This window comes from Eucyclogobius newberryi, unplaced genomic scaffold (assembly GCF_026437365.1).
Source record: "Eucyclogobius newberryi isolate DKJ021-1_F unplaced genomic scaffold, fEucNew1.0.hap1 SCAF_10, whole genome shotgun sequence".
Taxonomy (NCBI): domain Eukaryota; kingdom Metazoa; phylum Chordata; class Actinopteri; order Gobiiformes; family Gobiidae; genus Eucyclogobius; species Eucyclogobius newberryi.
In genome coordinates this window covers 38,009,304-38,127,474 of record NW_027315724.1, presented here as the reverse complement: position 1 = coordinate 38,127,474, position 118,171 = coordinate 38,009,304, and the positions used below count along the sequence as shown (strand labels likewise).

Here is a 118,171-nt window from a genome sequence, read left to right as displayed (position 1 = left end):
CTCCTCTTAAAGACGTCCGGGTTGTGGTTAACGCCCTTTCTTATCGCATCATCACAAATAAAAACTAATAGCAGCCTGCGTCTTTTTAAACGTCTGTCCCACCTTTAATAACCAGCTCCTCTTAAAGACGTCCGGGTTGTGGTTAACTCCCTTTCTTATCGCCTCATCACAAATAACTGCAAGAACACCCTGCATCTTTTTAAACGACTGTCCCGCCTTTAATAACCACTAATAATCCAGAAATGGAACAAGGCCAGTTTTTTAACCTGCGGATCTTAATGTTGTCTTGTAATCCTAGTTGCTCAATTGTCTCTCTTACCTGAACTTAGTCAAAGAAGGTCAGCAATATGATATGTTAGCAGTGCACCACCCAAGTCTTCTTTTCTTTTTTTCTGATTTTGTTGCCCCTAGGCTTTATTAGACAGGAGAGGGGACTGTGAAATGAGAGATGAGAGAGAAGGGAGGACATGCAGACCTCTAGATTTACCACCAATTCCATCTTCCAATTTTGCATTAAGTTTCAAATGATTTGCCATCGCGCCAAAACAGTCAAAATAATCCAATCTTTATCAAATTCGAAGGCCAAAGACTACTGGGGACTGGACGGCACACTCATTAAAAAACATAGGGGGATGTTAAAACCAACTATAACACAGATTGCTAATAAATCAATACATTAAAGTATGTTCCCCCAGTGCAAAAAATAAATAATAAACTACAGGCCTATTAGTATTGTAACATATGATTTTATTTAACATAAATTTATTTTCCCGTGCTTTGTCAACTCAACTTCCTGTGCGTCAAACAAATGGGTTATACAGAAACAATATGCAGCCTGAATAAATGTACCCAAAATAAAATAAATGCAGCACTATACAACCAAACCCTCGGATCAATATCAAAATATAAATCCCGAAATAAATGTAAATTTAATGGAAATGAATGTTGAATAAAATTACATGTTACAGTATATTACCTGTAATATCAAAAATCTTCGGAATCTGAATATTTTGACAACTATCTTCAGCCGATGCAATTTGGCTTTCGCAGTTATCGTTCCACTGAAGACGCTTGCTGCTCCCAGACAGAGAATGTACCAGGACTGAGGGTGCAGTGGGTGCTGTGTTTCTGGACCTTCGAAAGGCCTTTGTGTCCTCCTGTCCACACTATCTCACTACAATCACTCTACTCAAGTACTGCAGTGGCTAAAATCATATCTCTCAGATCTGACGCAGTGTGTGAGAACCAACAATGCAACGTCCTCGCTGAAGCCCTGCACAACAGGTGTCCCACAGGGGTCAAGTTTGGGACCCTTCGTGTTCAGTATTTACATCAATGACTTCCCGGATGTGTGCAGAGATGCAGAGATCCTCATGTACGCGCATGATGCACATGGAGGGGACATGCAGCAAGTGGCCATCAAACTGACCATCAAACTGAATCAAACTGACCATCAAACTGACTCAAACTGACCATCAAACTGACTCAAACTGACCATCAAACTGACCATGAAACTGACTCAAACTGACCATCAAACTGACTCAAACTGACCATCAAACTGACCATCAAACTGACTCAAACTGACCATCAAACTGACTCAAACTGATCATCAAACTGACTCAAACTGACCATCAAACTGACTCAAACTGACCATCAAACTGACTCAAACTGACTCAAACTGACCATCAAACTGACCATCAAACTGACCATCAAACTGACCGCTGCTATGGATCAAATCAGTAATTGGCTTCAGTCATCATGTCTAACACTCAATATTTAAAAGACAGTCGGTATGTTTTTTACCAAATCAAACAAAATGATAGATACAACTAACATCTATGTTAATGGAACAGATAAACATTGTCACTGAGACAAAATATCTTGGAGTTTATTCAGATCAAACTTTGTCTTTTAAATCTAGTGCAGATCATTTTTCCTCTTGAAGATGAATGATTTTGTACATGGTCCCTGACAAATAAAGACTAAACTTAACTAAACTAAACTAAGCAGGATTCAAACTCACTGCACCGTCTGGCACACGTGTGATGTGCCTTTACCATATAATGTATATACTATATACACACTGTGTACAGTATATTATATTAGGCTCATTGTGCCATCCTTCTCTCCAAATCTAAAGCTGTTGGCCGACATTTATCAACAAAAATTACACAAAACTGGATAGAATTTTACCAAATATGATCTACAAGAATTCCAACTGTTGCAGCAATAAAATAAATGTTTATTCTGCAAAACCAGCTTTTCCATAATATAACTCCTTTACTTGTTGTCATATATGTTTCCCTTAAAGCAGGGGTGTCAAACATCCGGATCCGGCCCGCCAAACATTTAAAAAAAATGTTAAAAATCGTTCATAGAACCGTAGTTACATCCGTAACCGTTTTTATCGCTAAAACTCACGTCCCACAATGCCGCTGGTGGCTGCCCCTCCCCGCGCGACCCTTCACTGCCGTGTGTGCTGCCGAGGGAGAAGTGCAGACGGAAGTAAGACGCGCGTTTGCGCACTTAACAGCACTTACGCACCTCAGAGCAGAGGTCTGAGCGAGGACATACGTGTGTGGTTTAGGAAACAAGTGGAAGAAAGAGAGGAGAAGGTTTTGTGGATGTTAGAGCTGTGCTAAAAGTGGAGCTAATGTGGAGCTAATGTGGAGCTACAAACCTGGACAGATCAGGAGCCACAGGTAAAAACACAGGTCAGAGTGTAATAAAGTATGAACATGACTGTGACACACTAATGTGACTGAACACAAACACAATGACCTCATTTGAGTCACTACATGAATCATTTGTCACCAAGATCAGCTTAAACTATGAAAATAGTTATACTCATGTTCGAGCAGAAACACGTCGGTGATATGAACATTTCACATCATAAATCACATCAAAAGTCCATGTTCCTGTTCCTGCTGCTGCATGAATATGGACTCAGTCTTTCACCTGCTGCACATTTGTGCAACAGTCTCACAACTATTACTATTACTAAGCTGTAAGAAAGCTATTTATTTCTTATATTTTTATTGTTTTATTTTGTACATAATATTTGGCCCATGATTTGACAAAAGAGTTTGGTTTGATGGAACACTGCACTTATTCTATATTTTCAAGGCCAGAGGCGAAACTTAATCTCCTTATTTAAACGCTCCCAAGTTTGTTTGTATTTAGTGGTGAGTCAGTTCAGGTGAAGAGAGAACTACAGAGAACTACACAGACGTGGAAATGTTACATTTAAAAGGTTTTTTAGATCTTGAGAAGTTTATTTTGTTATAAAGTCAAATATAATATTTTTCAGTTCCAAATACCTATTTAACAATATTTAATAATAGATTAAATGCTTATTTCTGTAGATCAACTCTGAAGTTGTGATGCACATAAACTGAAGCACAGTGTTGGTAAAATTACACTTGTTTTTCTAAATACATTTCAGTTTATGAGAACAAACGTGTTTTTAATTTCTTTTAATCGATCCAGTAATATATGAAGCTATTTATCTCTCATATTTTTTATTGTTTTATGTTTTACGTTATGTTCGGCCCGCGACCCAGCTTGAGCGTCCAAATTCGGCCCGCGGCCCAAAATGAGTTTGACATCCCTGCCTCAAAGTATTTATCTCTGGGTGAAATGTGTCCATCCATTTAGGGTTCGGGTTTGACAAGTCTTGAAATTGAAATTTTTGCTTGAATGAACAATGGGTTACAAGGTGAAGATACATTTTTAATTGATATATACTTTTTTATAATATAAAGATTGGTTTAGTTCTAGATTTGTATTCATTTACCAAGTTTCGTTACTACATGTCAAGTATGGAGTGATGAGAGAACAATAAAGTTCTGCATTTTTGTTCAAAACATATTACAATTTTATAATTTAGTTTAGAATTGCAATCATTTTTTACACTTTCCTCTGTAAATTGTATATGTGCTTTCCATGTCATTGTGCAATCTCTGATCTGAAGAAATGTAATATCATTGACTCTTTCTATTTCATGATTATTTATTTATTTTAATCTTGATATTGTTCTCTATATGTTCATTACTGAATAATATCAATTTAGTTTTGTTCAAGTTCAATTATTGAGTAAACTGTGAATTTGTATATATCAATTATGGGCCCAAAACACACCCTTGTGGAAACCAACAATTAATTCTCTCTGAGCCTGTACTTCCTTCAGATGAGCATTTTATTTTATTTGCTAACTGCAGTTGATTGTGGTTGTTTTGTTGCTCTGAGTCACCACATCCGATCGACCACACCCAATCGACCACACCCGATGTGCGCTCGACAACACCGCACCGTGTCCCAGCCCGTGTAACCCATCCGACCCAAGTACTTGTCATAAACGTGTCATTTTCTATAAACATAGACTTTGTGGAGCTCATTCATTTTTTCCATAGACATTCTGAAAAAAACTATTAATAAAGGAATAATGGAGGATTTTTCGCCGATTTGAGAACTCAAGTGGAAGTGCGCATGCCACTCGCCGCCTGTGGACGCAGAGAAAAGCCTTGTTGCTACATGTGAGTTTGTTTATCAGCGCGACGGATCGAATCATCTCTCGTCTCCCGTAGAGCTTGAACTGTCTTTCTCTGTCTTCATTTTGTCCCGTCACTGAGGGAACTATATTATGATAGATCCATGCGCTTAGACACAGGGAAACATGCTGCTCTCCTGGGGACGAGCCGACGAGGCTGCAGATGAACGAGGCTCTGCGGGTGAACGAGGCTCTGCTGGTGAACGAGGCTCTGCTGGTGAACGAGGCTCTGCAGGTGAACCAGGCTCTGCGGGTGAACGAGGCTCTGCTGGTGAACGAGGCTCTGCGGGTGAACGAGGCTCTGCGGGTGAACGAGGCTCTGCTGGTGAACGAGGCCCTGCGGGTGAACGAGGCTCTGCTGGTGAACGAGGCTCTGCGGGTGAACGAGGCTCTGCGGGTGAACGAGGCTCTGCAGGTGAACGAGGCTCTGCAGGTGAACGAGGCTCTGCTGGTGAACGAGGCCCTGCGGGTGAACGAGGCTCTGCAGGTGAACGAGGCTCTGCTGGTGAACGAGGCTCTGCTGGTGAACGAGGCTCTGCTGGTGAACGAGGCTCTGCTGGTGAACGAGGCTCTGCTGGTGAACGAGGCTCTGCAGGTGAACGAGGCCCTGCAGGTGAACGAGGCCCTGCAGGTGAACGAGGCCCTGCAGGTGTGCAGTAGGTGCGTCCTATGATTGACATGTGAATGAACTACTCGGCTGTCCACACCACGAGGAAATGAGACTCAGATTTGGCGCCAAAAAAAACCTCCATTATTCCTTCAAAGTGTTGCCTGGTTTAGAATTAAGACGAATTTTGTGTTGTCTAAAAAATCGTTGCAGTTTTTCCGACAGTCCAGAGACATGTTCTGTCACTTTGGGATTTTGTGGTTTGCCAGATGATACAGCTGAATCTCTGTCTACAATGGAAAAGGGGATTACTACGACCTCCTTTGTCTTTGTTCATCTGTTGGCCCAGTTTCTTGTAGCTCTATAGTTCTCTGGGAGCCCCGCCCTCACAACTGTTTATCGCATCAGTCTCGGGTCGCAACAACATCTCAGTTTCAGGTGACTGACACGAGACGTTTCTTCAGGAAAGATGTGGAGTGTTTTACTGAATGTTTAATTGGTATTTTGTCTGGATATCCTGTGTGTTTGTTTGTTTGTTTGTTAGTTTAATCTGTATTTTGTTTTTAACAGGGCTCTCACGAAAAAGGGCTTCTCTCATTGTAGAAAGAAATTAAAAGGTTTGCATCCCAGTTTGGATGTGGTTTGTGTTTAAATGTAAGTCATGTGACATTTTCCTGTGTCTGTGGCAAATAATTGTGCTAAATAAACACAATAAAACTGTATAATTCTTCACTGAACCGATCTTTCCATTGCATTGCAGAATTAATAATAATAACAATAACAACAGGTAAAACAACTTTGTTCAAACATTTTATTGCGAAAATTGGGAAACATTTGATTTGGTTGATTGTCCCAAACCAACGGGAAATACAACTTTAAGTTAAAAATGGTTTAAATAAATCAAAAAGAAAAAGTATAAGAAGTTACAAAGAGAAGTGTAACATGTGACGGCGTTTGGTCCTAGTCCGAGTCCACCAGGCATTTACAGGGGCAGCCGAAGCGCACTTTGTAGTCTCTGCAGCGGGCTCCGCCCTGGTCCTTGTTTCTACAGACGAAGCCTTCAGTCGGACTGTAGCTGCAGACAGACACAAAAGAGACGTTTAGACGGTTTTACAGACCAAAGGAGGCAGTCTGGTGGAACGGGGCCACGCTTTTTAATTTATAATCAGCTCTTTTTGCAGACTTTTTTCAAATAAGATGTTTTATAGACCAGCGGCTCTGAAACGTTTTTCATCAAGTTCCACCAGCAGGAGGCCGGTCCCTGAGGTCCTCAGAGTCCGAGATGGTTCATATGGCACAAACATGTCCAAGATGTACTTTGGTGCTAGGCCATGGAGAGACTTGTACACAAGCAGAGCTTGGACCTACCACAGAATAGTATCAATATCTGAGTTCCTGGCCTAAATTCGCTTATTGACAATGACTCTTGGATTCGAAACGTCTATTTTTTTTTAAACTGAGTCCAGATGAAACTGAAGCTTTTTCTACAAGCAGAGCTGCTTTAAAGTCTCTTTTCTGAGCCACGGGGGGCAGTGCAGAGACCTGAGAAGAGGACTAATGTGATCATACTTCCTGGTTCTGGTCAGGACCCGAGCAGCAGCGTTCTGGATGTACTGCAGCTGTTTTACAGCTCGTTTGGAGAGACCTGTGCTAGTGCTAATGTTAGCGTTACACACGCTACAGACCAAGTACATGTTATACACTGGATATTCAAGATTTTGTATCTCCAAACCATTGCAATATTTAAGGTGGGGTATTTACAATCCTCCCACTTCTATTTAACGGAAGAAAAAAGGAATATGTTTGAAACCATCTAAAAATCCTGACCTATAAACTACATAAATACTCATGAGGTGGAGTGAAGGCGTGTCTCACATGTGCGGCTTCTGTTCGGTGGCAGTGAGCGGCTCGTCGGTGTCCACTGTCCTCACGTCGATGTACAGGGGAGCGCTACAGATCTCCTTAGACTTCTTCAGGTCGGACAGAAGCTCTGAGTCTCCAGTGGCCGAAGGGTCATCTCTGTCGAACCAGCGAGTCCAGCACACTGTGGACACAAGCACACACAAATTGCACTTTCTTTACATAGTTTTGGCCGGGGTGCGACTTATACTCTGGATAGACTTATTTGTGATATTATTTGTTATTTTCACACTGGCAACCGCATTTCACATGCCGACCACAAGAGGGCTCTAAAGCGACACAGCGACGCTCTAAGAAACGCAGAAGAAGAACATGCACTTCCTCTACCTCTGGAGTTTGGGGAGATGTTTAGAAGTGACACTGAGGTTGTGATTAATTGTGCAGAGCAACATGCGCAGTAATGTATGTACAAGTAGAATCAGAACTAGTCAAAACTACTCAAAACAACGTTGAGACTGCGTTCACACTTACGCAAACACCGCGGGCGCTGCTGTTTAGAAGTGACACAGAGGAAGAAGAATTCAATGGATTTAGTGATTTGGGGTAAAACTGATGCTTTGCTAATCTTGTTAGCATGTTAGCATGTTCTTTATGCTATAGTTATCTGAATAACTGTTCATATGTTACGTTAACATACCAGACGCTTACCACAGTTCTGTCTGTGCCTCATGTAGCTGAAGGTGTTAGCGTTAGCATACGTGCACCGCGTCATGTAGCTGAAGGTGTTAGCGTTAGCATACGTACACCGCGTCATGTAGCTGAAGGTGTTAGCGTTAGCATACGTACACCGCGTCATGTAGCTGAAGGTGTTAGCGTTAGCATACGTACACCGCGTCATGTAGCTGAAGGTGTTAGCGTTAGCATACGTACACCGCGTCATGTAGCTGAAGGTGTTAGCGTTAGCATACATACACCACATCATGTAGCTGAAGGTGTTAGCGTTAGCATACGTACACCGCGTCATGTAGCTGAAGGTGTTAGCGTTAGCATACGTACACCACGTCATGTAGCTGAAGGTGTTAGCATTAGCATACGTACACCGCGTCATGTAGCTGAAGGTGTTAGCGTTAGCATACGTACACCGCGTCATGTAGCTGAAGGTGTTAGCGTTAGCATACGTACACCGCGTCATGTAGCTGAAGGTTTTAGCGTTAGCACACGTACACCGCGTCATGTAGCTGAAGGTGTTAGCGTTAGCATACGTACACCACATCATGTAGCTGAAGGTGTTAGTGTTAGCATACGTACACCGCGTCATGCAGCTGAAGGTGTTAGCGTTAGCATACGTACACCGCGTCATGTAGCTGAAGGTGTTAGCGTTAGCATACGTACACCACATCATGTAGCTGAAGGTGTTAGTGTTAGCATACGTACACCGCGTCATGTAGCTGAAGGTGTTAGTGTTAGCATACGTACGCCGCGTCATGTAGCTGAAGGTGTTAGCATTAGCATACGTACACCGCGTCATGTAGCTGAAGGTGTTAGCATTAGCATACGTACACCACGTCATGTAGCTGAAGGTGTTAGCGTTAGCATACGTACACCACGTCATGTAGCTGAAGGTGTTAGCATTAGCATACGTACACCGCGTCATGTAGCTGAAGGTGTTAGCGTTAGCATACGTACACCGCGTCATGTAGCTGAAGGTGTTAGCGTTAGCATACGTACACCGCGTCATGTAGCTGAAGGTTTTAGCGTTAGCACACGTACACCGCGTCATGTAGCTGAAGGTGTTAGCGTTAGCATACGTACACCACATCATGTAGCTGAAGGTGTTAGTGTTAGCATACGTACACCGCGTCATGCAGCTGAAGGTGTTAGCGTTAGCATACGTACACCGCGTCATGTAGCTGAAGGTGTTAGCGTTAGCATACGTACACCACATCATGTAGCTGAAGGTGTTAGTGTTAGCATACGTACACCGCGTCATGTAGCTGAAGGTGTTAGTGTTAGCATACGTACGCCGCGTCATGTAGCTGAAGGTGTTAGCATTAGCATACGTACACCGCGTCATGTAGCTGAAGGTGTTAGCATTAGCATACGTACACCGCGTCATGTAGCTGAAGGTGTTAGTGTTAGCATACGTACGCCGCGTCATGTAGCTGAAGGTGTTAGTGTTAGCATACGTACACCGCGTCATGTAGCTGAAGGTGTTAGTGTTAGCATACGTACGCCGCGTCATGTAGCTGAAGGTGTTAGTGTTAGCATACGTACGCCGCGTCATGTAGCTGAAGGTGTTAGTGTTAGCATACGTACACCACATCATGTAGCTGAAGGTGTTAGTGTTAGCATACGTACGCCGCGTCATGTAGCTGAAGGTGTTAGTGTTAGCATACGTACACCGCGTCATGTAGCTGAAGGTGTTAGTGTTAGCATACCGTACACTGCGTCATGTAGCTGAAGGTGTTAGCGTTAGCATACGTACACCGCGTCATGTAGCTGAAGGTGTTAGCGTTAGCATACGTACGCCGCGTCATGTAGCTGAAGGTGTTAGCATACGTACGCCGCGTCATGTAGCCCCTCGAGGAAACAGCTGTTGTGATTTTGGCCGTTCTTGTAAAAGTATTTGAGAACATTTACAACCCACCTCTGTAATATTTTAGAATAGAATTGTACTAATAGTGGTTTGTTTTTTCTACACCATTTTTGCCAATAAGTTGATCAATAATTGTATCAATGATTCAAATGTGATTGAAATGAAGTCGACAGTTAGAATCACGTCTAAAGCTGGAAAAGTTAGTTGCGTCTTGATTATATTTGTGAAATAAGCTTAAATATAAGCGACATGTGTCTCTCTCCTTTGTGGCGCCCCCTAGAGGCCGGCCCTGTTGTATCGCTCACCTTTTTGTTGACAGAACTCAAATGGACACAAGAAGCGCACTCTGAAGTCGTGACAGCGGCCCTGGCCCTGGCGCTGAGCCGAGTTTTTACAGATGAAGCCCGTCGTCACGTCCGCTCTGAAACGACAAACGCCAGAGTTTACAAAGAATGACCAATCAGAGACGAGCAAACGTGATCCTCAACTGAGCGCTCCAAATCTGGACAAGTGCGTGCTGTTCAAGTACATTTAAAAGGTTTATGTGGATGATATATTCACAAGGTTATTCAGAATATTTGTTTAATTTGTTTTGACCTTTCACACGAAGCTGCTGAACGTCATAAAGATGACTCTAACATTACTAATCATTGTCATTATTATTAATACGTTAAGGGCATAGAATTTTAAATCTTATTTTGTTGTCTTATGATGTAGTCCAGGCATGTCCAAACTATGGCCCAGGGGCCAAATGCGGCCCTTAGACCAATTTTGGTTGGCCCTCAGGCTTCCTGCTAAATTTGTCCAAACAACAAAAAATGACACTAATATTAATGTTCCAAGTCTTATGAAAGGTGTGGCTCATGTGAACTATGATTCACTTCATGAGACAAATTCAACATTGTTGCTTGTGGCCCCTCTGCTCCGTAGAAGTTTCATAATGTGGCCCTCAGTGAAAGTTGTTTGGACGTAGTCAATTCAAAAAGTGTCACTGAACTTACACGTCAATGATGTTCCCTGTTGAGGCCACACTCTTTCCATCCACAGTCTCCACCTGGATCTCCAGAGGGTGGTCACAGATAAGTCCCGGGTGCTCTGCGCGGAGGGCCCAAAGGGTCTCCCGGTCCCCAGAGCCAGAGGGGTCGTCCCGGTCAAACCACTTTGTGTAGCACCCTGCAGGGGTCAAACACACAAGAGGGAAACCTCATAAGAGATCTGCTCTTTCTTTAAAGCCCTTTTCCTGAAGAGGCTTTACTGTTGTGTCTGTCACTCGCTTCTAATAAAGTCATGTGACGCGAGCTCAGACTGCACATGGGACAGTTCTGGTGCATTTTTATATTTCAAAGAACAAAAAGCAACAAGAGGAGCTCAGACTGCACAGAAAAAAGTTTTCTGAACCATGAACTCAGAGCACTTTCTGCTTTTTACCTTTGGTTCGGCAGAAGTCGGGGGAACACAGGAATCGGACCTGGAAATCGTTACATCTCACGCCTTTTTTCTGTTCCCGGTTTTTACAGATCAAGCCGACAGTTGTGTTGTACCTGTTCGGAAAAGAAGAGAATATAATGATGTACAGGTTCAAAGTCAACTCTGTGTGGTGCTAACTTCAAACTGAGCTTTCATAATCACAGCAAAGGAAATAATATAATCTGAAAACTGCAGTTGTGTGAAGTGAGAGAGTCAAATGAAGCGTACGCTGCGAGGACGTTGCCGGCCGCTGAGGCGGGCAGCCCTGCGGTGGTCTGAGCCTCAATCTGCAGAGGCCAATCACAGATCTCCCCTGGATGTTCACTTCGCAGAGCGGCTAAAGTCTCCCAGTCCCCGGGGCCACGGGAGTCGTCTCTGTTGAACCAGCGCGTCCAGCAGTCTGCAAAGAGGACGGTCAGACGTGAGGCGTTATATTCAAAACATGACATAATGGCCTTTTTGAGCGCATGCTTTGCGTTCTGAACACAGAAACATTCACATTTACAGCTCAAATGTAGAAAATAACAAGTCAAGCTGATTTTTGAGCACGCAAAATGCCACAGTTACCAGCAGAGGGCGCCAGCTGTGACTCACTGCTGGTGCACTGAGGACACTTTCTTTTGCCACACAGACAAGTGAGTGAATATGAAGACATTTAATCCGATTATTAGTGATAATAATACCATCTGGCATATATACTGCGACAGCATCAAAAGTGAGCATTTTAATCAAGGACATTCAAGTAAAAATGATCAGGATGAGTTCAAAGAAGATGTATGAATGTTAAAAAATATATATATATTTTGGAGTGGAGACATCTATTTCAAGCTTCTAACATCAGAAAATGTGATCAGAAAGCTGAGAATATTTCTAAACAAAAAAGAGAGCGTTACTTACTGAACTGCACACAAAAGTCGATGGGACACCTGAAGCGGACTTTATAATCCTGACAATCGCACTTTTTCTGATCCCGGTTTAAACAGATGAACCCGGACACAGTGTCGGCTCTGAACGAGAGAGGAGACATATGTTTAATATGACCGCCAGAGCCAGGGCGGGACAAGTGACTCTGACAGTCTAATACATTATGTGTTACTAGTGCCAAAAACGTTATATATTTGTATATTACTGTGGTATCGAATGCCCTTGTAACTCGTGTTACTCAAATTGTAACAGGTAAAACACTTCCCAATTTGAACACAGAAAAATGAAATATATCACTGTAACTCGTTCATTTTGCAGCGCGTTGACTGTAACAAATGTGGTAAATGACGTTTGCTACAATAAATAATACATGAATCGGAGGATTAAGAATTTCACTGTTGTTTGTCTCAAAACCGTGATGTTTCTTAAAATCATTATGACATTAAAATGTGATGTATTTATTGTTTAAATCTTGGACAAATTCATGGTTTAATTATCTTTAGTGTAAAACAGCACATCTTGTTCCCATAGTAACAACAGTAGACAGAATATGAGCCCTAACAGCACTGACCTGTAGATGATGTCCCCAGTGGAGCTCAGTGGGGCCCCGGAGATGGTCTGGACCTGGATTTGGAGCGGTTTGGGGCAGATCCGTCCTGGGTTCTCGGCCCTCAGATCACGAAGCGTCTCCCAGTCTCCGCTTCTACTGGGGTCGTCTCTGTCAAACCACTCGGTCCAACACGCTGCAGGAGACACCAGAAACACATCGAGCTTGTACTTTTGCTTCTAATGTAGAGTTAGAGTTTAAGGAAAGATTGAAAGTAAAATTGTAGAAAAAGATTCAGTTGTATTCATCTGGACTCATTTTGTGTCACGTGTCTCTCACATGCAGAAGACTTTGTGTCACGTGTCTCTCACATGTAGAAGACTTTGTGTCACGTGTCTCTCACATGTAGAAGACTTTGTGTCACGTGTCTCTCACATGTAGAAGACTTTGTGTCACGTGTCTCTCACATGCAGAAGACTTTGTGTCACGTGTCTCTCACATGTAGAAGACTTTGTGTCACGTGTCTCTCACATGCAGAAGACTTTGTGTCACGTGTCTCTCACATGTAGAAGACTTTGTGTCACGTGTCTCTCACATGTAGAAGACTTTGTGTCACGTGTCTCTCACATGTAGAAGACTTTGTGTCACGTGTCTCTCACATGTAGAAGACTTTGTGTCACGTGTCTCTCACATGCAGAAGACTTTGTGTCACGTGTCTCACATGCAGAAGACTTTGTGTCACGTGTCTCTCACATGTAGAAGACTTTGTGTCACGTGTCTCTCACATGTAGAAGACTTTGTGTCACGTGTCTCTCACAAGCAGAAGACTTTGTGTCACGTGTCTCTCACAAGCAGAAGACTTTGTGTCACGTGTCTCTCACATGCAGAAGACTTTGTGTCACGTGTCTCTCACATGTAGAAGACTTTGTGTCACGTGTCTCTCACATGTAGAAGACTTTGTGTCACGTGTCTCTCACAAGCAGAAGACTTTGTGTCACGTGTCTCTCACAAGCAGAAGACTTTGTGTCACGTGTCTCTCACATGTAGAAGACTTTGTGTCACGTGTCTCTCACATGTAGAAGACTTTGTGTCACGTGTCTCTCACATGTAGAAGACTTTGTGTCACGTGTCTCTCACATGTAGAAGACTTTGTGTCACGTGTCTCTCACATGTAGAAGACTTTGTGTCACGTGTCTCTCACATGTAGAAGACTTTGTGTCACGTGTCTCTCACATGCTGAAGACTTTGTGTCACGTGTCTCTCACATGCTGAAGACTTTGTGTCACGTGTCTCTCACATGCAGAAGACTTTGTGTCACGTGTCTCTCACATGCAGAAGACTTTGTGTCACGTGTCTCTCACATGTAGAAGACTTTGTGTCACATGTCTCTCACATGTAGAAGACTTTGTGTCACGTGTCTCTCACATGTAGAAGACTTTGTGTCACGTGTCTCTCACATGTAGAAGACTTTGTGTCACGTGTCTCTCACATGCAGAAGACTTTGTGTCACGTGTCTCTCACATGCTGAAGACTTTGTGTCACGTGTCTCTCACATGCAGAAGACTTTGTGTCACGTGTCTCTCACATGCAGAAGACTTTGTGTCACGTGTCTCTCACATGGAGAAGACTTTGTGTCACGTGTCTCTCACATGTAGAAGACTTTGTGTCACGTGTCTCTCACATGTAGAAGACTTTGTGTCACGTGTCTCTCACATGTAGAAGACTTTGTGTCACGTGTCTCTCACATGTAGAAGACTTTGTGTCACGTGTCTCTCACATGCTGAAGACTTTGTGTCACGTGTCTCTCACATGCAGAAGACTTTGTGTCACGTGTCTCTCACATGCAGAAGACTTTGTGTCACGTGTCTCTCACATGTAGAAGACTTTGTGTCACGTGTCTCTCACATGTAGAAGACTTTGTGTCACGTGTCTCTCACATGTAGAAGACTTTGTGTCACGTGTCTCTCACATGTAGAAGACTTTGTGTCACGTGTCTCTCACATGTAGAAGACTTTGTGTCACGTGTCTCTCACATGTAGAAGACTTTGTGTCACGTGTCTCTCACATGTAGAAGACTTTGTGTCACGTGTCTCTCACATGTAGAAGACTTTGTGTCACGTGTCTCTCACATGTAGAAGACTTTGTGTCACGTGTCTCTCACATGTAGAAGACTTTGTGTCACGTGTCTCTCACATGTAGAAGACTTTGTGTCACGTGTCTCTCACATGTAGAAGACTTTGTGTCACGTGTCTCTCACATGCAGAAGACTTTGTGTCACGTGTCTCTCACATGCTGAAGACTTTGTGTCACGTGTCTCTCACATGCTGAAGACTTTGTGTCACGTGTCTCTCACATGCAGAAGACTTTGTGTCACGTGTCTCTCACATGTAGAAGACTTTGTGTCACGTGTCTCTCACAAGCAGAAGACTTTGTGTCACGTGTCTCTCACAAGCAGAAGACTTTGTGTCACGTGTCTCTCACATGCTGAAGACTTTGTGTCACGTGTCTCTCACATGTAGAAGACTTTGTGTCACGTGTCTCTCACATGTAGAAGACTTTGTGTCACGTGTCTCTCACATGTAGAAGACTTTGTGTCACGTGTCTCTCACATGTAGAAGACTTTGTGTCACGTGTCTCTCACATGCAGAAGACTTTGTGTCACGTGTCTCTCACATGCAGAAGACTTTGTGTCACGTGTCTCTCACATGTAGAAGACTTTGTGTCACGTGTCTCTCACATGTAGAAGACTTTATGTCACGTGTCTCTCACATGTAGAAGACTTTGTGTCACGTGTCTCTCACATGTAGAAGACTTTGTGTCACGTGTCTCTCACATGTAGAAGACTTTGTGTCACGTGTCTCTCACATGCTGAAGACTTTGTGTCACGTGTATCTCACATGTAGAAGACTTTGTGTCACGTGTCTCTCACATGTAGAAGACTTTGTGTCACGTGTCTCTCACATGTAGAAGACTTTGTGTCACGTGTCTCTCACATGTAGAAGACTTTGTGTCACGTGTCTCTCACATGTAGAAGACTTTGTGTCACGTGTCTCTCACATGCTGAAGACTTTGTGTCACGTGTCTCTCACATGTAGAAGACTTTGTGTCACGTGTCTCTCACATGCTGAAGACTTTGTGTCACGTGTCTCTCACATGTAGAAGACTTTGTGTCACGTGTCTCTCACATGTAGAAGACTTTGTGTCACGTGTCTCTCACATGCTGAAGACTTTGTGTCACGTGTCTCTCACATGTAGAAGACTTTGTGTCACGTGTCTCTCACATGTAGAAGACTTTGTGTCACGTGTCTCTCACATGCAGAAGACTTTGTGTCACGTGTCTCTCACAAGCAGAAGACATCTCTCATATATTTTTGGGACCCTAACCCTGTTGACTCAGCAGAAGTCGGCAACGTTTCTCAGTCTGTTTAGACACAAACAGAAAATGCCTTTGTCTGATTGGTTAACTCTCCTGTCAATCACTCCCTTTGGAAATTGGGAGCGACTGGGTTGGATCCCGTACCAAAATGTCTTTGTAAATGATTTTAAACTCGTGTGGTCTTGGCTGGTCAGGAAAAAGAATTGTATATTTGGCAATTGTTTTGTTGAAGTAGAAGAAACTTTTGTGGCGGAATATTTCCACAAATAATCTCCATGGAGACAAACCAGTGGTGAAGTGGTGGACCTTCCATCAGTTAAATATTGATCTCTTAAGAATACAAATTGTCCTATAAAAGAGAAAAGAAGGGAGTTTCTCACAGTTGTCCGAGGGCGTGGTGGGTGATGTCTTGGTGGAATAGGTCATGACTGAGACGAAGGAAAGAAAATAAATAAATTTGTTTCTACTCTCAATCTAAATATTACAATAAAAGTGTTTAATTATCAACTCGTTTTGCCTCTGAGGGTCAGAAAGAGCAAAGAAATAAAATAACGATAAAAGTCAGATCCAGTCCCTTTAAAGGTACACTGTATAACGTTTGTGGTTATATATTCCATCTTAAAGGTCTCCATGGAGAGAAGCAAGACGCATTGCCACTAGCAAATGAGTACCTTTAATGTGAAAAACTGTCCAAAAAACACTTCAGAAATACACAGAGCTCAAGGTGTGCCCACCAACTCAGAGGGCAAGAAGAAAGAGGAAAAACATGTCCGAAATGCCCTCTCAGCCTGTGGTTACCCCGCTTGGGCTCTCAACAGAGTGAAGAGAACCAAGAAGCAGGACAAAATTGAAACTGAACAGAGAAGGAAGGGTGTTTCTATCCCTTATGTGTCTGGCCTGTCGGAAAAACTGCAGAGAATTTTTAGACAACACGAAGTCCCTGTTTATTTTAAACCAGGAAACACTTTAAGACAAAAACTGGTTCACCCTAAGGACAAGTTGCCGACTCCAAAACAAAGCAATGTAGTTTATTCGATCCAATGCAGTGAAGAAAGCTGTAAAGAACGGTACATAGGTGAGACGAAACAGCCTCTACACAAGAGGCTTTATCAGCACAGAAGAAATACTAGTTCAGGACCTCAGAGTGCCGTGCATCTCCATCTTGAAGCCTCTAATCACTCGTTTGAAGACGTGAGGTGAAGGTTTTAAGCAGGAGAAAAGATGGTTTGAAAGAGGAGTCAAGGAAGCTGTTTTTGTTAAAAAAGAAAGACCTTTAAACAGAAATGGAGGGCTAAGATTCTACCTTCCTGTAATCTACAATGGAATATTGAACCCCTGGAGAGGTAGAGGACCAGGACCAGGACAATTAGATGCTAATCAGGTCCTCAGGGTGGTTGAGCCAGGGTCTCACAAAGACAAAGGGGAGACTAATAGCCCATTAAAGGGCTGAATAGGCTCGGTAGATACAAAGAGGGTAAGTTTCTGTTGAAACAAAACACTCCTTCCACTTCAGGAAGGCTCCGCCCAATGGGCGGGTCTTACCACAGAACAGTATTAATATCGGAGTTCTCAACCTAAATTCTCTTATTGACAATGACTCTTGGATGAGAGTCGAAACGTCTATTTTTTCTAACTGAGTCCAGATGAAACAACTGAAACTTTTTCTACTGGACCAACGCCTGGACCAATGAGGGATTACACCCACACTTCAGAAATACATCATTATTCACAAATATATGAGTAGTTTCTCACCGGTATCTGGGTCGGTTGCACAAACAGTGGTGGTTTCAACTGTGGTTGTTGGAGTCTCGGCTAAAAAAAACACAAAAAAACAAAATCAAATGATCTTACTTGCAGGTTAATGCTCTGAACTCAGAAATGTGTTCAAATTTGCCTGTAAATGGTTAGTAATAATAGTACGGCAGCAACCCAGGGGCGCCGTGTTAGAATGTGGTACTGCATCTATTTTTAATTTAATTTTTTTCAAAACAGTGAGGAGGGGGTGTGTTTTGACGGTCATTTGGAGATCATTAGGAAGTAGTGGTGCGTCCTGCACCACTACTATAGTGGTGGGAAAGTGATACTGCACTCTTTTTATCCAGAGCCTAAACACAGGGTCATAAGAAGGTCATTAGAAAACTGCTGAGTGTCTATTTTACTCTAATTGTAAATCCTCTCGACACAAAACCCTCGAGGGCGCAGACAAGGGGTTAGTATCTTTGTGAATAGCGGAGTCTGTTCTAGCTCTTAGGCCTCAACACACACACACACATATACACACACACACACTAACAAGTCCAGCACCACTTCTTCCTAAGGACCTCTAAATGACCCCTTGTGTTTATGTCTGCCAGATCCAGTCAAAACACACACCCATCCCACTGTTTAAATGTTTAAAATAAATAAATAGATGCAGTACCACATTCCAACATAGCGCCCCCGGGTAGCCGCCGTACTATTACTACAATGGTTGAAGTTATAGTATGGCACAAAATGGAAATGGATTGTAAAAATAATCACTAAAGTGCTTTCGGTGACAGCCTTTCCAGATTATTGAAAGAGGTAGAACTAAAACCAGAGTGTTACACAGGTTGGGAATGTTCCAGAGAATGGCATTAAACATACATATACAGTATCCCCATGGAGACAAGTGGAATTAACGCAAATTGTCACGTATTGAACCGTCCAGGGAAAGTGTTTGAAACTGTGATGAAAACACAGAGTGTTTAGAGATACTTCTCCATAAAGTACAGTAAAAGTATGTATGTTTTTCCTGTCAAAATAGTTCTAGTATGCTATTTTTTTTTATTTGAGTCATTGAAGGAGTTTCACAGATTCTTGTAGTACTTACTTGTAGGAGGAGGATCGCAGAACTCTGGAGGACACCTAAAGCGAACTTTATAGTCTGAACACCGGCCGTTTTTCTGATCCTTGTTCCTACAGACGAATCCTGTCACAACGTCACACCTGGAAATACACAGGAAATTAGTTCTAAATATTCACGACTTATTTTCCATTGTGTTGTGTGTTGTTATGTCTAATGTCCTTGTACATTTTTACATTAATGAGTATTTAGAAATTCACATCATTGCCATTCTTTTTTATCAAGCGTTACGGTCTTGATTTGCACAAAACATTTAAAAAGATCTATTAATACTCACTTGTAGATGACGTCCCCGGTGGACGAGACTGGCAGGCCCGTGATGGTCAGGACTTCGATTTCGAGCGGATTGGCGCAGATCTTTCCAGGGTTTTCTTTTCGTAAATTAAAAAGAGTCTCCCAGTCTCCAGTAGCAGAGGGGTCGTCTCTGTCAAACCACTGAGTCCAGCATTCTGCAGAATAAAACAAGACAAACATATTGTAAGGGACCTACAGATGAATGAACGATCTGTACCATGGTGACAGAAGTACCAGAAATTAGGCTTTTCGTTGCTAGAGAGCTCATAATCCCCTTTTTTGGAGGTCCACATACCTTCAGGGGTTTATGATGTCTCTACCACAAGCAGAGTCTTTGTGCTTTGAACGTTGGAACAAACCTTTTCTAAAATGACTGCTTTTCTTTTGAATTTGGATTACAATGAACGCTCAAGAGCTTTTTCTCTTTCAAGATGAAAGCTAAAACTAAGCTGAAAGACTATGCTGATTTTACTAAATAATTGTTTGATTGAATACTCTGTCCACATGATAAATGTGATGTATATCATGTGAATGCTGTTCCAAAGTACATCATTATTCACAAATATATGAGTAGTTTCTCACCGGTATCTGGGTCGGTTGCACAAACAGTGGTGGTTTCAACTGTGGTTGTTGGAGTCTCGGCTAAAAAAAACACAATAAAACAAAATAAAATGATCTTACTTGCAGGTTAATAGCTAGGATGCACTGGGTCTCAGCGTTGCCGGGACTTATTGTCACATTAAAAATCAAACCAACCCGGGGCCCTATGTAAAAAGAGCCCCCCCTAGTGCTATTTCTGTAGTCACATCATCACACAGATGGAAAAACAAAATGCGAGTCAGGCCCAATCTGAGAAATGTGATTCATATTCCCTGTGAAAAGATAAAGCCCAGTCTCACTGAAACTAGTCTGAAACTTGCTGTGCTAAATGTCAGATCCTTATGTAACAAATCTCTCTTAATTAATAATTGTATTTCTTCTTATAATCTTGATTTTATGTTTTTAACTGAAACATGGCTTGACAAAAACACAGGAAATGTAGTTCTGATAGAATCTGCTCCACCCAACTTTAAGTTTGAATCTGAAACACGAGAAAACAAAAAAGGGGGTGGAGTCTGTGCTGTCTTTAGAGATGAAATAATTACCCGCAGGTTGTCTTTTGGGGTGTTTTCATCATTTGAGTATGTATCCTTTAAAATGGAGCTAAAACGGTCTCCATCCATTCTCTTCATTGTTTTATACAAGCCTCCCCAGCACTGCCAAAGTTTTATTGATGATTTTACTGAGATGCTCTCAGTCATATGCACAGACTTTGATGGTTTGGTCATTACAGGTGATTTCAATGTGCATGTTGATAATAATTGTGACAGAAACGCTAAAGAGCTTGATGCTGTCCTTGAAACCTTCAGTCTTACTCAGCATGTGAGAGGCCCCACCCACAGCAAAGGACACACTCTAGATCTCATAATTACAAAGGGGGTAAATATTTCAAATGTTAATGTGATCGATGTTGCTCTGTCTGATCATTTCTGTGTCTTCTTTGACCTGTCTGTTTCTCCCAAACCTCCGGTTGGTCCTGCAGTTGTTCAGAGGAGACACATAAGTGATGGCACAGGTGCACTGTTTATGGAAATGATAAACTTTGAAAATGTCTCATGTTCTAATGTAAATGATTTGTTGAACTCTGTTACATCTAGTGTTTTGAATGTTCTGGACACCATCGCCCCTATAAAGGCTAAAATGGTTAAAAATAAGCAGAAGGCGCCGTGGAGAAATGATGATTCGGTCAGGGCACAGAAAAGGGAGTGCCGCAGGGCCGAACGGAAATGGCGCAAGTCAAAGCTCCAGGTTCAAAAAGAGATTTACAAAGAAAAGCTGAACATGTACAACCTAATCTTATGTAGAACTAGGGAAAGATATTTTTCTGAAATAATTGGAAGCTGCAGTAACAACTCGCGTGTCCTGTTTGCCACAGTAAACAGATTAACAAACCCTCCAGCTCAGCTGCCGTTAGAACTCATTTCCACATCCAAGTGTAATGAGTTTGCATTATTCTTTAATGACAAAGTTCAGGGCATTACAAATGCTATAAATCCCACAATGCAAAAAATTACCCTAAAACCACCAAGACACTTAGAGCTAACTCACTTTGCACCAGTAACTGACAAAACTGTCCATGAGATCATCACCAGTCTGAGTTCATCTACATGCTGCCTTGATGTGTTACCCACCAAATTTCTAAAGTCTGTGCTGAACAGTTTGTTAGCACCACTCACTCACATAGTTAACATGTCGCTTCAATCTGGAACATTCCCAATGTCTTTGAAAACTGCGGTCATAAAGCCTCTCCTAAAGAAGAGCAGTCTTGATGCCGCAGTACTGAGTCATTACCGGCCCATCTCTAATCTGCCATTTTGGGGCAAAGTCCTTGAAAAGGTTGTTTACCAACAGCTCACAGATTTCCTCTTAATAAACAACTCATTTGATGTTTTTCAGTCAGGTTTTAGACCTCATCACAGCACTGAGACTGCTCTTGTCAAGGTGACAAATGACATCCGCCTGAACACTGACACGGGCAAAGCCTCAGTCTTAATTCTGTTAGATCTGAGTGCTGCTTTTGACACTGTTGATCATGGGATCCTCTTACAGAGACTAGAGGACTGGGTGGGCATCACTGGCACTGCCCTAAACTGGTTAAGGTCCTATCTGGAAGACAGGAAGTACTTTGTTGAAATTGGTAGCTGTGTCTCAGACCACATGACCCTGACCTGTGGAGTGCCCCAAGGGTCAGTCCTGGGTCCCCTTCTGTTCAACCTCTACATGCTGCCGTTGGGTCAGTTGATACGCAGTGAAAATGTGTCCTATCACAATTATGCAGACGACACTCAGATCTATGTTTCACTATCGGCAGGTGACTATGGACCAGTAGATTCACTCTGTCACTGCATCCAACAGATCAGTTTGTGGATGCAAAACAACTTCCTTCAGCTGAACTCAGACAAGACTGAAATAATCGTTTTTGGCCCACAGAAACAAAGAGAAAGTGTTAGCGGTCACCTCCAGAGTCTCGCTCTAAAACCTACAAACCAAATTAGAAATCTGGGGGTAATAATGGACTCAGACTTGAACTTTAATAGCCACGTCAAATCAATAACATCAGCAGCTTTTTACCATCTAAAAAACATTGCCAAAATCAAAAATATAGTGTCAAAACCAGATTTAGAGAGACTTATCCATGCGTTTGTCTCCAGTAGATTAGACTACTGTAACGGCCTGCTCACTGGTCTCTCCAAACGAGCTGTAAAACAGCTGCAGTACATCCAGAACGCTGCTGCTCGGGTCCTGACTAGAACCAGGAAGTATGATCACATTAGTCCTGTTCTCAGGTCTCTGCACTGGCTCCCTGTGGCTCAGAGAATAGACTTTAAAGCAGCTCTGCTTGTGTACAAGTCTCTCCATGGCCTAGCACCAAAGTACATCTTGGATATGTTAGTGCCATATGAACCATCTCGGACTCTGAGGACCTCAGGGACCGGCCTCCTGCTGGTGCCCAGAGTCAGGACAAAACATGGGGAATCTGCGTTTCAGTTTTATGCAGCTAAAATCTGGAACAGTCTTCCTGAAGATGTGAGACAGGCTTCTACTCTGACAATGTTCAAATCTAAGCTAAAAACAGTTTTGTTTAGCTGCGCATATGACTGAAAGGATTTTTTCTTTGCACTCTTCTCTTTTGTTTGTGATTTTATTAGTTTAGAAAATCAGTTGGATTGATAATTTTTAATTTAGTTAATTTTATTGTAGTTAATTTTTACCGTTGCACTCTTCTCTTTTGTTTGTGATTTTATTAGTTTAGAAAATCAGTTGGATTGATAATTTTTAATTTAGTTAATTTTATTGTATTTCTGTAATTTCTTTGTGATTTGAATGCATTTTTCCTGCTGTGTGAAGCACTTTGAATTGCCTTGTGTATGAAATGTGCTCTACAAATAAACTTGCCTTGCCTAATGCTCTGAACTCAGAAATGTGTTCAAATTTGCCCGTAAATGGTTAGTAGTAATAGTGAGGTGCGCCACTATTGCCTAATGACCTCCAAAATGACCCCTCGTGTTTATGTCTTCGAGATCCAGTCAAAAGAAACCCCCTCCCCAATGTTTAAATAAATAAATAAATAGATGCAGTACCACATTCCAACATAGCGCCCCCGGGTAGCCGCCGTACTATTACTACAATGGTTGAAGTTATAGTATGGCACAAAATGGAAATGGATTGTAAAAATAATCACTCAAGTGCTTTCGGTGACAGCCTTTCCAGATTATTGAAAGAGGTAGAACTAAAACCAGAGTGTTACACAGGTTGGGAATGTTCCAGAGAATGGCATTAAACATACATATACAGTATCCCCATGGAGACAAGTGGAATTAACGCAAATTGTCACGTATTGAACCGTCCAGGGAAAGTGTTTGAAACTGTGATGAAAACACAGTGTTTAGAGATACTTCTCCATAAAGTACAGTAAAAGTATGTATGTTTTTCCTGTCAAAATAGTTCTAGTATGCTATTTTTTTTTATTTGAGTCATTGAAGGAGTTTCACAGATTCTTGTAGTACTTACTTGTAGGAGGAGGATCGCAGAACTCTGGAGGACACCTAAAGCGAACTTTATAGTCTGAACACCGGCCGTTTTTCTGATCCTTGTTCCTACAGACGAATCCTGTCACAACGTCACACCTGGAAATACACAGGAAATTAGTTCTAAATATTCACGACTTATTTTCCATTGTGTTGTGTGTTGTTATGTCTAATGTCCTTGTACATTTTTACATTAATGAGTATTTAGAAATTCACATCATTGCCATTCTTTTTTATCAAGCGTTACGGTCTTGATTTGCACAAAACATTTAAAAAGATCTATAAATACTCACTTGTAGATGACGTCCCCGGTGGACGAGACTGGCAGGCCCGCTGTGGTCAGGACTTCGATTTCGAGCGGATTGGCGCAGATCTTTCCAGGGTTTTCTTTTCGTAAATTAAAAAGAGTCTCCCAGTCTCCAGTAGCAGAGGGGTCGTCTCTGTCAAACCACTGAGTCCAGCATTCTGCAGAATAAAACAAGACAAACATATTGTAAGGGACCTACAGATGAATGAACGATCTGTACCATGGTGACAGAAGTACCAGAAATTAGGCTTTTCGTTGCTAGAGAGCTCATAGTCCCCTTTTTTGGAGGTCCACATACCTTCAGGGGTTTATGATGTCTCTGCCACAAGCAGAGTCTTTGTGCTTTGAACGTTGGAACAAACCTTTTCTAAAATGACTGCTTTTCTTTTGAATTTGGATTACAATGAACGCTCAAGAGCTTTTTCTCTTTCAAGATGAAAGCTAAAACTAAGCTGAAAGACTATGCTGATTTACTAAATAATTGTTTGATTGAATACTTTGTCCACATGATAAATGTGATGTATATCATGTGAATGCTGTTCCAAAGTACATCATTATTCACAAATATATGAGTAGTTTCTCACCGGTATCTGGGTCGGTTGCACAAACAGTGGTGGTTTCAACTGTGGTTGTTGGAGTCTCGGCTAAAAAAAAAAAAAAAGAAAAAAAAATCAAATGATCTTACTTGCAGGTTAATGCTCTGAACTCAGAAATGTGTTCAAATTTGCCCGTAAATGGTTAGTAGTAATAGTGAGGTGCACCACTATTGCCTAATGACCTCCAAATGACCCCTCTTGTTTATGTCTTCGAGATCCAGTCAAAAGAAACCCCCTCCCCAATGTTTAAATAAATAAATAAATAGATGCAGTACCACATTCCAACATAGCGCCCCCGGGTAGCCGCCGTACTATTACTACAATGGTTGAAGTTATAGTATGGCACAAAATGGAAATGGATTGTAAAAATAATCACTCAAGTGCTTTCGGTGACAGCCTTTCCAGATTATTGAAAGAGGTAGAACTAAAACCAGAGTGTTACACAGGTTGGGAATGTTCCAGAGAATGGCATTAAACATACATATACAGTATCCCCATGGAGACAAGTGGAATTAACGCAAATTGTCACGTATTGAACCGTCCAGGGAAAGTGTTTGAAACTGTGATGAAAACACAGAGTGTTTAGAGATACTTCTCCATAAAGTACAGTAGAAGTGTGTATGTTTTTCCTGTCAAAATAGTTCTAGTATGCTATTTTTTTTTATTTGAGTCATTGAAGGAGTTTCACAGATTCTTGTAGTACTTACTTGTAGGAGGAGGATCGCAGAACTCTGGAGGACACCTAAAGCGAACTTTATAGTCTGAACACCGGCCGTTTTTCTGATCCTTGTTCCTACAGACGAATCCTGTCACAACGTCACACCTGGAAATACACAGGAAATTAGTTCTAAATATTCACGACTTATTTTCCATTGTGTTGTGTGTTGTTATGTCTAATGTCCTTGTACATTTTTACATTAATGAGTATTTAGAAATTCACATCATTGCCATTCTTTTTTATCAAGCGTTACGGTCTTGATTTGCACAAAACATTTAAAAAGATCTATAAATACTCACTTGTAGATGACGTCCCCGGTGGACGAGACTGGCAGGCCCGTGATGGTCAGGACTTCGATTTCGAGCGGATTGGCGCAGATCTTTCCAGGGTTTTCTTTTCGTAAATTAAAAAGAGTCTCCCAGTCTCCAGTAGCAGAGGGGTCGTCTCTGTCAAACCACTGAGTCCAGCATTCTGCAGAATAAAACAAGACAAACATATTGTAAGGGACCTACAGATGAATGAACGAGCTGTACCATGGTGACAGAAGTACCAGAAATAAGGCTTTTCGTTGCTAGAGAGCTCATAATCCCCTTTTTTGGAGGTCCACATACCTTCGGGGGGGTTTATGATGTCTCTGCCACAAGCAGAGTCTTTGTGCTTTGAACGTTGGAACAAACCTTTTCTAAAATGACTGCTTTTCTTTTGAATTTGGATTACAATGAACGCTCAAGAGCTTTTTCTCTTTCAAGATGAAAGCTAAAACTAAGCTGAAAGACTATGCTGATTTACTAAATAATTGTTTGATTGAATACTTTGTCCACATGATAAATGTGATGTATATCATGTGAATGCTGTTCCAAAGTACATCATTATTCACAAATATATGAGTAGTTTCTCACCGGTATCTGGGTCGGTTGCACAAACAGTGGTGGTTTCAACTGTGGTTGTTGGAGTCTCGGCTAAAAAAAAAAAAAAGAAAAAAAAATCAAATGATCTTACTTGCAGGTTAATGCTCTGAACTCAGAAATGTGTTCAAATTTGCCCGTAAATGGTTAGTAGTAATAGTGAGGTGCACCACTATTGCCTAATGACCTCCAAATGACCCCTCTTGTTTATGTCTTCGAGATCCAGTCAAAAGAAACCCCCTCCCCTCTGTTTAAAGAAATAAATAAATAGATGCAGTACCACATTCCAACATAGCGCCCCCGGGTAGCCGCCGTACTATTACTACAATGGTTGAAGTTATAGTATGGCACAAAATGGAAATGGATTGTAAAAATAATCACTCAAGTGCTTTCGGTGACAGCCTTTCCAGATTATTGAAAGAGGTAGAACTAAAACCAGAGTGTTACACAGGTTGGGAATGTTCCAGAGAATGGCATTAAACATACATATACAGTATCCCCATGGAGACAAGTGGAATTAACGCAAATTGTCACGTATTGAACCGTCCAGGGAAAGTGTTTGAAACTGTGATGAAAACACAGTGTTTAGAGATACTTCTCCATAAAGTACAGTAAAAGTATGTATGTTTTTCCTGTCAAAATAGTTCTAGTTTGCTATTTTTTTCATTTGAGTCATTGAAGGAGTTTCACAGATTCTTGTAGTACTTACTTGTAGGAGGAGGATCGCAAAACTCTGGAGGACACCTAAAGCGAACTTTATAGTCTGAACACCGGCCGTTTTTCTGATCCTTGTTCCTACAGACGAATCCTGTCACAACGTCACACCTGGAAATACACAGGAAATTAGTTCTAAATATTCACGACTTATTTTCCATTGTGTTGTGTGTTGTTATGTCTAATGTCCTTGTACATTTTTACATTAATGAGTATTTAGAAATTCACATCATTGCCATTCTTTTTTATCAAGCGTTACGGTCTTGATTTGCACAAAACATTTAAAAAGATCTATTAATACTCACTTGTAGATGACGTCCCCGGTGGACGAGACTGGCAGGCCCGTGATGGTCAGGACTTCGATTTCGAGCGGATTGGCGCAGATCTTTCCAGGGTTTTCTTTTCGTAAATTAAAAAGAGTCTCCCAGTCTCCAGTAGCAGAGGGGTCGTCTCTGTCAAACCACTGAGTCCAGCATTCTGCAGAATAAAACAAGACAAACATATTGTAAGGGACCTACAGATGAATGAACGAGCTGTACCATGGTGACAGAAGTACCAGAAATAAGGCTTTTTGTTGCTAGAGAGCTCATAATCCCCCTTTTTGGAGGTCCACATACCTTCGGGGGGGGGTTTATGATGTCTCTGCCACAAGCAGAGTCTTTGTGCTTTGAACGTTGGAACAAACCTTTTCTAAAATGACTGCTTTTCTTTTGAATTTGGATTACAATGAACGCTCAAGAGCTTTTTCTCTTTCAAGATGAAAGCTAAAACTAAGCTGAAAGACTATGCTGATTTACTAAATAATTGTTTGATTGAATACTTTGTCCACATGATAAATGTGATGTATATCATGTGAATGCTGTTCCAAAGTACATCATTATTCACAAATATATGAGTAGTTTCTCACCGGTATCTGGGTCGGTTGCACAAACAGTGGTGGTTTCAACTGTGGTTGTTGGAGTCTCGGCTAAAAAAAAAAAAAAGAAAAAAAAATCAAATGATCTTACTTGCAGGTTAATGCTCTGAACTCAGAAATGTGTTCAAATTTGCCCGTAAATGGTTAGTAGTAATAGTGAGGTGCACCACTATTGCCTAATGACCTCCAAATGACCCCTCTTGTTTATGTCTTCGAGATCCAGTCAAAAGAAACCCCCTCCCCTCTGTTTAAAGAAATAAATAAATAGATGCAGTACCACATTCCAACATAGCGCCCCCGGGTAGCCGCCGTACTATTACTACAATGGTTGAAGTTATAGTATGGCACAAAATGGAAATGGATTGTAAAAATAATCACTCAAGTGCTTTCGGTGACAGCCTTTCCAGATTATTGAAAGAGGTAGAACTAAAACCAGAGTGTTACACAGGTTGGGAATGTTCCAGAGAATGGCATTAAACATACATATACAGTATCCCCATGGAGACAAGTGGAATTAACGCAAATTGTCACGTATTGAACCGTCCAGGGAAAGTGTTTGAAACTGTGATGAAAACACAGAGTGTTTAGAGATACTTCTCCATAAAGTACAGTAAAAGTGTGTATGTTTTTCCTGTCAAAATAGTTCTAGTATGCTATTTTTTTTCATTTGAGTCATTGAAGGAGTTTCACAGATTCTTGTAGTACTTACTTGTAGGAGGAGGATCGCAGAACTCTGGAGGACACCTAAAGCGAACTTTATAGTCTGAACACCGGCCGTTTTTCTGATCCTTGTTCCTACAGACGAATCCTGTCACAACGTCACACCTGGAAATACACAGGAAATTAGTTCTAAATATTCACGACTTATTTTCCATTGTGTTGTGTGTTGTTATGTCTAATGTCCTTGTACATTTTTACATTAATGAGTATTTAGAAATTCACATCATTGCCATTCTTTTTTATCAAGCGTTACGGTCTTGATTTGCACAAAACATTTAAAAAGATCTATTAATACTCACTTGTAGATGACGTCCCCGGTGGACGAGACTGGCAGGCCCGTGATGGTCAGGACTTCGATTTCGAGCGGATTGGCGCAGATCTTTCCAGGGTTTTCTTTTCGTAAATTAAAAAGAGTCTCCCAGTCTCCAGTAGCAGAGGGGTCGTCTCTGTCAAACCACTGAGTCCAGCATTCTGCAGAATAAAACAAGACAAACATATTGTAAGGGACCTACAGATGAATGAACGATCTGTACCATGGTGACAGAAGTACCAGAAATAAGGCTTTTTGTTGCTAGAGAGCTCATAATCCCCTTTTTTGGAGGTCCACATACCTTCGGGGGGGGGTTTATGATGTCTCTGCCACAAGCAGAGTCTTTGTGCTTTGAACGTTGGAACAAACCTTTTCTAAAATGACTGCTTTTCTTTTGAATTTGGATTACAATGAACGCTCAAGAGCTTTTTCTCTTTCAAGATGAAAGCTAAAACTAAGCTGAAAGACTATGCTGATTTACTAAATAATTGTTTGATTGAATACTTTGTCCACATGATAAATGTGATGTATATCATGTGAATGCTGTTCCAAAGTACATCATTATTCACAAATATATGAGTAGTTTCTCACCGGTATCTGGGTCGGTTGCACAAACAGTGGTGGTTTCAACTGTGGTTGTTGGAGTCTCGGCTAAAAAAACACAAAAAAACAAAATCAAATGATCTTACTTGCAGGTTAATGCTCTGAACTCAGAAATGTGTTCAAATTTGCCCGTAAATGGTTAGTAGTAATAGTAAGGCGCACCACTATTGCCTAATGACCTTCAAATGACCCCTTGTGTTTATGTTTCGAGATCCAGTCAAAACAAACCCCCTGCCCAATGTTTAAAGAAATAAATAAATAGATGCAGTACCACATTCCAACATAGCGCCCCCGGGTAGCCGCCGTACTATTACTACAATGGTTGAAGTTATAGTATGGCACAAAATGGAAATGGATTGTAAAAATAATCACTCAAGTGCTTTCGGTGACAGCCTTTCCAGATTATTGAAAGAGGTAGAACTAAAACCAGAGTGTTACACAGGTTGGGAATGTTCCAGAGAATGGCATTAAACATACATATACAGTATCCCCATGGAGACAAGTGGAATTAACGCAAATTGTCACGTATTGAACCGTCCAGGGAAAGTGTTTGAAACTGTGATGAAAACACAGTGTTTAGAGATACTTCTCCATAAAGTACAGTAAAAGTATGTATGTTTTTCCTGTCAAAATAGTTCTAGTATGCTATTTTTTTTTTATTTGAGTCATTGAAGGAGTTTCACAGATTCTTGTAGTACTTACTTGTAGGAGGAGGATCGCAGAACTCTGGAGGACACCTAAAGCGAACTTTATAGTCTGAACACCGGCCGTTTTTCTGATCCTTGTTCCTACAGACGAATCCTGTCACAACGTCACACCTGGAAATACACAGGAAATTAGTTCTAAATATTCACGACTTATTTTCCATTGTGTTGTGTGTTGTTATGTCTAATGTCCTTGTACATTTTTACATTAATGAGTATTTAGAAATTCACATCATTGCCATTCTTTTTTATCAAGCGTTACGGTCTTGATTTGCACAAAACATTTAAAAAGATCTATAAATACTCACTTGTAGATGACGTCCCCGGTGGACGAGACTGGCAGGCCCGTGATGGTCAGGACTTCGATTTCGAGCGGATTGGCGCAGATCTTTCCAGGGTTTTCTTTTCGTAAATTAAAAAGAGTCTCCCAGTCTCCAGTAGCAGAGGGGTCGTCTCTGTCAAACCACTGAGTCCAGCATTCTGCAGAATAAATCAAGACAAACATATTGTAAGGGACCTACAGATGAATGAACGAGCTGTACCATGGTGACAGAAGTACCAGAAATAAGGCTTTTCGTTGCTAGAGAGCTCATAATCCCCTTTTTTGGAGGTCCACATACCTTCGGGGGGGTTTATGATGTCTCTGCCACAAGCAGAGTCTTTGTGCTTTGAACGTTGGAACAAACCTTTTCTAAAATGACTGCTTTTCTTTTGAATTTGGATTACAATGAACGCTCAAGAGCTTTTTCTCTTTCAAGATGAAAGCTAAAACTAAGCTGAAAGACTATGCTGATTTACTAAATAATTGTTTGATTGAATACTTTGTCCACATGATAAATGTGATGTATATCATGTGAATGCTGTTCCAAAGTACATCATTATTCACAAATATATGAGTAGTTTCTCACCGGTATCTGGGTCGGTTGCACAAACAGTGGTGGTTTCAACTGTGGTTGTTGGAGTCTCGGCTAAAAAAAAACACAAAAAAAGATATCAAATGATCTTACTTGCAGGTTAATGCTCTGAACTCAGAAATGTGTTCAAATTTGCCCGTAAATGGTTAGTAGTAATAGTAAGGCGCACCACTATTGCCTAATGACCTCCAAATGACCCCTTGTGTTTATGTTTTCGAGATCCAGTCAAAAGAAACCCCCTCCCCAATGTTTAAAGAAATAAATAAATAGATGCAGTACCACATTCCAACATAGCGCCCCCGGGTAGCCGCCGTACTATTACTACAATGGTTGAAGTTATAGTATGGCACAAAATGGAAATGGATTGTAAAAATAATCACTCAAGTGCTTTCGGTGACAGCCTTTCCAGATTATTGAAAGAGGTAGAACTAAAACCAGAGTGTTACACAGGTTGGGAATGTTCCAGAGAATGGCATTAAACATACATATACAGTATCCCCATGGAGACAAGTGGAATTAACGCAAATTGTCACGTATTGAACCGTCCAGGGAAAGTGTTTGAAACTGTGATGAAAACACAGTGTTTAGAGATACTTCTCCATAAAGTACAGTAAAAGTATGTATGTTTTTCCTGTCAAAATAGTTCTAGTATGCTATTTTTTTTTATTTGAGTCATCGAAGGAGTTTCACAGATTCTTGTAGTACTTACTTGTAGGAGGAGGATCGCAGAACTCTGGAGGACACCTAAAGCGAACTTTATAGTCTGAACACCGGCCGTTTTTCTGATCCTTGTTCCTACAGACGAATCCTGTCACAACGTCACACCTGGAAATACACAGGAAATTAGTTCTAAATATTCACGACTTATTTTCCATTGTGTTGTGTGTTGTTATGTCTAATGTCCTTGTACATTTTTACATTAATGAGTATTTAGAAATTCACATCATTGCCATTCTTTTTTATCAAGCGTTACGGTCTTGATTTGCACAAAACATTTAAAAAGATCTATAAATACTCACTTGTAGATGACGTCCCCGGTGGACGAGACTGGCAGGCCCGTGATGGTCAGGACTTCGATTTCGAGCGGATTGGCGCAGATCTTTCCAGGGTTTTCTTTTCGTAAATTAAAAAGAGTCTCCCAGTCTCCAGTAGCAGAGGGGTCGTCTCTGTCAAACCACTGAGTCCAGCATTCTGCAGAATAAAACAAGACAAACATATTGTAAGGGACCTACAGATGAATGAACGAGCTGTACCATGGTGACAGAAGTACCAGAAATTAGGCTTTTCGTTGCTAGAGAGCTCATGATCCCCTTTTTTGGAGGTCCACATACCTTCAGGGGTTTATGATGTCTCTACCACAAGCAGAATCTTTGTGCTTTGAACGTTGGAACAAACCTTTTCTAAAATGACTGCTTTTCTTTTGAATTTGGATTACAATGAACGCTCAAGAGCTTTTTCTCTTTCAAGATGAAAGCTAAAACTAAGCTGAAAGACTATGCTGATTTTACTAAATAATTGTTTGATTGAATACTTTGTCCACATGATAAATGTGATGTATATCATGTGAATGCTGTTCCAAAGTACATCATTATTCACAAATATATGAGTAGTTTCTCACCGGTATCTGGGTCGGTTGCACAAACAGTGGTGGTTTCAACTGTGGTTGTTGGAGTCTCGGCTAAAAAAAACACAAAAAAACAAAATAAAATGATCTTACTTGCAGGTTAATAGCTAGGATGCACTGGGTCTCAGCGTTGCCGGGACTTATTGTCACATTAAAAATCAAACCAACCCGGGGCCCTATGTAAAAAGAGCCCCCCCTAGTGCTATTTCTGTAGTCACATCATCACACAGATGGAAAAACAAAATGCGAGTCAGGCCCAATCTGAGAAATGTGATTCATATTCCCTGTGAAAAGATAAAGCCCAGTCTCACTGAAACTAGTCTGAAACTTGCTGTGCTAAATGTCAGATCCTTATGTAACAAATCTCTCTTAATTAATAATTGTATTTCTTCTTATAATCTTGATTTTATGTTTTTAACTGAAACATGGCTTGACAAAAACACAGGAAATGTAGTTCTGATAGAATCTGCTCCACCCAACTTTAAGTTTGAATCTGAAACACGAGAAAACAAAAAAGGGGGTGGAGTCTGTGCTGTCTTTAGAGATGAAATAATTACCCGCAGGTTGTCTTTTGGGGTGTTTTCATCATTTGAGTATGTATCCTTTAAAATGGAGCTAAAACGGTCTCCATCCATTCTCTTCATTGTTTTATACAAGCCTCCCCAGCACTGCCAAAGTTTTATTGATGATTTTACTGAGATGCTCTCAGTCATATGCACAGACTTTGATGGTTTGGTCATTACAGGTGATTTCAATGTGCATGTTGATAATAATTGTGACAGAAACGCTAAAGAGCTTGATGCTGTCCTTGAAACCTTCAGTCTTACTCAGCATGTGAGAGGCCCCACCCACAGCAAAGGACACACTCTAGATCTCATAATTACAAAGGGGGTAAATATTTCAAATGTTAATGTGATCGATGTTGCTCTGTCTGATCATTTCTGTGTCTTCTTTGACCTGTCTGTTTCTCCCAAACCTCCGGTTGGTCCTGCAGTTGTTCAGAGGAGACACATAAGTGATGGCACAGGTGCACTGTTTATGGAAATGATAAACTTTGAAAATGTCTCATGTTCTAATGTAAATGATTTGTTGAACTCTGTTACATCTAGTGTTTTGAATGTTCTGGACACCATCGCCCCTATAAAGGCTAAAATGGTTAAAAATAAGCAGAAGGCGCCGTGGAGAAATGATGATTCGGTCAGGGCACAGAAAAGGGAGTGCCGCAGGGCCGAACGGAAATGGCGCAAGTCAAAGCTCCAGGTTCAAAAAGAGATTTACAAAGAAAAGCTGAACATGTACAACCTAATCTTATGTAGAACTAGGGAAAGATATTTTTCTGAAATAATTGGAAGCTGCAGTAACAACTCGCGTGTCCTGTTTGCCACAGTAAACAGATTAACAAACCCTCCAGCTCAGCTGCCGTTAGAACTCATTTCCACATCCAAGTGTAATGAGTTTGCATTATTCTTTAATGACAAAGTTCAGGGCATTAAAAATGCTATAAATCCCACAATGCAAAAAATTACCCTAAAACCACCAAGACACTTAGAGCTAACTCACTTTGCACCAGTAACTGACAAAACTGTCCATGAGATCATCACCAGTCTGAGTTCATCTACATGCTGCCTTGATGTGTTACCCACCAGATTTCTAAAGTCTGTGCTGAACAGTTTGTTAGCACCACTCACTCACATAGTTAACATGTCGCTTCAATCTGGAACATTCCCAATGTCTTTGAAAACTGCGGTCATAAAGCCTCTCCTAAAGAAGAGCAGTCTTGATGCCGCAGTACTGAGTCATTACCGGCCCATCTCTAATCTGCCATTTTGGGGCAAAGTCCTTGAAAAGGTTGTTTACCAACAGCTCACAGATTTCCTCTTAATAAACAACTCATTTGATGTTTTTCAGTCAGGTTTTAGACCTCATCACAGCACTGAGACTGCTCTTGTCAAGGTGACAAATGACATCCGCCTGAACACTGACACGGGCAAAGCCTCAGTCTTAATTCTGTTAGATCTGAGTGCTGCTTTTGACACTGTCGATCATGGGATCCTCTTACAGAGACTAGAGGACTGGGTGGGCATCACTGGCACTGCCCTAAACTGGTTAAGGTCCTATCTGGAAGACAGGAAGTACTTTGTTGAAATTGGTAGCTGTGTCTCAGACCACATGACCCTGACCTGTGGAGTGCCCCAAGGGTCAGTCCTGGGTCCCCTTCTGTTCAACCTCTACATGCTGCCGTTGGGTCAGTTGATACGCAGTGAAAATGTGTCCTATCACAATTATGCAGACGACACTCAGATCTATGTTTCACTATCGGCAGGTGACTATGGACCAGTAGATTCACTCTGTCACTGCATCCAACAGATCAGTTTGTGGATGCAAAACAACTTTCTCCAGCTGAACTCAGACAAGACTGAAATAATCGTTTTTGGCCCACAGAAACAAAGAGAAAGTGTTAGCGGTCACCTCCAGAGTCTCGCTCTAAAACCTACAAACCAAATTAGAAATCTGGGGGTAATAATGGACTCAGACTTGAACTTTAATAGCCACGTCAAATCAATAACATCAGCAGCTTTTTACCATCTAAAAAACATTGCCAAAATCAAAAATATAGTGTCAAAACCAGATTTAGAGAGACTTATCCATGCGTTTGTCTCCAGTAGATTAGACTACTGTAACGGCCTGCTCACTGGTCTCTCCAAACGAGCTGTAAAACAGCTGCAGTACATCCAGAACGCTGCTGCTCGGGTCCTGACTAGAACCAGGAAGTATGATCACATTAGTCCTGTTCTCAGGTCTCTGCACTGGCTCCCTGTGGCTCAGAGAATAGACTTTAAAGCAGCTCTGCTTGTGTACAAGTCTCTCCATGGCCTAGCACCAAAGTACATCTTGGATATGTTAGTGCCATATGAACCATCTCGGACTCTGAGGACCTCAGGGACCGGCCTCCTGCTGGTGCCCAGAGTCAGGACAAAACATGGGGAATCTGCGTTTCAGTTTTATGCAGCTAAAATCTGGAACAGTCTTCCTGAAGATGTGAGACAGGCTTCTACTCTGACAATGTTCAAATCTAAGCTAAAAACAGTTTTGTTTAGCTGCGCATATGACTGAAAGGATTTTTTCTTTGCACTCTTCTCTTTTGTTTGTGATTTTATTAGTTTAGAAAATCAGTTGGATTGATAATTTTTAATTTAGTTAATTTTATTGTAGTTAATTTTTACCGTTGCACTCTTCTCTTTTGTTTGTGATTTTATTAGTTTAGAAAATCAGTTGGATTGATAATTTTTAATTTAGTTAATTTTATTGTATTTCTGTAATTTCTTTGTGATTTGAATGCATTTTTCCTGCTGTGTGAAGCACTTTGAATTGCCTTGTGTATGAAATGTGCTCTACAAATAAACTTGCCTTGCCTAATGCTCTGAACTCAGAAATGTGTTCAAATTTGCCCGTAAATGGTTAGTAGTAATAGTGAGGTGCACCACTATTGCCTAATGACCTCCAAATGACCCCTCTTGTTTATGTCTTCGAGATCCAGTCAAAAGAAACCCCCTCCCCTCTGTTTAAAGAAATAAATAAATAGATGCAGTACCACATTCCAACATAGCGCCCCCGGGTAGCCGCCGTACTATTACTACAATGGTTGAAGTTATAGTATGGCACAAAATGGAAATGGATTGTAAAAATAATCACTCAAGTGCTTTCGGTGACAGCCTTTCCAGATTATTGAAAGAGGTAGAACTAAAACCAGAGTGTTACACAGGTTGGGAATGTTCCAGAGAATGGCATTAAACATACATATACAGTATCCCCATGGAGACAAGTGGAATTAACGCAAATTGTCACGTATTGAACCGTCCAGGGAAAGTGTTTGAAACTGTGATGAAAACACAGAGTGTTTAGAGATACTTCTCCATAAAGTACAGTAGAAGTGTGTATGTTTTTCCTGTCAAAATAGTTCTAGTATGCTATTTTTTTTTATTTGAGTCATTGAAGGAGTTTCACAGATTCTTGTAGTACTTACTTGTAGGAGGAGGATCGCAGAACTCTGGAGGACACCTAAAGCGAACTTTATAGTCTGAACACCGGCCGTTTTTCTGATCCTTGTTCCTACAGACGAATCCTGTCACAACGTCACACCTGGAAATACACAGGAAATTAGTTCTAAATATTCACGACTTATTTTCCATTGTGTTGTGTGTTGTTATGTCTAATGTCCTTGTACATTTTTACATTAATGAGTATTTAGAAATTCACATCATTGCCATTCTTTTTTATCAAGCGTTACGGTCTTGATTTGCACAAAACATTTAAAAAGATCTATAAATACTCACTTGTAGATGACGTCCCCGGTGGACGAGACTGGCAGGCCCGTGATGGTCAGGACTTCGATTTCGAGCGGATTGGCGCAGATCTTTCCAGGGTTTTCTTTTCGTAAATTAAAAAGAGTCTCCCAGTCTCCAGTAGCAGAGGGGTCGTCTCTGTCAAACCACTGAGTCCAGCATTCTGCAGAATAAATCAAGACAAACATATTGTAAGGGACCTACAGATGAATGAACGAGCTGTACCATGGTGACAGAAGTACCAGAAATAAGGCTTTTCGTTGCTAGAGAGCTCATAATCCCCTTTTTTGGAGGTCCACATACCTTCGGGGGGGTTTATGATGTCTCTGCCACAAGCAGAGTCTTTGTGCTTTGAACGTTGGAACAAACCTTTTCTAAAATGACTGCTTTTCTTTTGAATTTGGATTACAATGAACGCTCAAGAGCTTTTTCTCTTTCAAGATGAAAGCTAAAACTAAGCTGAAAGACTATGCTGATTTACTAAATAATTGTTTGATTGAATACTTTGTCCACATGATAAATGTGATGTATATCATGTGAATGCTGTTCCAAAGTACATCATTATTCACAAATATATGAGTAGTTTCTCACCGGTATCTGGGTCGGTTGCACAAACAGTGGTGGTTTCAACTGTGGTTGTTGGAGTCTCGGCTAAAAAAAAAAAAAAGAAAAAAAAATCAAATGATCTTACTTGCAGGTTAATGCTCTGAACTCAGAAATGTGTTCAAATTTGCCCGTAAATGGTTAGTAGTAATAGTGAGGTGCACCACTATTGCCTAATGACCTCCAAATGACCCCTCTTGTTTATGTCTTCGAGATCCAGTCAAAAGAAACCCCCTCCCCTCTGTTTAAAGAAATAAATAAATAGATGCAGTACCACATTCCAACATAGCGCCCCCGGGTAGCCGCCGTACTATTACTACAATGGTTGAAGTTATAGTATGGCACAAAATGGAAATGGATTGTAAAAATAATCACTCAAGTGCTTTCGGTGACAGCCTTTCCAGATTATTGAAAGAGGTAGAACTAAAACCAGAGTGTTACACAGGTTGGGAATGTTCCAGAGAATGGCATTAAACATACATATACAGTATCCCCATGTAGACAAGTGGAATTAACGCAAATTGTCACGTATTGAACCGTCCAGGGAAAGTGTTTGAAACTGTGATGAAAACACAGTGTTTAGAGATACTTCTCCATAAAGTACAGTAAAAGTATGTATGTTTTTCCTGTCAAAATAGTTCTAGTTTGCTATTTTTTTCATTTGAGTCATTGAAGGAGTTTCACAGATTCTTGTAGTACTTACTTGTAGGAGGAGGATCGCAAAACTCTGGAGGACACCTAAAGCGAACTTTATAGTCTGAACACCGGCCGTTTTTCTGATCCTTGTTCCTACAGACGAATCCTGTCACAACGTCACACCTGGAAATACACAGGAAATTAGTTCTAAATATTCACGACTTATTTTCCATTGTGTTGTGTGTTGTTATGTCTAATGTCCTTGTACATTTTTACATTAATGAGTATTTAGAAATTCACATCATTGCCATTCTTTTTTATCAAGCGTTACGGTCTTGATTTGCACAAAACATTTAAAAAGATCTATTAATACTCACTTGTAGATGACGTCCCCGGTGGACGAGACTGGCAGGCCCGTGATGGTCAGGACTTCGATTTCGAGCGGATTGGCGCAGATCTTTCCAGGGTTTTCTTTTCGTAAATTAAAAAGAGTCTCCCAGTCTCCAGTAGCAGAGGGGTCGTCTCTGTCAAACCACTGAGTCCAGCATTCTGCAGAATAAAACAAGACAAACATATTGTAAGGGACCTACAGATGAATGAACGAGCTGTACCATGGTGACAGAAGTACCAGAAATAAGGCTTTTTGTTGCTAGAGAGCTCATAATCCCCTTTTTTGGAGGTCCACATACCTTCGGGGGGGGGTTTATGATGTCTCTGCCACAAGCAGAGTCTTTGTGCTTTGAACGTTGGAACAAACCTTTTCTAAAATGACTGCTTTTCTTTTGAATTTGGATTACAATGAACGCTCAAGAGCTTTTTCTCTTTCAAGATGAAAGCTAAAACTAAGCTGAAAGACTATGCTGATTTACTAAATAATTGTTTGATTGAATACTTTGTCCACATGATAAATGTGATGTATATCATGTGAATGCTGTTCCAAAGTACATCATTATTCACAAATATATGAGTAGTTTCTCACCGGTATCTGGGTCGGTTGCACAAACAGTGGTGGTTTCAACTGTGGTTGTTGGAGTCTCGGCTAAAAAAAAAAAAAAGAAAAAAAAATCAAATGATCTTACTTGCAGGTTAATGCTCTGAACTCAGAAATGTGTTCAAATTTGCCCGTAAATGGTTAGTAGTAATAGTGAGGTGCACCACTATTGCCTAATGACCTCCAAATGACCCCTCTTGTTTATGTCTTCGAGATCCAGTCAAAAGAAACCCCCTGCCCAATGTTTAAAGAAATAAATAAATAGATGCAGTACCACATTCCAACATAGCGCCCCCGGGTAGCCGCCGTACTATTACTACAATGGTTGAAGTTATAGTATGGCACAAAATGGAAATGGATTGTAAAAATAATCACTCAAGTGCTTTCGGTGACAGCCTTTCCAGATTATTGAAAGAGGTAGAACTAAAACCAGAGTGTTACACAGGTTGGGAATGTTCCAGAGAATGGCATTAAACATACATATACAGTATCCCCATGGAGACAAGTGGAATTAACGCAAATTGTCACGTATTGAACCGTCCAGGGAAAGTGTTTGAAACTGTGATGAAAACACAGAGTGTTTAGAGATACTTCTCCATAAAGTACAGTAAAAGTGTGTATGTTTTTCCTGTCAAAATAGTTCTAGTATGCTATTTTTTTTTATTTGAGTCATTGAAGGAGTTTCACAGATTATTGTAGTACTTACTTGTAGGAGGAGGATCGCAGAACTCTGGAGGACACCTAAAGCGAACTTTATAGTCTGAACACCGGCCGTTTTTCTGATCCTTGTTCCTACAGACGAATCCTGTCACAACGTCACACCTGGAAATACACAGGAAATTAGTTCTAAATATTCACGACTTATTTTCCATTGTGTTGTGTGTTGTTATGTCTAATGTCCTTGTACATTTTTACATTAATGAGTATTTAGAAATTCACATCATTGCCATTCTTTTTTATCAAGCGTTACGGTCTTGATTTGCACAAAACATTTAAAAAGATCTATTAATACTCACTTGTAGATGACGTCCCCGGTGGACGAGACTGGCAGGCCCGTGATGGTCAGGACTTCGATTTCGAGCGGATTGGCGCAGATCTTTCCAGGGTTTTCTTTTCGTAAATTAAAAAGAGTCTCCCAGTCTCCAGTAGCAGAGGGGTCGTCTCTGTCAAACCACTGAGTCCAGCATTCTGCAGAATAAAACAAGACAAACATATTGTAAGGGACCTACAGATGAATGAACGAGCTGTACCATGGTGACAGAAGTACCAGAAATAAGGCTTTTTGTTGCTAGAGAGCTCATAATCCCCTTTTTTGGAGGTCCACATACCTTCGGGGGGGGGTTTATGATGTCTCTGCCACAAGCAGAGTCTTTGTGCTTTGAACGTTGGAACAAACCTTTTCTAAAATGACTGCTTTTCTTTTGAATTTGGATTACAATGAACGCTCAAGAGCTTTTTCTCTTTCAAGATGAAAGCTAAAACTAAGCTGAAAGACTATGCTGATTTACTAAATAATTGTTTGATTGAATACTTTGTCCACATGATAAATGTGATGTATATCATGTGAATGCTGTTCCAAAGTACATCATTATTCACAAATATATGAGTAGTTTCTCACCGGTATCTGGGTCGGTTGCACAAACAGTGGTGGTTTCAACTGTGGTTGTTGGAGTCTCGGCTAAAAAAACACAAAAAAACAAAATCAAATGATCTTACTTGCAGGTTAATGCTCTGAACTCAGAAATGTGTTCAAATTTGCCCGTAAATGGTTAGTAGTAATAGTAAGGCGCACCACTATTGCCTAATGACCTTCAAATGACCCCTTGTGTTTATGTTTCGAGATCCAGTCAAAACAAACCCCCTGCCCAATGTTTAAAGAAATAAATAAATAGATGCAGTACCACATTCCAACATAGCGCCCCCGGGTAGCCGCCGTACTATTACTACAATGGTTGAAGTTATAGTATGGCACAAAATGGAAATGGATTGTAAAAATAATCACTCAAGTGCTTTCGGTGACAGCCTTTCCAGATTATTGAAAGAGGTAGAACTAAAACCAGAGTGTTACACAGGTTGGGAATGTTCCAGAGAATGGCATTAAACATACATATACAGTATCCCCATGGAGACAAGTGGAATTAACGCAAATTGTCACGTATTGAACCGTCCAGGGAAAGTGTTTGAAACTGTGATGAAAACACAGAGTGTTTAGAGATACTTCTCCATAAAGTACAGTAAAAGTATGTATGTTTTTCCTGTCAAAATAGTTCTAGTATGCTATTTTTTTTTATTTGAGTCATTGAAGGAGTTTCACAGATTCTTGTAGTACTTACTTGTAGGAGGAGGATCGCAGAACTCTGGAGGACACCTAAAGCGAACTTTATAGTCTGAACACCGGCCGTTTTTCTGATCCTTGTTCCTACAGACGAATCCTGTCACAACGTCACACCTGGAAATACACAGGAAATTAGTTCTAAATATTCACGACTTATTTTCCATTGTGTTGTGTGTTGTTATGTCTAATGTCCTTGTACATTTTTACATTAATGAGTATTTAGAAATTCACATCATTGCCATTCTTTTTTATCAAGCGTTACGGTCTTGATTTGCACAAAACATTTAAAAAGATCTATAAATACTCACTTGTAGATGACGTCCCCGGTGGACGAGACTGGCAGGCCCGTGATGGTCAGGACTTCGATTTCGAGAGGATTGGCGCAGATCTTTCCAGGGTTTTCTTTTCGTAAATTAAAAAGAGTCTCCCAGTCTCCAGTAGCAGAGGGGTCGTCTCTGTCAAACCACTGAGTCCAGCATTCTGCAGAATAAATCAAGACAAACATATTGTAAGGGACCTACAGATGAATGAACGAGCTGTACCATGGTGACAGAAGTACCAGAAATAAGGCTTTTCGTTGCTAGAGAGCTCATAATCCCCTTTTTTGGAGGTCCACATACCTTCGGGGGGGTTTATGATGTCTCTGCCACAAGCAGAGTCTTTGTGCTTTGAACGTTGGAACAAACCTTTTCTAAAATGACTGCTTTTCTTTTGAATTTGGATTACAATGAACGCTCAAGAGCTTTTTCTCTTTCAAGATGAAAGCTAAAACTAAGCTGAAAGACTATGCTGATTTACTAAATAATTGTTTGATTGAATACTTTGTCCACATGATAAATGTGATGTATATCATGTGAATGCTGTTCCAAAGTACATCATTATTCACAAATATATGAGTAGTTTCTCACCGGTATCTGGGTCGGTTGCACAAACAGTGGTGGTTTCAACTGTGGTTGTTGGAGTCTCGGCTAAAAAAACACAAAAAAACAAAATCAAATGATCTTACTTGCAGGTTAATGCTCTGAACTCAGAAATGTGTTCAAATTTGCCCGTAAATGGTTAGTAGTAATAGTAAGGCGCACCACTATTGCCTAATGACCTTCAAATGACCCCTTGTGTTTATGTTTCGAGATCCAGTCAAAACAAACCCCCTGCCCAATGTTTAAAGAAATAAATAAATAGATGCAGTACCACATTCCAACATAGCGCCCCCGGGTAGCCGCCGTACTATTACTACAATGGTTGAAGTTATAGTATGGCACAAAATGGAAATGGATTGTAAAAATAATCACTCAAGTGCTTTCGGTGACAGCCTTTCCAGATTATTGAAAGAGGTAGAACTAAAACCAGAGTGTTACACAGGTTGGGAATGTTCCAGAGAATGGCATTAAACATACATATACAGTATCCCCATGGAGACAAGTGGAATTAACGCAAATTGTCACGTATTGAACCGTCCAGGGAAAGTGTTTGAAACTGTGATGAAAACACAGTGTTTAGAGATACTTCTCCATAAAGTACAGTAAAAGTATGTATGTTTTTCCTGTCAAAATAGTTCTAGTATGCTATTTTTTTTTATTTGAGTCATTGAAGGAGTTTCACAGATTCTTGTAGTACTTACTTGTAGGAGGAGGATCGCAGAACTCTGGAGGACACCTAAAGCGAACTTTATAGTCTGAACACCGGCCGTTTTTCTGATCCTTGTTCCTACAGACGAATCCTGTCACAACGTCACACCTGGAAATACACAGGAAATTAGTTCTAAATATTCACGACTTATTTTCCATTGTGTTGTGTGTTGTTATGTCTAATGTCCTTGTACATTTTTACATTAATGAGTATTTAGAAATTCACATCATTGCCATTCTTTTTTATCAAGCGTTACGGTCTTGATTTGCACAAAACATTTAAAAAGATCTATAAATACTCACTTGTAGATGACGTCCCCGGTGGACGAGACTGGCAGGCCCGTGATGGTCAGGACTTCGATTTCGAGAGGATTGGCGCAGATCTTTCCAGGGTTTTCTTTTCGTAAATTAAAAAGAGTCTCCCAGTCTCCAGTAGCAGAGGGGTCGTCTCTGTCAAACCACTGAGTCCAGCATTCTGCAGAATAAATCAAGACAAACATATTGTAAGGGACCTACAGATGAATGAACGAGCTGTACCATGGTGACAGAAGTACCAGAAATAAGGCTTTTTGTTGCTAGAGAGCTCATAATCCCCTTTTTTGGAGGTCCACATACCTTCGGGGGGGGGGTTTACGATGTCTCTGCCACAAGCAGAGTCTTTGTGCTTTGAACGTTGGAACAAACCTTTTCTAAAATGACTGCTTTTCTTTTGAATTTGGATTACAATGAACGCTCAAGAGCTTTTTCTCTTTCAAGATGAAAGCTAAAACTAAGCTGAAAGACTATGCTGATTTACTAAATAATTGTTTGATTGAATACTTTGTCCACATGATAAATGTGATGTATATCATGTGAATGCTGTTCCAAAGTACATCATTATTCACAAATATATGAGTAGTTTCTCACCGGTATCTGGGTCGGTTGCACAAACAGTGGTGGTTTCAACTGTGGTTGTTGGAGTCTCGGCTAAAAAAAAACACAAAAAAAGATATCAAATGATCTTACTTGCAGGTTAATGCTCTGAACTCAGAAATGTGTTCAAATTTGCCCGTAAATGGTTAGTAGTAATAGTAAGGCGCACCACTATTGCCTAATGACCTCCAAATGACCCCTTGTGTTTATGTTTTCGAGATCCAGTCAAAAGAAACCCCCTCCCCTCTGTTTAAAGAAATAAATAAATAGATGCAGTACCACATTCCAACATAGCGCCCCCGGGTAGCCGCCGTACTATTACTACAATGGTTGAAGTTATAGTATGGCACAAAATGGAAATGGATTGTAAAAATAATCACTCAAGTGCTTTCGGTGACAGCCTTTCCAGATTATTGAAAGAGGTAGAACTAAAACCAGAGTGTTACACAGGTTGGGAATGTTCCAGAGAATGGCATTAAACATACATATACAGTATCCCCATGGAGACAAGTGGAATTAACGCAAATTGTCACGTATTGAACCGTCCAGGGAAAGTGTTTGAAACTGTGATGAAAACACAGAGTGTTTAGAGATACTTCTCCATAAAGTACAGTAGAAGTGTGTATGTTTTTCCTGTCAAAATAGTTCTAGTATGCTATTTTTTTTTTATTTGAGTCATTGAAGGAGTTTCACAGATTCTTGTAGTACTTACTTGTAGGAGGAGGATCGCAGAACTCTGGAGGACACCTAAAGCGAACTTTATAGTCTGAACACCGGCCGTTTTTCTGATCCTTGTTCCTACAGACGAATCCTGTCACAACGTCACACCTGGAAATACACAGGAAATTAGTTCTAAATATTCACGACTTATTTTCCATTGTGTTGTGTGTTGTTATGTCTAATGTCCTTGTACATTTTTACATTAATGAGTATTTAGAAATTCACATCATTGCCATTCTTTTTTATCAAGCGTTACGGTCTTGATTTGCACAAAACATTTAAAAAGATCTATAAATACTCACTTGTAGATGACGTCCCCGGTGGACGAGACTGGCAGGCCCGTGATGGTCAGGACTTCGATTTCGAGCGGATTGGCGCAGATCTTTCCAGGGTTTTCTTTTCGTAAATTAAAAAGAGTCTCCCAGTCTCCAGTAGCAGAGGGGTCGTCTCTGTCAAACCACTGAGTCCAGCATTCTGCAGAATAAAACAAGACAAACATATTGTAAGGGACCTACAGATGAATGAACGAGCTGTACCATGGTGACAGAAGTACCAGAAATAAGGCTTTTCGTTGCTAGAGAGCTCATAATCCCCTTTTTTGGAGGTCCACATACCTTCAGGGGTTTATGATGTCTCTGCCACAAGCAGAATCTTTGTGCTTTGAACGTTGGAACAAACCTTTTCTAAAATGACTGCTTTTCTTTTGAATTTGGATTACAATGAACGCTCAAGAGCTTTTTCTCTTTCAAGATGAAAGCTAAAACTAAGCTGAAAGACTATGCTGATTTTACTAAATAATTGTTTGATTGAATACTTTGTCCACATGATAAATGTGATGTATATCATGTGAATGCTGTTCCAAAGTACATCATTATTCACAAATATATGAGTAGTTTCTCACCGGTATCTGGGTCGGTTGCACAAACAGTGGTGGTTTCAACTGTGGTTGTTGGAGTCTCGGCTAAAAAAACCACAAAAAAACAAAATAAAATGATCTTACTTGCAGGTTAATAGCTAGGATGCACTGGGTCTCAGCGTTGCCGGGACTTATTGTCACATTAAAAATCAAACCAACCCGGGGCCCTATGTAAAAAGAGCCCCCCCTAGTGCTATTTCTGTAGTCACATCATCACACAGATGGAAAAACAAAATGCGAGTCAGGCCCAATCTGAGAAATGTGATTCATATTCCCTGTGAAAAGATAAAGCCCAGTCTCACTGAAACTAGTCTGAAACTTGCTGTGCTAAATGTCAGATCCTTATGTAACAAATCTCTCTTAATTAATAATTGTATTTCTTCTTATAATCTTGATTTTATGTTTTTAACTGAAACATGGCTTGACAAAAACACAGGAAATGTAGTTCTGATAGAATCTGCTCCACCCAACTTTAAGTTTGAATCTGAAACACGAGAAAACAAAAAAGGGGGTGGAGTCTGTGCTGTCTTTAGAGATGAAATAATTACCCGCAGGTTGTCTTTTGGGGTGTTTTCATCATTTGAGTATGTATCCTTTAAAATGGAGCTAAAACGGTCTCCATCCATTCTCTTCATTGTTTTATACAAGCCTCCCCAGCACTGCCAAAGTTTTATTGATGATTTTACTGAGATGCTCTCAGTCATATGCACAGACTTTGATGGTTTGGTCATTACAGGTGATTTCAATGTGCATGTTGATAATAATTGTGACAGAAACGCTAAAGAGCTTGATGCTGTCCTTGAAACCTTCAGTCTTACTCAGCATGTGAGAGGCCCCACCCACAGCAAAGGACACACTCTAGATCTCATAATTACAAAGGGGGTAAATATTTCAAATGTTAATGTGATCGATGTTGCTCTGTCTGATCATTTCTGTGTCTTCTTTGACCTGTCTGTTTCTCCCAAACCTCCGGTTGGTCCTGCAGTTGTTCAGAGGAGACACATAAGTGATGGCACAGGTGCACTGTTTATGGAAATGATAAACTTTGAAAATGTCTCATGTTCTAATGTAAATGATTTGTTGAACTCTGTTACATCTAGTGTTTTGAATGTTCTGGACACCATCGCCCCTATAAAGGCTAAAATGGTTAAAAATAAGCAGAAGGCGCCGTGGAGAAATGATGATTCGGTCAGGGCACAGAAAAGGGAGTGCCGCAGGGCCGAACGGAAATGGCGCAAGTCAAAGCTCCAGGTTCAAAAAGAGATTTACAAAGAAAAGCTGAACATGTACAACCTAATCTTATGTAGAACTAGGGAAAGATATTTTTCTGAAATAATTGGAAGCTGCAGTAACAACTCGCGTGTCCTGTTTGCCACAGTAAACAGATTAACAAACCCTCCAGCTCAGCTGCCGTTAGAACTCATTTCCACATCCAAGTGTAATGAGTTTGCATTATTCTTTAATGACAAAGTTCAGGGCATTAAAAATGCTATAAATCCCACAATGCAAAAAATTACCCTAAAACCACCAAGACACTTAGAGCTAACTCACTTTGCACCAGTAACTGACAAAACTGTCCATGAGATCATCACCAGTCTGAGTTCATCTACATGCTGCCTTGATGTGTTACCCACCAAATTTCTAAAGTCTGTGCTGAACAGTTTGTTAGCACCACTCACTCACATAGTTAACATGTCGCTTCAATCTGGAACATTCCCAATGTCTTTGAAAACTGCGGTCATAAAGCCTCTCCTAAAGAAGAGCAGTCTTGATGCCGCAGTACTGAGTCATTACCGGCCCATCTCTAATCTGCCATTTTGGGGCAAAGTCCTTGAAAAGGTTGTTTACCAACAGCTCACAGATTTCCTCTTAATAAACAACTCATTTGATGTTTTTCAGTCAGGTTTTAGACCTCATCACAGCACTGAGACTGCTCTTGTCAAGGTGACAAATGACATCCGCCTGAACACTGACACGGGCAAAGCCTCAGTCTTAATTCTGTTAGATCTGAGTGCTGCTTTTGACACTGTCGATCATGGGATCCTCTTACAGAGACTAGAGGACTGGGTGGGCATCACTGGCACTGCCCTAAACTGGTTAAGGTCCTATCTGGAAGACAGGAAGTACTTTGTTGAAATTGGTAGCTGTGTCTCAGACCACATGACCCTGACCTGTGGAGTGCCCCAAGGGTCAGTCCTGGGTCCCCTTCTGTTCAACCTCTACATGCTGCCGTTGGGTCAGTTGATACGCAGTGAAAATGTGTCCTATCACAATTATGCAGACGACACTCAGATCTATGTTTCACTATCGGCAGGTGACTATGGACCAGTAGATTCACTCTGTCACTGCATCCAACAGATCAGTTTGTGGATGCAAAACAACTTCCTTCAGCTGAACTCAGACAAGACTGAAATAATCGTTTTTGGCCCACAGAAACAAAGAGAAAGTGTTAGCGGTCACCTCCAGAGTCTCGCTCTAAAACCTACAAACCAAATTAGAAATCTGGGGGTAATAATGGACTCAGACTTGAACTTTAATAGCCACGTCAAATCAATAACATCAGCAGCTTTTTACCATCTAAAAAACATTGCCAAAATCAAAAATATAGTGTCAAAACCAGATTTAGAGAGACTTATCCATGCGTTTGTCTCCAGTAGATTAGACTACTGTAACGGCCTGCTCACTGGTCTCTCCAAACGAGCTGTAAAACAGCTGCAGTACATCCAGAACGCTGCTGCTCGGGTCCTGACTAGAACCAGGAAGTATGATCACATTAGTCCTGTTCTCAGGTCTCTGCACTGGCCCCTGTGGCTCAGAGAATAGACTTTAAAGCAGCTCTGCTTGTGTACAAGTCTCTCCATGGCCTAGCACCAAAGTACATCTTGGATATGTTAGTGCCATATGAACCATCTCGGACTCTGAGGACCTCAGGGACCGGCCTCCTGCTGGTGCCCAGAGTCAGGACAAAACATGGGGAATCTGCGTTTCAGTTTTATGCAGCTAAAATCTGGAACAGTCTTCCTGAAGATGTGAGACAGGCTTCTACTCTGACAATGTTCAAATCTAAGCTAAAAACAGTTTTGTTTAGCTGCGCATACGACTGAAAGGATTTTTTCTTTGCACTCTTCTCTTTTGTTTGTGATTTTATTAGTTTAGAAAATCAGTTGGATTGATAATTTTTAATTTAGTTAATTTTATTGTAGTTAATTTTTACCGTTGCACTCTTCTCTTTTGTTTGTGATTTTATTAGTTTAGAAAATCAGTTGGATTGATAATTTTTAATTTAGTTAATTTTATTGTATTTCTGTAATTTCTTTGTGATTTGAATGCATTTTTCCTGCTGTGTGAAGCACTTTGAATTGCCTTGTGTATGAAATGTGCTCTACAAATAAACTTGCCTTGCCTAATGCTCTGAACTCAGAAATGTGTTCAAATTTGCCCGTAAATGGTTAGTAGTAATAGTAAGGTGCGCCACTATTGCCTAATGACCTCCAAAATGACCCCTCGTGTTTATGTCTTCGAGATCCAGTCAAAAGAAACCCCCTCCCCAATGTTTAAATAAATAAATAAATAGATGCAGTACCACATTCCAACATAGCGCCCCCGGGTAGCCGCCGTACTATTACTACAATGGTTGAAGTTATAGTATGGCACAAAATGGAAATGGATTGTAAAAATAATCACTCAAGTGCTTTCGGTGACAGCCTTTCCAGATTATTGAAAGAGGTAGAACTAAAACCAGAGTGTTACACAGGTTGGGAATGTTCCAGAGAATGGCATTAAACATACATATACAGTATCCCCATGGAGACAAGTGGAATTAACGCAAATTGTCACGTATTGAACCGTCCAGGGAAAGTGTTTGAAACTGTGATGAAAACACAGTGTTTAGAGATACTTCCCCATAAAGTACAGTAAAAGTATGTATGTTTTTCCTGTCAAAATAGTTCTAGTATGCTATTTTTTTTTATTTGAGTCATTGAAGGAGTTTCACAGATTCTTGTAGTACTTACTTGTAGGAGGAGGATCGCAGAACTCTGGAGGACACCTAAAGCGAACTTTATAGTCTGAACACCGGCCGTTTTTCTGATCCTTGTTCCTACAGACGAATCCTGTCACAACGTCACACCTGGAAATACACAGGAAATTAGTTCTAAATATTCACGACTTATTTTCCATTGTGTTGTGTGTTGTTATGTCTAATGTCCTTGTACATTTTTACATTAATGAGTATTTAGAAATTCACATCATTGCCACTCTTTTTTATCAAGCGTTACGGTCTTGATTTGCACAAAACATTTAAAAAGATCTATTAATACTCACTTGTAGATGACGTCCCCGGTGGACGAGACTGGCAGGCCCGTGATGGTCAGGACTTCGATTTCGAGCGGATTGGCGCAGATCTTTCCAGGGTTTTCTTTTCGTAAATTAAAAAGAGTCTCCCAGTCTCCAGTAGCAGAGGGGTCGTCTCTGTCAAACCACTGAGTCCAGCATTCTGCAGAATAAAACAAGACAAACATATTGTAAGGGACCTACAGATGAATGAACGATCTGTACCATGGTGACAGAAGTACCAGAAATAAGGCTTTTTGTTGCTAGAGAGCTCATAATCCCCTTTTTTGGAGGTCCACATACCTTCGGGGGGGTTTATGATGTCTCTGCCACAAGCAGAGTCTTTGTGCTTTGAACGTTGGAACAAACCTTTTCTAAAATGACTGCTTTTCTTTTGAATTTGGATTACAATGAACGCTCAAGAGCTTTTTCTCTTTCAAGATGAAAGCTAAAACTAAGCTGAAAGACTATGCTGATTTACTAAATAATTGTTTGATTGAATACTTTGTCCACATGATAAATGTGATGTATATCATGTGAATGCTGTTCCAAAGTACATCATTATTCACAAATATATGAGTAGTTTCTCACCGGTATCTGGGTCGGTTGCACAAACAGTGGTGGTTTCAACTGTGGTTGTTGGAGTCTCGGCTAAAAAAAAAAAAAAGAAAAAAAAATCAAATGATCTTACTTGCAGGTTAATGCTCTGAACTCAGAAATGTGTTCAAATTTGCCCGTAAATGGTTAGTAGTAATAGTGAGGTGCACCACTATTGCCTAATGACCTCCAAATGACCCCTCTTGTTTATGTCTTCGAGATCCAGTCAAAAGAAACCCCCTCCCCTCTGTTTAAAGAAATAAATAAATAGATGCAGTACCACATTCCAACATAGCGCCCCCGGGTAGCCGCCGTACTATTACTACAATGGTTGAAGTTATAGTATGGCACAAAATGGAAATGGATTGTAAAAATAATCACTCAAGTGCTTTCGGTGACAGCCTTTCCAGATTATTGAAAGAGGTAGAACTAAAACCAGAGTGTTACACAGGTTGGGAATGTTCCAGAGAATGGCATTAAACATACATATACAGTATCCCCATGGAGACAAGTGGAATTAACGCAAATTGTCACGTATTGAACCGTCCAGGGAAAGTGTTTGAAACTGTGATGAAAACACAGAGTGTTTAGAGATACTTCTCCATAAAGTACAGTAAAAGTATGTATGTTTTTCCTGTCAAAATAGTTCTAGTTTGCTATTTTTTTCATTTGAGTCATGGAAGGAGTTTCACAGATTATTGAAGTACTTACTTGTAGGAGGAGGATCGCAAAACTCTGGAGGACACCTAAAGCGAACTTTATAGTCTGAACACCGGCCGTTTTTCTGATCCTTGTTCCTACAGACGAATCCTGTCACAACGTCACACCTGGAAATACACAGGAAATTAGTTCTAAATATTTACGACTTATTTTCCATTGTGTTGTGTGTTGTTATGTCTAATGTCCTTGTACATTTTTACATTAATGAGTATTTAGAAATTCACATCATTGCCATTCTTTTTTATCAAGCGTTACGGTCTTGATTTGCACAAAACATTTAAAAAGATCTATTAATACTCACTTGTAGATGACGTCCCCGGTGGACGAGACTGGCAGGCCCGTGATGGTCAGGACTTCGATTTCGAGCGGATTGGCGCAGATCTTTCCAGGGTTTTCTTTTCGTAAATTAAAAAGAGTCTCCCAGTCTCCAGTAGCAGAGGGGTCGTCTCTGTCAAACCACTGAGTCCAGCATTCTGCAGAATAAAACAAGACAAACATATTGTAAGGGACCTACAGATGAATGAACGAGCTGTACCATGGTGACAGAAGTACCAGAAATAAGGCTTTTTGTTGCTAGAGAGCTCATAATCCCCTTTTTTGGAGGTCCACATACCTTCGGGGGGGGGTTTATGATGTCTCTGCCACAAGCAGAGTCTTTGTGCTTTGAACGTTGGAACAAACCTTTTCTAAAATGACTGCTTTTCTTTTGAATTTGGATTACAATGAACGCTCAAGAGCTTTTTCTCTTTCAAGATGAAAGCTAAAACTAAGCTGAAAGACTATGCTGATTTACTAAATAATTGTTTGATTGAATACTTTGTCCACATGATAAATGTGATGTATATCATGTGAATGCTGTTCCAAAGTACATCATTATTCACAAATATATGAGTAGTTTCTCACCGGTATCTGGGTCGGTTGCACAAACAGTGGTGGTTTCAACTGTGGTTGTTGGAGTCTCGGCTAAAAAAACACAAAAAAACAAAATCAAATGATCTTACTTGCAGGTTAATGCTCTGAACTCAGAAATGTGTTCAAATTTGCCCGTAAATGGTTAGTAGTAATAGTGAGGTGCACCACTATTGCCTAATGACCTCCAAATGACCCCTCTTGTTTATGTCTTCGAGATCCAGTCAAAAGAAACCCCCTCCCCTCTGTTTAAAGAAATAAATAAATAGATGCAGTACCACATTCCAACATAGCGCCCCCGGGTAGCCGCCGTACTATTACTACAATGGTTGAAGTTATAGTATGGCACAAAATGGAAATGGATTGTAAAAATAATCACTCAAGTGCTTTCGGTGACAGCCTTTCCAGATTATTGAAAGAGGTAGAACTAAAACCAGAGTGTTACACAGGTTGGGAATGTTCCAGAGAATGGCATTAAACATACATATACAGTATCCCCATGGAGACAAGTGGAATTAACGCAAATTGTCACGTATTGAACCGTCCAGGGAAAGTGTTTGAAACTGTGATGAAAACACAGAGTGTTTAGAGATACTTCTCCATAAAGTACAGTAAAAGTATGTATGTTTTTCCTGTCAAAATAGTTCTAGTATGCTATTTTTTTTTATTTGAGTCATTGAAGGAGTTTCACAGATTCTTGTAGTACTTACTTGTAGGAGGAGGATCGCAGAACTCTGGAGGACACCTAAAGCGAACTTTATAGTCTGAACACCGGCCGTTTTTCTGATCCTTGTTCCTACAGACGAATCCTGTCACAACGTCACACCTGGAAATACACAGGAAATTAGTTCTAAATATTCACGACTTATTTTCCATTGTGTTGTGTGTTGTTATGTCTAATGTCCTTGTACATTTTTACATTAATGAGTATTTAGAAATTCACATCATTGCCATTCTTTTTTATCAAGCGTTACGGTCTTGATTTGCACAAAACATTTAAAAAGATCTATAAATACTCACTTGTAGATGACGTCCCCGGTGGACGAGACTGGCAGGCCCGTGATGGTCAGGACTTCGATTTCGAGAGGATTGGCGCAGATCTTTCCAGGGTTTTCTTTTCGTAAATTAAAAAGAGTCTCCCAGTCTCCAGTAGCAGAGGGGTCGTCTCTGTCAAACCACTGAGTCCAGCATTCTGCAGAATAAATCAAGACAAACATATTGTAAGGGACCTACAGATGAATGAACGAGCTGTACCATGGTGACAGAAGTACCAGAAATAAGGCTTTTCGTTGCTAGAGAGCTCATAATCCCCTTTTTTGGAGGTCCACATACCTTCGGGGGGGTTTATGATGTCTCTGCCACAAGCAGAGTCTTTGTGCTTTGAACGTTGGAACAAACCTTTTCTAAAATGACTGCTTTTCTTTTGAATTTGGATTACAATGAACGCTCAAGAGCTTTTTCTCTTTCAAGATGAAAGCTAAAACTAAGCTGAAAGACTATGCTGATTTACTAAATAATTGTTTGATTGAATACTTTGTCCACATGATAAATGTGATGTATATCATGTGAATGCTGTTCCAAAGTACATCATTATTCACAAATATATGAGTAGTTTCTCACCGGTATCTGGGTCGGTTGCACAAACAGTGGTGGTTTCAACTGTGGTTGTTGGAGTCTCGGCTAAAAAAACACAAAAAAACAAAATCAAATGATCTTACTTGCAGGTTAATGCTCTGAACTCAGAAATGTGTTCAAATTTGCCCGTAAATGGTTAGTAGTAATAGTAAGGCGCACCACTATTGCCTAATGACCTTCAAATGACCCCTTGTGTTTATGTTTCGAGATCCAGTCAAAACAAACCCCCTGCCCAATGTTTAAAGAAATAAATAAATAGATGCAGTACCACATTCCAACATAGCGCCCCCGGGTAGCCGCCGTACTATTACTACAATGGTTGAAGTTATAGTATGGCACAAAATGGAAATGGATTGTAAAAATAATCACTCAAGTGCTTTCGGTGACAGCCTTTCCAGATTATTGAAAGAGGTAGAACTAAAACCAGAGTGTTACACAGGTTGGGAATGTTCCAGAGAATGGCATTAAACATACATATACAGTATCCCCATGGAGACAAGTGGAATTAACGCAAATTGTCACGTATTGAACCGTCCAGGGAAAGTGTTTGAAACTGTGATGAAAACACAGTGTTTAGAGATACTTCTCCATAAAGTACAGTAAAAGTATGTATGTTTTTCCTGTCAAAATAGTTCTAGTATGCTATTTTTTTTTATTTGAGTCATTGAAGGAGTTTCACAGATTCTTGTAGTACTTACTTGTAGGAGGAGGATCGCAGAACTCTGGAGGACACCTAAAGCGAACTTTATAGTCTGAACACCGGCCGTTTTTCTGATCCTTGTTCCTACAGACGAATCCTGTCACAACGTCACACCTGGAAATACACAGGAAATTAGTTCTAAATATTCACGACTTATTTTCCATTGTGTTGTGTGTTGTTATGTCTAATGTCCTTGTACATTTTTACATTAATGAGTATTTAGAAATTCACATCATTGCCATTCTTTTTTATCAAGCGTTACGGTCTTGATTTGCACAAAACATTTAAAAAGATCTATAAATACTCACTTGTAGATGACGTCCCCGGTGGACGAGACTGGCAGGCCCGTGATGGTCAGGACTTCGATTTCGAGAGGATTGGCGCAGATCTTTCCAGGGTTTTCTTTTCGTAAATTAAAAAGAGTCTCCCAGTCTCCAGTAGCAGAGGGGTCGTCTCTGTCAAACCACTGAGTCCAGCATTCTGCAGAATAAATCAAGACAAACATATTGTAAGGGACCTACAGATGAATGAACGAGCTGTACCATGGTGACAGAAGTACCAGAAATAAGGCTTTTTGTTGCTAGAGAGCTCATAATCCCCTTTTTTGGAGGTCCACATACCTTCGGGGGGGGGGTTTACGATGTCTCTGCCACAAGCAGAGTCTTTGTGCTTTGAACGTTGGAACAAACCTTTTCTAAAATGACTGCTTTTCTTTTGAATTTGGATTACAATGAACGCTCAAGAGCTTTTTCTCTTTCAAGATGAAAGCTAAAACTAAGCTGAAAGACTATGCTGATTTACTAAATAATTGTTTGATTGAATACTTTGTCCACATGATAAATGTGATGTATATCATGTGAATGCTGTTCCAAAGTACATCATTATTCACAAATATATGAGTAGTTTCTCACCGGTATCTGGGTCGGTTGCACAAACAGTGGTGGTTTCAACTGTGGTTGTTGGAGTCTCGGCTAAAAAAAAACACAAAAAAAGATATCAAATGATCTTACTTGCAGGTTAATGCTCTGAACTCAGAAATGTGTTCAAATTTGCCCGTAAATGGTTAGTAGTAATAGTAAGGCGCACCACTATTGCCTAATGACCTCCAAATGACCCCTTGTGTTTATGTTTTCGAGATCCAGTCAAAAGAAACCCCCTCCCCTCTGTTTAAAGAAATAAATAAATAGATGCAGTACCACATTCCAACATAGCGCCCCCGGGTAGCCGCCGTACTATTACTACAATGGTTGAAGTTATAGTATGGCACAAAATGGAAATGGATTGTAAAAATAATCACTCAAGTGCTTTCGGTGACAGCCTTTCCAGATTATTGAAAGAGGTAGAACTAAAACCAGAGTGTTACACAGGTTGGGAATGTTCCAGAGAATGGCATTAAACATACATATACAGTATCCCCATGGAGACAAGTGGAATTAACGCAAATTGTCACGTATTGAACCGTCCAGGGAAAGTGTTTGAAACTGTGATGAAAACACAGAGTGTTTAGAGATACTTCTCCATAAAGTACAGTAGAAGTGTGTATGTTTTTCCTGTCAAAATAGTTCTAGTATGCTATTTTTTTTTTATTTGAGTCATTGAAGGAGTTTCACAGATTCTTGTAGTACTTACTTGTAGGAGGAGGATCGCAGAACTCTGGAGGACACCTAAAGCGAACTTTATAGTCTGAACACCGGCCGTTTTTCTGATCCTTGTTCCTACAGACGAATCCTGTCACAACGTCACACCTGGAAATACACAGGAAATTAGTTCTAAATATTCACGACTTATTTTCCATTGTGTTGTGTGTTGTTATGTCTAATGTCCTTGTACATTTTTACATTAATGAGTATTTAGAAATTCACATCATTGCCATTCTTTTTTATCAAGCGTTACGGTCTTGATTTGCACAAAACATTTAAAAAGATCTATAAATACTCACTTGTAGATGACGTCCCCGGTGGACGAGACTGGCAGGCCCGTGATGGTCAGGACTTCGATTTCGAGCGGATTGGCGCAGATCTTTCCAGGGTTTTCTTTTCGTAAATTAAAAAGAGTCTCCCAGTCTCCAGTAGCAGAGGGGTCGTCTCTGTCAAACCACTGAGTCCAGCATTCTGCAGAATAAAACAAGACAAACATATTGTAAGGGACCTACAGATGAATGAACGAGCTGTACCATGGTGACAGAAGTACCAGAAATAAGGCTTTTCGTTGCTAGAGAGCTCATAATCCCCTTTTTTGGAGGTCCACATACCTTCAGGGGTTTATGATGTCTCTGCCACAAGCAGAATCTTTGTGCTTTGAACGTTGGAACAAACCTTTTCTAAAATGACTGCTTTTCTTTTGAATTTGGATTACAATGAACGCTCAAGAGCTTTTTCTCTTTCAAGATGAAAGCTAAAACTAAGCTGAAAGACTATGCTGATTTTACTAAATAATTGTTTGATTGAATACTTTGTCCACATGATAAATGTGATGTATATCATGTGAATGCTGTTCCAAAGTACATCATTATTCACAAATATATGAGTAGTTTCTCACCGGTATCTGGGTCGGTTGCACAAACAGTGGTGGTTTCAACTGTGGTTGTTGGAGTCTCGGCTAAAAAAACCACAAAAAAACAAAATAAAATGATCTTACTTGCAGGTTAATAGCTAGGATGCACTGGGTCTCAGCGTTGCCGGGACTTATTGTCACATTAAAAATCAAACCAACCCGGGGCCCTATGTAAAAAGAGCCCCCCCTAGTGCTATTTCTGTAGTCACATCATCACACAGATGGAAAAACAAAATGCGAGTCAGGCCCAATCTGAGAAATGTGATTCATATTCCCTGTGAAAAGATAAAGCCCAGTCTCACTGAAACTAGTCTGAAACTTGCTGTGCTAAATGTCAGATCCTTATGTAACAAATCTCTCTTAATTAATAATTGTATTTCTTCTTATAATCTTGATTTTATGTTTTTAACTGAAACATGGCTTGACAAAAACACAGGAAATGTAGTTCTGATAGAATCTGCTCCACCCAACTTTAAGTTTGAATCTGAAACACGAGAAAACAAAAAAGGGGGTGGAGTCTGTGCTGTCTTTAGAGATGAAATAATTACCCGCAGGTTGTCTTTTGGGGTGTTTTCATCATTTGAGTATGTATCCTTTAAAATGGAGCTAAAACGGTCTCCATCCATTCTCTTCATTGTTTTATACAAGCCTCCCCAGCACTGCCAAAGTTTTATTGATGATTTTACTGAGATGCTCTCAGTCATATGCACAGACTTTGATGGTTTGGTCATTACAGGTGATTTCAATGTGCATGTTGATAATAATTGTGACAGAAACGCTAAAGAGCTTGATGCTGTCCTTGAAACCTTCAGTCTTACTCAGCATGTGAGAGGCCCCACCCACAGCAAAGGACACACTCTAGATCTCATAATTACAAAGGGGGTAAATATTTCAAATGTTAATGTGATCGATGTTGCTCTGTCTGATCATTTCTGTGTCTTCTTTGACCTGTCTGTTTCTCCCAAACCTCCGGTTGGTCCTGCAGTTGTTCAGAGGAGACACATAAGTGATGGCACAGGTGCACTGTTTATGGAAATGATAAACTTTGAAAATGTCTCATGTTCTAATGTAAATGATTTGTTGAACTCTGTTACATCTAGTGTTTTGAATGTTCTGGACACCATCGCCCCTATAAAGGCTAAAATGGTTAAAAATAAGCAGAAGGCGCCGTGGAGAAATGATGATTCGGTCAGGGCACAGAAAAGGGAGTGCCGCAGGGCCGAACGGAAATGGCGCAAGTCAAAGCTCCAGGTTCAAAAAGAGATTTACAAAGAAAAGCTGAACATGTACAACCTAATCTTATGTAGAACTAGGGAAAGATATTTTTCTGAAATAATTGGAAGCTGCAGTAACAACTCGCGTGTCCTGTTTGCCACAGTAAACAGATTAACAAACCCTCCAGCTCAGCTGCCGTTAGAACTCATTTCCACATCCAAGTGTAATGAGTTTGCATTATTCTTTAATGACAAAGTTCAGGGCATTAAAAATGCTATAAATCCCACAATGCAAAAAATTACCCTAAAACCACCAAGACACTTAGAGCTAACTCACTTTGCACCAGTAACTGACAAAACTGTCCATGAGATCATCACCAGTCTGAGTTCATCTACATGCTGCCTTGATGTGTTACCCACCAAATTTCTAAAGTCTGTGCTGAACAGTTTGTTAGCACCACTCACTCACATAGTTAACATGTCGCTTCAATCTGGAACATTCCCAATGTCTTTGAAAACTGCGGTCATAAAGCCTCTCCTAAAGAAGAGCAGTCTTGATGCCGCAGTACTGAGTCATTACCGGCCCATCTCTAATCTGCCATTTTGGGGCAAAGTCCTTGAAAAGGTTGTTTACCAACAGCTCACAGATTTCCTCTTAATAAACAACTCATTTGATGTTTTTCAGTCAGGTTTTAGACCTCATCACAGCACTGAGACTGCTCTTGTCAAGGTGACAAATGACATCCGCCTGAACACTGACACGGGCAAAGCCTCAGTCTTAATTCTGTTAGATCTGAGTGCTGCTTTTGACACTGTCGATCATGGGATCCTCTTACAGAGACTAGAGGACTGGGTGGGCATCACTGGCACTGCCCTAAACTGGTTAAGGTCCTATCTGGAAGACAGGAAGTACTTTGTTGAAATTGGTAGCTGTGTCTCAGACCACATGACCCTGACCTGTGGAGTGCCCCAAGGGTCAGTCCTGGGTCCCCTTCTGTTCAACCTCTACATGCTGCCGTTGGGTCAGTTGATACGCAGTGAAAATGTGTCCTATCACAATTATGCAGACGACACTCAGATCTATGTTTCACTATCGGCAGGTGACTATGGACCAGTAGATTCACTCTGTCACTGCATCCAACAGATCAGTTTGTGGATGCAAAACAACTTCCTTCAGCTGAACTCAGACAAGACTGAAATAATCGTTTTTGGCCCACAGAAACAAAGAGAAAGTGTTAGCGGTCACCTCCAGAGTCTCGCTCTAAAACCTACAAACCAAATTAGAAATCTGGGGGTAATAATGGACTCAGACTTGAACTTTAATAGCCACGTCAAATCAATAACATCAGCAGCTTTTTACCATCTAAAAAACATTGCCAAAATCAAAAATATAGTGTCAAAACCAGATTTAGAGAGACTTATCCATGCGTTTGTCTCCAGTAGATTAGACTACTGTAACGGCCTGCTCACTGGTCTCTCCAAACGAGCTGTAAAACAGCTGCAGTACATCCAGAACGCTGCTGCTCGGGTCCTGACTAGAACCAGGAAGTATGATCACATTAGTCCTGTTCTCAGGTCTCTGCACTGGCCCCTGTGGCTCAGAGAATAGACTTTAAAGCAGCTCTGCTTGTGTACAAGTCTCTCCATGGCCTAGCACCAAAGTACATCTTGGATATGTTAGTGCCATATGAACCATCTCGGACTCTGAGGACCTCAGGGACCGGCCTCCTGCTGGTGCCCAGAGTCAGGACAAAACATGGGGAATCTGCGTTTCAGTTTTATGCAGCTAAAATCTGGAACAGTCTTCCTGAAGATGTGAGACAGGCTTCTACTCTGACAATGTTCAAATCTAAGCTAAAAACAGTTTTGTTTAGCTGCGCATACGACTGAAAGGATTTTTTCTTTGCACTCTTCTCTTTTGTTTGTGATTTTATTAGTTTAGAAAATCAGTTGGATTGATAATTTTTAATTTAGTTAATTTTATTGTAGTTAATTTTTACCGTTGCACTCTTCTCTTTTGTTTGTGATTTTATTAGTTTAGAAAATCAGTTGGATTGATAATTTTTAATTTAGTTAATTTTATTGTATTTCTGTAATTTCTTTGTGATTTGAATGCATTTTTCCTGCTGTGTGAAGCACTTTGAATTGCCTTGTGTATGAAATGTGCTCTACAAATAAACTTGCCTTGCCTAATGCTCTGAACTCAGAAATGTGTTCAAATTTGCCCGTAAATGGTTAGTAGTAATAGTAAGGTGCGCCACTATTGCCTAATGACCTCCAAAATGACCCCTCGTGTTTATGTCTTCGAGATCCAGTCAAAAGAAACCCCCTCCCCAATGTTTAAATAAATAAATAAATAGATGCAGTACCACATTCCAACATAGCGCCCCCGGGTAGCCGCCGTACTATTACTACAATGGTTGAAGTTATAGTATGGCACAAAATGGAAATGGATTGTAAAAATAATCACTCAAGTGCTTTCGGTGACAGCCTTTCCAGATTATTGAAAGAGGTAGAACTAAAACCAGAGTGTTACACAGGTTGGGAATGTTCCAGAGAATGGCATTAAACATACATATACAGTATCCCCATGGAGACAAGTGGAATTAACGCAAATTGTCACGTATTGAACCGTCCAGGGAAAGTGTTTGAAACTGTGATGAAAACACAGTGTTTAGAGATACTTCCCCATAAAGTACAGTAAAAGTATGTATGTTTTTCCTGTCAAAATAGTTCTAGTATGCTATTTTTTTTTATTTGAGTCATTGAAGGAGTTTCACAGATTCTTGTAGTACTTACTTGTAGGAGGAGGATCGCAGAACTCTGGAGGACACCTAAAGCGAACTTTATAGTCTGAACACCGGCCGTTTTTCTGATCCTTGTTCCTACAGACGAATCCTGTCACAACGTCACACCTGGAAATACACAGGAAATTAGTTCTAAATATTCACGACTTATTTTCCATTGTGTTGTGTGTTGTTATGTCTAATGTCCTTGTACATTTTTACATTAATGAGTATTTAGAAATTCACATCATTGCCACTCTTTTTTATCAAGCGTTACGGTCTTGATTTGCACAAAACATTTAAAAAGATCTATTAATACTCACTTGTAGATGACGTCCCCGGTGGACGAGACTGGCAGGCCCGTGATGGTCAGGACTTCGATTTCGAGCGGATTGGCGCAGATCTTTCCAGGGTTTTCTTTTCGTAAATTAAAAAGAGTCTCCCAGTCTCCAGTAGCAGAGGGGTCGTCTCTGTCAAACCACTGAGTCCAGCATTCTGCAGAATAAAACAAGACAAACATATTGTAAGGGACCTACAGATGAATGAACGATCTGTACCATGGTGACAGAAGTACCAGAAATAAGGCTTTTTGTTGCTAGAGAGCTCATAATCCCCTTTTTTGGAGGTCCACATACCTTCGGGGGGGTTTATGATGTCTCTGCCACAAGCAGAGTCTTTGTGCTTTGAACGTTGGAACAAACCTTTTCTAAAATGACTGCTTTTCTTTTGAATTTGGATTACAATGAACGCTCAAGAGCTTTTTCTCTTTCAAGATGAAAGCTAAAACTAAGCTGAAAGACTATGCTGATTTACTAAATAATTGTTTGATTGAATACTTTGTCCACATGATAAATGTGATGTATATCATGTGAATGCTGTTCCAAAGTACATCATTATTCACAAATATATGAGTAGTTTCTCACCGGTATCTGGGTCGGTTGCACAAACAGTGGTGGTTTCAACTGTGGTTGTTGGAGTCTCGGCTAAAAAAAAAAAAAAGAAAAAAAAATCAAATGATCTTACTTGCAGGTTAATGCTCTGAACTCAGAAATGTGTTCAAATTTGCCCGTAAATGGTTAGTAGTAATAGTGAGGTGCACCACTATTGCCTAATGACCTCCAAATGACCCCTCTTGTTTATGTCTTCGAGATCCAGTCAAAAGAAACCCCCTCCCCTCTGTTTAAAGAAATAAATAAATAGATGCAGTACCACATTCCAACATAGCGCCCCCGGGTAGCCGCCGTACTATTACTACAATGGTTGAAGTTATAGTATGGCACAAAATGGAAATGGATTGTAAAAATAATCACTCAAGTGCTTTCGGTGACAGCCTTTCCAGATTATTGAAAGAGGTAGAACTAAAACCAGAGTGTTACACAGGTTGGGAATGTTCCAGAGAATGGCATTAAACATACATATACAGTATCCCCATGGAGACAAGTGGAATTAACGCAAATTGTCACGTATTGAACCGTCCAGGGAAAGTGTTTGAAACTGTGATGAAAACACAGAGTGTTTAGAGATACTTCTCCATAAAGTACAGTAAAAGTATGTATGTTTTTCCTGTCAAAATAGTTCTAGTTTGCTATTTTTTTCATTTGAGTCATGGAAGGAGTTTCACAGATTATTGAAGTACTTACTTGTAGGAGGAGGATCGCAGAACTCTGGAGGACACCTAAAGCGAACTTTATAGTCTGAACACCGGCCGTTTTTCTGATCCTTGTTCCTACAGACGAATCCTGTCACAACGTCACACCTGGAAATACACAGGAAATTAGTTCTAAATATTTACGACTTATTTTCCATTGTGTTGTGTGTTGTTATGTCTAATGTCCTTGTACATTTTTACATTAATGAGTATTTAGAAATTCACATCATTGCCATTCTTTTTTATCAAGCGTTACGGTCTTGATTTGCACAAAACATTTAAAAAGATCTATTAATACTCACTTGTAGATGACGTCCCCGGTGGACGAGACTGGCAGGCCCGTGATGGTCAGGACTTCGATTTCGAGCGGATTGGCGCAGATCTTTCCAGGGTTTTCTTTTCGTAAATTAAAAAGAGTCTCCCAGTCTCCAGTAGCAGAGGGGTCGTCTCTGTCAAACCACTGAGTCCAGCATTCTGCAGAATAAAACAAGACAAACATATTGTAAGGGACCTACAGATGAATGAACGAGCTGTACCATGGTGACAGAAGTACCAGAAATAAGGCTTTTTGTTGCTAGAGAGCTCATAATCCCCTTTTTTGGAGGTCCACATACCTTCGGGGGGGGGTTTATGATGTCTCTGCCACAAGCAGAGTCTTTGTGCTTTGAACGTTGGAACAAACCTTTTCTAAAATGACTGCTTTTCTTTTGAATTTGGATTACAATGAACGCTCAAGAGCTTTTTCTCTTTCAAGATGAAAGCTAAAACTAAGCTGAAAGACTATGCTGATTTACTAAATAATTGTTTGATTGAATACTTTGTCCACATGATAAATGTGATGTATATCATGTGAATGCTGTTCCAAAGTACATCATTATTCACAAATATATGAGTAGTTTCTCACCGGTATCTGGGTCGGTTGCACAAACAGTGGTGGTTTCAACTGTGGTTGTTGGAGTCTCGGCTAAAAAAACACAAAAAAACAAAATCAAATGATCTTACTTGCAGGTTAATGCTCTGAACTCAGAAATGTGTTCAAATTTGCCCGTAAATGGTTAGTAGTAATAGTGAGGTGCACCACTATTGCCTAATGACCTCCAAATGACCCCTCTTGTTTATGTCTTCGAGATCCAGTCAAAAGAAACCCCCTCCCCTCTGTTTAAAGAAATAAATAAATAGATGCAGTACCACATTCCAACATAGCGCCCCCGGGTAGCCGCCGTACTATTACTACAATGGTTGAAGTTATAGTATGGCACAAAATGGAAATGGATTGTAAAAATAATCACTCAAGTGCTTTCGGTGACAGCCTTTCCAGATTATTGAAAGAGGTAGAACTAAAACCAGAGTGTTACACAGGTTGGGAATGTTCCAGAGAATGGCATTAAACATACATATACAGTATCCCCATGGAGACAAGTGGAATTAACGCAAATTGTCACGTATTGAACCGTCCAGGGAAAGTGTTTGAAACTGTGATGAAAACACAGAGTGTTTAGAGATACTTCTCCATAAAGTACAGTAAAAGTATGTATGTTTTTCCTGTCAAAATAGTTCTAGTTTGCTATTTTTTTCATTTGAGTCATGGAAGGAGTTTCACAGATTATTGAAGTACTTACTTGTAGGAGGAGGATCGCAAAACTCTGGAGGACACCTAAAGCGAACTTTATAGTCTGAACACCGGCCGTTTTTCTGATCCTTGTTCCTACAGACGAATCCTGTCACAACGTCACACCTGGAAATACACAGGAAATTAGTTCTAAATATTCACGACTTATTTTCCATTGTGTTGTGTGTTGTTATGTCTAATGTCCTTGTACATTTTTACATTAATGAGTATTTAGAAATTCACATCATTGCCATTCTTTTTTATCAAGCGTTACGGTCTTGATTTGCACAAAACATTTAAAAAGATCTATTAATACTCACTTGTAGATGACGTCCCCGGTGGACGAGACTGGCAGGCCCGTGATGGTCAGGACTTCGATTTCGAGCGGATTGGCGCAGATCTTTCCAGGGTTTTCTTTTCGTAAATTAAAAAGAGTCTCCCAGTCTCCAGTAGCAGAGGGGTCGTCTCTGTCAAACCACTGAGTCCAGCATTCTGCAGAATAAAACAAGACAAACATATTGTAAGGGACCTACAGATGAATGAACGAGCTGTACCATGGTGACAGAAGTACCAGAAATTAGGCTTTTCGTTGCTAGAGAGCTCATAATCCCCTTTTTTGGAGGTCCACATACCTTCAGGGGTTTATGATGTCTCTGCCACAAGCAGAGTCTTTGTGCTTTGAACGTTGGAACAAACCTTTTCTAAAATGACTGCTTTTCTTTTGAATTTGGATTACAATGAACGCTCAAGAGCTTTTTCTCTTTCAAGATGAAAGCTAAAACTAAGCTGAAAGACTATGCTGATTTACTAAATAATTGTTTGATTGAATACTTTGTCCACATGATAAATGTGATGTATATCATGTGAATGCTGTTCCAAAGTACATCATTATTCACAAATATATGAGTAGTTTCTCACCGGTATCTGGGTCGGTTGCACAAACAGTGGTGGTTTCAACTGTGGTTGTTGGAGTCTCGGCTAAAAAAACACAAAAAAACAAAATCAAATGATCTTACTTGCAGGTTAATGCTCTGAACTCAGAAATGTGTTCAAATTTGCCCGTAAATGGTTAGTAGTAATAGTGAGGTGCACCACTATTGCCTAATGACCTCCAAATGACCCCTCTTGTTTATGTCTTCGAGATCCAGTCAAAAGAAACCCCCTCCCCTCTGTTTAAAGAAATAAATAAATAGATGCAGTACCACATTCCAACATAGCGCCCCCGGGTAGCCGCCGTACTATTACTACAATGGTTGAAGTTATAGTATGGCACAAAATGGAAATGGATTGTAAAAATAATCACTCAAGTGCTTTCGGTGACAGCCTTTCCAGATTATTGAAAGAGGTAGAACTAAAACCAGAGTGTTACACAGGTTGGGAATGTTCCAGAGAATGGCATTAAACATACATATACAGTATCCCCATGGAGACAAGTGGAATTAACGCAAATTGTCACGTATTGAACCGTCCAGGGAAAGTGTTTGAAACTGTGATGAAAACACAGAGTGTTTAGAGATACTTCTCCATAAAGTACAGTAAAAGTATGTATGTTTTTCCTGTCAAAATAGTTCTAGTTTGCTATTTTTTTCATTTGAGTCATGGAAGGAGTTTCACAGATTATTGAAGTACTTACTTGTAGGAGGAGGATCGCAAAACTCTGGAGGACACCTAAAGCGAACTTTATAGTCTGAACACCGGCCGTTTTTCTGATCCTTGTTCCTACAGACGAATCCTGTCACAACGTCACACCTGGAAATACACAGGAAATTAGTTCTAAATATTCACGACTTATTTTCCATTGTGTTGTGTGTTGTTATGTCTAATGTCCTTGTACATTTTTACATTAATGAGTATTTAGAAATTCACATCATTGCCATTCTTTTTTATCAAGCGTTACGGTCTTGATTTGCACAAAACATTTAAAAAGATCTATAAATACTCACTTGTAGATGACGTCCCCGGTGGACGAGACTGGCAGGCCCGTGATGGTCAGGACTTCGATTTCGAGCGGATTGGCGCAGATCTTTCCAGGGTTTTCTTTTCGTAAATTAAAAAGAGTCTCCCAGTCTCCAGTAGCAGAGGGGTCGTCTCTGTCAAACCACTGAGTCCAGCATTCTGCAGAATAAAACAAGACAAACATATTGTAAGGGACCTACAGATGAATGAACGAGCTGTACCATGGTGACAGAAGTACCAGAAATTAGGCTTTTCGTTGCTAGAGAGCTCATAATCCCCTTTTTTGGAGGTCCACATACCTTCAGGGGTTTATGATGTCTCTGCCACAAGCAGAGTCTTTGTGCTTTGAACGTTGGAACAAACCTTTTCTAAAATGACTGCTTTTCTTTTGAATTTGGATTACAATGAACGCTCAAGAGCTTTTTCTCTTTCAAGATGAAAGCTAAAACTAAGCTGAAAGACTATGCTGATTTACTAAATAATTGTTTGATTGAATACTTTGTCCACATGATAAATGTGATGTATATCATGTGAATGCTGTTCCAAAGTACATCATTATTCACAAATATATGAGTAGTTTCTCACCGGTATCTGGGTCGGTTGCACAAACAGTGGTGGTTTCAACTGTGGTTGTTGGAGTCTCGGCTAAAAAAACACAAAAAAACAAAATCAAATGATCTTACTTGCAGGTTAATGCTCTGAACTCAGAAATGTGTTCAAATTTGCCCGTAAATGGTTAGTAGTAATAGTAAGGCGCACCACTATTGCCTAATGACCTTCAAATGACCCCTTGTGTTTATGTTTCGAGATCCAGTCAAAACAAACCCCCTGCCCAATGTTTAAATAAATAAATAAATAGATGCAGTACCACATTCCAACATAGCGCCCCCGGGTAGCCGCCGTACTATTACTACAATGGTTGAAGTTATAGTATGGCACAAAATGGAAATGGATTGTAAAAATAATCACTCAAGTGCTTTCGGTGACAGCCTTTCCAGATTATTGAAAGAGGTAGAACTAAAACCAGAGTGTTACACAGGTTGGGAATGTTCCAGAGAATGGCATTAAACATACATATACAGTATCCCCATGGAGACAAGTGGAATTAACGCAAATTGTCACGTATTGAACCGTCCAGGGAAAGTGTTTGAAACTGTGATGAAAACACAGTGTTTAGAGATACTTCTCCATAAAGTACAGTAAAAGTATGTATGTTTTTCCTGTCAAAATAGTTCTAGTATGCTATTTTTTTTTATTTGAGTCATTGAAGGAGTTTCACAGATTCTTGTAGTACTTACTTGTAGGAGGAGGATCGCAGAACTCTGGAGGACACCTAAAGCGAACTTTATAGTCTGAACACCGGCCGTTTTTCTGATCCTTGTTCCTACAGACGAATCCTGTCACAACGTCACACCTGGAAATACACAGGAAATTAGTTCTAAATATTCACGACTTATTTTCCATTGTGTTGTGTGTTGTTATGTCTAATGTCCTTGTACATTTTTACATTAATGAGTATTTAGAAATTCACATCATTGCCATTCTTTTTTATCAAGCGTTACGGTCTTGATTTGCACAAAACATTTAAAAAGATCTATTAATACTCACTTGTAGATGACGTCCCCGGTGGACGAGACTGGCAGGCCCGTGATGGTCAGGACTTCGATTTCGAGCGGATTGGCGCAGATCTTTCCAGGGTTTTCTTTTCGTAAATTAAAAAGAGTCTCCCAGTCTCCAGTAGCAGAGGGGTCGTCTCTGTCAAACCACTGAGTCCAGCATTCTGCAGAATAAAACAAGACAAACATATTGTAAGGGACCTACAGATGAATGAACGAGCTGTACCATGGTGACAGAAGTACCAGAAATAAGGCTTTTTGTTGCTAGAGAGCTCATAATCCCCTTTTTTGGAGGTCCACATACCTTCAGGGGTTTATGATGTCTCTGCCACAAGCAGAATCGTTGTGCTTTGAACGTTGGAACAAACCTTTTCTAAAATGACTGCTTTTCTTTTGAATTTGGATTACAATGAACGCTCAAGAGCTTTTTCTCTTTCAAGATGAAAGCTAAAACTAAGCTGAAAGACTATGCTGATTTACTAAATAATTGTTTGATTGAATACTTTGTCCACATGATAAATGTGATGTATATCATGTGAATGCTGTTCCAAAGTACATCATTATTCACAAATATATGAGTAGTTTCTCACCGGTATCTGGGTCGGTTGCACAAACAGTGGTGGTTTCAACTGTGGTTGTTGGAGTCTCGGCTAAAAAAAAAAAAAAAAAAAAAATCAAATGATCTTACTTGCAGGTTAATGCTCTGAACTCAGAAATGTGTTCAAATTTGCCCGTAAATGGTTAGTAGTAATAGTAAGGCGCACCACTATTGCCTAATGACCTCCAAAATGACCCCTCGTGTTTATGTTTTCGAGATCCAGTCAAAAGAAACCCCCTCCCCTCTGTTTAAAGAAATAAATAAATAGATGCAGTACCACATTCCAACATAGCGCCCCCGGGTAGCCGCCGTACTATTACTACAATGGTTGAAGTTATAGTATGGCACAAAATGGAAATGGATTGTAAAAATAATCACTCAAGTGCTTTCGGTGACAGCCTTTCCAGATTATTGAAAGAGGTAGAACTAAAACCAGAGTGTTACACAGGTTGGGAATGTTCCAGAGAATGGCATTAAACATACATATACAGTATCCCCATGGAGACAAGTGGAATTAACGCAAATTGTCACGTATTGAACCGTCCAGGGAAAGTGTTTGAAACTGTGATGAAAACACAGAGTGTTTAGAGATACTTCTCCATAAAGTACAGTAAAAGTATGTATGTTTTTCCTGTCAAAATAGTTCTAGTATGCTATTTTTTTTCATTTGAGTCATTGAAGGAGTTTCACAGATTATTGTAGTACTTACTTGTAGGAGGAGGATCGCAGAACTCTGGAGGACACCTAAAGCGAACTTTATAGTCTGAACACCGGCCGTTTTTCTGATCCTTGTTCCTACAGACGAATCCTGTCACAACGTCACACCTGGAAATACACAGGAAATTAGTTCTAAATATTCACGACTTATTTTCCATTGTGTTGTGTGTTGTTATGTCTAATGTCCTTGTACATTTTTACATTAATGAGTATTTAGAAATTCACATCATTGCCATTCTTTTTTATCAAGCGTTACGGTCTTGATTTGCACAAAACATTTAAAAAGATCTATTAATACTCACTTGTAGATGACGTCCCCGGTGGACGAGACTGGCAGGCCCGTGATGGTCAGGACTTCGATTTCGAGCGGATTGGCGCAGATCTTTCCAGGGTTTTCTTTTCGTAAATTAAAAAGAGTCTCCCAGTCTCCAGTAGCAGAGGGGTCGTCTCTGTCAAACCACTGAGTCCAGCATTCTGCAGAATAAAACAAGACAAACATATTGTAAGGGACCTACAGATGAATGAACGAGCTGTACCATGGTGACAGAAGTACCAGAAATAAGGCTTTTTGTTGCTAGAGAGCTCATAATCCCCTTTTTTGGAGGTCCACATACCTTCGGGGGGGGGTTTATGATGTCTCTGCCACAAGCAGAGTCTTTGTGCTTTGAACGTTGGAACAAACCTTTTCTAAAATGACTGCTTTTCTTTTGAATTTGGATTACAATGAACGCTCAAGAGCTTTTTCTCTTTCAAGATGAAAGCTAAAACTAAGCTGAAAGACTATGCTGATTTACTAAATAATTGTTTGATTGAATACTTTGTCCACATGATAAATGTGATGTATATCATGTGAATGCTGTTCCAAAGTACATCATTATTCACAAATATATGAGTAGTTTCTCACCGGTATCTGGGTCGGTTGCACAAACAGTGGTGGTTTCAACTGTGGTTGTTGGAGTCTCGGCTAAAAAAACACAAAAAAACAAAATCAAATGATCTTACTTGCAGGTTAATGCTCTGAACTCAGAAATGTGTTCAAATTTGCCCGTAAATGGTTAGTAGTAATAGTAAGGCGCACCACTATTGCCTAATGACCTTCAAATGACCCCTTGTGTTTATGTTTCGAGATCCAGTCAAAACAAACCCCCTGCCCAATGTTTAAATAAATAAATAAATAGATGCAGTACCACATTCCAACATAGCGCCCCCGGGTAGCCGCCGTACTATTACTACAATGGTTGAAGTTATAGTATGGCACAAAATGGAAATGGATTGTAAAAATAATCACTCAAGTGCTTTCGGTGACAGCCTTTCCAGATTATTGAAAGAGGTAGAACTAAAACCAGAGTGTTACACAGGTTGGGAATGTTCCAGAGAATGGCATTAAACATACATATACAGTATCCCCATGGAGACAAGTGGAATTAACGCAAATTGTCACGTATTGAACCGTCCAGGGAAAGTGTTTGAAACTGTGATGAAAACACAGTGTTTAGAGATACTTCTCCATAAAGTACAGTAAAAGTATGTATGTTTTTCCTGTCAAAATAGTTCTAGTATGCTATTTTTTTTTATTTGAGTCATTGAAGGAGTTTCACAGATTCTTGTAGTACTTACTTGTAGGAGGAGGATCGCAGAACTCTGGAGGACACCTAAAGCGAACTTTATAGTCTGAACACCGGCCGTTTTTCTGATCCTTGTTCCTACAGACGAATCCTGTCACAACGTCACACCTGGAAATACACAGGAAATTAGTTCTAAATATTCACGACTTATTTTCCATTGTGTTGTGTGTTGTTATGTCTAATGTCCTTGTACATTTTTACATTAATGAGTATTTAGAAATTCACATCATTGCCATTCTTTTTTATCAAGCGTTACGGTCTTGATTTGCACAAAACATTTAAAAAGATCTATTAATACTCACTTGTAGATGACGTCCCCGGTGGACGAGACTGGCAGGCCCGTGATGGTCAGGACTTCGATTTCGAGCGGATTGGCGCAGATCTTTCCAGGGTTTTCTTTTCGTAAATTAAAAAGAGTCTCCCAGTCTCCAGTAGCAGAGGGGTCGTCTCTGTCAAACCACTGAGTCCAGCATTCTGCAGAATAAAACAAGACAAACATATTGTAAGGGACCTACAGATGAATGAACGAGCTGTACCATGGTGACAGAAGTACCAGAAATAAGGCTTTTTGTTGCTAGAGAGCTCATAATCCCCTTTTTTGGAGGTCCACATACCTTCAGGGGTTTATGATGTCTCTGCCACAAGCAGAATCGTTGTGCTTTGAACGTTGGAACAAACCTTTTCTAAAATGACTGCTTTTCTTTTGAATTTGGATTACAATGAACGCTCAAGAGCTTTTTCTCTTTCAAGATGAAAGCTAAAACTAAGCTGAAAGACTATGCTGATTTACTAAATAATTGTTTGATTGAATACTTTGTCCACATGATAAATGTGATGTATATCATGTGAATGCTGTTCCAAAGTACATCATTATTCACAAATATATGAGTAGTTTCTCACCGGTATCTGGGTCGGTTGCACAAACAGTGGTGGTTTCAACTGTGGTTGTTGGAGTCTCGGCTAAAAAAAAAAAAAGAAAAAAAAATCAAATGATCTTACTTGCAGGTTAATGCTCTGAACTCAGAAATGTGTTCAAATTTGCCCGTAAATGGTTAGTAGTAATAGTAAGGCGCACCACTATTGCCTAATGACCTCCAAAATGACCCCTCGTGTTTATGTTTTCGAGATCCAGTCAAAAGAAACCCCCTCCCCTCTGTTTAAAGAAATAAATAAATAGATGCAGTACCACATTCCAACATAGCGCCCCCGGGTAGCCGCCGTACTATTACTACAATGGTTGAAGTTATAGTATGGCACAAAATGGAAATGGATTGTAAAAATAATCACTCAAGTGCTTTCGGTGACAGCCTTTCCAGATTATTGAAAGAGGTAGAACTAAAACCAGAGTGTTACACAGGTTGGGAATGTTCCAGAGAATGGCATTAAACATACATATACAGTATCCCCATGGAGACAAGTGGAATTAACGCAAATTGTCACGTATTGAACCGTCCAGGGAAAGTGTTTGAAACTGTGATGAAAACACAGAGTGTTTAGAGATACTTCTCCATAAAGTACAGTAAAAGTATGTATGTTTTTCCTGTCAAAATAGTTCTAGTATGCTATTTTTTTTCATTTGAGTCATTGAAGGAGTTTCACAGATTATTGTAGTACTTACTTGTAGGAGGAGGATCGCAGAACTCTGGAGGACACCTAAAGCGAACTTTATAGTCTGAACACCGGCCGTTTTTCTGATCCTTGTTCCTACAGACGAATCCTGTCACAACGTCACACCTGGAAATACACAGGAAATTAGTTCTAAATATTCACGACTTATTTTCCATTGTGTTGTGTGTTGTTATGTCTAATGTCCTTGTACATTTTTACATTAATGAGTATTTAGAAATTCACATCATTGCCATTCTTTTTTATCAAGCGTTACGGTCTTGATTTGCACAAAACATTTAAAAAGATCTATTAATACTCACTTGTAGATGACGTCCCCGGTGGACGAGACTGGCAGGCCCGTGATGGTCAGGACTTCGATTTCGAGCGGATTGGCGCAGATCTTTCCAGGGTTTTCTTTTCGTAAATTAAAAAGAGTCTCCCAGTCTCCAGTAGCAGAGGGGTCGTCTCTGTCAAACCACTGAGTCCAGCATTCTGCAGAATAAAACAAGACAAACATATTGTAAGGGACCTACAGATGAATGAACGAGCTGTACCATGGTGACAGAAGTACCAGAAATAAGGCTTTTTGTTGCTAGAGAGCTCATAATCCCCTTTTTTGGAGGTCCACATACCTTCGGGGGGGGGTTTATGATGTCTCTGCCACAAGCAGAGTCTTTGTGCTTTGAACGTTGGAACAAACCTTTTCTAAAATGACTGCTTTTCTTTTGAATTTGGATTACAATGAACGCTCAAGAGCTTTTTCTCTTTCAAGATGAAAGCTAAAACTAAGCTGAAAGACTATGCTGATTTACTAAATAATTGTTTGATTGAATACTTTGTCCACATGATAAATGTGATGTATATCATGTGAATGCTGTTCCAAAGTACATCATTATTCACAAATATATGAGTAGTTTCTCACCGGTATCTGGGTCGGTTGCACAAACAGTGGTGGTTTCAACTGTGGTTGTTGGAGTCTCGGCTAAAAAAACACAAAAAAACAAAATCAAATGATCTTACTTGCAGGTTAATGCTCTGAACTCAGAAATGTGTTCAAATTTGCCCGTAAATGGTTAGTAGTAATAGTGAGGTGCACCACTATTGCCTAATGACCTCCAAATGACCCCTCTTGTTTATGTCTTCGAGATCCAGTCAAAAGAAACCCCCTCCCCTCTGTTTAAAGAAATAAATAAATAGATGCAGTACCACATTCCAACATAGCGCCCCCGGGTAGCCGCCGTACTATTACTACAATGGTTGAAGTTATAGTATGGCACAAAATGGAAATGGATTGTAAAAATAATCACTCAAGTGCTTTCGGTGACAGCCTTTCCAGATTATTGAAAGAGGTAGAACTAAAACCAGAGTGTTACACAGGTTGGGAATGTTCCAGAGAATGGCATTAAACATACATATACAGTATCCCCATGGAGACAAGTGGAATTAACGCAAATTGTCACGTATTGAACCGTCCAGGGAAAGTGTTTGAAACTGTGATGAAAACACAGAGTGTTTACAGATACTTCTCCATAAAGTACAGTAAAAGTATGTATGTTTTTCCTGTCAAAATAGTTCTAGTATGCTATTTTTTTTTATTTGAGTCATTGAAGGAGTTTCACAGATTCTTGTAGTACTTACTTGTAGGAGGAGGATCGCAGAACTCTGGAGGACACCTAAAGCGAACTTTATAGTCTGAACACCGGCCGTTTTTCTGATCCTTGTTCCTACAGACGAATCCTGTCACAACGTCACACCTGGAAATACACAGGAAATTAGTTCTAAATATTCACGACTTATTTTCCATTGTGTTGTGTGTTGTTATGTCTAATGTCCTTGTACATTTTTACATTAATGAGTATTTAGAAATTCACATCATTGCCATTCTTTTTTATCAAGCGTTACGGTCTTGATTTGCACAAAACATTTAAAAAGATCTATTAATACTCACTTGTAGATGACGTCCCCGGTGGACGAGACTGGCAGGCCCGTGATGGTCAGGACTTCGATTTCGAGCGGATTGGCGCAGATCTTTCCAGGGTTTTCTTTTCGTAAATTAAAAAGAGTCTCCCAGTCTCCAGTAGCAGAGGGGTCGTCTCTGTCAAACCACTGAGTCCAGCATTCTGCAGAATAAAACAAGACAAACATATTGTAAGGGACCTACAGATGAATGAACGAGCTGTACCATGGTGACAGAAGTACCAGAAATAAGGCTTTTTGTTGCTAGAGAGCTCATAATCCCCTTTTTTGGAGGTCCACATACCTTCGGGGGGGGGGTTATGATGTCTCTGCCACAAGCAGAGTCTTTGTGCTTTGAACGTTGGAACAAACCTTTTCTAAAATGACTGCTTTTCTTTTGAATTTGGATTACAATGAACGCTCAAGAGCTTTTTCTCTTTCAAGATGAAAGCTAAAACTAAGCTGAAAGACTATGCTGATTTACTAAATAATTGTTTGATTGAATACTTTGTCCACATGATAAATGTGATGTATATCATGTGAATGCTGTTCCAAAGTACATCATTATTCACAAATATATGAGTAGTTTCTCACCGGTATCTGGGTCGGTTGCACAAACAGTGGTGGTTTCAACTGTGGTTGTTGGAGTCTCGGCTAAAAAAACACAAAAAAACAAAATCAAATGATCTTACTTGCAGGTTAATGCTCTGAACTCAGAAATGTGTTCAAATTTGCCCGTAAATGGTTAGTAGTAATAGTGAGGTGCACCACTATTGCCTAATGACCTCCAAATGACCCCTCTTGTTTATGTCTTCGAGATCCAGTCAAAAGAAACCCCCTCCCCTCTGTTTAAAGAAATAAATAAATAGATGCAGTACCACATTCCAACATAGCGCCCCCGGGTAGCCGCCGTACTATTACTACAATGGTTGAAGTTATAGTATGGCACAAAATGGAAATGGATTGTAAAAATAATCACTCAAGTGCTTTCGGTGACAGCCTTTCCAGATTATTGAAAGAGGTAGAACTAAAACCAGAGTGTTACACAGGTTGGGAATGTTCCAGAGAATGGCATTAAACATACATATACAGTATCCCCATGGAGACAAGTGGAATTAACGCAAATTGTCACGTATTGAACCGTCCAGGGAAAGTGTTTGAAACTGTGATGAAAACACAGTGTTTAGAGATACTTCTCCATAAAGTACAGTAAAAGTATGTATGTTTTTCCTGTCAAAATAGTTCTAGTATGCTATTTTTTTTTATTTGAGTCATTGAAGGAGTTTCACAGATTCTTGTAGTACTTACTTGTAGGAGGAGGATCGCAGAACTCTGGAGGACACCTAAAGCGAACTTTATAGTCTGAACACCGGCCGTTTTTCTGATCCTTGTTCCTACAGACGAATCCTGTCACAACGTCACACCTGGAAATACACAGGAAATTAGTTCTAAATATTCACGACTTATTTTCCATTGTGTTGTGTGTTGTTATGTCTAATGTCCTTGTACATTTTTACATTAATGAGTATTTAGAAATTCACATCATTGCCATTCTTTTTTATCAAGCGTTACGGTCTTGATTTGCACAAAACATTTAAAAAGATCTATAAATACTCACTTGTAGATGACGTCCCCGGTGGACGAGACTGGCAGGCCCGTGATGGTCAGGACTTCGATTTCGAGCGGATTGGCGCAGATCTTTCCAGGGTTTTCTTTTCGTAAATTAAAAAGAGTCTCCCAGTCTCCAGTAGCAGAGGGGTCGTCTCTGTCAAACCACTGAGTCCAGCATTCTGCAGAATAAATCAAGACAAACATATTGTAAGGGACCTACAGATGAATGAACGAGCTGTACCATGGTGACAGAAGTACCAGAAATAAGGCTTTTCGTTGCTAGAGAGCTCATAATCCCCTTTTTTGGAGGTCCACATACCTTCGGGGGGGTTTATGATGTCTCTGCCACAAGCAGAGTCTTTGTGCTTTGAACGTTGGAACAAACCTTTTCTAAAATGACTGCTTTTCTTTTGAATTTGGATTACAATGAACGCTCAAGAGCTTTTTCTCTTTCAAGATGAAAGCTAAAACTAAGCTGAAAGACTATGCTGATTTACTAAATAATTGTTTGATTGAATACTTTGTCCACATGATAAATGTGATGTATATCATGTGAATGCTGTTCCAAAGTACATCATTATTCACAAATATATGAGTAGTTTCTCACCGGTATCTGGGTCGGTTGCACAAACAGTGGTGGTTTCAACTGTGGTTGTTGGAGTCTCGGCTAAAAAAAAACACAAAAAAAGATATCAAATGATCTTACTTGCAGGTTAATGCTCTGAACTCAGAAATGTGTTCAAATTTGCCCGTAAATGGTTAGTAGTAATAGTGAGGTGCACCACTATTGCCTAATGACCTCCAAATGACCCCTCTTGTTTATGTCTTCGAGATCCAGTCAAAAGAAACCCCCTCCCCAATGTTTAAAGAAATAAATAAATAGATGCAGTACCACATTCCAACATAGCGCCCCCGGGTAGCCGCCGTACTATTACTACAATGGTTGAAGTTATAGTATGGCACAAAATGGAAATGGATTGTAAAAATAATCACTCAAGTGCTTTCGGTGACAGCCTTTCCAGATTATTGAAAGAGGTAGAACTAAAACCAGAGTGTTACACAGGTTGGGAATGTTCCAGAGAATGGCATTAAACATACATATACAGTATCCCCATGGAGACAAGTGGAATTAACGCAAATTGTCACGTATTGAACCGTCCAGGGAAAGTGTTTGAAACTGTGATGAAAACACAGTGTTTAGAGATACTTCTCCATAAAGTACAGTAAAAGTATGTATGTTTTTCCTGTCAAAATAGTTCTAGTATGCTATTTTTTTTTATTTGAGTCATTGAAGGAGTTTCACAGATTCTTGTAGTACTTACTTGTAGGAGGAGGATCGCAGAACTCTGGAGGACACCTAAAGCGAACTTTATAGTCTGAACACCGGCCGTTTTTCTGATCCTTGTTCCTACAGACGAATCCTGTCACAACGTCACACCTGGAAATACACAGGAAATTAGTTCTAAATATTCACGACTTATTTTCCATTGTGTTGTGTGTTGTTATGTCTAATGTCCTTGTACATTTTTACATTAATGAGTATTTAGAAATTCACATCATTGCCATTCTTTTTTATCAAGCGTTACGGTCTTGATTTGCACAAAACATTTAAAAAGATCTATAAATACTCACTTGTAGATGACGTCCCCGGTGGACGAGACTGGCAGGCCCGCTGTGGTCAGGACTTCGATTTCGAGCGGATTGGCGCAGATCTTTCCAGGGTTTTCTTTTCGTAAATTAAAAAGAGTCTCCCAGTCTCCAGTAGCAGAGGGGTCGTCTCTGTCAAACCACTGAGTCCAGCATTCTGCAGAATAAAACAAGACAAACATATTGTAAGGGACCTACAGATGAATGAACGAGCTGTACCATGGTGACAGAAGTACCAGAAATTAGGCTTTTCGTTGCTAGAGAGCTCATAATCCCCTTTTTTGGAGGTCCACATACCTTCAGGGGTTTATGATGTCTCTGCCACAAGCAGAGTCTTTGTGCTTTGAACGTTGGAACAAACCTTTTCTAAAATGACTGCTTTTCTTTTGAATTTGGATTACAATGAACGCTCAAGAGCTTTTTCTCTTTCAAGATGAAAGCTAAAACTAAGCTGAAAGACTATGCTGATTTACTAAATAATTGTTTGATTGAATACTTTGTCCACATGATAAATGTGATGTATATCATGTGAATGCTGTTCCAAAGTACATCATTATTCACAAATATATGAGTAGTTTCTCACCGGTATCTGGGTCGGTTGCACAAACAGTGGTGGTTTCAACTGTGGTTGTTGGAGTCTCGGCTAAAAAAAAAAAAAAGAAAAAAAAATCAAATGATCTTACTTGCAGGTTAATGCTCTGAACTCAGAAATGTGTTCAAATTTGCCCGTAAATGGTTAGTAGTAATAGTGAGGTGCACCACTATTGCCTAATGACCTCCAAATGACCCCTCTTGTTTATGTCTTCGAGATCCAGTCAAAAGAAACCCCCTCCCCTCTGTTTAAAGAAATAAATAAATAGATGCAGTACCACATTCCAACATAGCGCCCCCGGGTAGCCGCCGTACTATTACTACAATGGTTGAAGTTATAGTATGGCACAAAATGGAAATGGATTGTAAAAATAATCACTCAAGTGCTTTCGGTGACAGCCTTTCCAGATTATTGAAAGAGGTAGAACTAAAACCAGAGTGTTACACAGGTTGGGAATGTTCCAGAGAATGGCATTAAACATACATATACAGTATCCCCATGGAGACAAGTGGAATTAACGCAAATTGTCACGTATTGAACCGTCCAGGGAAAGTGTTTGAAACTGTGATGAAAACACAGAGTGTTTAGAGATACTTCTCCATAAAGTACAGTAAAAGTATGTATGTTTTTCCTGTCAAAATAGTTCTAGTATGCTATTTTTTTTCATTTGAGTCATTGAAGGAGTTTCACAGATTATTGTAGTACTTACTTTTAGGAGGAGGATCGCAGAACTCTGGAGGACACCTAAAGCGAACTTTATAGTCTGAACACCGGCCGTTTTTCTGATCCTTGTTCCTACAGACGAATCCTGTCACAACGTCACACCTGGAAATACACAGGAAATTAGTTCTAAATATTCACGACTTATTTTCCATTGTGTTGTGTGTTGTTATGTCTAATGTCCTTGTACATTTTTACATTAATGAGTATTTAGAAATTCACATCATTGCCATTCTTTTTTATCAAGCGTTACGGTCTTGATTTGCACAAAACATTTAAAAAGATCTATTAATACTCACTTGTAGATGACGTCCCCGGTGGACGAGACTGGCAGGCCCGTGATGGTCAGGACTTCGATTTCGAGCGGATTGGCGCAGATCTTTCCAGGGTTTTCTTTTCGTAAATTAAAAAGAGTCTCCCAGTCTCCAGTAGCAGAGGGGTCGTCTCTGTCAAACCACTGAGTCCAGCATTCTGCAGAATAAAACAAGACAAACATATTGTAAGGGACCTACAGATGAATGAACGAGCTGTACCATGGTGACAGAAGTACCAGAAATAAGGCTTTTTGTTGCTAGAGAGCTCATAATCCCCTTTTTTGGAGGTCCACATACCTTCGGGGGGGTTTATGATGTCTCTGCCACAAGCAGAGTCTTTGTGCTTTGAACGTTGGAACAAACCTTTTCTAAAATGACTGCTTTTCTTTTGAATTTGGATTACAATGAACGCTCAAGAGCTTTTTCTCTTTCAAGATGAAAGCTAAAACTAAGCTGAAAGACTATGCTGATTTACTAAATAATTGTTTGATTGAATACTTTGTCCACATGATAAATGTGATGTATATCATGTGAATGCTGTTCCAAAGTACATCATTATTCACAAATATATGAGTAGTTTCTCACCGGTATCTGGGTCGGTTGCACAAACAGTGGTGGTTTCAACTGTGGTTGTTGGAGTCTCGGCTAAAAAAAACACAAAAAAACAAAATCAAATGATCTTACTTGCAGGTTAATGCTCTGAACTCAGAAATGTGTTCAAATTTGCCCGTAAATGGTTAGTAGTAATAGTGAGGTGCACCACTATTGCCTAATGACCTCCAAATGACCCCTTGTGTTTATGTTTTCGAGATCCAGTCAAAAGAAACCCCCTGCCCAATGTTTAAAGAAATAAATAAATAGATGCAGTACCACATTCCAACATAGCGCCCCCGGGTAGCCGCCGTACTATTACTACAATGGTTGAAGTTATAGTATGACACAAAATGGAAATGGATTGTAAAAATAATCACTCAAGTGCTTTCGGTGACAGCCTTTCCAGATTATTGAAAGAGGTAGAACTAAAACCAGAGTGTTACACAGGTTGGGAATGTTCCAAAGAATGGCATTAAACATACATATACACTATCTCCATGGAGACAAGCGGATGGCGCCACCAGGCCAAGTCACAGGTCACAACTATAGAGAGGTGACCGACTCAGTGAGAATGCAATAGAAACAATTAAATTAATGCAAACTTTCAAGTATTGAACAGTCCAGGGAAAGTATTTGAAACTGTGATGAAAACACAGAGTGTTTAGAGATACTTCTCCATAAAGTACAGTAATAGTATTTATATTTTAACACTTCATTTATTCACAGGATTATTGTAGTACTTACTTGAAGGAGGAGGATTGCAGAACTCTTGAGGACACATGAAGCGAACTTTATAGTCTGAACACCGATGGTGTTTTCGCTTTCGGCCTTTTCTGCGTTTTTTCTGATCAGAGTTTAAACAGATGAATCCTGTCTCAACGTCACACCTGGAAATAACCCCAATTTAGTTTATTACTTATTTGTCAGGGACAATGTACAAACACATTCATCTAGTAAAAGGGAAGATGCTTTGCACCAGATCTAACGAAAAACGTGCACTGGGCATGTGCAGGACACATAAATGAAAACATTATAAATACTACAAAGAGTTTCTATCCGTTCATCTTATAGCGACTCACACATTAACAACCTAATTAGAATATAGAACTTTTCATTCTCAACAGGAGGACACAGTGGTTTACTGTGTCAAATGACTTTCTTAGGTCAAGAACACAGCACCCACCACCCACCACCAGCTCCCCCCGTCCAGTGCTAATATGTTCTGTAAAGCAGCAGCAGGAACTCTCTGTGGAATGGTAACTTCGGAAGCAGAATTGTTTGTTTTTTTTGCACACAAGGAATGGGCTCAGTAAATCCATGTCATTCTTATGACCACGCCTTACAGTCTTGATGATCACCCTTACTTTTTTAAACAAAGATCTATACTCACTTGAAGATGACGTCCTTGGTGGAGGAGAGTGGCTTCCCTTTTTTGGTCTGGACCTGGATTTGGAGCGGTTTGGAGCAGATCCGTCCTGGGTTCTCGGCCCTCAGATTACGGAGCGTCTCCCAGTCTCCACTTCCACTGGGGTTGTCTCTGTCAAACCACTCGGTCCAACACGCTGCAGGAGACACCAGAAGTATTCAAGTTTTCTATTTGTTTCCAATGTCAAGTTAGAGATAAAGAAGGAGCAAAAATTAAAATACATGTTTTTTTCATGTTCATATGAATAATTGTCTCCATGGCTGATGTTCCACAGTATGACTTTAAATAAATTGGCGGAATCCCTAATTGGTCCAGGAGTGTTCCATTGTAGAAAATTTTCAGGACTTTATTATGGACCCTGGAGCGGGACACGCCCGGGGCATTCTGATGCTAATCAGGTACTCAGGAGGGAGCCAAAGTCGGGTTACAATAGGATGCCGATAGCCCATTACAGGGCTGATAGTAAAAAAGAAGAGCAGTCCCAAGTGAAACCAAAAACTCCCTTTATCAGGAGTAGGATATGAATCCTGAGTTCTCAGATTGAGAAAGACTCTTGGATGAGAGTCAGAACGAGTCCAGATGATACGACTGAATCTTTTCTATACTGTTTGACTTTAAAGCTATTTATCTTATTCATCTATCTGTCTAGCAGATCTGGGGTCTCATTTATAAAACTTTACGTGGAATTCTTATTAAAGTGTACGTCTATGGACAAAACACAATCTTGACCTTTTTCAAAACTAGTACAAAACCACAGTTAGATAGATACTTTTAATGCCACATTACTGAACATTTGAGACAGAGCGACAGCAGCAGAGCTGTGAGAGCAGGGCTTTTCTTACCAGAGTCAGGCTTGGAGTCACTGCCGGAGTCAGGCTTGGAGTCACTGCCGGGGTCAGGCTTGGAGTCACTGCCAGAGTCAGGCTTGGAGTCACTGCCGGGGTCAGGCTTGGAGTCACTGCCAGAGTCAGGCTTGGAGTCACTGCCGGGGTCAGGCTTGGAGTCACTGCCGGAGTCAGGCTTGGAGTCACTGCCGGAGTCAGGCTTGGAGTCACTGCCGGGGTCAGGCTTGGAGTCACTGCCAGAGTCAGGCTTGGAGTCACTGCCAGAGTCAGGCTTGGAGTCACTGCCGGGGTCATGCATCATGTTACTGCCAGAGTCAGACTTGGAGTTACTGCCAGAGTCAGGTTTGGAGATACCGCCAGAGTCGTCCCTGCCGGGGTCATGCATCATGTTACTGCTGGACAGGACACTTCCTGTAAAAGGATAAAACATGTGGAATCAAGATTATTCTGGAAAGACGATGAAAATAAAAGCATGAAATACGACGATGATCATGTAACGTCTAATCCATCCAGAGTTTGTAATTTCAATAGAATTATATTTATGCATTATAAATGTGTCTTTTTTATTTTATTTTGTCATAATTATCAATGCATTTAAATGTGAATAAAATCATTGTACAAAGTTGTAGTAGTGAACTCACCGAGCAGCAGCGCATGACTCAACAAGACGAGCTGGAAGAAAACATCAGCGACAATCATGAAACGGCAAATAAAATATCAGTAAAACATCAATGAAATATCTATGAAATATCAATGAATTCATTACCCAGTGACTCATGATTGCGTGTTGGTGCGACTCTGTGGAGAGAAAACACACACGTCATAGTTCTGCATTTGACCCTCTCCAGATCTGAGCTTTAGCCAAAAGGTCGAGATTCAAGATCCAAGCTTCAATTTATTGTCTTTTTCATGGACACATAAAAACAGAAACTGAGAAACCCTCAAAGTCAGATACAAGTAACTACAATTAAATACACATAAATAGTAGTAATATAAGTAATAGTTATAATAATAGTAGTAATAGCAGTAAATTTAAGGACGAAACTAGTGCCTAATTTAGAGTTCATCTACAGCAAGCAAGAGTAAAGTAACTTCAAAGTAACATTAGAAGTATAAAGTATTTGGGGAACTACAGTAACAGTCTGGAGGAAACATCTGATTTATAATTTGAAGTTATTGTTAATGTTGGATAAAACATTATAATGCACAAAGTGGAAGAACAACCCAAACTTTGACTCAAGTAAAAGTTCTGTTACACGTCAAATATCAAACTAAATGTCTGAGAAGTACTTTTTTATGATCACGTTTCTAAATGTAGTGAAGCAGAGGCTGAAGAGTTCTATTTCAGCTTCAAATCTAACATTTATGAGCTTCTGCAGTTGTAAGATCGAGGTTTACAATTTAAATGAACGTCAGTCAATAAATACACAAATAAACATGTAACATTTAAAAAAAACACTGTCAAAGTCTTTGTTACGTCACTTGACAATATAATATAATATACGAATTAAACAATATGTGCAAATTCTGCCTCTGACAAAGCAACTCTGTAATAGTAATAGTACTAAATATATAAATATATTCAGAATACAAGTCACTCACCAGGTGCTGAAGTGCCGTCGCTCACTGAAGTCGCTCAGAGTCCGGCTTAAATAGTTTAAGTCGGGCTCATATCTGCTCCCACAATGCAATCTGTTCTCCGGCTGAAGATATCCATGCGTTATTATGAAGAAAAGGATGCTCTTCATATCTGAGGCCACGACGCCACGAGATATGAACAATACTGGGTCAGAGTCAAAGATCCTTCACTTATTTGGACTTTTTTATTCAGATTTGTTCACATTTCAGTCTTTTTATTGATTGATTGATTGACTGACTGATTGATTGATTGATTGATTGATTGATTCACCAGTATTTTTGGGGAAGTGAGCATTTGTTTCTTCCTTTCCTCTTTTCATGGGACATCCTTGTTTTCAGTCAGATCACAAAAACTAGAAGCTTCCATGTGACGGTCAAGGTCATTCCCACTTTTACCCACAAGAAAAGCCTGTGTTTGATCCGTCTCCATGGCAACAGACCGAGCTTCGTTCAGTTATAGCTTCATCATAAATATGGGTTATGTGCTAATAAAACAGCGCTGCAGAATCGAGCGCGTTCTAACTTCGCACGCTTTAGCTTCTGTTCAGTGGAAAAACATCGACAGCAAATTAAATCAAATATATTTTACGCTTGATTCATTACAATATTAATGATAAAAAATAATACAGCGATGTAATAATAATCATCTCTTTTCGCAACAGTCATTTTATAGTTACTCAGTTCAGCCAAACATACTTCATCATGACTTCAAACATACTTCATCATGACTTCAAACATACTTCATAATGACTTCAAACATACTTCATCATGACTTCAAACATACTTCATAATGACTTCAAACATACTTCATCATGACTTCAAACATACTTCATCATGACTTCAAACATACTTCATCATGACTTCCTTCAAACATACTTCATCATGACTTCAAACATACTTCATCATGACTTCAAACATACTTCATCATGACTTCAAACATACTTCATAATGACTTCAAACATACTTCATAATGACTTCAAACATACTTCATAATGACTTCAAACATACTTCATAATGACTTCAAACATACTTCATCATGACTTCAAACATACTTCATCATGACTTCAAACATACTTCATCATGACTTCAAACATACTTCATCATGACTTCAAACATACTTCATAATGACTTCAAACATACTTCATCATGACTTCAAACATACTTCATAATGACTTCAAACATACTTCATCATGACTTCAAACATACTTCATCATGACTTCAAACATACTTCATAATGACTTCAAACATACTTCATCATGACTTCAAACATACTTCATAATGACTTCAAACATACTTCATCATGACTTCAAACATACTTCATCATGACTTCAAACATACTTCATCATGACTTCAAACATACTTCATCATGACTTCAAACATACTTCATCATGACTTCAAACATACTTCATAATGACTTCAAACATACTTCATAATGACTTCAAACATACTTCATCATGACTTCAAACATACTTCATCATGACTTCAAACATACTTCATCATGACTTCAAACATACTTCATCATGACTTCAAACATACTTCATAATGACTTCAAACATACTTCATCATGACTTCAAACATACTTCATAATGACTTCAAACATACTTCATCATGACTTCAAACATACTTCATCATGACTTCAAACATACTTCATCATGACTTCAAACATACTTCATAATGACTTCAAACATACTTCATAATGACTTCAAACATACTTCATCATGACTTCAAACATACTTCATCATGACTTCAAACATACTTCATCATGACTTCAAACATACTTCATCATGACTTCAAACATACTTCATCATGACTTCAAACATACTTCATCATGACTTCAAACATACTTCATCATGACTTCAAACATACTTCATAATGACTTCAAACATACTTCATCATGACTTCAAACATACTTCATCATGACTTCAAACATACTTCATCATGACTTCAAACATACTTCATCATGACTTCAAACATACTTCATCATGACTTCAAACATACTTCATCATGACTTCAAACATACTTCATCATGACTTCAAACATACTTCATAATGACTTCAAACATACTTCATCATGACTTCAAACATACTTCATCATGACTTCAAACATACTTCATCATGACTTCAGACATACTTCATCATGACTTCAAACATACTTCATCATGACTTCAAACATACTTCATAATGACTTCAAACATACTTCATCATGACTTCAAACATACTTCATAATGACTTCAAACATACTTCATAATGACTTCAAACATACTTCATCATGACTTCAAACATACTTCATCATGACTTCAAACATACTTCATCATGACTTCAAACATACTTCATCATGACTTCAAACATACTTCATAATGACTTCAAACATACTTCATCATGACTTCAAACATACTTCATCATGACTTCAAACATACTTCATCATGACTTCAAACATACTTCATAATGACTTCAAACATACTTCATCATGACTTCAAACATACTTCATCATGACTTCAAACATACTTCATAATGACTTCAAACATACTTCATCATGACTTCAAACATACTTCATCATGACTTCAAACATACTTCATCATGACTTCAAACATACTTCATAATGACTTCAAACATACTTCATAATGACTTCAAACATACTTCATCATGACTTCAAACATACTTCATCATGACTTCAAACATACTTCATAATGACTTCAAACATACTTCATAATGACTTCAAACATACTTCATCATGACTTCAAACATACTTCATCATGACTTCAAACATACTTCATAATGACTTCAAACATACTTCATAATGACTTCAAACATACTTCATCATGACTTCAAACATACTTCATCATGACTTCAAACATACTTCATAATGACTTCAAACATACTTCATAATGACTTCAAACATACTTCATCATGACTTCAAACATACTTCATCATGACTTCAAACATACTTCATAATGACTTCAAACATACTTCATCATGACTTCAAACATACTTCATCATGACTTCAAACATACTTCATCATGACTTCAAACATACTTCATAATGACTTCAAACATACTTCATCATGACTTCAAACATACTTCATCATGACTTCAAACATACTTCATAATGACTTCAAACATACTTCATCATGACTTCAAACATACTTCATCATGACTTCAAACATACTTCATCATGACTTCAAACATACTTCATCATGACTTCAAACATACTTCATAATGACTTCAAACATACTTCATCATGACTTCAAACATACTTCATCATGACTTCAAACATACTTCATAATGACTTCAAACATACTTCATAATGACTTCAAACATACTTCATCATGACTTCAAACATACTTCATAATGACTTCAAACATACTTCATAATGACTTCAAACATACTTCATAATGACTTCAAACATACTTCATCATGACTTCAAACATACTTCATAATGACTTCAAACATACTTCATCATGACTTCAAACATACTTCATAATGACTTCAAACATACTTCATCATGACTTCAAACATACTTCATAATGACTTCAAACATACTTCATCATGACTTCAAACATACTTCATCATGACTTCAAACATACTTCATCATGACTTCAAACATACTTCATCATGACTTCAAACATACTTCATAATGACTTCAAACATACTTCATAATGACTTCAAACATACTTCATCATGACTTCAAACATACTTCATAATGACTTCAAACATACTTCATAATGACTTCAAACATACTTCATCATGACTTCAAACATACTTCATAATGACTTCAAACATACTTCATCATGACTTCAAACATACTTCATCATGACTTCAAACATACTTCATAATGACTTCAAACATACTTCATCATGACTTCAAACATACTTCATCATGACTTCAAACATACTTCATCATGACTTCAAACATACTTCATAATGACTTCAAACATACTTTATAATGACTTCAAACATACTTCATAATGACTTCAAACATACTTCATCATGACTTCAAACATACTTCATCATGACTTCAAACATACTTCATCATGACTTCAAACATACTTCATAATGACTTCAAACATACTTTATAATGACTTCAAACATACTTCATAATGACTTCAAACATACTTCATAATGACTTCAAACATACTTCATCATGACTTCAAACATACTTCATCATGACTTCAAACATACTTCATCATGACTTCAAACATACTTCATCATGACTTCAAACATACTTCATCATGACTTCAAACATACTTCATAATGACTTCAAACATACTTTATAATGACTTCAAACATACTTCATAATGACTTCAAACATACTTCATCATGACTTCAAACATACTTCATCATGACTTCAAACATACTTCATAATGACTTCAAACATACTTCATCATGACTTCAAACATACTTCATCATGACTTCAAACATACTTCATCATGACTTCAAACATACTTCATCATGACTTCAAACATACTTAATCATGACTTCAAACATACTTCATCATGACTTCAAACATACTTCATAATGACTTCAAACATACTTTATAATGACTTCAAACATACTTCATCATGACTTCAAACATACTTCATCATGACTTCAAACATACTTCATAATGACTTCAAACATACTTCATCATGACTTCAAACATACTTCATCATGACTTCAAACATACTTCATCATGACTTCAAACATACTTCATAATGACTTCAAACATACTTTATAATGACTTCAAACATACTTCATAATGACTTCAAACATACTTCATCATGACTTCAAACATACTTCATCATGACTTCAAACATACTTCATCATGACTTCAAACATACTTCATCATGACTTCAAACATACTTCATCATGACTTCAAACATACTTCATAATGACTTCAAACATACTTCATCATGACTTCAAACATACTTCATCATGACTTCAAACATACTTCATCATGACTTCAAACATACTTCATCATGACTTCAAACATACTTCATAATGACTTCAAACATACTTCATCATGACTTCAAACATACTTCATAATGACTTCAAACATACTTCATCATGACTTCAAACATACTTCATAATGACTTCAAACATACTTCATCATGACTTCAAACATACTTCATCATGACTTCAAACATACTTCATCATGACTTCAAACATACTTCATAATGACTTCAAACATACTTCATCATGACTTCAAACATACTTCATCATGACTTCAAACATACTTCATCATGACTTCAAACATACTTCATCATGACTTCATGGATCGATGGATAAACGGGACGATCGTGTCGTGTTGTAAATATTATTAACATGATTATTAATGTGTAATAGAACAAGATTAACAAACATTGGAACTTGTCCTGGTGATTCCAAAATAATGAACAATGAATAGCTCCAGATATGTAAAAAATAAGTAAGTAAAGTAAAAATTAAATACATACATTTCCAGTTGTACGGATATACATATGTAGTGCAATAAGAAGTGAATTGTTTTGTATTATAATGTGGACTGTGGTTTGCATGTGATTCCCGTGTCGGACACAAGGAGGCGCACCGACCCCTGCGTGCGACGCCTCAAACCGCGAGCGCCACCTCTGACATATAAGTTGTCGGAATGAAGTATTAGATATGTAAGTATTTGATATGGGACTGCGTGATTGTGTGATGTATCTCTGATCAAAGCGATGGAGTGAAATATGTCACGGATCAGGCCAAGGACGAAGACTAAGACGAAGACGAGATAAAGACGAGTTCAGCGTCTGAGTCTGCTTTTCATTTCACTGACATCAGAGACATCCAGGTCAAGTACTGCCATACAAGTACTGCCATACAAGTACTGCCATACAAGTACTGAAATACAAGTACTGCCATACAAGTACTGCCATACAAGTACTGCCATACAAGTACTGCCATACAAGTACTGCCATACAAGTACTGCCATACAAGTACTGAAATACAAGTACTGCCATACAAGTACTGAAATACAAGTACTGCGGTACAAGTACTGCAATACAAGTACTGCGGTACAAGTACTGCAATACAAGTACTGCCATACAAGTACTGCCATACAAGTACTGCCATACAAGTACTGCCATACAAGTACTGAAATACAAGTACTGCCATACAAGTACTGCCATACAAGTACTGCCATACAAGTACTGCCATACAAGTACTGCAATACAAGTACTGAAATACAAGTACTGCCATACAAGTACTGCCATACAAGTACTGCCATACAAGTACTGCGGTACAAGTACTGCAATACAAGTACTGCCATACAAGTACTGCGATATAAGTACTGCCATTCAAGTACTGCCATACAAGTACTGCCATACAAGTACTGCCATACAAGTACTGCCATACAAGTACTGCGGTACAAGTACTGCGATACAAGTACTGCCATACAAGTACTGCGATATAAGTACTGCCATTCAAGTACTGCCATACAAGTACTGCCATACAAGTACTGCGATATAAGTACTGCCATACAAGTACTGCGGTACAAGTACTGCGGTACAAGTACTGCAATACAAGTACTGCCATACAAGTACTGCCATACAAGTACTGCCATACAAGTACTGCCATACAAGTACTGCGATATAAGTACTGCCATTCAAGTACTGCCATACAAGTACTGCCATACAAGTACTGCGATATAAGTACTGCGATATAAGTACTGCCATTCAAGTACTGCCATACAAGTACTTCCATACAAGTACTGCCATACAAGTACTGCGATATAAGTACTGCCATACAAGTACTGCCATACAAGTACTGCCATACAAGTACTGCCATACAAGTACTGCGATATAAGTACTGCCATACAAGTACTGCCATACAAGTACTGCCATACAAGTACTGCAATACAAGTACTGCCATACAAGTACTGCCATACAAGTACTGCGATATAAGTACTGCCATACAAGTACTGCGATTTAAGTACTGCAATACAAGTACTGCCATCAAAGTAATGCGATCCGAATACTAATTTCATAAATTTTATTTCTTTACAGGAAATTAGAAAAAATCTCTTTTTCATCTGTTAAAACACAACACAAAATAAACAAACAAACAAACACATGACACAAACACACACATAAAACAATCAATAAAATGAACCAATACATAAAAACACATTTATACAATATTTGGTCACATTCTATAAAACAAGTGCATCTGAGGCTCGTTCTTGACCAGATCTTTCAAATCATTAAAAGGTTTTTAAATGATTTAATTTAAAAGTGTTTGTTTTGTTCCAGTCTCTGACACGATCAAAACGTCCTGAGACTTCAAACGCTGAAAGCTTGAACTATTCGGCAATAAATATGATAAATAATCAGATACTGTGATCCAAGTACTGCGATCTAAATACTGCAATCCAAGTACTGCGATCAAAGTACTGCGATCCAAGTACTGCGATCAAAGTACTGTGATCTAAATACTGCGATCCAAGTACTGCGATCCAAGTACTGCGATCAAAGTACTGTGATCCAAGTACTGTGATCCAAGTACTGCGATCCAAGTACTGCAATCTAAATACTGCGATCCAAGTACTGCGATCAAAGTACTGCGATCCAAGTACTGCGATCAAAGTACTGTGATCTAAATACTGCGATCCAAGTACTGCGATCAAAGTACTGCGATCCAAGTACTGCGATCAAAGTACTGTGATCCAAGTACTGCGATCCAAGTACTGCGATCAAAGTACTGCGATCCAAGTACTGCGATCCAAGTACTGTGATCCAAGTACTGCGATCTAAATACTGCGATCCAAGTACTGCGTTCAAAGTACTGCGTTCAAAGTACTGCAATCCAAGTAAAAGGCGCGAGTTAAAACTCTGACGTGTTTTGCTGCAGTGGAATTTAATAAAAATGTTTAAAAAATATTTTTAAAAGTCCAAAAATTATGGAAAACAGTAAAAGCCGATGTGTTTTGGTCTCGTCCTGATCAACGAGAAAATGTGTCCAAGAGAAATCTAAAATAATGTGTATGTTTGCGTATGTTCTTTTATTATCGGTGAGATTAAAGACTTTGGTTTAGAGCATTTTGAGGAGCATTTGGTCCTCGTCAGGTCTTTTTGATCAGAATGATGAGTACAAATGGAAACATAAGTATCACACGTACTGTGGCCCCCCAATAATAATCCATTCAAAAGAATATGTTGTGTTTTTTTATCTACAAATAACTTTGTTAAAGCAACACTGCGGCGCTTTCAAGAATTCAACAAGACAAATGTAAAAAGAGCACGCACAGGGAACATGAATCTACTTGTATCTGTGATTCTTTGACTTATCTTTTGCTTTACCGTTTCCGCGGATATTATTTAAAATGTCCAATCTCGTCCTTTGGCAATGACAAAGAAAACAGACGGATAACGGAAGAACTCCGGATAACTTTTCAACTCTTAAAGATAGTGAACGTTTAACGGGGCAAAAAGAACGACTGAAGCAAACTCTGCAAATGACTCAAACCGGCGCGACAGAAGCGACGCACCAGGCACCAAAGACCCCTAACTCTAAAGACCCCTAACCCAAAAGACCCCTAACCCAAAAGACCCTAACCCAAAATATACCCTAACCCAAAAAAAAAAAAAAACCCTAACCCAGAAGACCCCCTAACCCTAAAGACCCCCTAACCCTAATCCAAAAGACCCCCTAACCCAGAAGACCCCCTAACCCTAAAGACCCCCTAACCCTAATCCAAAAGACCCCCTAACCCAAAAGACCCCCTAACCCCAAAGACCCCCTAACCCTAACCCAAAAGACCCCCTAACCCTAAAAACCCCCTAATCCAAAATACCCCCTAACCCAAAAGACCCCCTAACCCAAAAGACCCTCTAACCCTAACCCAAAAGACCCCCTAACCCTAAAGACCCCCTAACCCAAAAGACCCCCTAACCCTAAAGACCCCCTAACCCTAACCCTAAAGACCCCCTAACCCAAAAGACCCCCTAACCCAAAAGACCCCCTAACCCTAACCCAAAAGACCCCCTAACCCTAAAGACCCCCTAACCCAAAAGACCCCCTAACCCTAACCCTAAAGACCCCCTAACCCTAAAGACCCCCTAACCCTAACCCAAAAGACCCCCTAACCCTAAAGACCCCCTAACCCAAAAGACCCCCTAACCCTAACCCTAAAGACCCCCTAACCCTAAAGACCCCCTAACCCTAAAGACCCCCTAACCCTAACCCTAAAGACCCCCTAACCCTAACCCAAAAGACCCCCTAACCCTAAAGACCCCCTAACCCAAAAGACCCCCTAACCCTAACCCTAAAGACCCCCTAACCCTAAAGACCCCCTAACCCTAAAGACCCCCTAACCCTAACCCTAAAGACCCCCTAACCCTAACCCTAAAGACCCCCTAACCCTCACCCTAACTCTGCAAATGACTCGAACCAGCGAGCGACAGAAGCAACGCACGAGACACCAAAGACCCCCAAACCCTAAAGACCCTCTCAAGTCTTTGTGCATGTTTGTGTAGCAACAAAGAAATGTTCAAGACGACAGGGTTTTTAACCTTATTTGATGGCACCACATCACACACAGGTGACCACACCACCACACACAGGTGACCACATCACACACAGGTGACCACAACATCACTCAGATGACCACACCACCACACACAGGTGACCACATCACACACAGGTGACCACAACATCACACAGATGACCACACCACCACACACAGGTGACCACATCACACACAGGTGACCACAACATCACACAGATGACCACACCACCACACACAGGTGACCACATCACACACAGGTGACCACACCACATACAGGTGACCACACCACACAGGTGACCACATCACCACACAGGTGACCACACCACCACACAGGTGACCACACCACCACACACAGATGACCACACCACCACACACAGGTGACCACATCACACACAGGTGACCACAACATCACACAGATGACCACACCACCACACAGGTGACCACACCACCATACACAGGTGACCACATCACACACAGGTGACCACAACATCACACAGATGACCACACCACCACACACAGGTGACCACATCACACACAGGTGACCACAACATCACACAGATGACCACAACATCACACACAGGTGACCACATCACACACAGGTGACCACAACATCACACAGATGACCACAACATCACACACAGGTGACCACATCACACACAGGTGACCACAACATCACACAGATGACCACAACATCACACACAGGTGACCACATCACACACAGGTGACCACACCACCACACACAGGTGACCACATCACACACAGGTGACCACATCACACAGAGGTGACCACAACATCACACAGATGACCACACCACCACACACAGGTGACCACATCACACACAGGTGACCACAACATCACACAGATGACCACACCACCACACACAGGTGACCACATCACACACAGGTGACCACACCACATACAGGTGACCACACCACACAGGTGACCACATCACCACACAGGTGACCACACCACCACACAGGTGACCACACCACCACACACAGATGACCACACCACCACACACAGGTGACCACATCACACACAGGTGACCACAACATCACACAGATGACCACACCACCACACAGGTGACCACACCACCACACACAGGTGACCACATCACACACAGGTGACCACAACATCACACAGATGACCACACCACCACACACAGGTGACCACATCACACACAGGTGACCACAACATCACACAGATGACCACAACATCACACACAGGTGACCACATCACACACAGGTGACCACAACATCACACAGATGACCACAACATCACACACAGGTGACCACATCACACACAGGTGACCACAACATCACACAGATGACCACAACATCACACACAGGTGACCACATCACACACAGGTGACCACACCACCACACACAGGTGACCACATCACACACAGGTGACCACATCACACACAGGTGACCACATCACACACAGGTGACCACAACATCACACAGATGACCACACCATCACACACAGGTGACCACATCACACACAGGTGACCACAACATCACACAGATGACCACAACATCACACACAGGTGACCACATCACACACAGGTGACCACACCACCACACACAGGTGACCACATCACACACAGGTGACCACATCACACACAGGTGACCACATCACACACAGGTGACCACATCACACACAGATGACCACAACATCACACACAGGTGACCACACCACATACAGGTGACCACACCACACAGGTGACCACATCACCACACAGGTGACCACATCACACACAGGTGACCACACCACCACACACAGGTGACCACATCACACACAGGTGACCACAACATCACACAGATGACCACAACATCACACACAGGTGACCACATCACACACAGGTGACCACAACATCACACAGATGACCACAACATCACACACAGGTGACCACATCACACACAGGTGACCACACCACACACAGGTGACCACAACATCACCACACAGGTGACCACATCACACACAGGTGACCACACCACCACACACAGGTGACCACATCACACACAGGTGACCACAACATCACACACAGGTGACCACATCACACACAGGTGACCACAACATCACACACAGGTGACCACATCACACACAGGTGACCACAACATCACACACAGATGACCACAACATCACACACAGGTGACCACATCACACACAGGTGACCACAACATCACACACAGGTGACCACATCACACACAGGTGACCACATCACACACAGGTGACCACAACATCACACACAGGTGACCACATCACACACAGGTGACCACATCACACACAGGTGACCACAACATCACACACAGGTGACCACATCACACACAGGTGACCACAACATCACACACAGATGACCACAACATCACACACAGGTGACCACATCACACACAGGTGACCACAACATCACACACAGGTGACCACATCACACACAGGTGACCACATCACACACAGGTGACCACAACATCACACACAGGTGACCACATCACACACAGGTGACCACATCACACACAGGTGACCACACCACACACAGATGACCACAACATCACACACAGGTGACCACATCACACACAGGTGACCACAACATCACACACAGGTGACCACACCACACACAGATGACCACAACATCACACACAGGTGACCACATCACACACAGGTGACCACAACATCACACACAGGTGACCACATCACACACAGATGACCACAACATCACACACAGGTGACCACACCACATACAGGTGACCACACCACACAGGTGACCACATCACCACACAGGTGACCACATCACACACAGGTGACCACAACATCACACACAGGTGACCACATCACAGACAGGTGACCACAACATCACACAGGTGACCACACCACACAGGTGACCACATCACCACACAGTTGACCACAACATCACGCAACAAGAGCCAAAATCAGAAGAATCCTGCCTAAAAGTGATGCCGAAAAACTTATCCATGCATTTGTAACGACTAGATTAGACTACTGTAACTCCCTGCTTGCAGCGTGTCCTAAAAGCTCCATAAAAAGCTTTCAACTGGTTCAAAATGCAGCAGCAAGATTACTAACAGGAACAAAAAGAAGAGAGCACATTACGCCGGTGCTGAAGTCTCTTCACTGGCTCCCCGTCGAGTCCAGAATCAAATTCAAAATTCTACTCTTGACCTACAAAGCCATAAATGACATGGCCCCATCCGACCTCAGAGATGCTATAGAACCATATCATCCAAACAGAGCTCTTCGCTCTCAGAATGCCGGCCTTCTGGTGGTGCCAAGAGTCTCTAAAAGTACTGTAGGAGGTAGAGCGTTTAGCTACCAAGCTCCTGTGTTATGGAATCAGCTCCCGACCCATGTTAAATATGCTGACACAGTCTCTTCATTTAAGTCCAGGCTTAAAACGTTCCTCTTCGAAATCGCTTATGGTCAGAGTAGTTAGGAACAGAAAGATAAACCCACAGCTTCAGCTACGCTGCCCTAGCAGCAACTATGCTGGGGGAAGTATGGCAGCTTGAGCACTATCCTCTTCTTCTTCTGACTACTTATGCTATCAAACAATATTTATTTTTTGATTCCACTTGCAAACTGTTCACCGCCTTCTTTTCTTTCTCTCACTCCTGAGGACCTGTGGACCCAGATGCCCCTCCCCTGGTGAAGTGGTCCCTGCCCTGTGTGGACGGTCCCTCATCTGCCTGAAGAGTGGGTCCAGTTCGCCTCAGTCGGTCCCTCATCTGCCTGAAGAGTGGGTCCAGCTCGCCTCAGTCGGTCCCTCATCTGCCTGAAGAGTGGGTCCAGCTCGACTCAGACGGTCCCTCATCTGCCTGAAGAGTGGGTCCAGCTCGACTCAGACGGTCCCTCATCTGCCTGAAGAGTGGGTCCAGCTCGACTCAGACGGTCCCTCATCTGCCTGAAGAGTGGCTCCAGCTCCAGTCTCCCTCGTGTCCGTCTGTGAGAGTCAGATCTCTCCTTCACTGGAACTCCTCCAGGTTTCTACGCTTTTTTCCCAAAGAGGTTTTTTTGTAGTTTTTCCTGGCCGAGAAGGAGAGTCTAAGGACAGAGGACCCTGGGACATCGTCCCTCGCCACCACAGACATTGTCTGACTTCATCGCCACCACAGACATTGTTGATTCATTTCTCCCTGTGGCCCTCAGAGGCAACTGTTGTTGTGATTTTGGGCCTTACAAAAATAAATTGATTTGATTTGACTTCACACACAGGTGACCACAACATCACACACAGGTGACCACACCACACACAGGTGCCACTAAACTGGGTCGAGTCAGGTCACTCCAAAATTAAAAATTAATTTGTTAAATTTGACATTTTTTCAAGACACGGGCCGAAAACCAGGCCATGGCACACTGGACACTGGACACTGGTCACTGGACACTGGACACTGGTCACTGGACACTGGACACTGGACACTGGACACTGGACACTGGTCACTGGTCACTGGACAGTGGTCACTGGTCACTGGACACTGGACAGTGGTCACTGGTCACTGGACACTGGACACTGGACACTGGACACGGGGCCCCTCTAAATCACTCGTGTCACTGTGAACAAGACATTTTCAAGCGGCTAAAACAACAGATCTGCCAAGAAGAAGAAGAAAAGTACATGGTTCATGTACTTCAAAACTCATATATTTACATAAACATATTCATTCAGGGGAAATAATAATACTGAGGACAGTGTTCCAAAGGATATATATACATTTTACATATACTTTGCGTGTCGGCACAAAACAACTGCATGACAAATACACACACACAATATACGTCATACAGTGATTCATTTTAACAATTCATTTACGTGTATTTTTTATTTTTCAACATTTAACAAAAAACTGATGAAACAGAAAAATACCAGAGAGAACAAACAAAAGAAAACCACAAAACACACGTCTGCCTCGTTCACGCATTGTTCAAACCATGACCCCATAACCCTCTGACCCCATGACCTTATGGCCCTATGATCCCACATCCCCATGACCCAATGACCCTACATCCCTATGACCTCATGACCCCATGACCTTATAGCCCTATGATCCCACATCCCCATGACCCAATGACCCTACATCCCAATGACCCTATGACCCCATGACCTTATAGCCCTATGATCCCACATCCCCATGACCAAATGACCCTACATCCCTATGACCTCATGACCCCATGACCTTATAGCCCTATGATCCCACATCCCCATGACCCAATGACCCTACATCCCAATGACCCTATGACCCCATGACCTTATGGCCCTATGATCCCACATCCCCATGACCCAATGACCTCATGACCCCATGACCTTATGGCCCTATGATCCCACATCCCCATGACCCAATGACCCTATGACCCGGATGTTGAATAATGAGCACTTTGACATGGAGATATGAAGAAACGTGACACCTTCTCCAAACACGAGATTTTGTCTGTCAAAACAAGAACACTCTGCCCCTCCCACTTCTCTGCCCCTCCCACTTCTCTGCCCCTCCCACTTCTCTGCCCCTCCCACTTCTCTGCCCCTCCCACTTTTAATAAGACATTATTCCTTGAAGTTGTGATTTATGAGCCTTGATAAACAGTCAGTCAGAGGGTTAAACTTTGTTTACCGTATTTTCCGGACTATAGGTCGCACCTTTTTTTCATAGTTTTGGCCGGGGTGCGACTTATACTTATACTTATATACTTATATACTTTACTTATACTTATACTCCAGTGCGACTTATATCTGTTTTATTCTTCTCTATCATGCTTTTTTTGGCTGCGACTTATACTCCAGAAAATAGAGTAATTTCCTCTCTCTCTTTGAATATAAGAAAACTCCACTCACTTTTGACCTGTTTTTCCACTTGATAAAATAGAGACAAACAATAAAATAGAGAAAAGTAAAGAGTCAAATTAAGTCAGCACAGATTTGCAGTCTGTCTTGTACTTTGCCGTCGCCATGGCAGCGATGTGGACTACAGTACGTGAGGTTCTGAGAGGATTGTAACCAGACTCACTTCATGACTTGCCTCTCCACAGATCCGACTGCATCTTCTACAGCTTTATATTTGTATTTAGTACTTTCAGGACGACTCGTGCTACGTAATACAGCTGGTACTTCAATAGATACTTCAGCAGGACCAGAGGCCTCAGTAGTATTATTGTCAAGTTACATCATTCATGCTCACAACACGTATCTAAAAGTACTTGTGAAAAGTACGTTGAATACTTAAGATTTACAGAAAATACTTTTAACGTAATTTTTGACATAATTTGACAAACTTTGAAACGTTTTCTCGTTGAATTAAATGAAACTTTGAGCACGTCAAGAACCAAACCTGTCCCTTTGTCCCCTGTCCTTGGACACACGTCCCGTGTCCTTAGACACATGTCCCTTTGTCCCGTGTCCTTAGACACATATCCCGTGTCCTTAGACACATGTCCCTTTGTCCCGTGTCCTTAGACACATATCCCGTGTCCTTAGACACATGTCCCTTTGTCCCGTGTCCTTAGACACATATCCCGTGTCCTTAGACACATGTCCCTTTGTCCCGTGTCCTTAGACACATATCCCGTGTCCTTAGACACATGTCCCTTTGTCCCGTGTCCTTAGACACATATCCCGTGTCCTTAGACACATGTCCCTTTGTCCCGTGTCCTTAGACACATATCCCGTGTCCTTAGACACATGTCCCTTTGTCCCGTGTCCTTAGACACATATCCCGTGTCCTTAGACACATATCCCGTGTCCTTAGACACATGTCCCTTTGTCCCGTGTCCTTAGACACATATCCCGTGTCCTTAGACACATGTCCCTTTGTCCCGTGTCCTTAGAGACATATCCCGTGTCCTTAGACACATGTCCCTTTGTCCCGTGTCCTTAGACACATATCCCGTGTCCTTAGACACATGTCCCTTTGTCCCGTGTCCTTAGACACATATCCCATGTCCTTAGACACATGTCCCTTTGTCCCGTGTCCTTAGACAAATGTCCCTGCAGTTCATTCACGTCTTTATCAGCTTTGCTTCCTGTTTATCTCGTCTTTGTCCTTGGACAGTCTGTGATGTTTCCAGGCGTTAGATTGAACTCAGTCTTAATCTTTTTATTTGAATCATGGAATGTATTTTTTTTATTATGTATTTATTTAATCATCACTTTGACTTTGTAAATGGTTTGTTAGCAACAGTGTGACAGAGGTCTGAGAGATACTGGACTGCCTCTTATGGAAGGAAAACGTACAAATAAGAAAAACAAAATGTGAAAAACTTCTTTGCTTTTATCAAATAATTATTGGTTTTAATCATATAATTCTAGAAATACAAATCAATAAGACACATGTGGATGTGGTACTAAAACTTACCACTAGATGTGACTCTGAAGAAGTGTTTCAAACTGTTTTAGTCCTGCTTTAGTCCTGGTTTAGTCCTGCTTTAGTCCTGTTTTAGTCCTGCTTTAGTCCTGCTTTAGACCAGCTTTAGTCCAGCTTTAGTCCTGCTTTAGTCCTGCTTTAGTCCAGTTTTAGTCCAGCTTTAGTCCAGCTTTAGTCCTGCTTTAGTCCTGCTTTAGTCCTGCTTTAGTCCTGCTTTAGACCCGCTTTAGTCCCGCTTTAGACCTGCTTTAGACCCGCTTTAGTCCTGCTTTAGTCCTGCTTTAGTCCCGCTTTAGACCCGCTTTAGACCCGCTTTAGTCCAGCTTTTGTCCTGCTTTAGTCCTGCTTTTGTCCCGCTTTAGACCTGCTTTAGTCCCGCTTTAGTCCCGCTTTAGTCCCGCTTTAGTCCAGCTTTAGTCCTGCTTTAGTCCAGCTTTAGTCCAGCTTTAGTCCTGCTTTAGTCCTGCTTTAGTCCAGCTTTAGTCCTGCTTTAGTCCCGCTTTAGTCCCGCTTTAGTCCAGCTTTAGTCCTGCTTTAGTCCAGCTTTAGTCCAGCTTTAGTCCTGCTTTAGTGCTGCTTTAGTCCAGCTTTAGTCCTGCTTTAGTCCAGCTTTAGTCCTGCTTTAGTCCAGCTTTAGACCTGCTTTAGTCCAGCTTTAGTCCTGCTTTAGTCCAGCTTTAGTCCTGCTTTAGTCCCGCTTTAGTCCAGCTTTAGTCCCGCTTTAGACCCGCTTTAGTCCCGCTTGGGTCCCGCTTTAGTCCCGCTTTAGTCCTGCTTTAGTCCTGCTTTAGACCTGCTTTAGTCCAGCTTTAGTCCCGCTTTAGACCCGCTTTAGTCCTGCTTTAGTCCTGGTTTAGTCCTGGTTTAGTCCTGCTTTAGTCCTGGTTTAGTCCTGGTTTAGTCCTGGTTTAGTCCTGGTTTAGTCCTGCTTTAGTCCTGGTTTAGTCCTGCTTTAGTCCTGTTTTAGTCCTGCTTTAGTCCTGCTTTAGTCCTGGTTTAGTCCTGTTTTAGTCCTGCTTTAGTCCTGCTTTAGTCCTGCTTTAGTCCTGCTTTAGTCCTGGTTTAGTCCAGCTTTAGTCCTGGTTTAGTCCTGCTTTAGTCCTGGTTTAGTCCTGCTTTAGTCCTGTTTTAGTCCTGCTTTAGTCCTGCTTTAGTCCTGGTTTAGTCCCGCTTTAGACCCGCTTTAGTCCTGCTTTAGTCCTGGTTTAGTCCTGCTTTAGTGCTGCTTTAGTCCCGCTTTAGTCCCGCTTTAGACCTACTTTAGTCCAGCTTTAGTCCTGTTTTAGTCCAGCTTTAGTCCTGCTTTAGTCCTGCTTTAGTCCTGCTTTAGTCCTGCTTTAGTCCAGCTTTAGTCCTGCTTTAGTCCTGGTTTAGTCCTGCTTTAGTGCTGCTTTAGTCCCGCTTTAGTCCCGCTTTAGACCTACTTTAGTCCAGCTTTAGTCCTGTTTTAGTCCAGCTTTAGTCCAGCTTTAGTCCTGCTTTAGTCCTGTTTTAGTCCAGCTTTAGTCCAGCTTTAGTCCTGCTTTAGTCCTGGTTTAGTCCAGCTTTAGTCCAGCTTTAGTCCTGCTTTAGTCCAGCTTTAGTCCAGCTTTAGTCCTGCTTTTGTCCTGCTTTAGTCCTGCTTTAGTGCTGCTTTAGTCATGCTTTAGTCCCGCTTTAGTCCCGCTTTAGTCCTGCTTTAAACCTGCTTTAGTCCTGCTTTAGTCCTGCTTTAGTCCTGCTTTAGTCCTGCTTTAGTGCAGCTTTAGTCATGCTTTAGTCCTGCTTTAGTCCTGCTTTAGTCCTGCTTTAGTCCTGCTTTAGTTCTGCTTTAGTCCTGCTTTAGTCCAGCTTTAGACCCACTTTAGTCCCGCTTTAGTCCAGCTTTAGTCCCGCTTTAGTCCAGCTTTGGTCCTGCTTTGGTCCTGCTTTAGTCCTGCTTTAGTCCTGCTTTAGTCCTGCTTTAGTCCTGCTTTAGTCCTGCTTTAGTCCAGCTTTAGTCCAGCTTTAGTCCAGCTTTAGACCTGCTTTAGTCCTTCTTTAGTCCTGCTTTAGTCCTGCTTTAGTCCCGCTTTAGTCCAGCTTTAGTCCTGCTTTAGACCTGCTTTAGTCCTGCTTTTGTCCTATTTTAGTCCTGCTTTAGACCTGCTTTAGTCCCGCTTTAGTCCTGCTTTAGTCCTGCTTTAGTCCTGCTTTAGTCCTGCTTTAGTCCTGCTTTAGTCCTGCTTTAGATCCGCTTTAGTCCTGCTTTAGTCCAGCTTTAGTCCTGCTTTAGTCCTGCTTTAGTCCTGCTTTAGTCCTGCTTTAGTCCAGCTTTAGACCTGCTTTAGTCCTGCTTTAGTCCTGCTTTAGTCCTGCTTTAGTCCAGCTTTAGACCCGCTTTAGTCCCGCTTTAGTCCTGCTTTAGTCCTGCTTTAGTCCTGCTTTAGACCCGCTTTAGTCCAGCTTTAGACCCGCTTTAGTCCCGCTTTAGTCCCGCTTTAGTCCAGCTTTAGTCCTGCTTTAGACCTGCTTTAGTCCAGCTTTAGTCCAGCTTTAGTCCTGCTTTAGTCCTGCTTTAGTCCTGCTTTAGTCCTGCTTTAGTCCCGCTTTAGTCCAGCTTTAGTCCTGCTTTAGTCCTGCTTTAGTCCCGCTTTAGTCCAGCTTTAGTCCTGCTTTAGTGCTGCTTTAGTCCTGCTTTAGTCCTGCTTTAGTCCTGCTTTAGTCCTGCTTTAGTCCTGCTTTAGTCCTGCTTTAGTCCTGCTTTAGACCCGCTTTAGTCCTGCTTTAGACCCGCTTTAGTCCTGCTTTAGTCCTGCTTTAGTCCTGCTTTAGTCCTGCTTTAGTCCTGCTTTAGTCCTGCTTTAGTCCTGCTTTAGTCCTGCTTTAGACCCTCTTTAGTGCTGCTTTAGACCTGGTTTAGTCCAGCTTTAGTCCAGCTTTAGACCTGCTTTAGTCCTGCTTTAGTCCAGCTTTAGACCTGCTTTAGTCCTGCTTTAGTCCCGCTTTAGTCCCGCTTTAGACCCGCTTTAGACCCGCTTTAGTCCAGCTTTAGACCTGCTTTAGTCCTGCTTTAGTCCTGCTTTAGTCCTGCTTTAGTCCTGCTTTAGACCCGCTTTAGACCCGCTTTAGTCCAGCTTTAGACCTGCTTTAGTCCTGCTTTAGTCCTGCTTTAGTCCTGCTTTAGTCCTGCTTTAGTCCCGCTTTAGTCCAGCTTTAGACCTGCTTTAGTGCTGCTTTAGTCCTGCTTTAGTCCTGCTTTAGTCCTGGTTTAGTCCTGCTTTAGTCCTGCTTTAGTCCTGCTTTAGTCCTGCTTTAGTCCTGCTTTAGTCCTGCTTTAGTCCCGCTTTAGTCCAGCTTTAGACCTGCTTTAGTGCTGCTTTAGTCCTGCTTTAGTCCTGCTTTAGACCTGCTTTAGACCTGCTTTAGTCCTGCTTTAGTGCTGCTTTAGTCCTGCTTTAGTCCAGCTTTAGTCCTGCTTTAGTCCTGCTTTAGTCCTGCTTTAGTCCTGCTTTAGTCCTGCTTTAGTCCTGCTTAGTCCAGCTTTAGTCCTGTTTAGTCCTGCTTTAGTCCTGCTTTAGACCTGGTTTAGTCCAGCTTTAGTCCAGCTTTAGACCAGCTTTAGTCCTGCTTTAGTCCTGCTTTAGTCCAGCTTTAGTCCTGCTTTAGACCTGCTTTAGTCCTGCTTTAGTCCTGCTTTAGTCCTGCTTTAGTGCTGCTTTAGTCCCGCTTTAGTCCAGCTTTAGACCTGCTTTAGTGCTGCTTTAGTCCTGCTTTAGTCCTGCTTTAGACCTGCTTTAGTCCTGCTTTAGTGCTGCTTTAGTCCTGCTTTAGTCCAGCTTTAGTCCTGCTTTAGTCCTGCTTTAGTCCTGCTTTAGTCCTGCTTTAGTCCTGCTTTAGTCCTGCTTAGTCCAGCTTTAGTCCTGCTTTAGTCCTGTTTAGACCTGCTTTAGTCCTGCTTTAGACATGCGTTAGACCCGCTTTAGTCCTGCTTTAGTCCTGCTTTAGACCTGGTTTAGTCCAGCTTTAGTCCAGCTTTAGACCAGCTTTAGTCCTGCTTTAGTCCTGCTTTAGTCCTGCTTTAGTCCTGCTTTAGTCCAGCTTTAGTCCTGCTTTAGACCTGCTTTAGTCCTGCTTTAGTCCTGCTTTAGTCCTGCTTTAGACCTGCTTTAGTCCAGCTTTAGTCCTGCTTTAGACCTGCTTTAGTCCTGCTTTAGTCCCGCTTTAGTCCTGCTTTAGTCCTGCTTTAGTCCAGCTTTAGTCCAGCTTTAGTCCCGCTTTAGTCCTGCTTTAGTCCAGCTTTAGTCCAGCTTTAGTCCTGCTTTAGTCCAGCTTTAGTCCCGCTTTAGACCGTCTTTAGTCCTTCTTTAGTCCTGCTTTAGTCCTGCTTTAGTCCAGCTTTAGTCCTGCTTTAGTCCTGCTTTAGTCAAGCTTTAGTCCAGCTTTAGTCCTGCTTTAGTCCCAATTTAGTCAAGCTTTAGTCCTGCTTTAGACCCGCTTTAGACCCGCTTTAGACCCGCTTTAGACCCGCTTTAGACCCGCTTTAGTCCCGCTTTAGTCCCGCTTTAGTCCAGCTTTAGTCCCGCTTTAGTCCCGCTTTAGTCCCGCTTTAGTCCCGCTTTAGTGCCGCTTTAGTCCTGCTTTAGTCCTGCTTTAGTCCTGCTTTAGTCCCGCTTTAGTCCCGCTTTAGTCCTGCTTTAGTCCTGCTTTAGACCCGCTTTAGACCCGCTTTAGACCCGCTTTAGACCCGCTTTAGACCCGCTTTAGTCCCGCTTTAGTCCCGCTTTAGTCCAGCTTTAGTCCCGCTTTAGTCCCGCTTTAGTCCCGCTTTAGTCCCGCTTTAGTGCTGCTTTAGTCCTGCTTTAGTCCTGCTTTAGTCCTGCTTTAGTCCTGCTTTAGTCCTGCTTTAGTCCCGCTTTAGTCTCGCTTTAGTCCCGCTTTAGTCCCGCTTTAGTCCCGCTTTAGTCCCGCTTTAGTGCTGCTTTAGTCCTGCTTTAGTCCTGCTTTAGTCCTGCTTTAGTCCTGCTTTAGTCCTGCTTTAGTCCCGCTTTAGTCCCGCTTTAGTCCTGCTTTAGTGCTGCTTTAGTCCTGCTTTAGTCCTGCTTTAGTCCTGCTTTAGTCCAGCTTTTGACCTGCTTTAGTGCTGCTTTAGTCCTGCTTTAGTCCTGCTTTAGACCTGCTTTAGACCCGCTTTAGTCCAGCTTTTGACCTGCTTTAGTGCTGCTTTAGTCCTGCTTTAGACCTGCTTTAGTCCTGCTTTCGTCCCGCTTTAGTCCCGCTTTAGTCCCGCTTTAGTCCAGCTTTAGTCCTGCTTTAGTCCCGCTTTAGTCCCGCTTTAGTCCTGCTTTAGTCCCGCTTTAGTCCCGCTTTAGTCCCGCTTTAGTCCTGCTTTAGTCCCAATTTAGTCAAGCTTTAGTCCTGCTTTAGTCCTGCTTTAGTCCTGCTTTATACCCGCTTTAGACCCGCTTTAGTCCCGCTTTAGTCCAGCTTTAGTCCTGCTTTAGTCCTGCTTTAGTCCTGCTTTAGTCCCAATTTAGTCAAGCTTTAGTCCTGCTTTAGTCCTGCTTTAGACCTGCTTTAGACCTGCTTTAGTCCTGCTTTAGACCAGCTTTAGTCCTGCTTTAGTCCTGCTTTAGTCCTGCTTTAGTCCTGCTTTAGACCAGCTTTAGTCCTGCTTTAGTCCTGCTTTAGTCCTGCTTTAGTCCAGCTTTAGACCTGCTTTAGTCCTGCTTTAGACCAGCTTTAGTCCTGCTTTAGTCCTGCTTTAGACCAGCTTTAGTCCTGCTTTAGTCCTGCTTTAGTCCTGCTTTAGTCCTGCTTTAGTCCAGCTTTAGACCTGCTTTAGTCCTGCTTTAGACCAGCTTTAGTCCTGCTTTAGTCCTGCTTTAGTCCTGCTTTAGTCCTGCTTTAGTTCTGCTTTAGTCCTGTTTTAGTTCTGCTTTAGTCCTGCTTTAGTCCTGCTTTAGACCTGCTTTAGTGCTGCTTTAGTCCTGCTTTAGTCCAGCTTTAGTCCTGCTTTAGTCCCGCTTTAGACCTGCTTTAGTTCTGCTTTAGTCCTGCTTTAGTCCCGCTTTAGTCCCGCTTTAGTCCCGCTTTAGTCCCGCTTTAGTCCTGCTTTAGACCCGCTTTAGACCCGCTTTAGTCCCGCTTTAGTCCCGCTTTAGACCCGCTTTAGTCCCGCTTTAGTCCCGCTTTAGACCCGCTTTAGTCCCGCTTTAGTGCTGCTTTAGACCTACTTTAGTCCCGCTTTAGACCCGCTTTAGTCCCGCTTTAGTCCTGCTTTAGTCCTGCTTTAGACCTACTTTAGTCCAGCTTTAGACCCTCTTTAGTCCTGCTTTAGACCTGTTTTAGTCAAGCTTTAGTCCCGCTTTAGTCCCGCTTTAGTCAAGCTTTAGTCCCGCTTTAGTCCCGCTTTAGTCCCGCTTTAGTCCTGCTTTAGTCCCGCTTTAGTCCCGCTTTAGTCCCGCTTTAGTCCCGCTTTAGTCCCGCTTTAGTCCCGCTTTAGACCCGCTTTAGACCCGCTTTAGTCCTGCTTTAGTGCTGCTTTAGTCCTGCTTTAGTCAAGCTTTAGTCCAGCTTTAGTCCCGCTTTAGACCCGCTTTAGACCCGCTTTAGACCCGCTTTAGTCCCGCTTTAGTTCTGCTTTAGTCCCGCTTTAGTCCCGCTTTAGTCCCGCTTTAGTCCCGCTTTAGTCCCGCTTTAGTCCCGCTTTAGTCCCGCTTTAGTCCAGCTTTAGTCAAGCTTTAGTCCTGCTTTAGTCCTGCTTTAGTCCTGCTTTAGTCCTGCTTTAGTCCTGCTTTAGTCCCGCTTTAGTCCCGCTTTAGACCCGCTTTAGTCCTGCTTTAGTTCTGCTTTAGTCCTGCTTTAGTCCCGCTTTAGTCCCGCTTTAGACCCGCTTTAGTCCCGCTTTAGTCCCGCTTTAGTCCCGCTTTAGTCCCAATTTAGTCAAGCTTTAGTCCTGCTTTAGTCCCAATTTAGTCAAGCTTTAGTCCTGCTTTAGTCCTGCTTTAGTCCTGCTTTAGTCCCGCTTTAGTCCTGCTTTAGACCCGCTTTAGTCCTGCTTTAGTTCTGCTTTAGTCCTGCTTTAGTTCTGCTTTAGTCCTGCTTTAGTGCTGCTTTAGTCCTGCTTTAGTCCCGCTTTAGTCCTGATTTAGTCCTGCTTTAGTCCTGCTTTAGTCCTGCTTTAGTCCCGCTTTAGTCCCGCTTTAGTCCTGCTTTAGTCCTGCTTTAGTCCTGCTTTAGACCTGTTTTAGTCAAGCTTTAGTCCCGCTTTAGTCCCGCTTTAGTCAAGCTTTAGTCCCGCTTTAGTCCCGCTTTAGTCCAGCTTTAGTCCTGCTTTAGTCCTGCTTTAGTCCAGCTTTAGTCCAGCTTTAGTCCAGCTTTAGTCCTGCTTTAGTCCAGCTTTAGTCCTGCTTTAGACCTGCTTTAGTCCAGCTTTAGTCCTGCTTTAGTCCTGCTTTAGTCCTGCTTTAGTCCCGCTTTAGTCCCGCTTTAGTCCCGCTTTAGTCCAGCTTTAGTCCTGCTTTAGTCCTGCTTTAGTCCCGCTTTAGTCCCGCTTTAGTCCCGCTTTAGTCCAGCTTTAGTCCTGCTTTAGTCCAGCTTTAGTCCTGCTTTAGACCTGCTTTAGTCCAGCTTTAGTCCTGCTTTAGTCCTGCTTTAGTCCTGCTTTAGTCCTGCTTTAGTCCTGCTTTAGTCCTGCTTTAGTCCTGCTTTAGTCCAGCTTTAGTCCTGCTTTAGTCCTGCTTTAGTCCAGCTTTAGTCCTGCTTTAGTCCTGCTTTAGTCCAGCTTTAGTCCTGCTTTAGTCCTGCTTTAGTCCTGCTTTAGTCCTGCTTTAGTCCCGCTTTAGACCCGCTTTAGTCCTGCTTTAGTGCTGCTTTAGTCCTGCTTTAGTCCTGCTTTAGACCTGCTTTAGTCCTGCTTTAGTTCTGCTTTAGTCCTGCTTTAGTTCTGCTTTAGTCCTGCTTTAGACCTGCTTTAGTCCTGCTTTAGTTCTGCTTTAGTCCTGCTTTAGTGCTGCTTTAGTCCTGCTTTAGTCCAGCTTTAGTCCTGCTTTAGTCCTGCTTTAGACCTACTTTAGTCCAGCTTTAGACCCTCTTTAGTCCTGCTTTAGTCCTGCTTTAGACCTACTTTAGTCCAGCTTTAGACCCTCTTTAGTCTTGCTTTAGACCTGCTTTAGTCCTGCTTTAGTCCTGCTTTAGTCAAGCTTTAGTCCCGCTTTAGTCCCGCTTTAGTCCAGCTTTAGTCCTGCTTTAGTCCTGCTTTAGTCCAGCTTTAGACCTACTTTAGTCCAGCTTTAGACCCTCTTTAGTCCTGCTTTAGACCTGTTTTAGTCAAGCTTTAGTCCCGCTTTAGTCCCGCTTTAGTCCCGCTTTAGTCCCAATTTAGTCAAGCTTTAGTCCTGCTTTAGTCCTGGTTTAGTCCTGCTTTAGTCCAGCTTTAGTCCTGTTTTAGTCCTGCTTTAGTCCTGCTTTAGTGCTGCTTTAGTCCTGCTTTAGTCCTGCTTTAGTCCTGCTTTAGTCCTGCTTTAGACCTGCTTTAGTCCTGCTTTAGTCCTGCTTTAGTCCTGCTTTAGTCCCGCTTTAGTCCTGCTTTAGTCCTGCTTTAGTCCTGTTTTAGTCCTGCTTTAGACCTACTTTAGTCCAGCTTTAGACCCTCTTTAGTCCTGCTTTAGACCTGTTTTAGTCAAGCTTTAGTCCCGCTTTAGTCCTGCTTTAGTCAAGCTTTAGTCCCGCTTTAGTCCCGCTTTAGTCCAGCTTTAGTCCCGCTTTAGTCCCGCTTTAGTCCCGCTTTAGTCCCGCTTTAGACCCGCTTTAGTCCTGCTTTAGTCAAGCTTTAGTCCCGCTTTAGTCCTGCTTTAGTCCTGCTTTAGACCTGCTTTAGTCCTGCTTTAGACCTGCTTTAGTCCTGCTTTAGTCCTGCTTTAGTCCTGCTTTAGTCCCGCTTTAGTCCTGCTTTAGTCCTGCTTTAGTCCTGTTTTAGTCCTGCTTTAGACCTACTTTAGTCCAGCTTTAGACCCTCTTTAGTCCTGCTTTAGACCTGTTTTAGTCAAGCTTTAGTCCCGCTTTAGTCCTGCTTTAGTCAAGCTTTAGTCCCGCTTTAGTCCCGCTTTAGTCCAGCTTTAGTCCCGCTTTAGTCCCGCTTTAGTCCCGCTTTAGTCCCGCTTTAGTCCCGCTTTAGACCTGCTTTAGTCCTGCTTTAGACCTGCTTTAGTCCTGCTTTAGTCCCGCTTTAGTCCCGCTTTAGTCCCGCTTTAGACCCGCTTTAGTCCCGCTTTAGTCCCGCTTTAGTCCAGCTTTAGTCCTGCTTTAGTCCCGCTTTAGTCCCGCTTTAGTCCTGCTTTAGTCCCGCTTTAGTCCCGCTTTAGTCCCGCTTTAGACCCGCTTTAGTCCCGCTTTAGTCCCGCTTTAGTCCAGCTTTAGTCCCGCTTTAGTCCCGCTTTAGTCCCGCTTTAGTCCAGCTTTAGTCCTGCTTTAGTCCCGCTTTAGTCCTGCTTTAGTCCTGCTTTAGTCCCGCTTTAGACCCGCTTTAGTCCAGCTTTAGTCCTGCTTTAGTCCCGCTTTAGTCCCGCTTTAGTCCCGCTTTAGTCCCGCTTTAGTCCAGCTTTAGTCCTGCTTTAGTCCCGCTTTAGTCCTGCTTTAGTCCTGCTTTAGTCCCGCTTTAGACCCGCTTTAGTCCCGCTTTAGTGCTGCTTTAGTCCTGTAGTCCTGCTTTAGTCCTGCTTTAGACCTGCTTTAGTCCTGCTTTAGTTCTGCTTTAGTCCTGCTTTAGTTCTGCTTTAGTCCTGCTTTAGTGCTGCTTTAGTCCTGCTTTAGTCCTGCTTTAGTCCTGCTTTAGTCCTGCTTTAGTCCCGCTTTAGTCCCGCTTTAGTCCCGCTTTAGTCCTGCTTTAGTCCTGCTTTAGACCTACTTTAGACCTGCTTTAGTCCTGCTTTAGTCCTGCTTTAGACCTGTTTTAGTCCAGCTTTAGTCCTGCTTTAGTCCCGCTTTAGTCCCGCTTTAGTCCAGCTTTAGTCCTGCTTTAGTCCCGCTTTAGTCCCGCTTTAGTCCTGCTTTAGTGCTGCTTTAGTCCTGCTTTAGTCCTGCTTTAGTCCTGCTTTAGTCCTGCTTTAGTCCCGCTTTAGTCCCGCTTTAGTCCTGCTTTAGTGCTGCTTTAGTCCAGCTTTAGTCCCGCTTTAGTCCCGCTTTAGTCCCGCTTTAGTCCTGGTTTAGTCCTGCTTTAGTCCCGCTTTAGTTCTGCTTTAGACCTGCTTTAGACCTGCTTTAGACCTGCTTTAGTCCTGCTTTAGTCCCGCTTTAGTCCCGCTTTAGTCCCGCTTTAGTCCCGCTTTAGTCCTGGTTTAGTCCTGCTTTAGTCCCGCTTTAGTCCTGCTTTAGACCTGCTTTAGTCCTGCTTTAGTTCTGCTTTAGTCCTGCTTTAGTTCTGCTTTAGTCCTGCTTTAGTCCTGCTTTAGACCTGCTTTAGTCCTGCTTTAGTCCCGCTTTAGACCCGCTTTAGTCCTGCTTTAGTCCTGCTTTAGACCTGCTTTAGACCTGCTTTAGTCCAGCTTTAGTCCTGCTTTAGTCCAGCTTTAGACCTGCTTTAGTCCTGCTTTAGTCTTGCTTTAGACCTGCTTTAGTCCTGCTTTAGTCCAGCTTTAGTCCTGCTTTAGTCCAGCTTTAGACCTGCTTTAGTCCTGCTTTAGTCTTGCTTTAGTCCTGCTTTAGTCCCGCTTTAGACCCGCTTTAGTCCCGCTTTAGTCCAGCTTTAGACCTGCTTTAGTGCTGCTTTAGTCCTGCTTTAGTCCTGCTTTAGACCTGCTTTAGACCTGCTTTAGTCCTGCTTTAGTCCTGCTTTAGTGCTGCTTTAGTCCTGCTTTAGTCCTGCTTTAGACCTGCTTTAGTCCTGCTTTAGTCCTGCTTTAGACCTGCTTTAGACCTGCTTTAGTCCTGCTTTAGACCTGCTTTAGTCCCGCTTTAGTCCAGCTTTAGACCTGCTTTAGACCTGCTTTAGTCCTGCTTTAGTCCTGCTTTAGACCTGCTTTAGTCCTGCTTTAGTCCTGCTTTAGTCCTGCTTTAGTCTTGCTTTAGTCCTGCTTTAGTCCCGCTTTAGACCCGCTTTAGTCCTGCTTTAGTCCTGCTTTAGACCTGCTTTAGTCCTGCTTTAGTTCTGCTTTAGTCCTGCTTTAGTCCTGCTTTAGACCTGCTTTAGTGCTGCTTTAGTCCTGCTTTAGTCCAGCTTTAGTCCTGCTTTAGTCCAGCTTTAGACCTGCTTTAGTCCTGCTTTAGTCCTGCTTTAGTCTTGCTTTAGTCCTGCTTTAGTCCCGCTTTAGACCCGCTTTAGTCCTGCTTTAGTCCTGCTTTAGACCTGCTTTAGTCCTGCTTTAGTTCTGCTTTAGTCCTGTTTTAGTCCTGCTTTAGACCTGCTTTAGTGCTGCTTTAGTCCTGCTTTAGTCCAGCTTTAGTCCTGCTTTAGTCCAGCTTTAGACCTACTTTAGTGCTGCTTTAGTGCTGCTTTAGTCCTGCTTTAGACCCGCTTTAGACCCGCTTTAGACCCGCTTTAGTCCCGCTTTAGTCCCGCTTTAGTCCAGCTTTAGTCCTGCTTTAGTCCCGCTTTAGTCCCGCTTTATTCCCGCTTTAGTCCCTCTTTAGTCCCGCTTTAGTCCCGCTTTAGTCCCGCTTTAGTCCCGCTTTAGTCCCGCTTTAGACCCGCTTTAGTCCTGCTTTAGTGCTGCTTTAGTCCTGCTTTAGACCTGCTTTAGTCCCGCTTTAGTTCTGCTTTAGTCCTGCTTTAGTCCTGCTTTAGTCCCGCTTTAGTCCCGCTTTAGTCCTGCTTTAGTCCTGCTTTAGACCCGCTTTAGTCCCGCTTTAGTCCCGCTTTAGACCCGCTTTAGTCCCGCTTTAGTCCCGCTTTAGTTCTGCTTTAGTCCTGCTTTAGTCCTGCTTTAGTCCTGCTTTAGTCCTGCTTTAGTCCTGCTTTAGTCCAGCTTTAGACCTGCTTTAGTCCTGCTTTAGTCCTGCTTTAGTGCTGCTTTAGTGCTGCTTTAGACCTGCTTTAGTCCTGCTTTAGTCCTGCTTTAGTCCTGCTTTAGTCCCGCTTTAGTTCTGCTTTAGTCCTGCTTTAGTGCTGCTTTAGTCCTGCTTTAGTCCTGCTTTAGTCCTGCTTTAGTCCAGCTTTAGTCCTGCTTTAGTCCAGCTTTAGTCCTGCTTTAGTCCTGCTTTAGACCTGTTTTAGTCCAGCTTTAGTCCTGCTTTAGTCCCGCTTTAGTCCCGCTTTAGTCCAGCTTTAGTCCCGCTTTAGTCCCGCTTTAGTCCCGCTTTAGTCCCGCTTTAGACCTGCTTTAGTCCCGCTTTAGTCCCGCTTTAGACCCGCTTTAGTCCTGCTTTAGTCCTGCTTTAGTGCTGCTTTAGTCCTGCTTTAGTCCTGCTTTAGACCTGCTTTAGTCCTGCTTTAGTTCTGCTTTAGTCCTGCTTTAGTCCTGCTTTAGTCCAGCTTTAGTCCTGCTTTAGACCTGCTTTAGACCTGCTTTAGTCCTGCTTTAGTCCAACTTTAGTCCATCTTTAGTCCTGCTTTAGTCCAGCTTTAGTCCAGCTTTAGTCCAGCTTTAGTCCAGCTTTAGTCCAGCTTTAGTCCTGCTTTAGTCCAGCTTTAGTGCTGCTTTAGTCCTGCTTTAGTCCAACTTTAGTCCATCTTTAGTCCTGCTTTAGTCCAGCTTTAGTGCTGCTTTAGTCCTGCTTTAGTCCTGCTTTAGTCCTGCTTTAGACCTGCTTTAGTGCTGCTTTAGTCCTGCTTTAGTCCTGCTTTAGACCTGCTTTAGTCCTGCTTTAGTTCTGCTTTAGTCCTGCTTTAGTTCTGCTTTAGTCCTGCTTTAGTCCAGCTTTAGTCCTGCTTTAGTCCTGCTTTAGTCCTGCTTTAGTCCAGCTTTAGTCCATCTTTAGTCCTGCTTTAGTCCTGCTTTAGTCCAGCTTTAATCCTGCTTTAGTCCTGCTTTAGTCCTGCTTTAGTTCTGCTTTAGTCCTGCTTTAGTGCTGCTTTAGACCTGCTTTAGTCCAGCTTTAATCCTGCTTTAGTGCTGCTTTAGTCCTGCTTTAGTGCTGCTTTAGTGCTGCTTTAGTGCTGCTTTAGACCTGCTTTAGTCCTGCTTTAGTCCTGCTTTAGTCCTGCTTTAGTCCTGCTTTAGACCTGCTTTAGACCTGCTTTAGTGCTGCTTTAGTCCTGCTTTAGTCCAGCTTTAGTCCTGCTTTAGTCCTGCTTTAGTCCAGCTTTAGTCCAGCTTTAGTCCTGCTTTAGTCCTGCTTTAGTCCTGCTTTAGACCTGCTTTAGTCCTGCTTTAGTTCTGCTTTAGTCCTGCTTTAGTTCTGCTTTAGTCCTGCTTCAGTCCTGCTTTAGTCCTGCTTTAGTGCTGCTTTAGTGCTGCTTTAGACCTGCTTTAGTCCTGCTTTAGTCCTGCTTTAGTGCTGCTTTAGTCCTGCTTTAGTCCTGCTTTAGTTCTGCTTTAGTCCTGCTTTAGTTCTGCTTTAGTCCTGCTTTAGTCCAGCTTTAGTCCTGCTTTAGTCCTGCTTTAGTCCAGCTTTAATCCTGCTTTAGTCCTGCTTTAGACCTGCTTTAGTCCTGCTTTAGTCCTGCTTTAGTCCTGCTTTAGTCCAGCTTTAATCCTGCTTTAGTCCTGCTTTAGACCTGCTTTAGTCCTGCTTTAGTCCTGCTTTAGTCCTGCTTTAGTCCCGCTTTAGTCCCGCTTTAGTCCCGCTTTAGTCCATCTTTAGTCCTGCTTTAGTCCTGCTTTAGTCCAGCTTTAGTCCTGCTTTAGTCCTGCTTTAGTCCCGCTTTAGTCCTGCTTTAGTCCTGCTTTAGTCCTGCTTTAGTCCAGCTTTAGTCCAGCTTTAGTGCTGCTTTAGTCCCGCTTTAGTCCCGCTTTAGTCCTGCTTTAGTCCTGCTTTAGTCCCGCTTTAGACCCGCTTTAGTCCTGCTTTAGTGCTGCTTTAGTCCTGCTTTAGTCCTGCTTTAGACCTGCTTTAGTCCTGCTTTAGTTCTGCTTTAGTCCTGCTTTAGTTCTGCTTTAGTCCTGCTTTAGTCCAGCTTTAGACCTGCTTTAATCCTGCTTTAGTCCTGCTTTAGTCAAGCTTTAGTCCCGCTTTAGTCCAGCTTTAGTCCCGCTTTAGTCAAGCTTTAGTCCTGCTTTAGTCCAGCTTTAGTCCTGCTTTAGACCTGCTTTAGTCCTGCTTTAGTTCTGCTTTAGTCCTGCTTTAGTGCTGCTTTAGTCCTGCTTTAGTCCAGCTTTAGTCCTGCTTTAGTCCTGCTTTAGTCCAGCTTTAGTCCAGCTTTAGTCCTGCTTTAGTCCTGCTTTAGTCCTGCTTTAGACCTGCTTTAGTCCTGCTTTAGACCTGCTTTAGACCTGCTTTAGTCCAGCTTTAGTTCTGCTTTAGTCCTGCTTTAGTTCTGCTTTAGTCCTGCTTTAGTCCTGCTTTAGTCCTGCTTTAGACCTGCTTTAGACCTGCTTTAGACCTGCTTTAGTCCTGCTTTAGTCCTGCTTTAGTGCTGCTTTAGTCCTGCTTTAGTCCTGCTTTAGTTCTGCTTTAGTCCTGCTTTAGTTCTGCTTTAGTCCTGCTTTAGTCCAGCTTTAGTCCTGCTTTAGTCCTGCTTTAGTCCAGCTTTAATCCTGCTTTAGTCCTGCTTTAGACCTGCTTTAGTCCTGCTTTAGTCCTGCTTTAGTCCTGCTTTAGTCCAGCTTTAATCCTGCTTTAGTCCTGCTTTAGACCTGCTTTAGTCCTGCTTTAGTCCTGCTTTAGTCCTGCTTTAGTCCTGCTTTAGTCCAGCTTTAGTCCTGCTTTAGTCCTGCTTTAGTCCTGCTTTAGTCCTGCTTTAGTCCTGCTTTAGACCTGCTTTAGTCCTGCTTTAGTCCTGCTTTAGTCCTGCTTTAGTCCTGCTTTAGTCCTGCTTTAGTCCAGCTTTAGTCCCGCTTTAGTCCCGCTTTAGTCCAGCTTTAGTCCTGCTTTAGTCCTGCTTTAGTCCAGCTTTAGTCCCGCTTTAGTCCCGCTTTAGTCCCGCTTTAGTCCTGCTTTAGTCCTGCTTTAGTCCAGCTTTAGTCCAGCTTTAGTGCTGCTTTAGTCCCGCTTTAGTCCCGCTTTAGTCCTGCTTTAGTCCTGCTTTAGTCCCGCTTTAGACCCGCTTTAGTCCTGCTTTAGTGCTGCTTTAGTCCTGCTTTAGTCCTGCTTTAGACCTGCTTTAGTCCTGCTTTAGTTCTGCTTTAGTCCTGCTTTAGTTCTGCTTTAGTCCTGCTTTAGTGCTGCTTTAGACCTGCTTTAGTCCTGCTTTAGACCTGCTTTAGTCCTGCTTTAGTCCTGCTTTAGTGCTGCTTTAGTCCTGCTTTAGTCCTGCTTTAGACCTGCTTTAGTCCTGCTTTAGTTCTGCTTTAGTCCTGCTTTAGTTCTGCTTTAGTCCTGCTTTAGTCCAGCTTTAGACCTGCTTTAATCCTGCTTTAGTCCTGCTTTAGTCCTGCTTTAGTCCTGCTTTAGTCCAGCTTTAGTCCCGCTTTAGTCCAGCTTTAGTCCCGCTTTAGTCAAGCTTTAGTCCTGCTTTAGTCCAGCTTTAGTCCCGCTTTAGTCCAGCTTTAGTCCCGCTTTAGTCAAGCTTTAGTCCAGCTTTAGACCCGCTTTAGTCCTGCTTTAGTCCCGCTTTAGTCCTGCTTTAGACCTGTTTTAGTCCAGCTTTAGTCCAGCTTTAGTCCTGCTTTAGACCTGCTTTAGTCCCGCTTTAGTCCCGCTTTAGTCCAGCTTTAGACCCGCTTTAGTCCTGCTTTAGTCCCGCTTTAGTCCCGCTTTAGACCTGTTTTAGTCCAGCTTTAGTCCAGCTTTAGTCCTGCTTTAGTTCTGCTTTAGTCCTGCTTTAGTCCCGCTTTTGTCCCGCTTTAGTCCCGCTTTAGTCCCGCTTTAGTCCCGCTTTAGTCCTGCTTTAGACCTGTTTTAGTCCAGCTTTAGTCCAGCTTTAGTCCCGCTTTAGTCCCGCTTTAGTCCCGCTTTAGTCCCGCTTTAGTCCCGCTTTAGTCCAGCTTTAGTCCAGCTTTAGACCTGCTTTAGTCCTGCTTTAGTCCTGCTTTAGTCCCTCTTTAGTCCCGCTTTAGTCCTGCTTTAGTCCTGCTTTAGTCCTGCTTTAGACCTGCTTTAGTGCTGCTTTAGTCCAGCTTTAGTCCTGCTTTAGTGCTGCTTTGGTCCTGCTTTAGTGCTGCTTTAGTCCCGCTTTAGTCCCGCTTTAGTCCCGCTTTAGTCCCGCTTTAGTCCCGCTTTAGTCCTGCTTTAGTCCCGCTTTAGTCCCGCTTTAGTCCCGCTTTAGTCCCGCTTTAGTCCCGCTTTAGTCCCGCTTTAGTCCTGCTTTAGACCTGCTTTAGTGCTGCTTTAGTCCTGCTTTAGACCCGCTTTAGTGCTGCTTTAGTCCTGCTTTAGTCCCGCTTTAGTCCCGCTTTAGTCCCGCTTTAGTCCAGCTTTAGTCCAGCTTTAGTCCTGCTTTAGTCCTGCTTTAGTCCAGCTTTAGACCTGCTTTAGTCCTGCTTTAGTCCTGCTTTAGTCCTGCTTTAGTCCAGCTTTAGTCCTGCTTTAGTGCTGCTTTAGTCCTGCTTTAGTCCAGCTTTAGTCCTGCTTTAGTCCTGCTTTAGTGCTGCTTTAGTCCAGCTTTAGTCCTGCTTTAGTCCTGCTTTAGTCCTGCTTTAGTCCTGCTTTAGTCCAGCTTTAGTCCTGCTTTAGTCCTGCTTTAGTGCTGCTTTAGTCCTGCTTTAGTCCAGCTTTAGTCCTGCTTTAGTCCTGCTTTAGTCCTGCTTTAGTCCAGCTTTAGTCCTGCTTTAGTCCTGTCTTTAGTCCCGCTTTAGTCCAGCTTTAGTCCAGCTTTAGTCCTGCTTTATACCTGCTTTAGTCCTGCTTTAGTCCTGCTTTAGACCTGCTTTAGACCTGCTTTAGACCTGCTTTAGTCCTGCTTTAGTCCTGCTTTAGACCTGCTTTAGACCTGCTTTAGTCCTGCTTTAGACCTGCTTTAGTCCTGCTTTAGTCCTGCTTTAGTGCTGCTTTAGTCCTGCTTTAGACCTGCTTTGGACCTGCTTTAGTCCTGCTTTAGTCCAGCTTTAGTCCTGCTTTAGTCCAGCTTTAGTCCAGCTTTAGTCCTGCTTTAGTCCCGCTTTAGTCCAGCTTTAGACCCGCTTTGGTCCCGCTTTAGTCCTGCTTTAGTCCAGCTTTAGTCCTGCTTTAGTCCTGCTTTAGTCCAGCTTTAGTCCTGCTTTAGTCCCGCTTTAGACCTGCTTTAGTCCTGCTTTATTCCAGCTTTAGTCCTGCTTTGGTCCTGCTTTAGTCCTGCTTTAGTCCTGCTTTAGTCCT

The 118,171-nt window shown here is 41.2% G+C and overlaps 11 protein-coding genes across 11 annotated transcripts; all 11 read right to left on the bottom strand.

Annotated features, from left to right (window-relative positions):
* Positions 1–17,621: 17,621 nt before the first annotated feature.
* On the bottom strand, positions 17,622–27,587 carry LOC140372170 (mucin-5AC-like). Its single transcript, XM_072459453.1, has 12 exons — positions 27,512–27,587; positions 27,278–27,449; positions 26,968–27,083; positions 25,653–25,824; positions 25,343–25,458; positions 24,624–24,683; positions 24,026–24,197; positions 23,716–23,831; positions 19,088–19,259; positions 18,778–18,893; positions 17,679–17,738; positions 17,622–17,632 (listed from the first exon to the last, which is right to left on the bottom strand). The coding sequence occupies exons 1-12, from the start codon at positions 27,585–27,587 to the stop codon at positions 17,622–17,624; spliced, it is 1,359 nt and encodes a 452-aa protein (XP_072315554.1).
* Positions 27,588–27,820: 233 nt separating this feature from the next.
* LOC140372160 (uncharacterized) lies at positions 27,821–30,730 on the bottom strand. Its single transcript, XM_072459443.1, has 6 exons — positions 30,534–30,730; positions 30,224–30,339; positions 28,908–29,079; positions 28,598–28,713; positions 27,880–27,939; positions 27,821–27,831 (listed from the first exon to the last, which is right to left on the bottom strand). Exons 1-6 carry the CDS (start codon positions 30,728–30,730, stop codon positions 27,821–27,823), a joined length of 672 nt encoding a protein of 223 aa, XP_072315544.1.
* A 344-nt stretch (positions 30,731–31,074) lies between these two features.
* On the bottom strand, positions 31,075–37,407 carry LOC140372149 (uncharacterized). Its single transcript, XM_072459433.1, has 7 exons — positions 37,332–37,407; positions 37,098–37,269; positions 36,788–36,903; positions 32,159–32,330; positions 31,849–31,964; positions 31,134–31,193; positions 31,075–31,085 (listed from the first exon to the last, which is right to left on the bottom strand). The coding sequence occupies exons 1-7, from the start codon at positions 37,405–37,407 to the stop codon at positions 31,075–31,077; spliced, it is 723 nt and encodes a 240-aa protein (XP_072315534.1).
* Positions 37,408–37,638: 231 nt separating this feature from the next.
* On the bottom strand, positions 37,639–40,662 carry LOC140372138 (uncharacterized). The gene is made up of 7 exons (XM_072459422.1): positions 40,587–40,662; positions 40,353–40,524; positions 40,043–40,158; positions 38,723–38,894; positions 38,413–38,528; positions 37,698–37,757; positions 37,639–37,649 (listed from the first exon to the last, which is right to left on the bottom strand). The coding sequence occupies exons 1-7, from the start codon at positions 40,660–40,662 to the stop codon at positions 37,639–37,641; spliced, it is 723 nt and encodes a 240-aa protein (XP_072315523.1).
* A 233-nt stretch (positions 40,663–40,895) lies between these two features.
* Positions 40,896–43,799, bottom strand: LOC140372128 (uncharacterized). The gene is made up of 6 exons (XM_072459415.1): positions 43,603–43,799; positions 43,293–43,408; positions 41,980–42,151; positions 41,670–41,785; positions 40,955–41,014; positions 40,896–40,906 (listed from the first exon to the last, which is right to left on the bottom strand). Exons 1-6 carry the CDS (start codon positions 43,797–43,799, stop codon positions 40,896–40,898), a joined length of 672 nt encoding a protein of 223 aa, XP_072315516.1.
* Positions 43,800–44,146: 347 nt separating this feature from the next.
* On the bottom strand, positions 44,147–50,480 carry LOC140372119 (uncharacterized). Its single transcript, XM_072459407.1, has 7 exons — positions 50,405–50,480; positions 50,171–50,342; positions 49,861–49,976; positions 45,234–45,405; positions 44,924–45,039; positions 44,206–44,265; positions 44,147–44,157 (listed from the first exon to the last, which is right to left on the bottom strand). The coding sequence occupies exons 1-7, from the start codon at positions 50,478–50,480 to the stop codon at positions 44,147–44,149; spliced, it is 723 nt and encodes a 240-aa protein (XP_072315508.1).
* A 231-nt stretch (positions 50,481–50,711) lies between these two features.
* Positions 50,712–53,622, bottom strand: LOC140372109 (uncharacterized). The gene is made up of 6 exons (XM_072459396.1): positions 53,426–53,622; positions 53,116–53,231; positions 51,798–51,969; positions 51,488–51,603; positions 50,771–50,830; positions 50,712–50,722 (listed from the first exon to the last, which is right to left on the bottom strand). Exons 1-6 carry the CDS (start codon positions 53,620–53,622, stop codon positions 50,712–50,714), a joined length of 672 nt encoding a protein of 223 aa, XP_072315497.1.
* A 344-nt stretch (positions 53,623–53,966) lies between these two features.
* LOC140372098 (mucin-5AC-like) lies at positions 53,967–63,553 on the bottom strand. The gene is made up of 12 exons (XM_072459384.1): positions 63,478–63,553; positions 63,244–63,415; positions 62,934–63,049; positions 61,617–61,788; positions 61,307–61,422; positions 57,279–57,338; positions 56,680–56,851; positions 56,370–56,485; positions 55,049–55,220; positions 54,739–54,854; positions 54,026–54,085; positions 53,967–53,977 (listed from the first exon to the last, which is right to left on the bottom strand). Exons 1-12 carry the CDS (start codon positions 63,551–63,553, stop codon positions 53,967–53,969), a joined length of 1,359 nt encoding a protein of 452 aa, XP_072315485.1.
* Positions 63,554–63,786: 233 nt separating this feature from the next.
* Positions 63,787–70,049, bottom strand: LOC140372088 (mucin-5AC-like). Its single transcript, XM_072459375.1, has 12 exons — positions 69,974–70,049; positions 69,740–69,911; positions 69,430–69,545; positions 68,115–68,286; positions 67,805–67,920; positions 67,092–67,151; positions 66,494–66,665; positions 66,184–66,299; positions 64,871–65,042; positions 64,561–64,676; positions 63,846–63,905; positions 63,787–63,797 (listed from the first exon to the last, which is right to left on the bottom strand). The coding sequence occupies exons 1-12, from the start codon at positions 70,047–70,049 to the stop codon at positions 63,787–63,789; spliced, it is 1,359 nt and encodes a 452-aa protein (XP_072315476.1).
* Positions 70,050–70,282: 233 nt separating this feature from the next.
* On the bottom strand, positions 70,283–73,300 carry LOC140372081 (uncharacterized). Its single transcript, XM_072459362.1, has 7 exons — positions 73,225–73,300; positions 72,991–73,162; positions 72,681–72,796; positions 71,365–71,536; positions 71,055–71,170; positions 70,342–70,401; positions 70,283–70,293 (listed from the first exon to the last, which is right to left on the bottom strand). The coding sequence occupies exons 1-7, from the start codon at positions 73,298–73,300 to the stop codon at positions 70,283–70,285; spliced, it is 723 nt and encodes a 240-aa protein (XP_072315463.1).
* Positions 73,301–73,533: 233 nt separating this feature from the next.
* On the bottom strand, positions 73,534–76,441 carry LOC140372070 (uncharacterized). The gene is made up of 6 exons (XM_072459352.1): positions 76,245–76,441; positions 75,935–76,050; positions 74,619–74,790; positions 74,309–74,424; positions 73,593–73,652; positions 73,534–73,544 (listed from the first exon to the last, which is right to left on the bottom strand). Exons 1-6 carry the CDS (start codon positions 76,439–76,441, stop codon positions 73,534–73,536), a joined length of 672 nt encoding a protein of 223 aa, XP_072315453.1.
* Between the last annotated feature and the right edge of the window lie 41,730 nt (positions 76,442–118,171).

Coding starts and splice junctions, on each gene's coding strand:
- LOC140372170 (XM_072459453.1), bottom strand. CDS start 27,587: ATGTGGACCTCCAAAAAGGGGGATTATGAGCTCTCTAGCAACAAAAAG. Junction 24,684..25,342: donor CTGCGATCCTCCTCCTACAA/GTAAGTACTACA, acceptor TTTTTTTTTTAG/CCGAGACTCCAACAACCACA. Junction 19,260..23,715: donor CTGCGATCCTCCTCCTACAA/GTAAGTACTACA, acceptor TTTATTCTGCAG/AATGCTGGACTCAGTGGTTT.
- LOC140372160 (XM_072459443.1), bottom strand. CDS start 30,730: ATGTTTGTCTTGATTTATTCTGCAGAATGCTGGACTCAGTGGTTTGAC. Junction 29,080..30,223: donor CTGCGATCCTCCTCCTACAA/GTAAGTACTACA, acceptor TTTATTCTGCAG/AATGCTGGACTCAGTGGTTT. Junction 27,940..28,597: donor CTGCGATCCTCCTCCTACAA/GTAAGTACTACA, acceptor TTTTTTTTTTAG/CCGAGACTCCAACAACCACA.
- LOC140372149 (XM_072459433.1), bottom strand. CDS start 37,407: ATGTGGACCTCCAAAAAAGGGGATTATGAGCTCTCTAGCAACGAAAAG. Junction 36,904..37,097: donor ACCGGGGACGTCATCTACAA/GTGAGTATTTAT, acceptor GTGTATTTCCAG/GTGTGACGTTGTGACAGGAT. Junction 32,331..36,787: donor CTGCGATCCTCCTCCTACAA/GTAAGTACTACA, acceptor TTTATTCTGCAG/AATGCTGGACTCAGTGGTTT.
- LOC140372138 (XM_072459422.1), bottom strand. CDS start 40,662: ATGTGGACCTCCAAAAAAGGGGATTATGAGCTCTCTAGCAACAAAAAG. Junction 40,525..40,586: donor CTGGTACTTCTGTCACCATG/GTACAGCTCGTT, acceptor TTTATTCTGCAG/AATGCTGGACTCAGTGGTTT. Junction 38,895..40,042: donor CTGCGATCCTCCTCCTACAA/GTAAGTACTACA, acceptor TTTATTCTGCAG/AATGCTGGACTCAGTGGTTT.
- LOC140372128 (XM_072459415.1), bottom strand. CDS start 43,799: ATGTTTGTCTTGATTTATTCTGCAGAATGCTGGACTCAGTGGTTTGAC. Junction 43,409..43,602: donor ACCGGGGACGTCATCTACAA/GTGAGTATTTAT, acceptor GTGTATTTCCAG/GTGTGACGTTGTGACAGGAT. Junction 41,786..41,979: donor ACCGGGGACGTCATCTACAA/GTGAGTATTTAT, acceptor GTGTATTTCCAG/GTGTGACGTTGTGACAGGAT.
- LOC140372119 (XM_072459407.1), bottom strand. CDS start 50,480: ATGTGGACCTCCAAAAAAGGGGATTATGAGCTCTCTAGCAACAAAAAG. Junction 49,977..50,170: donor ACCGGGGACGTCATCTACAA/GTGAGTATTAAT, acceptor GTGTATTTCCAG/GTGTGACGTTGTGACAGGAT. Junction 45,406..49,860: donor CTGCGATCCTCCTCCTACAA/GTAAGTACTACA, acceptor TTTATTCTGCAG/AATGCTGGACTCAGTGGTTT.
- LOC140372109 (XM_072459396.1), bottom strand. CDS start 53,622: ATGTTTGTCTTGATTTATTCTGCAGAATGCTGGACTCAGTGGTTTGAC. Junction 51,970..53,115: donor CTGCGATCCTCCTCCTACAA/GTAAGTACTACA, acceptor TTTATTCTGCAG/AATGCTGGACTCAGTGGTTT. Junction 50,831..51,487: donor TTGCGATCCTCCTCCTACAA/GTAAGTACTTCA, acceptor TTTTTTTTTTAG/CCGAGACTCCAACAACCACA.
- LOC140372098 (XM_072459384.1), bottom strand. CDS start 63,553: ATGTGGACCTCCAAAAAAGGGGATTATGAGCTCTCTAGCAACAAAAAG. Junction 61,789..62,933: donor CTGCGATCCTCCTCCTACAA/GTAAGTACTTCA, acceptor TTTATTCTGCAG/AATGCTGGACTCAGTGGTTT. Junction 55,221..56,369: donor CTGCGATCCTCCTCCTACAA/GTAAGTACTACA, acceptor TTTATTCTGCAG/AATGCTGGACTCAGTGGTTT.
- LOC140372088 (XM_072459375.1), bottom strand. CDS start 70,049: ATGTGGACCTCCAAAAAAGGGGATTATGAGCTCTCTAGCAACAAAAAG. Junction 69,912..69,973: donor CTGGTACTTCTGTCACCATG/GTACAGCTCGTT, acceptor TTTATTCTGCAG/AATGCTGGACTCAGTGGTTT. Junction 64,677..64,870: donor ACCGGGGACGTCATCTACAA/GTGAGTATTAAT, acceptor GTGTATTTCCAG/GTGTGACGTTGTGACAGGAT.
- LOC140372081 (XM_072459362.1), bottom strand. CDS start 73,300: ATGTGGACCTCCAAAAAAGGGGATTATGAGCTCTCTAGCAACAAAAAG. Junction 73,163..73,224: donor CTGGTACTTCTGTCACCATG/GTACAGCTCGTT, acceptor TTTATTCTGCAG/AATGCTGGACTCAGTGGTTT. Junction 70,402..71,054: donor CTGCGATCCTCCTCCTACAA/GTAAGTACTACA, acceptor GTGTTTTTTTAG/CCGAGACTCCAACAACCACA.
- LOC140372070 (XM_072459352.1), bottom strand. CDS start 76,441: ATGTTTGTCTTGATTTATTCTGCAGAATGCTGGACTCAGTGGTTTGAC. Junction 76,051..76,244: donor ACCGGGGACGTCATCTACAA/GTGAGTATTTAT, acceptor GTGTATTTCCAG/GTGTGACGTTGTGACAGGAT. Junction 74,791..75,934: donor CTGCGATCCTCCTCCTACAA/GTAAGTACTACA, acceptor TTTATTCTGCAG/AATGCTGGACTCAGTGGTTT.